Source organism: Dendrobium catenatum, unplaced genomic scaffold (genome assembly GCF_001605985.2).
Source record: "Dendrobium catenatum unplaced genomic scaffold, ASM160598v2 original_scaffold_234600, whole genome shotgun sequence".
In the NCBI taxonomy this organism is placed as follows: domain Eukaryota; kingdom Viridiplantae; phylum Streptophyta; class Magnoliopsida; order Asparagales; family Orchidaceae; genus Dendrobium; species Dendrobium catenatum.
Window position 1 is genome coordinate 217,394 of NW_021553008.1, and position 116,687 is coordinate 334,080.

At 35.8% G+C, this 116,687-nt stretch overlaps 6 protein-coding genes across 7 annotated transcripts; 3 read left to right on the forward strand and 3 right to left on the reverse strand.

Annotated features, from left to right (window-relative positions):
- Nucleotides 1-5,786: 5,786 nt before the first annotated feature.
- LOC110106940 (serine/threonine-protein kinase-like protein At1g28390) lies at nt 5,787-7,526 on the reverse strand. Its single transcript, XM_020837042.2, has one exon. It carries the CDS (start codon nt 7,154-7,156, stop codon nt 6,146-6,148), a length of 1,011 nt encoding a protein of 336 aa, XP_020692701.1. The 5' UTR covers nt 7,157-7,526; the 3' UTR covers nt 5,787-6,145.
- An 18,804-nt stretch (nt 7,527-26,330) lies between these two features.
- On the reverse strand, nt 26,331-28,840 carry LOC110106939 (cyclin-D3-1). The gene is made up of 6 exons (XM_020837041.2): nt 28,230-28,840; nt 27,750-27,836; nt 27,556-27,654; nt 27,272-27,473; nt 27,059-27,180; nt 26,331-26,969 (listed from the first exon to the last, which is right to left on the reverse strand). The coding sequence occupies exons 1-6, from the start codon at nt 28,530-28,532 to the stop codon at nt 26,712-26,714; spliced, it is 1,071 nt and encodes a 356-aa protein (XP_020692700.1). The 5' UTR covers nt 28,533-28,840; the 3' UTR covers nt 26,331-26,711.
- Nucleotides 28,841-43,738: 14,898 nt separating this feature from the next.
- On the reverse strand, nt 43,739-68,235 carry LOC110106938 (14-3-3-like protein GF14 kappa). The gene is made up of 4 exons (XM_020837040.2): nt 67,574-68,235; nt 66,837-66,959; nt 44,073-44,189; nt 43,739-43,989 (listed from the first exon to the last, which is right to left on the reverse strand). The coding sequence occupies exons 1-4, from the start codon at nt 68,072-68,074 to the stop codon at nt 43,966-43,968; spliced, it is 765 nt and encodes a 254-aa protein (XP_020692699.1). The 5' UTR covers nt 68,075-68,235; the 3' UTR covers nt 43,739-43,965.
- A 5,293-nt stretch (nt 68,236-73,528) lies between these two features.
- On the forward strand, nt 73,529-77,334 carry LOC110106955 (protein CURVATURE THYLAKOID 1D, chloroplastic-like). The gene is made up of 5 exons (XM_020837058.2): nt 73,529-73,719; nt 73,833-74,080; nt 76,705-76,809; nt 76,913-76,984; nt 77,056-77,334. Exons 1-5 carry the CDS (start codon nt 73,575-73,577, stop codon nt 77,128-77,130), a joined length of 645 nt encoding a protein of 214 aa, XP_020692717.1. The 5' UTR covers nt 73,529-73,574; the 3' UTR covers nt 77,131-77,334.
- A 661-nt stretch (nt 77,335-77,995) lies between these two features.
- On the forward strand, nt 77,996-86,266 carry LOC110106959 (pentatricopeptide repeat-containing protein At5g18475-like). 2 transcript variants are annotated; one of them, XM_028692584.1, is made up of 2 exons: nt 77,996-80,807; nt 85,837-86,266. In XM_028692584.1, exon 1 carries the CDS (start codon nt 78,390-78,392, stop codon nt 79,947-79,949), a length of 1,560 nt encoding a protein of 519 aa, XP_028548417.1. In that variant the 5' UTR covers nt 77,996-78,389; the 3' UTR covers nt 79,950-80,807; nt 85,837-86,266. The 2 variants fall into 2 exon arrangements, 1 of the variants encoding a protein (XP_028548417.1); XR_003699845.1 differs by lacking the exon at nt 77,996-80,807 and adding an exon at nt 81,195-81,397.
- A 1,396-nt stretch (nt 86,267-87,662) lies between these two features.
- LOC110106948 (DNA-directed RNA polymerases IV and V subunit 2) lies at nt 87,663-110,418 on the forward strand. Its single transcript, XM_020837049.2, has 8 exons — nt 87,663-87,866; nt 88,936-89,427; nt 90,170-90,376; nt 92,717-93,597; nt 94,670-94,961; nt 100,778-101,722; nt 109,260-109,531; nt 109,759-110,418. Exons 1-8 carry the CDS (start codon nt 87,810-87,812, stop codon nt 110,255-110,257), a joined length of 3,645 nt encoding a protein of 1,214 aa, XP_020692708.1. The 5' UTR covers nt 87,663-87,809; the 3' UTR covers nt 110,258-110,418.
- Nucleotides 110,419-116,687: the final 6,269 nt, after the last annotated feature.

Consider the following 116,687-nt stretch of genomic DNA (forward strand, 5'->3'; position numbering starts at 1 on the left):
GGACAAGATAAAGCCGCCGGTTATATTATTAAACCGCCGGTACGTACCGGCGGCTTACCGACGGCCGCCGGCGGTTTAAACCGTCGGTAATACCGACGGCTATAACCGCCGTCCACCGCCGGTACCTTACCGGCGGTCTAACGGCGCCGTCCGGCAGTCTAATGAACCAGACGCCGTCCACCGCCAGTTACAATACCGGCGGCCTAACCGCCGGACGACCGACGGTTAAAATTCCGATGGTCACCGGCGGTATTGGCCGCCGGCAAACCGCCACAAAAATAAACCGCCGGTAAAAAGCCGTCGGAATTGGTTTCCTACGCCGTTTTTACCGGCGGTTAACAAACCGCCGTTAGACCGCCGGTAACGTAAAAAACCGCCGGTTATCAGCGTTTTTCCTGTAGTGTGAATATAACTTTGACTGTGATAAAAATAAGTGATGACCAATTTAGTTCTTTTAGCAAACCCTAAAGTCAAATTGTCTCCATAATGGCTTCAATTATTACCTCATATTTGGCTTATATGATTCTTTTAAAATTGTGCCACCAAATTAATAATAGTGTCGCCCAAAGTATAGATGTAGCTAATGTTACTTCTTCTGTCTCTAGGCCTACTCCAAGATTCATATCAATATAGTTATATAGTTTTAAATTATTTTCTTAAACATCAAATAACAAAATAATAATAAATTTAGATAATAAAATAATCAATTCATAGCTTCCCAATTTTCTTTTCTTAGATCAGATAAGTATTTATTAGTTACTTCCACAAGATCACAACTGGTGCAATATCAAATCATCTATAGACCATTGCATACATAAGTGATTGAATAGTTGACACAGGGGGCAACATGATCGTGTGCCTTTTTCCCCCTTAAATTTTTATTTTATGTTCCTTAGATAATCTAAGGTGATTAGTGAATAATGTACTAGCTATCTTTTTCTTTGATGTATTGATTTTATCTACCTTCTCATTATATTATGATTGTGAAATACTTAATGTGACAATGACATTGTTATGGTTTATTCGCATTCAAAGATTTTTTCACTTTTCTCTACTTATGTCAAACTCCTTTGGTAGTTGCATCTTCAGATCATTGAACTTTTTAATATCATTCCCTATAACTAGCATCTTATCAACATATAATAATAGATTAATACAATTTTTTTTTATATTATTTGACATAGTACTATAGTAGTAATGATCGACACGGCAGTTGCAAAATTTAATCCTATATATACATATACCCATTCAATTTCTGGAACCACAATTGAGATGCTTATTTTAAGTCATATGGTCTTTTATTTAATTTAAACACTAGGCTTTCATTCTTGGTTTAACAAAACTTTTTAGTTATACCATATAGATATATTTCTCCTAGTCATCATAGAGGAAAGCTATTTTGACACTTGTTTATTCATTGTACAATTCTATTGTTATTATAATTCTTAATATTAGATGATTTGTTATTAATTTAGCTCTATGTGAGAATATCTATGTAAAGTCTATACTTTGTTTCTATTAAAATCCTCTTAAAAACAAATCTTGTCTTACACTTTTTAGTTTCTATCTACTCTTCATTTATCCATTTATTTGCAACACTTTTTTATCTTTAGGAATCTTGGTCGATGTCCAACTTTAGTTCTTATAAAGTGATTCTATCTCTTATTTCATAATTGGCTCCTACTTAACAAAGTCCTTCACTTGCATAACTTCACTATAGCACATCATCTTTCTTGCATGTGTAAGTAGCATATAAAAAAGTGAAGAAGAAGAATAGTTAGTTGGCTTGTGAGTTCTTTATGAACTTTTGAGTTTAGGCCATATATATGTTGGGCTCATGTTGCTTTTGTGTTTCTTGAAATATTTATTGCTTTGGTTTGGGACATGTACCTTATATGGTTTAATGTGTTATAGAGTGGAGGTATTTTTTACAGTAATGCTTGAATTATCTTTGTATAATATAGGTTAATTGAATGTAATATTTCTTCTTCTATAAATTTATTATCTTCAGTATAGCAAAATCTATATCCAAAATTTTTTATACACTATCTAATGAGGAAGCACTTCTTGGATTTTCAGTTAAGCTTATTTCTTGTGATATGATCAACATAAATATATGATAAATAATCGAAAACCTTCAAAACAAACCTATCTCCTTTCCTATCCAAGCTTCTTTGGGAAGCTCAAATTTGAGTGCAAATAATGGTCCTCGATTGATCAGATATTATGTTACATTTATTGCATCCATGCAGGAGGTCTTTAGAAGACCTCCATATAATCTCATACTACTTCTATGCTCATTGAGAGCCCTATTGATCATTTATACTACTTCACTTTACTAAAAAGTTATCGGGTCCATATCAGTGCATTATTTTTGAATTCTATAGAATTATACGCTTTGTCATCATCAAATTGTTCATTAGATTGTAGCAACTTGATTTTATCTCTAGTTTCATTTTCCACAAAGTTCCCCCACTTCACAAAAGTTTTAAACACATAAAATTTATTTTTAATAAAATAAGCCTATATCTTTATGGTACAATCATTAATAAAGATGATGTTGTATAAGAATCATAGGGCCAAAGCTAGCTGAAATGATTATACTAATGTATATTATATTATATAAATAATGTACTTCCCTATAATTAGGGAAGGAATTACTATAATATAGTAAATATGAATCCATGGAGGAATTTGGAGAAACCTTAAGACATTGGAGTCATTTTTAAGAGATTGTTGATAGTTTGTTTAATCTTTGCTCTTAGAGGAGGGGAGACTAGAGACCAAAAAGTTTAACATAAGCCTTAGTATTTGTATATGGTTTTAGTGTTGTGATGGTAAGTGGTGTCCAATTTGGCAATGACATACATTAGATTTAATGTTGTTGATATGTATATGTTATGTTAAAGATATTACACTTTGATGTTATTGATGATTGTGGGGGATGACATTGGTTTCAATTAGGTGCATAATCCTTATTGTTGATGATGTGCACCGATGTTAATGATAATGGTGGTGGACAAAATCTATTGACATTTGTGGTGTTGTTAACAACATATATTAGTCTTATTGTTAATGACATGATATTGATAATATTTGATGAAAAAGTTGAAAGATTTCAACATTAGTGTTAATGATGTGCATCAGCCATATTGGAAATGGCATGTACAAAGTTGACAGGCATTGACATTGTTGTTGATGATATGTATTTGCCTTAACATTAATGGAATGCGTTGACGTTATAGTGAACATTGAAGTAAAGACATTGATATTTGGGTGACAATAGTAGGGTGATGATTATGAAGTAATGGAGGATGGGAGACAACGATGCCTAGAAACAAATAATATAACTGAACACACATCTCAGTAAATAATTGAAGAGAAATTAAATGTTCATTTCATTAATATAAATTTAATTAACATTACATTGATATAATAATACTATTACAAACAATAGAGTGTAAAATAAACAATAAGAGGAAGAAAGCTATCCAACTCTCAAAAAGCAAATACATAAATTACCCCCCAAAAATATTAAAGTACCCAATATAAAATTTACTGCTGATAGGTGTACTCTTTAAGATGGCGGTCCCTCTAGTGCTCCGGTAGGACCTTCTATGAACAAAATGAACCATTGGCAACTTTGATAAATCAAACCCAATAAGCAACTCCTATCTATTAAAGCATAAATAGTAAAGAAATGAGGCATGCAATATGATCAAATAAACAGGTAGGAATAGAAACCAACAATCAATGCATTGCAATAATATTATATGTCATGATTCTTACAATAGTTCTAATATGTTGCTACTACAAATGTGCATATCAACCTGTAACCAATGTAATGTTAATTAGATTTATGCATATATAATCATGCTAGACATCATCATACCTCTATATAACACATCTGTCAGTATTTGCTAAACTCATGACTAATTATACAATCTATACATTTATATATGTATAACTATTGTTGGATTTTTAAACAACTTGCACTCAAGAAAATTCAATAATTTCTTATAGAGTGGTCACTTTAAGGGCTTGTTAGACTAACTATTCAATATCCAATAGGGTTCTACCAACCTACATACAAGCATACACTGTCTAGACTCTTACAAGTAAGTTTTAACATGTATTATATAATAATATGGTTTAATGTTAGAGTATCATTTATTACACTTAATAGAACTAAGATTTATAATTAAAATTATTTACATTAAGAAACACATCAAACAGATAAAAGAGTGTGCATCAATGAAATAAGGTGAGTTGCATCTACTACATGACACCTTCATTATGAGTAATAACTAGATTTATAACATATGTAAAATAACAAATGAAGTTGAAAGCAAGAAGAATACTTTAAGATATCAAGGAACCTAGTATGTTTAAAAATGATAATGCCCCTAACAAAGAAGGATATGTTTATCCATTAATAAACATAGTTACCTATAGTGATTGAAACTAAATCCAAATTCGATTGCAGGTTGCACGCTTTCACAAAGTGAAAGTTCTACAAGAAGCAAAACCAAACAGTTGTAAGCATGCACTACGAAGCATCTGAGTTAATTGATCTAAGCCACACCATTAATTTTAATATTGTTAACTATCACAAGTTGTGATCTCTTCTACAGTTATCCTAGTCACATTAAGTAAACCATAAATGGGAAGATCCCCCATAAATAAATTTAATTTAATATTTATTATATGTTGAGAAGCTACAACATATATACGACTTATGCTAACCAAATCTTAACTTCAAAATATAGACCTTCCCCCATGTAAGCTATAATCCGCAATAAACAAAATCGCCATTATTATCATATAATTTAACTTTAAACATGAAAAAACTCTTAACTAGGTGACAAGAAATATAAGGAGAAAAAAGAGGGATAGGAAAAGAAATTCAATATAGAAGGACATGAGATTGAGAAACGTTCGCCGATCATGGTTGTTAAGAGAAAGAAAGTTGTTGTCAATGAAGGAGGAGGGAGAGGTTCAACAACCGCAAAGGGAAGGTGAAATGATATTGTAGATTCTTTTTGTCTTAAATGGTGAGAGAAGTAACGCCAAGGGCAGAAAAATCACAGAAAGATTGAAGCTGCCAATAGAAGGTAGAGGGTTGCGAGCGATGGAGGGATGATCGTGGTCAATTCGATTTTGAAGGTTTGATTGCGTGCGGAGCGATTTCATCATTCCCTCAATTTAGCTAGTGTTAAGAGGAATTGCACTATTTCAACTGGTTTGTTCCGCACATAAGGCAGGGACTAGTCAACCCAAATTTGATTATTACATCTTAAGCTTATTGGGTTCCTCATGTTAAAATATTCATTTTGGTTATAAAAATGCACAATTTGAAAATAATTTGGTCCTTCAATTAATATAATGAAGTTTCTAATTACGCTTAAAGTGTTGACTTTCTCACATTTGGAGTCAAATCGAAACACTTTTGATGTCTTTGGACTTTTTTTCGTTGAAATATTCGATTCGACTATGAATTCATTGAAATTTGGATTCAGTTAGTCCTGAATTTAATCTAAACAACTTTTCTTTCAAATATTGAATCTAGATTCATGCATGTTCAAATATATTTTTGATAATATATTAATTTTTAAAATATATTTAATAATAATTAAACATCATCAAATAATTTAAGATAAGAGAAAATTATGTGTACAAATTTAATTGCTAGCAACTAACACACTCTCTCAATGAAATCCCCCTCATTATTTTAACATAAATAATTAGGGTTTCATTGAGAATGTTTTCCTCCCTAAATTTAATACTTCTTGAGCTACAATTTGAATTAATACATTAAAACGGATATCCTTCCCATTTCGACATTTCCCAATCAGCCAGACAATCAAGCTTCCATCATGCCGCCTTTCTTCCATATATGGGACCCACCATTTATACCGCCTAGATATCACACCCTCAATATAGACCCCACAAAATGACCGCACAGCTCCATACGCTGTCGTTACGTTTTTTCTCTTATTCACACACCTTCCGGTCAACGAGTAAAATCCGCCGCTTTTTCTCACCCTTTATCGAGCGAGAAAATAAAAATATTTCCATTTTTATATACAACCAATACGCAATTATTTACCACCGCCCTCCCTGTCGGCTGTCCCGATTAATTTATCTATAGCCGCCGCTCCGCCGCCGCGTCCGCCACCTTTCCCCGCCTCGCCGGCTTCCACCAACACTTCTCCTCTCCCCAAAACCCGGCCTTCCGCCCCGCCGAACGCAGGCACGCCACCACCTCCTCCATCGTCGGCCTCCTCTCCGGCGCCGACCCCACGCTTCTCGCCGCCAATCGAGCCACGTCACGCGCCGCAGCCTCCTCTTCCACGCTTTGCGGAACCCCACCTCGCGGGTCCCACAACTCCCGGAACCTCTCCGCTTCTATAAGCCCCACCGCCCACTTCACCACCGAAGCAGGGCTATACTCAACATCAATCGCTCGCCGCCCCGATAACAACTCAAGCTGAACAACCCCAAAGCTGTACACATCTGTCTTAACACTAAGATCCCCCGGCGATAAATAAACCGGGTCCAGATACCCGATGGTCCCCGCCGGCGCAGCGGTCGAAGGCAGTCCGCGGACAGCTAACCCGAAATCCGCGAGCCGGGCGCGACCATTGGCGTCGAGGAGAATGTTAGATGGCTTAATGTCGCGGTGGAGTACAGGAGGGTGGAGGGCGTGGAGAGAAGCGACGGCAGTGGCGGCGCGGAGGGCGAGGCGGAGGCGGAGAGGGAAAGGGAAAGGTGGGTGGTGAATTGGACGGTGGATGAGATCGTCGAGGGAGCCGTTTGGCATGAACTCGACGATGGCGATGGGGTCAGCTGTGGCGGCGCGGCCTAGGAGGTTGACGAGGAGGGGTGAGGCGGGGAGGGAGGAGAGGACGGCGATCTCGTTGGCGGTGTAGGAGGAAGGGGAGGTGCTGGGGTCTTGGAGCGGAGGAGGGGCGGGGAGCTTGGCGGCGGCGAGGAGGCGGCCGTTGTCTAATTTGGCGAGGAAGACGGAGCCGTGGCTGCCGCGGCCCAGGAGAGTGGAGGCGGAGAAGCCCGAGGTTGCAGAGTTGAGCTCTTCTCGGGAGAAAAGGCGGTGTCTTTTGCGGGTCGAGGGTCGTTTACAGTGAAAGCAGGCCATTAGGGGATGATGAGTTTTGCAGGGTTGGTGGAAGCCATTATTGAGACACAGAGATATAGAGATACAGAGAGGGAATAAATCGGTGAGGAAAATTGAATGTTTGGTAGAACTATTGGTGAGAAAGGTTAGGATTTTATGCGATATGTAGGGATTAGTAAGGAATTGGAAAGAAGAGGATTCAAGCTGGGTAGGAACGGAAGCAATAGAATTATAGAAAATCAAGCTGGACTAAATTGAAGCGTTTTGTTTTGAATTTTGACTGTTTGAAACAAAGTCTTTTACTGGATTTTCTCTTCGGAGGTCCAATTGGTCGGCAAGGTTTGTCGTGTATTATTGGTTGATTAATTTATTTGCATTGTCTATAAAATATAGTGGATTAAAAATATGCTGTTTTTAGGCGGCTTATAAAAAATATTGAGGGTACGGTCAGGGGCGGCTTCAATATTTTTAAAGTTGATGGTAAGGCTTGACGGAAATTTTTTTTCTTCTAATTTTTTACGGTACAATTCATTAATAAATTTTACAGTAAATGTTTTTTTAATTTCTTCTTATTAAAATTTTTTAAAATTAGCATAAATATAATAATCAAATTAATAGAGTTTGAGCTAAAGCGCAAGCTTTAATCTATGAGTTTGAACAGATTCAAACTATTATTATAATAAAATTAAAAATTAGAAGAAAAATAATAATAAATAATTACTTAATATAAAAAAAATTAGGTTTTACATACCTAACACCTAAAAACCATTCCTGATTCCCCTCATCTAAAGTATCCCTCTCATTACCTCCTATCAAAATCACACCCCGATTGCAAATTGAAAGTTCTTCGCTCAGCAACTGCGGTTCGCATCGCCACTTCGTCTTCTCCATTTCTTTGTATAGATTTGTTGTTTGTCATCTCCATTTCTTTGTTAAGATTTGCTGTTCGTCGACTCCATTTCTTTGTCCTGGGTTTAACCCCGACACTGTATATTTTTCTCGCCTCTTCTTCGCTCCGAACTGCCTTTGGTCTCAGCAATAGGTCGCCTAGGTTTGTTGTTCAACTGCTCCATTTCTACATCTTGTAACGTGATTAGGCCAACACTGCCTATTTCGCTTGTCGCGTCTTTGCTCGAAATTGCCATCAACTACAATGTGCAAATGTTGTAGTTTGTTTTATTGCAATCGAATATATTTGGAACCACTTATAGAGAGAATAGTTCTTAATTTATTTAGTAATACATTATAAAACTTCAATTCATATATCTTAAACAAGGGTTTTTTGTGGATTTCTGAATTGGATCTTTGTTTTTTAATTGTTAGAAACATATTATAAACACTACTACATTTATGATAAGTCACCCACCACTACAAGCAAATCATTACATTTCTGAAATACACAGCCACTTCCTCCAGCTCACTGCTATAACATAAAGTTGTTGTGAACTCCAACAATGAGATCAGTAGGGATGCCAAAACAGGTCAATGGATCAGATTCGGGTCCAACCCAAATTGACTCAGGTTTAAACAGGTTTACCATAACCCGACCTACTTTTGCAAACGTGTCGGAAATTCCAACCCCGACCCGAATCGCACGAGTTGCCATCTCTGTTTACTCTTGGGCACAAATGCATCGAATATGATTTTTTAACTTCAAAGGAGCGGCCATCTAGACATAATAAAGCACTTATTCTCCATGAACAACTATGGTATAAGCAAGTAGCTATAACTCTGAATTTTTCACTAACCTTAATCTTAATAGCAAAGTTATATAAAGTTGCATTGGAACGAATTGCTTGTTTGAAACATAATGAATCCACAAAATGCGAACCAATACGTAAAGAATTTGCCTATTCAATCCGAGCCATAGGGAAACCATCACACAGACCATCTAATATCATGTCATTATTATCCCTGCTATTCGCACTTCAAGCATGCTTATCGCTTAATTGCATGTCATATGCATTTTGAATATTTTGTGGCTGGCCCAATTTTTCATGAATTGTGACTAGAACCACCACCTCAATTATATTTCTTTCATTAGAACTATTAAACATGTCAAGTACATCGATATAACTCATAATTGGCATGTAAATCTTAGGCGATGTTTCATTGTCATGATAGTGTAACTCAAAGGCATGACCCTAAAGCCATGGACAAATTGCTTTAGTTCATTCTTTCAACACAAATAAATTGATTTCATTTCTCTCAAACTTCAATGTTCTTTGCCTTCCATCAATATTTATCATACTACTATCTCCCTTCACCACACTCCAATATCCACAAATTTGAAGACAATGCATCATAAGTTATTAAGATCCATATATGTAAAAACAATCACTTCAAAGTTCGTGAGGGTTATTAAAAACTTCTTCAAACACAAAGAAAAATCCTATTTTTTAAAGCTTTTTCAACATCTAAAAACAGATAGTTTTATCCCTTAATGCGGAAGCAAAGTAAATTTCACAACAACAAAATAATCGAAATTTTCAACCACATAATTAACACAAAATAAATGTGGAAAATAAATCGTGGTAAAATAAAATCAAGAACAAACACACCAGAGATTTATAGTAGTTTGGTCAACTCGACCTACACCCACTCCTCGGAGACTCCATCTATAGGTATTGCACTAAACTCTTTAGTGACTCTCCTTTAGCCCTAACAGCTAAGCAGAAATGCCCTTACAAACTCTTTTCCACCAATCCGGTGCGGTAGAAGACCGAAATCCTTTCATAGGCAGAGAACCTTGACTCTTTTTCACCCTCCTGGTGAGGTAGAGAACCTTGACTCCTTTTCACCCTCCTAGTGAGGTAGAGAATCTTGACTCCATTTCACCCTCCTAGTGAGATAGAGAACCTTGAATCACTTTCACCTCCACCAGTGTGGCAGGGTAGTTGGGTTCTTTGACACCAAATAGATCTTCTTCTTCTCAAAACTTTCCTCAAGATTAACCTTGAATCCGATGGTACTAAGATGCAAGCTTGCCGAAGCAACCGTGTAAAACTCCTTCCATACTCTCTTGAAACCCACAAGGATATTCTCTCTCTCAAACTCCACCCTTTCCTCTCTCCCTTTCAATGCTCTCTCTTTAAGTTTTCTCTAAAAGAATAGAGAGTCAATTCATGCCAAATAAACTTACATTGTCTTTGGAGAAAGCTTAAATAAAGGGCTTCAAAAACACTAAAAAATCAATTCTGTCATTGAAGATCATCCAGTATGATTGTCCTGTACGATTAGTTCAAAATAACCCTTTTTAACCAGTACGATCAATATTTCCCTGTACGATCATTACAAGTATTTGGCCAGATCATCTAGTATGATTATGAGATCGCTCGGGACGATTTGATAAATCGAAATGCAGTTCATCCAGGATAAAATATGGGATGACCAAAATCATCTATATTTATCGTACAATATGATCAGAATATCAAAATTAAGCATATTCAATTGACTAATCACAGGATCAATTTAGGCATGATTGTTATAGATCTTATAGTACGATGTACATCATCCTGGATGATTAGAATAAAGTATGAAATTCAAAATCTTGCCTAAAATATGATTAATTATTATTTTTCATTATCATAACTAATCATCCTAGACGATCTAAATTATCCAATATAATTAGTTAGATGAACTAATCGTATAGTACGATATAAATCATATAGTATGATTAATTCAAAATTTGAACATCTAGTTTTGACTCAATCTCACTCTCCCTGAGTGTGTGTGTGTGTGTGCATGATCACCAAGTTAGTATACACCTTTACAAGAATTAACTCATTAAATAAAAAATACATAAATAAATATTACAAAAATCTTTACATCATAACCTATTGTATCCAATCTTGAGTCTTGAATCTTTGTTGGATGGTGTATAGTGGTCCTGAAATATTAGTACATACACAAACAAATATATATATTATAAATACAAGTATTCATAAGGATGTAAGCCACAATATTTGTTATTATTAAAAACATAAACTCTTGAGCTCGAGTTGTAGCATGACATACTAGCAACAAACAAAACAAAAAGAATAAACTCATTTACCTATGTGAAGGCAAACAACCCCAAAGCAGTAACAGCTGCTACAACAAGAGTAACATGTATACTATCTGAAGTCCCCTGAACATGAACAACATTAATTTTAACCCATAAAGATAGCTCAAATGCATAAAGCTTAAAGGCACTTGGTATAACATTTTGGGCAAATAAGACAACAAGAGCTTATATAAAGAAGGGGTTCCTAATCAAGTGATAAAACTTTTGCAAAATGGTGTGTGATAATAGTTGAATTGAAAAAAAAAAACACTGTTTCATTTGTTTGTTTTTTTTTTTAGGTTAACAATACAATCATGCAGCTCCTAACTACCAAAAAATGGGGGCTATGCTCGATAGACCAGCTCATATCTCCTAGCATGTTGGACGATGTCCTCCTTCAAACCTCATCCGAAAGCAAATCTTTGAATCCATCGCAACGGCTCGTATTTCCTTGCAGCGAAAGCTTCGAGCGGATCCATAGTCGAAGAAACAAAGAAGACGAAAAGCAAACCTAATGAAGAGGTCAATATGCGTGATTACTTGTTCACGCGCAAATGGTTGGCTCTCTGCTTATCTCTGGAGCGAAGAGGGAGAGTGACGGGGAGAGTGATGAGGCGTGAAAGGCAGGTTCAAGGTAGGGGTTTTTACGGGAGTTAACGCAATGGCAATTTAGATGAAGATAATAGAATTTAAGTGGTAAGTATGTAAATAGTAGTTTAGGTTTTAAGTATGTAATTATAATAATTTTTTGTGTTAGGTATGTAAAAATCTCAAAAAAATATCAAATGCTAAATATTTTAAGTGTATTTCAAATTAAAATTTTTAAATAAGCCATTTTACGTGCTAACGAGTTGAGAGGCCTGGCTCAATCTTGACTCGATAACTCATCAAGCTCCTCTCACGACCAATTCATCGAGATGAGCTTCAGCAGGCTCACGAGTTGGCCTGACACCCCTATCTACTTTTATTTGCTAATCATTTTAAACGATTGGAATTTTTTTTTTAACATATTTATCCGGGACTTGATGCAAATGCCATCAAATGCATATTTTTATTACAATGGCTAGTACAAAGCAAGTTCTTTAAAGCACTTTTTTGTGTGCATTAAACTAATTGATATTGCAGTAATGACAATATTGAATAATTGATCAAGCTATGCCTATCCAATAGGATTTGACATGAATACTTAAATTATGTATTAGCAGAATAAAAATATATTTTATCGTTGCTTCAGCAATAGGACTTCAGTGGGCAGCAGCGTCACAGTATACAACTACTATTATTTTAAATTATCAACCATTTGGTATCATTACATGCTTTATTTGGCATTTAGTGTTGGCATCAAGGTTGTGAAAATCGGACCGGACAACGAACCGTTAGAGAGAGCGGTTCACGGTTCGACCGGTCGAACCGGGGTCGAACCAGATGACGTAATAAATACAATTTAGATGATATAAAAATCATATAATAATATAAATTTTTAATTAAAAAATAAATTTAATTCACACATTACTAATATCTTATATAATTTTAAATTTAAACATATTTCCCTTCATGAAATGCTTGTTTGAAATTTTTTAATTTAAAATAAAGCATTTCAAATTTGAAACTTAATTACAAATATTTTTAATTAATATTTCAAAATAAGTTATTTAAAATTTAAATATTAAAAAATACAAAATTTGAACCGGCAGGTTCAAGAGAATCATGACTGGTTTGCCGGGTCACCGGTTGAATCGGTGGTTTTGGACAAAACCGGCTTGTTTGAAGATAAGCCGGTTTCAGGTTAAACCGAACCGGCCTTTGGACCGGTTCACAGTTGAACCGGTCCGTGTTGAACCGGTCAGACCGGCCGGTCCGTTCTGGTTTTTAAAGCATTGGTTGGCATAGATTAGAATAGAGGTGTAACGGGTTAAGTTCTAATATGACTTGAAATTGATTAGACCCAAATTTGATAAATGTGAACATGATCATTTAATCAACGGGTCAAAATAATAGACCCAAATATGTTCCGCTCACAACCCGAATAACTCCGACCTGACATGATGAACTTTTTTTTTTTTTTTTTTATAACTTATAAACTACATAGTTTAGGTAAATTGATAAAAAAAAAAAAAGAGATTATACCAAAAAGCTAAAGAATTTAAAATAATAATAATAATAAACTAATCACCTTTGAGGAAAAATTGGGTTTGTGTGTGATCTAAATCTTAAGCACAGGTCATTGGCGAGCCTAGAATGTGTATACTAGCCATTGGCCCCCTCAACTCAGAACTCATCAATGGACAATCCCATGCACACTAGCTTGATTTACTTGACACTTTCAAACTTGCCCACAGACGGATCATCAAAGTTATATAGCCCCATTCTCATTTAAGCTACAAAAGAGGCGACACAGTGTCTAGAGAAGTTTGTACTCAGAGTCATTAAATCAATGTATTTTTTATTCTTTTAAAATGTAGCATTTCATGTAAACTTTGGATCCCTATAAATAAAGCTAGGGGTGTCAATTCGAGTTGACGGGTCGGGTTCGGGTCGAATCTGAACCCGAGTTGACTCGGATCTAAACGGGTCAACCCGACCCATTTTTGAAAACGGATCGGACATTTCAACCCGGACCCGACCCGACACGGACATTTCAAATACTCCCGGCAGCATAGCAACAACGGCAGCACGCGTCGCAGCCTCGCAGGCGGAGCAGCGGCACTGCGGCAGCACGAGTCAGTACGCACGCGCGCGAGACGGTTTCACCGCTTCGGGTTCGCCGTTCTGTAAGCACGCGCGCGAGACGGTTTCACCGCTTCGGGACGGGTGCGCTTCAGGTTCGCCTAACTCTACGCGAGACTCGACTGACGAGGCGACGTCGCGACGACAGTCATGCTCTTCGGGACGCGCACCGCACAGGCGTCGACGCGACGACAGACGACAGCTGGCTGACTGCTGACGCTTCGGGCAGGGCGGGCAGCAGACCGGGCAGAGGATTTCCGGGTCATTTTCGGGTTGCCGGGTCAACCCGACCTGTTTTTTGAAACGGGTTAGTTTAGTAAACCCGAACCCAACCCGTTTCATAAACGGGTCGACCCGAACCCGGATTTTTTCGGGTTGGGTTCGGGTCGGGTTTCGGGTCGGGTCAAAAATTGACACCCCTAAATAAAGCTTAAAAATTAGCATTTTGAAGCTTTTCTTCATTCTCGAACAAATTTGAACCCAAAATGAGACAAAAAATGATGATATATTGTTGTCATTTTTTAACCTATATTTGAAACTAAAACTTCTTAGAATTGTGTGATTAATATGAAAGTGACAATAATACTATAAGCTTTGTGAAAAAAAAAATGGAGATATAAGAGGGATGACTTCATAGGCTTTACAGTATATGAATGTGAGGAAATATGTCGGAAAAATTATTTTAGATAGAACTACTTTCCACTTGGATTCATTAACGGCTTGTTGAAGTCCGTCTCGAGCAAAACTAGTTCTAAATGGTTCAAATCCGAACTTTCTTTGAAACTTGTTTGAACAAAGGTTCGGAAAATATTTAAATATAAACATTTAGTTAATGTACTTTGAACTTAGTTTGTTGTTCCCACAAATATTTTGTTCGAGCTATCTTCATGTGCTAGTCTTAGGGGTGGTGTCAATATTTGACCCGAACCGAAAAAATGACCCGAACCAAACTCAAAAATTTCGGGTTGACCCAAACCCGAATCGATCGGGTTCAGGTTCAGAATTTCGACACATTTGTAAAATCGGGCCGGTTCGGGTTGACCCGAAAACCCGATAGTAACCCGATTTGACCCGTTTGTAAAACAGTCTCCCGCTCAATCGAGTCCATCTGTCGCGTCACGTCGTTTGTCACGTCAGAACTCAGATGCCAGATGCCAAGTCGTGTTCGTCGTCGTGTGTCCAGGTCAAGGGCGTCAGTCGCATCGTCCGTGAGCTCCGTCTGCGACTTTGCATCAACGCCGTCAAATGTGGACTTTCTGCCTGTTCGTCGTTCGCTTCAAGCAGCCTCCGCCGCCGAAGCTTTTGCCGAACTGACGCCGCAGCCCCTCTCGACCGTCTGCCGCCGCCTCTATTGCTTGTACGCCGCTGCAGTCATTGCTGCCAGCCCGCCATCCACTTTCCGCCTCAGACCTAAGCTACTAACGCCAAGCAGCCAAGTTGGGTCAGGTTAACCCGAACTCGAAGCGGGTCGGATTCGGGTCCAAAAAACTGACCTGTTTTCAAGAACAGTTTGGGTTCAGGTTGACCCGAATAATGTCGGGTCAGTTTCGGATTCGACCCAAACACGACCCGTGACCCAAAATTGACACCCCTAGCTAGTCTCATATTTCATTTAGCAAATTTTGTTCAACACATGTCACAATACTTTGTCCGACAAATGCCACCATTAACGATGCCTTCCCCAGTGAATATATTATCTAACACATGCCAACGAGAGATAGAATGCCTTCTCCATCCTTTTTTAAGAAAATGGGGGATACCACAAGTTTTTTTTTTCCCAAAATTTGTCCTTCTCTAGAATGCCATTTCCTTCAAATAGTGAGAGGTTCCAAACCCTCTTCTCCGTCAATTGTCGTTGGACCCTTCAATGCCCAGGTTAGCATTTTGAACTAAGTTTGAATAGAAATTTTAAACCTAGTTTAAATAAGGATTTGAATCATGGTCGAGCTAGATTCAAATAAGGTTCATATTTAGGCTTCGTTTGGGGCGGCTTTTTTACTGCTTTCTAAAACTGAGTTTTAGTACAAAATTTTTATTTTTGTACTAAAACTCCGTTTTAGAAAGCAATAAAAAAGCCATTCCTAACGAAGCCTTAGATTCGAACCAAGTTCAAATTCTATGTGGTTTGAACCAATTTTGAGTAATTTTTTTATTAAGTATTTCTTAAGTACAATAGATTATCTCACATTAGAGGGGTTTTTTTTTTTTTTCAAAATAAACTTTCTGATATATTTTTCTAAGAAAATAGATAGCGAAAATACTTTTTTCAAGTGTGTACTATAAGATATATAAAGTCAAATTTCTCAAAGAAAAATCTCCTAAAAGCCTTCATTGCAAAATACTTTTAGAATTTATTAAAGGGATGAAAGTCTCTTCCTCAATGCCAAAATATATCATTACCACATCCTTTGCAAACATATGGAGATGTTTGAAATCAATAGTGCTGTAACATTGTTTCTAACCTTTTTTTTTTCAATCATTTTACGTTCAGCTCGATAAGCGACAATCATTATGCTCAGCTCGATAAGTAGCAATTTTTGATAGCTCCCACACAATTAGCTATATCGCTGTCTTGTTATTAAAAAAAAAATCGAAGTAAATTTAATATTATACATAATTATATAAATTTTTTTTATATCTAAAAGAGTGAGAGCTAGTCCAATCCCTCCATTTTTTTTCCTGTCATTTCTGATCTCTTTCCTTAAAATTGGTTTGATACAAAATAAAATAAAATTGATGGCACACTATACATATAACGAGTATAAATTTTACTATAACTTAATGCTCTGATTAGGGGTGTAAGTGAGTCAAGCCGATAAATGAGCTGGCTTAAGCTTCACTTGATAATTGTCTCATGAGTAGGGGCGTGAAAATGAGTTTTTAGGTCATCTTTGGTCTAACCCGAAATTGACCTGCTCTTAATATGCCTAGTCCTAACTAGACCCATTTACCTAAATGGGTTAAAACTTAGACCTGAACCCAACCAGTCACCAACCCGACTGACCTGCTGACTAGAAACAAAAGTTGTGAATGGTAAGAAGTTGCAAGAGGGAAGGCGCTAGTTGCAATCCCGTTCGACATTCCGTTTCTTACTCTTTTTCAATCATGAGCAAAGCTCGGTGAGCTTTAAAAGTCAAATTTGAGCCAGCCTTAAATCTATTCATTAGTTCATGAGCCGACTCGTTTAAAACATATAAATATAAAATGCACTTAAAATATATTAGTATTCAAGATTTTAAGAATAAAATTATTAAAAATTATCTCTCAATTTCATATATTAAGTTGTTTTTTATTATCTTTATTCTAATTTCCTTTTTTTGCTATTTTATTAAATCATAATCATTTTCTTCCTATCGTGATAAACTAGTTGGCTCAAATTCATAGAATAAAGCTCGAGCTTGATTAATTAATCTAACTTAAGTTGAAGTCAAAAGTTATTTATACCCCCGCATCCATTGCTCAAGCCATATTTTAAGTCCAAAGTAGTATTGCTTTGATGGTCCATGAATTCGAGACTAAACAGGCCTTCGATAGTCCATGGAATCGAGCCTAAACAGGCCTTGTGTACTAAGGCAGCCCAATCAAATTTGGGCCTATCAAATATGTTATACACCACCATAAATTGGCTCAGGCGAAAGAGAGATTCTACTGTGCGGACGCCGAATGCAATTCATCATCCGGAGACCAATAAGAATACGCCACGTCAGTGATACCGAGCCTTAGTACCAAGCCACGTACCAAGCAGGTGGTGACGTGTTGCATTCTGATTGGCATTCGGACGGCATTCGGCTTGTGCACAGAATAATTTCACAAGGCGAAAAGCCTGACAGCTTGCAGTAATGTCACTCGTATGAATGTTGCAAGAACAAAAGAAGTAAAAGAATGGAAAAAAATATATAAAAGCCCTTGTTGAAAGTTCCCCCACAGGCCCACAATCCCTTTTTTGAAAATCAATACCTCTTGATTAATAGCGAAAGCTCCTAACCAACAAATCAAGATGAGCTGCGTCCCACAATTTCTTTTATAAAAAGCAAATTAATTAGACACAATAAGATCTATTTGATCAATACTTCAGCTAAAAAACAAAATTCCATTAAAATAAAAAATTTACAATATAAAACCTAATTACTAAGCAAACCTTTCGCTAATGTTGATTATCTTGCAACAACTCCTCTCACTGTAACTAAAACAGAGAAAAATGAGGAACATAAAGCAATGTTCGCCATTTTTCACCATTTTCAGGTTCTGAGAAAGACAAAAACAAATCCACTTAATTGAGCAAAGATCATTGGTCAGTTCCTCAGCTGCTGAACTCCATTATTGAAGAAAAACTGACACTGGATGGCAGCAAGGATTATTCAGAATGGGCCCAATTCATAGCAAAATAACATGCTTTGTGTAGGGGGAATTCAGTATATTCAGTATTGACACTGCTCTGCTGTGAGTCCGTGGCTCACATTGCCTATCTTAGATCTTTCTCAAACTTGACAGTAATTCCCTCAGTCCTTTTTCCTGATTGGAGTCCTTCAAGGCAACACTTGGGATAGTTTCTTTTGGGGTAGAATCTGATTGAACTGTGAAAGCGAGTTTTGTTGAAGTAAGATTTCATTTGGGACGACTTTCTTACTGCTTCTTAAAACAGTTTTTTTAATTTTTGTACTAAAAAACTGCTTTAAGCAGCAGGAAGAAAGTCGTACCAAATAAAATCTAAGTCATATATCAAGACGAGGGTTCATGCAACAAACAAACAGATATAATCTTCGTTTGAGACGGCTTTCTTACTGCTTCTTAAAGCAGCTTTTTAGTACAAAAAATTTAATTTTTTAACTAGAAAGCTGCTTCAAGAAGCAGTAAGAAAGCCGTCCCAAACGAAGCCATACGAAGCCATAAACTCTCTTTGATGAAGCTATTTTCTTATAATCAACTTCTATCACATTCACATACTTACATCTAAACACATTGGCCCTTGTAATCTGTGGTCCCTTCGCCAAATTTATTCACTCAGTGAGCTTGTCTGTTGCTATTGTAACCATTCTTTGGTTTGCTTGATTCCTTACATGGAAGGCTTTTTTCCAATTGTCTCCAGGCTTGCTCAATTGACAAATTTTTTTTTATTATTTCGATTTGAGGCAGGTGATAGTGAGATACTGATAACGTATGGACGAACTGATTATTGGAGACAAAGAAAGGTTCAGAAAGTTGGATGTATTTTTTTCAGCAGATGTTAGAGATGGTAAATATAACCTTATAAAGACATGTTAATGCGTCTCATGAACTTAACATCAATTTTGAATTTGTTGGGGAAGTTGAGGAGTAAACATCACAATGATGAGATAAACAAGAAAGTAAAAGCCGTGGAAAAGTAAAGGATATTAGGGTTTAACGTGGAAAAATTCAAAATAAGGAAAAAAACAACGAAGCCACGCCACACCAAGAAATCCTATATGAAAATTGAGAGAAATAAGTATAGATCTCTCTTCTCTCTCACTCTCTCCTTGCTACTTTTCTCACATGCATGGTTCTCAATGTCTGCTTACATAAAATACAAGAGAAAACCAAGTAAAATAATCCCAACAGACTCCAACCTTCAGAAAAATGAGAGAAAATCGTGCAGTCCGTCTTGCAACGCTAGTTGGGGGCGCTGCAGCGCTAAAGTCTGTCTTGCATCACTGCAGCACCGTATCTATACTGTTGCGGCGCTCTTCTCTTTGTCGTTTAAGTGCTGGGGCGCTCGGGAACACAGCGCAGGGGCCCTCGGAGCACTGAGGCGCTCAGGAATACAGTGCAGGGGCGCTCGGTTAAACAGTGCCGTAGCATTGTACCACAAAAAATATTGGGTGCAAAAACCTGCACCATCATTTTGATCCCTGAGAACTAACAAATCAGGCTCAGATTTGGCTTCGCTCTCCTTGTGAATTCCTTTGCTGCATTTACCTTTCAAAGAACCAAACTGAAACTTCAGTAGTTTAAGCTTTATTTTATCTTACAGCATTCCTAATGGCAGTAAGTAACTGTTATATTATTTATTCACCATGTATGGTTACTTATAATTCCATAATTATTTGTTCTCCTCTGAAAGAAAGCCACATTCAAGCAGTATTTATATGATTTTAAAGTAATTATGCAATGCAGAATATCAATTGTTCAATCTAAAGCTCTCTGTCTTTTTGTTTTTAGCTAGTGGTAGTCCAGGGATTAATTGTGGCGATGGATTCTAATATCCATCAAGGCAGTTTTTAGTTGCTTATTTTGTTTATTTTTCTGTCAACAGCAGCATTAAAATTTGATTTTGTAGTTCAATTTTTATAATTCTATCACAAAATAAACACAACTAAGGCTTCGTTTGGGATAGATTTCTTACGACTTTTTAAATTAACTTTCTAGTACAAAAAACTTTTGAACTTGAAATTTTTATACTTAAAAGCTGCTTTATCAAACAGTGAGAAAGTTGTCCCGAACTATTTTCATTTAGGACAGTTTTCTCACTGTTTTCTAAAGGAGCTTCCTAATACAAAATATTTTTATAGTAAGAAAGTTGTTCCAAACGAAATCTAAGGCTTCGTTTGAGATGACTTTCTTGTTGCTTCTTGAAGCAGCTTTCTAGTACAAAAAAATTAAGGAAAATTTACATACATACCACTTTATAACATCGTATTTACATATCTAACACCTAAAACTTTAATATTACATCCATACCACCCTATATTATTTTAATATCAAATATACCACTTATATTTCTTTTCTACCACTCATATATTTCATTTCTACCACTAATATTTTGTATGAAAATGAACTATGGGTGGTATTTATGTAATATTAAAGTTTTAGGTGTTAAATATGTAAATAGAATAGCATTAAGTGGTATGTATGTAAAACTCTCAAAAATTAATTATTGAACTAGAAAGCTGCTTTAAGAAGCAGCAAGAAAGTCGTCCTAAACAAAGCCTAAATTTCTCACTTTTATTTTTTTAGATGTTTACTTTACCCCAAATTTATAAACCAAATCTTATCTTTTAAAAATAGTAAAATATTAGGGGACAATATTTAGGTAGAATTAATTATATCTTCTTTGCATACAATCATACCTTAATTTTTTTTCCAAATTTAAGAGTAATATTTAATGGTTCAAATTCAGACTATTCTCATCCCCTACAGTGCCATCAATGAAATTTCATACAATTGTGATACTTATTTTCCCACATATCTCATTCATTATGATATCCATGAATATTTGTGGTTATAGCATCATTTCATAGAAATTTGATGCAGAAGGGCATTATCTTACAGGAAATCTTATAAAGAATTTCTACAGATGATTTTTATCTCCTATGGATCATAGCAATGGGGACATCAATCATAAAGCTCTGAAAGCAACTAGTCAAGCTCTTCTGAAACAAAACAGCTATCCACTCTGAATAAATACTACTGCTCTCCTTAAGTCAAGTAGTCAATCCAATGTGACCTTTATTGTACATCAAATACAAATCTAACAAAGGGAAATTAAATAGTTCTATAAGAATATATTCAACAAATAATGTTGGAAAGAATATAATAAGGACATAGTTACAGTGGTCCAATCTATTTTGGTTTCAGTATTAGATTATTCAGCATGGTGGACATGTAATGGCCATTTTATTTCTCTTTTGCCCAACAATCTCAGCTAAATCAGATGAAAGCGAGAAATTATACTATGCGGAGACCGGATTCAAAACCCCGCCCGGAGACCAACCAGAATGCGTAGGGGTGTCAATTTCGGGTTACGACTCTGGTTCGGGTTGAACCCGAACTGACCCTGGTATTATTCGGGTTCAGGTCAACCCAACCCGTTTTTGCAAACAGTTCGATTTTCTGGACCCGAACCCGATCCGCTTCGGATCCGGGTCAACCCGACCCGACCTGAATGACCCTAGAACAATAAAAATCTGTTATTTTTTTGGTCTAAAAATGGGTCAATCTCTTTTTTTCGGGTCAAAATCGGGTAAAAAGCGGATCAATCTCGGTTTGCTGGGTCAAAATGGGTTTTCGGGTTACAAACAGGTCGATTTCGGGTCAAAGGTCAACCCGAACCCGACCCAATTTTTTAAACGGGTCAAATTGTTGAACCTAAAACCGACCTGTTTCGGGTTCGGGTCATCCCAAACCCGAAATTTTCGGGTCGGCTCCAATATTGACAGCCCTAAGAATGCGTCACGACAGCGGTATCAAGCCGCGGTACCGAGCAGTACCGAGTACAACGGTGACATGACGCATTTTAGTTGGTCTGCGGACGGTGTTCGGCATCCGCACAGAATAATTAATCTGTGAAAGGACCTTGATTTTATTGGGCAGAATCCCAAAAGAAATTCTTTATGAATTTTACTATAAGAAACTCCACATCATCATTTATCTGTATACTTATATTTATATTCATAAGTCTCTATTATTGATGGTTTTAAAACCATAAATCTTTATATAGATGAATTTCTATAAAGAATGTCTCATATGCTATCTCTATCCACTTCTTCTTCACCTAGTGATTAGGCTTTTATGTATTAAAAGTCACATGAACAGAGTACATACATACAAAAGTTTAAATGAACTGCAACGGTATGTGCAAGCGTGGATGCAACTGCAAGGGCTTAAATTACATCCACAAGGGCTTAAATTAGGGCTTCAAACGAATCAAGCTTTCGACAGGCTATTCATGACTCGGCTCGATTGCAGCTCGTTTATGATCTTTTGTTTAGCTAATTAAACAAACTTAAATAATTTTGAAAATACTAGATTACTAAATAAATATCTATGTCGGTTATCTGTGCCAATTGCTCAATTTATTATACATCACATTGCAATCCAATATGTCAATAATAGTGATCCGTATCAGTAACAATGAACAGTCTCAACAATAATAATAATGAACAGTCTCAACAATAGTAACAATATTAACAATAACAGTATCAGTAATTACATAAGTAATTGTTAATTAGTAATAATGATTGATATCATAAGTAATAGTAATGAGTAATCAATAACAGTAATAAGTATATGTACTGAGTTTAGATATTCAAAAGAGGGTATATTGTTCCTACACTTATGACTCCCAATCAGTTGCCAGCTTCTTATGACTCCCAATCGTTACTCTGAAATTGTTGCATCATTATAGGGTTATCATATTATATATTTGATATCAATCAATAACTCCTTTTTCATTAGATCAATATCAGCATAAGTACAATATATCTTGTTCTTTTGAATTTAAATCAGTATTATATTCCAATACCTGTCAATCATTTCAACATGTTTTACAGTTCAGTACTTCTCACCAATCACATTTCATCACTTTCCACTTCAATTTCAATGCATATTTTTCCACTTCAATTTCAATACACATTTTCCCACACATTTCACAGAAAATTCCTATAAACAAATTTAGTCGGAGAAAATATAAGAAAATTATATCAAATTATTCATAATGATCAAATATATAACATAACCAAAGTTATGCAGTGACATCGTACAAAATAAGGAAATAATGTATTTTTGCAAATTTAGGAGAGATAAATCCGTTAAAAAATAAAATAATCGATAACAAAAGTAAGAGGATAGCTACTTACAATGATTAAAATACTTTTCGTCAAAGGAACGGAGGACAAAAATGTCCTAAAGGACTTTCTCTCTTCTCTTCTCCCTACTATGATTCCTTCCTAGCCAAGACATGCGAGTGAGGGGTGAGGGAGGCGGCAAGGTGGATTTAAGGAAAAAAATATTTTTAATGGCCTAGCACCGTAGTGCTCAGCCCCAACGCCGCATGCCCTAAATCAAATTTACAGTATAATAGAGACACCACTCTCGCAACGACAGTTTTTGGAGCTATAATGGTCTCAACCCTACCGTTGTAGTGTTTACTTGTACAGCACCGAAGCACTCTAGTTTAATCAGCAATTTAAAAATTCATATTTTTCATTTAAAATGCTTTTAGTATCTTTGAATTGTTACAAGGATTGTGTCTACCTAAATTTAGATTGAGGAGAACTCTACATTATGATATTAGTGTGAAAACCAATGGTGGGTTGGGAGTAAACCAATTGAAAAGTAGGACATGGTTTGATTCTGTAACCTAGGAATTTCATGAGCTTGGCAATAGCCAAGATAAGGATGAGGTGATGGGCCATCATGAGAGTGACTTGTTACATGTGGATAGAGGGCATAAGGTAAGATGTGGTGCAAAGCACCAATGTTTGTTGTGGGAGGCCATGGGAAGGCTAGAAGATTGATCATAACATGAGGTGCAGTTGTTGACCAATGAGGCACCAAGCTGTTATTATAGATAGAGCTGCACAAGCTGTGATTGGGGTGTTAAAGTTGTGGAGAGCACTTGAGCCTTAGGGTGTTTTGGAGATACATCAAAGCATGCACTTGGTGGTGGTGAAGGTAAAGTGATGCACAATAAGAGCATGTGTATGTAGGATTTCTGTAGCATTCACCCACATGATTGGTAATTGGTATTGGGAGCAATGTTAATGGGGAAAGAGGGGGGAAGCATCAATTTGGAGTTGTAAGGATAAGAAGATGAATATGTTGGCTAGTGAGCAAGTGTGTACAAGCAATGATTCTATTCTAAAGGTTAAGATCAAGAACTTGGAAGGGGAGGCTTGTGACCTCTTTTGCAAGTTCTAGAGTGCAATCTAAAGTTACGATTGGAGGGGAGTGGAATTGGGGATGGATCAATGCTCTTATATTAGCGTATAATATTTGAATAATGATATGATATTTTTATTGAGTTATTGATGAACATCTTATTGACTGATTGAGTAAAAATAGAATTGTCCTAGACAAAAAATAAAGATTTTATATTTTCAATTGAACTAAAAAAAAATACATTAGAAAATGTAACAAATACAATAAGAGACTAAAGGAGAAAACTATATAATCAAAATAGAATAGGACTCTAATTGTACAATCTTCAACTTGTAATTAGATATTGGTTCAATCCTCTAACAATCAAATGAAACATCATGATATATATGTATAAAACTCTCTAATGTTTGCTTTTCTTTTAGGGTGAAAAAATGACAATAATTTCATTTCAATTATTCACAGACTATAACAATAATTAACACTCGTTTATAAACAAGGGCAACTAATCCTAGTCTTATGCCAAGATTGCTTAAATGTTTGACAATACTACTAATATTTATCTTGAAATTCTAGCAATACTATTAGGATTTATCATGAAACTAATAATGTCATGTTATGGTTTCCTAATGAACCATATTAATAGTGCCATTTTTTTCATAACAATCCCTAATAACACCACTAGTGTTTCAAGAGATTGTTACTTAAGATAAATAGTTGTCATTGTTTACATAACATGTCAAAATATCATTTTTATTTACAAAAGTTTAAAAAAATTATTCCTTTTTTTCATAAATATCCCAAATACATCGACTTATATACAAATATATTTATTATTTATCATACTTATGAATGTCATTGTCTGTTTTGAGCTATCTAATATAGGTTATTTGAACTCAAAAGCATTTTATGAATTACTTGCTTCTTAATGCCTTTAAACATAGGGCACTTAAACCTGCAATTACAATCATATCCTCTCAAACTACCATGGTTATCACACTTATGCAATTATAATCATTTTGACTCTCCAATTCATTTTGATTTTTGAATGATTGATATTAACTTTACGTAACTCATAAAAGCTTTGAGAATCAATCACAACCATCTAGAGTGAATTACAGTGCACCACATCACCTGACACAAAATAATATCGAGCAACGGTACCCAGCAAACGGGTGATGCGGGGCACTATGATTATTGATGTGGGAGCAACAAAAACAAAGACACAGAGAAAGCAAAGAAACCAATGGAACAGTAAATTGCTTGAGCAATATTTCTATATCATAAAAGCTGCTTCCTTCCCCAACCTTCTCTGCCTCATATACGCAGGTATAATACTAAGAAAGCTAAAAGCAAATGAAAAGTGCATAAGTGCTGTAATACTATAAGTAGTTAGGATAGTAGTGGAACAAAAAGGTATCCTAACGGTAAAAAGGAATCTGTGTATAATGCTCCTCTGGTTCAACAGTAACTCAGCGGATTAGCCCCCATCTGGAACAGGAGTCATTCCACATCAATTATCCTCCGGACGACGTCCGGAATCCACACAGTAAAAAATTATTTTATGAAATAATAAGAAAGTTGTCACAAACAAAGTGATTATAACATCACATGTATAATTAATGTGAAAATTTGAGAGGAGCCACGTCCATGGGACTTGCTACTGGATGCCCGCACTAGTTATATAAATTTTACTCACCAAGACTTTATGTTGTGTTCCCAAGATCCCCCTTCTTTAATGCTACAGGAGCAGTAAATTCAATAGTCTAAGCAGACAGTCAGTCAAACAATAGAAGAAACACGCCAAAATTACAGCAAATTTAGTTTAACTTAATAATATTCTCCAAAACAATTATCTCTACTGCTTCTTTGTTCTGGCATTAGAGAAAGCAAACCAAAATTTTAATTTGTTATCCCGAAAATGGTCATTATCATTTTTTTAATAAAAATGGAAACAGAAGAAGAACAGCAAACACACAGAAGCCTTTCTTCTCATTCTTCTATTTTTCTTCCTGTTCATCTTGAAAAATCATTGGCAACTGTTCTTTTCCTTCTTTTTTCCTTCTCTGTTTCAAGTTTTCATCCATCTCCTAAAAAATCTCCAGAACAATTCAGAGCTCTCATTCACACCAAATCAAACTCAATAACATATAATCATTGAGCCGCTCAGACTCTTTAATCAATACTGAATCAAAAAGAAATCTCTGTTCCCCTTATTGAGGTGGATGACAAGCTAATTTTCCTTCTCTTTGCTGCTGGAGAAGAAAGGTACCAACTTGATTGGGAGATAGATATCGGTTCATTACTATTGTAGCTCAGACAAGCAGCATCCAGAACCCCGATTGGGCTCTGTGGCAAAGAAAGAACTGATGGAATCCCACTCATTGGATCTTCACAACCATTTATTATTTCCTCCTGTATCACTTCGTAACATCTTAGCACTCTCTCCTGCAATCATTATACCACTGTTCTTGCTCAATGACTTACTTGTAAGTAGAAAATAATATGATTATGATCTGATATGAATAAATCTTAACCTTATCTATCTTGTTGCAGAAAATGATGGTCTCCATGGCATCTAGAGGTTGTGCTCCACCAAGCACCGATAGTGTAGTGCCCAGAGCAATTTCAGATGGCCTGAATGCAAGGAAATCAATACCTGCATCAATTAAAAATGACAACTTTGTTCATTCAATCCTCTCTGAATCATAAAGAGATTCAGATAGTGTTACTCTAAAGAAATCAACTACCTCGAATGGTTCGAAGGATGAGCTCCACTGCTCGAGCGACGGATGTCGCAGAAGGGGAATTGTCACCATTGAGCTTGTGAAGGAAGTAGTCTATGAAGGAGAAAGGAGTCACAGCTTGCATCCTCCAGTTGAGGGTGCTTAGCAGCAGAAGTTCCATTCTTTGAATAGTCCTAGCCTCAAAGACAAATTTGGTCTCACCCACCTATTAAACCAACAAATTTAGATGGAATTTCCATTCATCAAGTACATCAAAGAACTCCAGTTTGATGTATTTTCTTTACTACCTGAAGATCAAGCAATAGAGGGACTTTTATCTCCTCCATTTTGCAAGCCAAAGATAAGCAGGCTACAGATAACAACTGAGTCATCCAGGCTTTGCCTTGCTACAGAAATAGAATTGAATCATGAGATATGGAAGATGGAACATTTGTGATGATTAACAAAAAAATTTCTAGCATTAAAAAATTGGAGGAATTACAGGGAGCTCATAGGACGACAGGAATCTATCCAAATAATTTACAGAAAGGTAAGCACTAAACGGTCCAAATTTGTGATAAGCGTGAACCTGACAGTGGCATAAGAAGATGCGTTAGTAACATTAAAATGTGGCCTAAATAAATTCCATTACAAGCATCAAAAGGAAACGATTAGGTAAAGAAAAACAAGTTAATTATTAGAACAAATCAAGAGCCATGTACAAATTTAAGCATCAAAAAAGTGTAAAGGCAGCTAGAAAAGAAGACCTACCATCACCAAAGACAAAGATGGCAATTAATGAAGTAAACAAGTTGAAAATGTAAGGATGCTCAGAGAATAGTGAAAGATCTTGACCAAAACAAGTGATAGCAAACCCCTTGGAATGCAAATCCATAAATCAAAAACCATGAAAGTAATAACCAGAAGATGAACAGAATCGATTTGGGGAATATTATGAGCAAAAGATAGTTAAAAATCGCACCTTTAGAATCCAATCAATGGCATCTCTTCTGATCGAAAACTCCATACACCCACTCATCAGCCTCTTGGCGTAGTCATCCCGGGGAAGATGCTCCACCTCCCTCTTTATCAATAAGCCCAAGCACTCATCAGATAGAAGGGGAAAATCCATGAAGAAAGACCCATAAAAATCACAGCTTTTTGGCTGAAAGGACCAATCGGGCCAATGCCTCTCAACCTCTTCTTCCTCACCAAAGGTTAAGATGCTGCTGTTGTCCTCAGCGCATAGGAGAATGGAAGAAGCACAATCAGATTTTATACCCATTTCTATTCAAATATAATCTTGATGGAGATTATGTAGATCGAAGGAGGAGGAGCCAGTGTTTTCCCTATTGTTCTTTTGCCTCTTTCAACTAGGCATGTTCATAAAATGAAAAGTTGAAAGACGCAGCTTTTGTTCAGTGTTAAGTGGGGAGGCAAAAAGGAAAGGGGGAAAGGAGAAGAGGTGGAGACCTGAGACACTGTTGCATAGGGGCTGAAGAGGGGCTTTGTAGGGGTGATGGGTGAGAGAATATGGGGAAATGGAAAAGGCTTCCAAGAGTTTTGAGCAGATGTCACCAAGTGAATTTGATATAGTTATTGTTTTGCTGTTTAAAAAATTAACAATCATTTTGCAGTTTTGTAATTTGGTTTTCCTTTTTTTTTTTTGGTTTTGTAAAAACACTTTTGGCTGTTAGCTGCATCATAATCTCATCATCTTTTGGGATTAAAAAAAAAGGCAATAACGTAAATATATATATGACAAATTAGTTTTTTTGTTATTTCACTAAGCTTCTGTCATTCACAGTTAGTTTCATGAAAAATGAAAATAAATTATATATATATAAGTTTAAATTAATTAATCTTTATTTTTAATTGTTTTCACTTTTCCGAATGAAAGAATTGAAGTGGTCTACTTTGATCATTAAAGAACGTTTATTTGAAAGTTAATATAAAAATAACTTAAATTTGACCATTTTGCTCAAGTCGAGCTTATTTGTTAAACTTGAGCTATTTGTTTGAAAAATATGAGACTCGAGCTCGGCTCTAAGGCTTGATTTTTTATTTTGAATGTTGGAAGTTAGGCTCCACCCAAACACCTCCCAGTTGTTGGACCACAACTCAATCGTCATCGCTAGTCTATCACACCGAATTTGATAGCTCACAATAATAATTGATATTTAAACATTTAAAACCAAACAATGAACTTTCTCTTTCTAATTTATACATTCAAATTATTAAAAATTTTGAATTTTATTAATATGAGTTTCAAATTTATTTAATCTATTTTAGAATAGCATAATAGTATCTTCAAAAAATTTTAAGGATATAAAATGATTTTATTTTAAAGTAAAATGTAAATTAGAATTAAATCATTATTATTTTTATGTTTATTACAATATAAGTTACTATTATTTTAATGCTCATTATTATAAAATTGAAGTTATTTTTAGTTTTTTACTTTTTACGTTTAAGAATTTCTTTTTTTAGTTGTTGAGAAATTCCTTTTATGCTTTAATCAATTAATTAGGAAGATACATAGCAGAGCCTTGCATTGGGTATCCATACCCATACCCACCAATGTACCGACCCATACCCAATGGGTGGGTGGGTATGGGTACGCCTATGGCCTTGTGGGTGTGTATAGCCGATGAGTACTCACCGTATATCTTATATTACTGCAATCCTTACTATGTAGTGTGCAACATTTAACCACGTTGTGACTATAATAAATTCTGATATGCGGCTTGAAAGTTTGCAATCAGATCAAAGGGCAACAAGCCTCAAGGCCATCATTCTGTGACAGACTGCATTCAAAAAGCATGAAAAGTGGGTGGGTATAGGTGGGTATAGGTGGGTATAGGTGGGTACGTGTTGAAACTCAAGGAGGAGGATCTTCTTGAGAGAGATCTTCTTGTAAGATCTAGAGAGGGAGAGAGGAGGAGGGAGAGGAGGGAACCGTGAGCCAAAAATGATCTCAAATTTTATTCCCTTTGGCTACCTATTGCAAGCCTAAACACACCTATTTAAAGACTCCTAAAGGCTATACAAATAGCCACACATAAGCTATACAAAAACAAACCTAAAAAATCTGGAATAAAAACTAACAATCACCCCCTTAGTCCAGATTTAACAAAACACAAGATAACCACTGTTCATAAAGAACAGCCAAAGAATGATCATGTCGGTCTCTTCCGCCAAAAGCGTCCACCGACATTCTATCTCCACCTCCCGACATATCTCCTGCGCACTGCGTCCAACGCAGCCAATCCCCGAGCACCCCTAGCCCGGCTTCCGCGCCCTGTGCATCCACCAGCACCCTGCGCCTCAGTGGCCGCGCCCTGCGTCTCCAGCCCGTGTCTAAACGCCACAATCCCGCGCTCGCGCCTTGCACTCATGTGGTTTGTCACCGACCACATCATGCACGTATCCACCCATGCAGCGAGCCCTGCGCCTTCACCTGCGCTCCGATCGTCACCAGTGCCCCGCACTCCTATGCGGACTCCTCGTGCACCGCACGACCACGCATCTCCAAGCGCCTCGCACTTTCAACCCTGCTCTCCAAGAGCAGCCGACACTACCTCAGTGTCTCCAGGACTCCACCTGAAGTCCAAAATTCCACCACAAAAAAGATCTAATCTCTTCAAGAACTGAACCGTTATTTTAATCTAAGAACAAAAAAAAATCTGCTTCCAAGCTTTCTTTGATTGAGCCTGAACGGATCAGGCCGAGCAAACCACCGCCTCAGTTCAGCTCCTCACCCACTACCGGCAACTCCGGGGCTTTGCTTCTTTCTTGCTCTGGTCAGTCCGATTGAATAAGCCCATGCCTCCTTCCTAACCACATCAAGAACTGAATCAAGAAGCTCGGCTCCCTCAGTGTAGTATGGCTTGGCGTGACTCCAGTGACCAGCTCCCAGCACGTGCGATCTCCCTTATTTCTTTGCGTCACAGGCCCGCTATTCCTTCTAGCCGGAGGATCCCAACAGGCCTCCACCTCCGGCCTGACAAGCCGCCTGCTCCAGTCCAGCCTCCGATTTCTTCCTCCTGGTCCACCTCCGGTAACCTAGTCGGGCGTCCGGCCTGCTCGGCCGATCCAAAATCCCGATTAAGAAGCGGTGTTGACCAGTTCTTTCTCCGGACCTTGCCTTGCCTACAAAATCACCGGCAAGCTGCCGTCTGTGCTCCCTTTGCCAAGCCCGTCCACTCCGGTCCGGTGAGCTCAACCCGATTCAGCTCTGCCCAGTCAGCCGAACCGAGTGCAATCTTCCGCTCTCCGTCTGCGATCGAGTCGCGGTACAAGTCCGGCTCAAGAACCGAGCCTGAGTCCGACTTCATCTTCTGCTTCTCTTGAATGCAAGAACTTCCTCCATCTTCCTAGCTCTGATACCAGATTGTTGAAACTCAAGGAGGAGGATCTTCTTGAGAGAGATCTTCTTGCAAGATCTAGAGAGGGAGAGAGGAGGAGGGAGAGGAGGGAACCGTGAGCCAAAAATGATCTCAAATTTTATTCCCTTTGGCTACCTATTGCAAGCCTAAACACACCTATTTAAAGACTCCTAAAGGCTATACAAATAGCCACACACAAGCTATACAAAAACAAACCTAAGAAATCTGGAATAAAACCTAACAGTACGGCATGGTGAAAGTCACCATGGGTGGGCGTGGGTGGGCGAAGCCCGTCCCAATAAAGCATGGGTACCCAACCAGGACCCCATGTAGGGCTTTGGTACATAGTATGAATTAATATAATCATATTCATAAATTCCTCAAGCTTAATTTAAATTATTCATATTTATAAATCTAATAATATTAAAAAATTATGAATATGAGTAAAATGTTAAAAATTTGATCATAATAATAAAATGATATTAAAATAAAAATACAACATCTTTATATATATTATATAAATATAATATAGTATTATAATAAAAATTATCAAATTTATAAAATATATTTGCATTATTGGCCTTTCGGTATGAGATCATAATGTTTCATTCTCTTAGTGACCCTTATATGCATAAACATAAGATAATCATGTTAATTGAAGTTATGAGAGCTGGTAAAAAGTAACAATATAAATACTTGAGAAGGAAAAAATTAGTAAAAAAAATGTTCTGATGGTAGAATTGGAGATGGAAACTAAGGATTTGTTCGGGATAGCATTCAGTTTTTTTTGTATAAAAATTAAAATTTTTTATTACTTTTTAAAACAGTTTTTTTATTAAAAAAAAAAATTATTGGCCAATTCAACATCATATTTTTATTATGATGATGCAAAATGTCAACTAGTAGAGTCCCCCAAAAAAAATACCAATATATAAAATGATACCCTGATTTTTTATATTTAGTAATTTTCTTATTCATATTTGTGTATTTTCTTAAAAATTTAATCCACGCAACTCTCCTTTATTAGCTGGTTGGGAGCACTGAGTACCAATAAGAGGTATTGGATTCGAGTCTTGCGTTTGTGATATGTATTTGAGTTTGTTTTAATTGTCCTAAATTCAAAAAAAAAAAAAAATTATTTAGTCCAATTTATTGCTAGATGAGCATGAGCATTGGTGTATTTCCTTCAAAAAAATTTTGTTATAAAATTCTAACATTTTGATTTTTAGTATAATTTTAATTTTCAAATATTCTAATATTAAGATTATGATATTTTTTTGTATTCAGAAAATTTCATTGACAAAATTATACCTTTTTTTTTTATTTTGTATGAATATATATAACATATCCAATTCCCCTCAAAAGTTATATATATATATAAAAAAATTATTAACACCAACTTTGTTAAAATTGTTACTTAACTGATTGCAAACTTAAGAGAATTTATCATTGTTTCTCATAATGATTTTTTTATTTAATGTAAAAATTCTTTAATGCCTGTTGGTTAGAAATTTTTGCATTGCATCATTATCATAGAAAATTTATTAAAAATTTAAATCAATGAATCTCTATTTTTTTCTTCATCAACTAAAACAAACTTTCTGAATCAGGACTTTTTATTATTTTATCCCCCAATTTTTTAGGGTTTAGGCAAAATTGTGTTAAGAATTTGTGATTTTCTTTGGTGTCATTGAAATCATCATGGTTAAGCAAACTATTATATGTAAGTTTACTAAAATTGTAGTTCATTTATTTCCTCAATTAATTTCAAGAAGTTTCTAACTCAGGCTCCAATTGAGACAACTATTTTACTGTTTTTTAAAGCTGATTTACAAAAACTGTTTTAAGAAGCAATAAAAACGTCATCTCAAATGAAACATTAGTTTAACGTACTTCAAAATTAAGGATTTGTATCAAATTTCTACTTAATCGAATGTTCTTTTGTGATTCGTGATAGAACTACACTCATATGGTACAATTAAAATATAGCTCGTTCTAAATACTTCAAGAATACTTGAGAAAATAGGATTGATAGTCTCTTATTTCTTTTGTCCTTAGTAGGGAATTTTGAATTTTTCTTAATTTGACTCATTTTAGTAGAATTATTTTACAATTTGCAAAACTATTGTATTATATGTCTATTTGATGATGGCCATACAATCTATTAACTTATTGTTTACTTTGGTTGGTGGCTACAAAATCATTATCTTTTCCTCTTTTTTGCAATCCACTTACATCAAATGCATGTGGAATGAAAGCAATGATTCATATCAAAACAAAAAAATAATGTAGGGTAGAACTATAGTTTTAAGGCTATGCCATTGCATCACAAACCTACAAGATGTCCACATTATGATGGTTAGGATGAGCTTATTAACCAAATATAAATGGTCCACCATCCAATTGAAAAAGTGAAATAGCTAACACTATGTGATCTCAATAAGCAATGAGTTCTTATTATTGTTTATGTCACAATGTAATTACTAATAGGTTTTTGTTCAAGAAATAGCTTAAATATGCATTATACCTTTTTTGGTCTTTTGAAATTTCTATAAAAAGTTCTTTTGATTTGAATCAATTGTCAAGAATGTTAGGGAACGATGAACCAAACACAAAGAGAAATAGTAAATCACGATTGCATGACACAAACGAACACAAGAGATTTACGTGGAAAATCAAAATCTGAAAAAAAAAAAAAATACCGGGGAGAAGGGAGAACAGCTTCACTATAGAGAAGATGCGGAGTACAAAACAACTTACCAACCCTACGCCTTTTATAATATATTTATATAATAAAAATAGAGCACCGAAAAATAAGTGGAATTCCAAAATACCCTTACATCAAAAAAACAAGCGGAATTCACTACAGGTCAAACCCTGTCAGGGGAAACTACCCCCTTGGACCCCTACCATATCTACGAAGCGTACGACGGTTAAGGACATGAACAAATAAAGGTCGAGCCAAATTTGAGGAACTCCAACAAAGAATAAGAATATTTTCAAACCTTAATGATCCATTAGTACTCAAGTTTTCAATTTTTTTTAATAAACAATAACATGTATTAACCTTAATGATCACTAAACTCATATGTTCATAAGTATACACCGTTAAAAAAAAGTCATTAAAATACATATAAAAAATAGTTCATTTATCTTCATTTTACAGCTCTTGCGATGGGAAAGAGATGGGAAGGAGTGTTGTTTTCTTCGAGGAAGCTTAGAGCATCTACATCTTTTGAATAAATATATCACCCCATTTGAGCTGAGTTAAGTCTTTTGCTAAGCTTTTGTGGATCGAATAAGGGAGTGCGGGCAGGCGTGAGGATGCTTTAGGAATGGCCAAAGCAAATGCCCACCCATTTCTATGAGAAAATTTTTATAGCTTTTTTGGGGTTGGAGGAAGAGCATGAGTGGCAAACAGCTTAAGCTTTTGCTTGGGACAGCATTTATTTGTTTTTTTTTTTTCATTATTTTAAAAAAAAAAAGTTATGCTGATAAGCTGATTTCTACAACAGCTTTCAAAAAAGTTATTTTTTTAATAACTTTTTTCAAAAAATTATAGCCGTTCCAAATGGATCCTAAGTTAATTTGTAATATTATGTTCCAGCAAAAATTCATTGTACCTCTTGTAACATGGCTGAAAGCCATAAACTATTCCCTTCAATAAAAGTAACTCTACCTCCCCTCATGCTATTTTACAATGTTCATTTCGATGTTTGGGACCCTGCTCCCCAACAATCTTTGAATGGGTTTAATTACTACATGATTTTTGTTGACGATTTTTCAAAATTTTCATGGTTATATCTTATGCATTCAAAAAATGAAACGTTATCTAAATTTAGTCATTTTGCTCACTTGTAAAAACGCAATTTAACACTACACCAAAATATTTTTGATTTGATGGCGATGGAGAATTCACAAGCACTCAATTCAAATCCTTCCTATCATCTCACGGCTTCTCCCATCAAATCAGCTGCCCTCATACTCCCGAACTAAACGAAACTGCATAATGGAAACACATACACCTAATCAAGCTCACTCGTACCCTCTTACACGCATCCAATCTTCTTACTAAATTTTGGGCTGAAGCGTCTCCACCGCAAACTATCTGATCAATCAGCTACCCTCTAAAGCCCTCAATCAACAAATTCTGTCTCACCGTCTACATGGCACTACTCCCTCCTACAATCATCTTTGCATCTTCGGGTGCCTATGCTTCCCGTGGATCAAACCTTACACCAATAACAAACTTGCTCCTCACTCACAACCCTGCATATTTCTAGGTTATTCTTCCCATCACAAGGGCTACAGATGTCTTAACCTTCTCACAAACAAAATTCAAATATCTAGACATGTTATCTTCAATGAACAAACCTTTCCCTATCAGACATCCATCACTCCATCTGCATCTCCCTCTAACGTCAACAACCCACCAATCTCTCCCTTCCTCCTTACTCCCACATCCATTTCCCACAACACCCTATCTTCATCTTATCTTACCAACTCCCAGCCTCAGCTCCTTGTTCCCACGCGTATGCCTCCTTCTCGGGAAAGTTCCTCTCCTATATCCACATCTTCTTCCACTACTTCAACCATACCATCCAACCATGTCCACCCATATCATCACATGCAAACTCGTGCTAAATTCAGAATTCACAAACCTCGACAAATCTTTGATCTCTCGACCACTCTCTCGTCCTCCAATACTCCCACCACTTACTCTCAAGCTTCAAAAATACCTCATTGGTTCACTGCTATGTCAAACGAATTTCTTGCCCTTCAGTAATAAGGCACGTGGTCACTCGTTCCTCCGCTAGCTAATGATCCCATTCTCGGATGCAAATGGATGTTCAAAACCAAACTCCTACCTAACGGTGAGGTTGACAAACACAAGGCTTGTTTGGTCGCTCAAGGATTTTACCAAACTCTATGAGTCAACTATAAAGAAACTTATAGTACTGTAGCGAAAATGACAACTATCCGGATCCTTCTCACTCTAGCCTTACACCAGCAATGGTCCATCCTTTAGCTAGACATATCCAATGCTTTTCTCCACGGTGACCTCAATGAAACTATCTTCATGCAACAGCCTCCAGGCTTCATCGACAATCAACATCCGAACTACATCTGCAAACTTCACAAATCCTTGTATGGACTAAAACAAGCTCCTCGCCAATAGTTTCATAAACTCACCTCGCTACTTCAACAGTTCGGCTTCAGGTTTAGTCGTTCCGACCCCTCATTCCTTATTTTTCATCAAAAGAACATTCAACTATACTTTCTGATTTATGTCGACGATATCTTGCTTACAGGCAACGACCAAACAACGATACAAACTCTTCTCCAACATCTCCAATCTCACTTTGCTCTTAAGCAACTTGGCAATGTGTCACTCTACCTCAGCATCCAAGTAGTTAAAACAAACTCTTGCTACTTCCTCCATCAACGCCACTATGCTACAAAGCTCTTGCGGGAATCGGGACTTGTTGACTGCCGTCCAGCTTCCACCCTGATCTCTCCCAAAAGTTTCTCCACGGCTACATATGACAAGTCATTCCCAGATCCTCGCATATACCGCCGTTTAGCTGGTTCCCTCTAATACCTCTCAATCACTCGTTCGGACATCGCATTCGACACCAATCACATCTGTCAACATATGCAAGCTCCTACTGAAGGTCACTTTCAAGGTCTCAAATGCTTGCTCAGATATATCAAAGGCTCACTAAACCATGGTCTACCGATATCCTTAAGCAACCTTTAGCTTCGGACATATGCAGATGTATACTGGGCATCTGACAGCCTAGACCGCAAATCGACTTCAAGTTTTTTTCACTTTCCTTGGGAACAAACTTATCTTTTGGTTTGTCAAGAAACAAGCAACCGTGGCTAAGTCCTCAACTGAAACTGAATATCGTACTCTACCCGCTGCAACCTCTGACGTTCTATGGTTGCACTTCCTTGTTGAAGAACTTCATATTCCTCAAACAACTCTTACGACTATCTACTATGACAACACTTCCACGATAGCGCTTGCCAACAATCCAATCTTTCACGTCAGGACAAAGCACATCAAAATCGACTATCATTTCATCCGTCAACATATCGACTCAAAATCTCTTACCATTGAGCACATTAGCTCCACCGATCAAATTGCAGACATTCTTACCAAGCCCCTCGCCACCGCTCGGTTTAAAGAACTACATCACAAATTGACCATTCATCAGATGAACGATCAATTTGAAAGGGGGGGGGGGGGGGGGCTATCATGATACCTAACACGTCGGCTTAGTATAGGTTCTTTATGTAATTTAGTCTACTAAAACTCTATATACACCTCTTATTCTTGTACCAGCTATTCATTCAATAATACAAAGCTTCCCTTTATTCTCTACCTGCTCTCTCGTTTCTTCTTCTCATCCTTCGGTTTCTCACAAATCTTACTACCAGTCTAATCGAATTGATCGACTAAGACACAGTGGAGTCAAATGATCCCAATTTGATGGTAGTGTACTACCAATGGCTACCAACAATATCTTCAATTGATGAAGAAATCTATCATTTTAAACCTCTCGATCTCCCGACTTTAATGAAATCAGTTTATTTAATTCCTAAAAAATTTTGATACTCAACCAAGAACTAATTCTAAGTCAATTTACCTATGCAAGTTCAAATTATATTTAATGAGTAACAACTTACTTAAGCTTAAAATAGAGGACTAATAATTTGTATTCATTTGCATCAGAATATTTTCCAATAACATATTGTTTCACACATTACTAAGCTAGATTGCCATAAAATTGAAGGAATTCAATGATTACCGACAATAGCATTATTATGCATTTGAAGCCTTGAACAAATCCATCATCCATGTGCAGGTTGAGTGTGGTGGTTGAAACATCAGGCTCAACTTATATTCTCCACAAAATTAAGCAGATTTTGGGAAGATTTTTGTGCTTAGTTTTTGGATATTAAATAATTAGTTTCAAGAAACTTTTGGATTATGAGAAGAGTCAGGCGACTGATGCTAAATGAAGTGGGCATTGGTCACAGGAGCAGTTGATGGAACAAAGGGATAAGCAAAGTGGAAAATTTTGATTTTGTATGCCTATAAATGGAGATATATGTCTGATACATCACCAAAAAAAAATCATATTAATCGAGCATGAATCTTGATCAAAATTCAAATTAGAAATTTCCAATATTAAATTCAATCTCTGATTTTAGAAAACTTATTATCAAATTAAACATCTCAGTAAGATGAGCTCAACAATACTAAAATTGATCTAATCTGAGTCTAAATGAGCTTAAAGCATATTTGGAAGTCTCAAAGCATTAATTGGATGATAAAATGACCTCCAAATTAGTCATGCTTGTAGTCAAATCAAGCGGCTCGACGAGAAAAATCCAACGAGCCTAAGATCACTAAATTTTGACATCATTAAGGCACTTAAATACTCGACAAATGCTTCATGATCGAGGGAATCGATATGAGTCGTCGGATGGAACACTCCAACTTCACCTTAGATTTTCTCCATATTTATTAAGCATGTCACTCTCAAAAAATTATAAATAGATCATCATTTTTCACATGAGGTAGGGGGAAGAAGAGAAGAGCTCTGATGCTTGAAGAATCCTGAAGCTCCATCCATATAATAGGTCCACCAACGAATCCGTGACATCAGGCCGCCATTGTAGGACCTTTACCCGATCATCATCATTGGACCTCCATTTAGCAGCCATTGTCTGACCTTCCTCTTACCATTATCGCACGTCGACTATGGACCCTTCAACAATCGTCGTCTGACTACAATCATGTAATAACCTATATTTTTTTCCATACAAATAAATTTTTTTATGAGTCATTTTTAGTGAAAATTGAAATCGTCTTTGCCATAGCATTTATATTATAGTATTTTAATCACTTGCATTTTTTTATAATTTTTTAGCACTGATGCATATCCTTAAGAACTTGACATTTGTCGATACAAGTTGTGATTTTGGGATCAATAAGTGTTCGTTTTGCAAACCTATTTCATCAATATTTTCTAAATAAAATGATTTTAATTAGTATATTTTTAATAATTTTTAAAGCCCAAAAAAAATTATATAAATTTTTATATTGAAAATTAATTAAATTATATTATTATATTAAAATATCTTAAAATATCTTAAAGCATTATTAAAACTTTTTAAATTCATTTTATTTTCTCCAAACGGCATAACATAAAAGGCTTTGGGAAAAATGTGGGAAAAAGAGATGAGAGAGAAAATTTAAGTTAGATTTTAGAGATAGCGGTGCATTTTTTGTCTGACGACTCTATTAGTAAATTTGCTCGTCTCGTTGTAATGAACCGTTACCCTATTTTAGTTTCTAATAATTTTATGTTTTTGATATTTTCTGATTAAATTTGTGTTTTCATTAAAAAAAATTTAGATAAATTTGTATTAGTAAAACTTTCACCTCATAACTTTTTGTATGTGATAAATCTCGTCAACATAAACACTTTAACTATAACATTTGAATTTTTACTGGTTAAATTGAAATATATTATTTTTTTGAAATAAATGCATAGTACACAAATTTGATATATTTTTCTGTATTTATTCATTTCTGCATTTCGTACATGATATTGACTTACATTGCATAGAGAAAATATTATATTTGAATGTACGCAAGAATGGCTGATTGTTAACACTATAATAAATACGGGTTAGCTCTGAAAATATAATATCATGCATAGGAGGGTGGACTGACGGGCTTTCCTTTAAATAGAAGGTTGATGATGTAATCCTAGTTATAGCTTGTAACTGCTTCTCTGAATTATATCGATAGGAAGTGGGTGATGACTCTTAAATGATTATTGAGAGCCACATGTGAAAATTGACATATTGAGAGCTGATGTACAAAAGAAAACACCATATTAAAACTGAATGGCATGCCTTATTTTTCATAATTAAAGTCATGATGATATTTGTCTGATAGCATATTAAACTGATTGACATATTGATATATCATATTGGCATTAATATTAATATAACACAGCATAGCATATTGACATATTTTATTAGGTGATGTTATTCTTTATCGTATGTCTTATAGTTTGATATATCTCTTTTGATTTCACTAATCATATTGATTTTATTATTGATTTCTGATATTTTTATTGTTCATATTAAATGATGATAGATACTGATTAGAACTGAACATACATATTGATTCTTTTGCGTTGCATTGAAAGTAATGATATATTTTTATTTTCCTATTGAGATTTTTAGCTCATTATGTGATTTTCAATTGTTTCAGGTCAGTGAAGGGGTCAGGACTAATTGGAGTGAGGTTGACAGAGATTCTCAAGTTTTCTTTAACTTTTGTTATGTATTTTCTTTTTATTATTTTGTAGTCAGGAGGTTATGATAGATTAGTGATTGAACAGATTTCCTAACTATTATATATTAGTTTTGGGAGAATGAATATAGTGTAATATTTTGATGTATGAAATTATTAGTTACTTTTGCTGGTTATTATTTATATTAATGATTTATAGAAGCTCTGGTATATTTTTAAAAAGATAAAATAGATATTTTTACAAATTTGATTATGGGGCTTTACAAGTCCTTCTAACAATCGTCGCCCACAGACTACATTCCCTCAGACCATCGTCACCCGGCTACGATCCTTCCGACCACCATAACACACCAACTATGGTCCCTCCACCATCTTCACCCGACTACAGTCCCTCCAATCATCTTCACCCAACTACGGTCCTTTAGAATATCATCACCTATAACGCCTTAGAATTAAATTTGAAAGAATTGTCTATTTATCATTTTAAGAATATACTAGATCTTCTATAAATCATAAATATAAACAATAACCTATAAAAGTAACTAAAATCATATACATCAATATATTTTACTATTTATTTCACTCAAAATATCATTTACACTAGTTAGGAAATCACTACAATCACTAATCTATCACAAGCTATTAACTATAAAGAATAACATAAAATACATAATAAAATCTTAAAAAAATATATAAGGATCTCTATCAACCTCACTCTAACTTGTCTTGACCCATTACTTGACCTAAAATCATTAAAAATCTATATAATGAGCTCAAAAAGTCTAACAGTAATAAAAAACTCATTAAGCTTTCAATGCAATGATTAAAGAATAAATATGACATACTCAGTCTAATATAATCAATAATAGTCAATGTAGTTAATGACTAAATATTATCAATAAAACTCAAAATGATCAATAATAAAAGTAAGAAATCATTACAATGAATCTAAAAATCAATAATTAGTATTAAATTCAAAAAAATTGGTAAAACAACGATGCAAAAATCTTTCAAAAATAAATAAAGAAATCTATTTTATATATTCATATGCATAATTTATTTATGTATTATCAATTCATTCAATATTGTCAATAATATTAATGCGTATGTCAATATCATCAGTGCTATCAATGTATGATTTAATAAGGTAGGACATCGAGCTTTAATGTGGTATTTTCAACATCTTTTACCCCAACTGATTCTCAACTAGTCATGAGTCATATCTATTCTCACTTATCCAATTAATGAATTTTTATATTCAATTAACCAATTATCATTACATGCAGCTTAATTAAATCAAGAAAGAGTTATCACTATCTGCCTGTCGGCGTAATCAGTTATCTATTATAGGCTACAACCAAGATAACACCACAAATCATATTTGAAGGAAAGCCCGTTGGCCCATCCTCTAGCGTAGAGTATTATGTTTTAACAGTCAACCCATTTTATAGTATTAATAACCAGCATTTCTTACTTATGCAAATGCTATAATCAAAATGCAGTAGGAAATAATCAATTTTGTACAATATAAAAAAAAAAAATCTATATAATAATTAAAATTATTGAAAACTAAAATGAGATTTGAATTACGTATAACAAACAGAAAAAAAAAATCTATGAATAAAATTGACGGATGAAAAAGCTCCGAACAACCATCTCTATCTTCCATCTTTCTTCTTCGACAAGGCACAATGCTGAAATTCAAATTTTTAATTTAAAAAATCAATTTTCTCCATAATCCTATAAAAGAGAGAAGATTCTCCGCCTCGTCCAGAGCAAAAGGAGAAAGCACTAGCAAAAATCCCAAAGAGACAACTTAGGGAGTAGAAGTAGGTCAGTTGGCTAAATCACTATAAATCAATTTACTCATTCTTACATTTATCTTTTTATTTCTTGCACTTTAATGTTATGGTTATATGCTAAGTACTGATATCCTTATTCGAATTCATATTTTAAAATTAAAAAAGTTAGCTTGTGATAGTTTGTTATTTTTTTATCTTATTTAGAAGCAATAATATATATTCTATCATTTTGGTGCTTTATTTTTAAAAAGCATAAAAAAAATCATCCCAAACAAAACCTTAATCAAAAGTTATAAATTTCTATGCAAAAGGTTGAGTGAGAACCCTCAAACCTCCAAAACTTCTTTTCTTTTGAACTTTGAAGGCCTATTAGAGTTCCTCCATTGATTTTCATTAGAATATTTTTTTGATGTTTGGCTAACCCAAGTAAACTTTCAAAAGAAATATCAGGGTTTAAACTTTAAATGTTATATATCCTACAATAGGCTAAGGCTTTGTTTGGGACAGCTTTCTTACTACTTTTTAAAACAATTTTTTAGTATAAAAATTCCTTAAATTAAATATTTTTATACAAAAATATTGCTTTAGAAAGCATTAAGAAAATCATCTCAAATGAAACCTAGAGGTTTACAAAGAATGTCATATCAATTTAACAACAAAACTTTCAATAATGACCAACCCCTTAGATGATTCCTGTGATTGCATGAGCATATATGCTAAGCAATGGAGCAGCTCATATTTCTATAGAGTATGATGATTTTATTTCATATATGGATCTCCAACACAACACTAACACATCTGTATCAAATGGAGCAGTAAATCCAATATAACAAAGAGAAAAGAGTATCATCAGTTCAGAACGCTTGGATTTCAGTGTTTTCCATGTATAAAAAATAATCAAATGATAAACCAAACTATAAAGAAAATAATTAGAAATCATTAGAAATCCAAAATTAGATTAAGGCTTCGTTTGGGACAGTTTTTTTTATTGTTTCTTAAAACTGCTTTCTAGTAAAAAAAAATGTACTAGAAAGCTGTTTTAAAAAACAGTAAAAAAGTCGTCCCAAAGAAATCTAAATCGTTAACAATAAACAAACTATCATTGTGACTAAATCCTAACTTGGCTTGTGTAATTATATACAGAAGACAACTAAGTACATCTAAGTGAAGCTCCTAATTCTGTCAGCATCCCTTAACAGCTTCATCCTGAAAATAATAATAATAATTGACTGGATAATCTTAAAGTTTTAAGAACTTCATGGAGGAATTTCCAGCTATATATTATGTACCTGAATATCATAATTCCAGAGGGTGAGATTGTCTTGCAAAGATTGCAATTGGAGTCTCGCATGGCTATAAGAATCCTGAGCTAGCTTATCCAAGTCTCCAATAGCTTCCTTAAATGCCTGTAGCCATTCAAGCAAAATAAAAAAAAAAATAATTACATAATACTTAATGAGATTTGTTTATGTGAATTAATCAAATAAATCGCACTGAATAACTTTCATTAAGGTGAAAGGAAACATTAAAAATCTAAATCAGAGAGGGTTATATTTATTTTTTATTTTTTTAACTACAGTAATAGTATCATAATTCACTCCATATGTACAAATTAAGAACACATTATTATTAGCAACCCTAAAAATAACCATCAGTAACCAATTCATGCTATATTTTGATTTTCACTCTACCACGACCTTGCCTCTTCAGTGGGGCAAAGCAACTGTGAGCCTAATGCCGGTGGGTGGTCTTGTTAGGTTTCACAGATGCATTAGTTACACTGCCAAACGCTCTCTTTGAAGTGGCAGCAGATAGATACCCCCATTCCCAAAAAAATGATATATTTGATTCGGATTTATTAATCCTCATTGTCAACTCATTTCTTTACCATGAAAGGTTTTATCTATTAAAAAATAACCATAGAAATAGTAACATAAATCATTCCATATATACAAATCAAGAAAGAACATATCATAAACAACACTAACGACACCATCACTAGCCAAGTCCAGATTATTGAGTATGGCTTTATTAATCCTCATTCTCAATTCATTTCTTTCAATGTTATATGATGTATTAAATCAACTTTTAGAAAATCTTTTTCAGAGTTTTTATCTATGTAACTATGTTATAGTTATTTTGTATCTATCTCTTTTCCTATCCAATCCATCAGCAATAATTCTATCTACTCTTTTTATTGGACATTTTCTACCCTTTCTTATATATGCCTACATTATCCAAATCTATTTTTCACTATAATGTCTTCATTAGTTGCTACTTGCTACTACAATAAACATATCATATAATAATTTGTCACTCGATTCTTTTTTATTTTTTTCATGCATTTCAAAATTCTCATTGTATGCCAAAAAAAGAAGCGTATGAAGATTCTAGCAAGATTTTATGCACTAAGAATAGACAACATAGCATAATATAATTTTTTCCAACGCATCAAGAATGATGCATATATGGGCATACAAAGAAGCATGCGAGCATTCCAAATATCACGAGCTGTTTCAATGAAATGCTCATAAGGTGGAGGGATTTGAGATTGGGAATGAGAGAGAGAGAAGAAAAGAGGAGAGAGAGAAATGGTAAGAGGGAACAAAAAGTTGTGGCTAGTAAGGAGAACGGGACAGTCATGCGGTTGAGACATGTGAGAGGCAGAATTGAGGAAAAGGGAAACATCATGCAGATAAAAGATGGATTTTATGAATAATATTTTTCAATAATAGGAGGATTGCATAGTGCTCTATTATTGTTGCAAGTGACACCTCAAGACAAGGGTGATGAGGGCATCAGCGGGAGATTTTAGCGTGTTTATCAGATGAGACACCGGAGATCGACGGCCACAATCAGGAGCCTCTACTTTTTGATGTATTTTATGTATTATTTATTTTATATTTCAATTTTTCCTATTTTATCCCTGTGGGTAGTTAGTTTGAGTTGTAGCCCTTAGGGCATCTCAGTCTTTTCTTTTCTTTTCTCTTTTGAGGCCTATATATGAGGTCCTTAGTCTTGTATTAGGGGAATGCTTGATTAATAAAATATTTATGATTCTCTTGAGAGCATGTGAGTTCTTGAGTGGTGAAGTCCCAAGGTGTGGGCAAAGCAACACCCACCAGTCATCGGAAGTGTCCCCGGCTTGTGGTTCGACTCCGTCCCTTGCTTCCAACGGCCGACCATCTCTCAACCTGACCTCAAACCCCGGCCACCCTTTCTTCCCCATCAAACCACAGGCTCCAACCCAGCCTTCCTCCTCCTACCCGTCAACCCCCACTCCTCTCCCACCCACAGCCGCAAGCCTAGCCCACAACCCGCCCCTCTCTTCCAATCCCACTCATAGCCGCCGGCCACACTTCATTGCCCCTCTTAATGATGATTTCAATCATCATTAGTATTTGCCTAAATTAGCCTAAATGATTTGTGAAAGGTTTTAATTCAATTTGAAATTCAAATTTGAATTCCAAATACCTTCCTAAATTAACCAAGCTAAATTAGGAAAGTTCCTAAAATGAAGTCTAATTTAATTTTAAATTAGATTTGATTTCTTTATCCTTTTCCTAAAGTGGATTAAGGAATTAGGAAACTTTAAATTCCCTCTCAATTCCCCCTCTTTCACCCATATATGCCGCCGGCCCCTTAACCTCTCCCCCTCTCATTCTACTCCCATTATTCCTCCTTTGAAATTGAGATTCAAATTTCAAAATTCAAACCCTCTTTCCTATTTAACTAAATTTGAAATTAATTTCAGAATTTATTTGCTTAGCCACATCCCAAGCCCTAAACCTAACCTTGCAAAACCGCCCCTCCCCTCTCTTGGCCGCCCCTCTCTCACTCATCCTCCCCTTGGATTTTCTTCTCTCATGAGGTATGTTCCAAGAGAAGAAGAAGAAGACCATCATCCCTACCAACTTTCCTACTAGTGCATGGTTGATCCTGAAGTAGAGCACAGCTTCGCATACGATTCTCAAGGGCAGATAGATATTCTTCAATCATTGTTCTTCGACCCTGACTGGGAGATAGAAGACACTGCCGACGATTACGTCGACCGTATCCTATTTCACTTAGCTGAGACTATCGACGAACAACTATCCTCCAGACAGTGGCAAATTGTCGGTCATCCACTCACACCTCCTCCGATGACCTTTTTGTGGATCAAGGCATTTGGCATCCTATCTCTTTTAGTGGCATCATTCGGGTTGCTGAAATCCTCTTTAAAGTTTACATCATTTAAGTATATGTTTATGTTTGACTTTATTTTAAGCTCTAGTGATTCTATTGTGTAGCCGATTGCCATAACAAAATTGATATCATTAAATTCTCTAAATCCCATTTGATGAAACATTAATTTATTGTTACTTTGCTTAATTCAAGTTTTTCTTTATAAATTTCTTACGCAATTCCTACTTTGTTTCACATCAGAGGGCATGAGACAACCTGATTTTTCTTATCGAGTCAAAAAATATGCACTTGTAAACACTGTATGTTCCTCATGCCATGTTGACAGCACACTTGAAAAGAGAAGGGAGAAGAATTTAGAGAGAGCATGCATGTGTGAGAGGGAAAAGGGAATGACGTGGAGGGGGAGCAAAGGTTTATATATATATATATATATATATATATATGTTTCTATGATAGGCTTATCTCTTTGAATTTAATTTGATGCAATAGTACAGTACATATCTGGCCTCTCTGTAACCCTTTTCTTTTTCTTTAAATAGTCGAGAAGAGTTTTAATGAGTATGATCCAAGCCAAATTTTAAAAGGTAAATTGGGTTTTGAATAAGACATTAACCAGAGATTTCACCCTCATTTTGCGAGGACTTTATGACCTGAGTTCAAATTTCCTAGAGGCGTGAGCCTCTATAGTTATTTACCCCTACCGATAACGAGATAAAACTTTCGATTAAGTCTAGTCGTCAAACATATACATAATACATGGCGTATACTAGCAGCAGAGTTGAGGTATTTGATAATTTAATATTTAAAATTGAAAAGTTACAAACTTGCACTTAAAGTGAATGATGGGGAGAGTGATGATAGACCCGATCAAGATCCCATAGTTCTGTCGTCCCAAGTCATCATGGTCCCTAGTCTACTTAGTTAGAGGATGTAGTCGATGCAACCTGACAAAAGAATCCTTGTTGGTAGCCATGGGTTACTTTGTCCAAGGGTACCATGTAGAACTAGAGTGAATATTTGCCCAAGGGGACAAATTTGAATCCATCTTAGCTAACAGAGAACTTTTGATTACATTCGATGGCATGGGCAATATTACAGCCTTTTCCATATAAGTTCGACATTCCAGACACAACGGAGAAATCCGTTTTGCAAACTGACACTGTTTCGGCAATATCGCGCAATGTTTCGTCCGTTGTCTATTAATTTCAATCGCCTTCACCCAATTCAACTGTGAGGGGTCCCCCTTAGGTAAATTTGATGCTTTGATCGCATCGGCGTAATCCGTTTAACAATCAGATGTCATTTGGGTAATTTTTGCAAGCATCACGTTTGCCAACAATCATGCTCGTCATCATTTTCGATCGAGTTATGCACAAATGCCTCTTCCTTAGCAAATATGGTGCCTTGAGCACATCAGTGTGATCTATTTCACGATCAGATAAAATTTTGAGCCATTTTGATGGCGATAAAGGTGTCATGATGCTCTGATAAGAAACACATATGACAATCACTTTCCTTGAAGCGCTCAATTGATCGTGAAACATGTATAGAGATCAACAACATACCCTAATAGAGGAAGACTATAAACACTTCAAGTTAAGCAAAGAGCTTTGTAGGTCCACAAACAATTGTAGTTGAACAGATAACCTATTAAAATTTGGGACCTAACAAATATTATGGGAAAAGGGAAGGGGAGAGGGAAGGCTTATATATATTTATTTGTTTTTATGATAGGCTTAAAAAGGAAAAAGGGAAGGGAGGGGAGAGGAGAGGAAAGGTTTATATAATTTTTTTTGTTTTTATGATAGGCTTACCTATTTAAATTTAATTTGATGCAAGAGTTGGCAATGCATAACCTAATAGAAGAATACTATAAACACTTCTAGTCAAGCAAAGAGCTTTGTAAGTCCACAAACAATTGTAGCTGGACAAACAACCTATTAAAATTTGGGACCAAACAAATATCATGGGAAAAGACCAACAAATTGGCATATCAATTGCCCTCTATTCATAGAGTACATTGAATGTACTAAAATGACTATAATAGAGTTTCTGTTATTCATATTAACAGCTACACTAGGAGGAATGTTTTTATGTGGGGCTAACGATTTAATAACTATCTCTGTAACGCCAGAATGTTTCAGTTTATACTCCTACCTATTATCTGGATATACCAAGCGAGATGTACGATCTAATAAGGCTACTACGAAATATTTCAACAACGAATGGCACGCCACAGTGTAAAGTTCTCTTTAAATTCATGGCGCATAACGCACGGTGCTGCACGCATAATTTTAAAAATAGCGCATAATATAAAATAAATTAAAAAAGTGTTAACATAAAATAGAATTAAATAGCAAACAATAGGTTGATTTGAGCAAGATTTAAATATAACTATCCTACCAAACAGCAAAAATGACAAGTTAAATCCTAGAGAAACTCACATCCTAAGATTTGAGCATGATTCAAACATAATTTAGCATAAATACTGCCAACAACAAAAAAGACAGCTTTAAATCCTACATAAAGTTAAATCCTATTCCTTCTCCGTTTTACATTAACGCAATTTACTCGAAGAAGCACGTGAAAGGGAAGAATGATCGCAATCATCGCTGCGAGCCCCTGGCCCCCTGTGACTTCCGATTTGATAGGAATGTCATTGTTGAAGGAGGAAAAGAATATTCCTTAAGCAACGCTTTCAAAACTTTACTTCAGGAGAAGCACACGAATGGGGAAAATTGATTGTTGCCTTTGCTACGAGCCCCCCGTGACTTGGTATGTTGTCATCAAAGGAGGCAAAGAAGCTTTCTTGAGCAACTCTTTCAAAACTCTCCTTCACACAACACACGCAAAGATGAACTAGCAATGAAGAAATGGGGACGAGAAAGAAACAACCTAAATCTTATTAAGATAAAATAAAATTTTTGATATTTTATTAATTTGATCATTAACTAATTAATAATTGATTGTTATGTTAATATATAAACCCTAAAAGTTTTAAAATATAATTTATAATATGAAATTTATAACATATTAATAAAATTGTTGGCGTTATTTGCGCCATGCCCCATTGCTCATGCATGACGCAAATGGCACACTATTTTAAACACTTGAGTTGCACCAAACAAATAGTATCGTATGTGCGCCGCGTTGCTCCATGCATCATGACGTACGTCATTTTACATCATTGACATGTATGTTCCATATAGGTAGAATTACTTTCTAATATACTTTAAAGCAAAAAATCCAATATTCCAAACAAGGTTGTTGATGCCCTTAGCATATAACATACTCTTTTTAGCACTCTTCAATGTAAGGTAGTTTAGTTGGGTTTGAAATGATAAATGAATTTTATTCTGATAATAATGATTTCAAAAATAAATGGAAACTATATCAACACAGGGCATATCAATGTTTCCAACTTCAAGATGGGTGTTTATTTTTTAAGATAGAATGTGTATTCCATGATGCTTAGTGCAAGATGTTATTTACGTAATTGACATGAAGGCAAGCTTGCTAGACATCTTGAGCATGACAAAACCACCGCTTTGATTAAGGAAAACTTTTATGAGATTGGATGTAGACCAACTCATTAGAGATGTTTAGTATACCACATAGCTAAAAAAAAGTCAAAAGACCAAGTTATACACCCCTCCACATTTACCTGAATCACCTTAGACAAGTATTAGCATGGACGTATCATACAACTTCAAAATGCCCGGAGACATGAATACTCGATCAGGGTAGTGGTCAATCATTTTTCCAAAAGGGCTCATTTTATTTCATGAAAGATATATGATGATTCACGCATCGCTAATCTATATTTTCGTGAGATCGATTGTCTACATAGTGTTCAATAGTCTATTACATCATATCAGCATGTCTACTTTTTTATTTATTTCTGTAGGAAATTAAGGTGAAAAATGGGGACTAAACTTCAACTCAATTTTATAGTTATCCTCAAACTAATAAACAAATAGAACTATCAATCACAGACTGAGAAATCCATATCAATAATTTATGGGGAAGAGTGTCAAATAGTGGTATATGGATTTAGCTCAAGCCAAATTTGCCTATAACAAGATTGTTGGTTACATAGCAGGTCAAAGTCTTTGGCAGCAACTGAACAAAATCACATCATGCCCCTAGAAGTGACCTCATTGTTCTCAAGCTATTGAGTTAATATCAATGCTAGTGAAAGAATTGACGAGATCAAGAAACTTCATCAATAGGCAAGGGATATGATAATAAAGAAGATCACCTAGCACTAAAAGCAAACTAATAAATCCCAAACTTCAGTCACTTTCAAAGAAGGCAACCATGTTATGAAATTGAGTACATGATCAAGAATAAATAGAACCGGTAAGAGTACTCCATAGCATATTCTATATAATGGAAAAGAAAGTCACTAAATCTGCAACCCATAGTGGGGACTTCTTTTTTTGGGACATTTAGGTCAATTAAGGCAGACTCACACACACATCGCATATACAAGACTCGAACCCAGGACCTCTTAGTTGGTAGCCTAAGCTCCAAACCAACAGACCAAGATGAGATGTGTAGAGTGAGGACTTCTATTGTCAGATAGTGCCATCCAAGTTAAAATCAAAGCAATGGGGTTCTGAATATCTTCACATTATCCAGATGCATGTCTGATCCTAATTGTACAAGAGCTTCATGCAAACGGTAAGCATGAGGTAATGCGCGCCTTCGTCTGTAGTAAATGCCCCTTTTGACTAGATAACCATTAATGCATTCTATGGATGGCCCAACATTGACGATGATGGAAATTCAAACTACGTGACGCAATGCCCAAATACAATGAAATATTCCACTTCGTCTTAATCATAGGTACCAGATGGAAGCGTAACGAAAGTAATATTATTATTTTTCTTGCTATAGGCCTAACCAATATTCCCCTAAGGCAGTGCCAAAAAATTGTTGTTAGAAAATGTTACTACAAGAGAACGTGGTTTTGCCAGTAATAAAGCGAAAAAAATCAAATAGCATCCTGCAGTGATTGAGCATACTAGGTCCCATAATTGAACTAATTAAAGCTTATTTGAAGGCTCAAAACAGATTTATCAACAAGAAAGAGAAAGAAAATTAAAGTAATAAAATTAAAATTCTTAATTAATAAGCTAAAATAACCAAATATATACTGTGATATATATGAAAATCTAGGCGTTAGGTCTCATCAAGATATTTTCAATTAACATGTCATTTTGATTAATCAATAAAAATAAATTTGTAGTACCAAATAAAAAGCCACTCCCTATCATTTTCTCAAAGCCTAGAGAGACTAATTTATCAAACACAATCTATCTTCATCTCTGAGATAAATTTAATGTCAATAATTTTGTTAAACTTAAGGACCTAAATGATTGCATAACCGTAATATAAATTTCTCAATCCTATAATTAGTTGACATATTTCAACCACGACAATTTTTTTCATCTCTCGATTTCAAACAAGTCTCAAAATCTCACAATTGATGACCAAAAAATCATAAGAACAATAAAAATAGATTGAAAATAGATAACAATAGCTGAAAGCAAATGTGCCAAAAGATTAAATTAACAATAAACAAAAAAAATAGTTACATCTAACCCCTGGCAAGGAGATTTAGTATATGCTAGAGAAAGAAAAAACACAAGAAACATTGTAAGAACATTGTAAGAATTAAACTAAGAAATGAGAAGAAAAAATAAAAACTCAGAATGCAGAGCTCTCGCCAGAATTGTAGCCTTGACTGTCGTCTCCCTCTAAAAGATGCTTGGGATTCCCTCAAATTCACCTTAAAGTTCATTAAGAACTCTCATAAAAGAATGCCTCCAAAAGACCTCCAAATCCAACTCAAAATATCTCAATATGGATTTTAACATTGCAACGCCAAGTCTAGGGTCACGACACTATTATGTGGTTGATTAGGGTAACTTATAAAACTCATAGCCTAGGCCTAAACGCCGAAACTAACGTGAAGATTGACAAAAAAAATCATAGGCTGAAATGTGAACTGTTGCCTTGGCGCTAGAGTTGCTGCCTTGGCGCCAAGATTGACACCACCTTTGTAAGAAATTTGGGGTGTGGCGCCTAGGAGCCAAGCATGGTGCTTGGCGCCAATTTTGCATTCTACTCCAAAATAGTTCTAAATGTTGCTCACACAATCCGGGTTTTTTGTTCCACACATGCATTAAGTCCAATAAATCCTTGCATCAAAATTTATAAAATTCCTATACAAGAAAATACTTTTAATAATGCAAAGAATTTCTAGAAATTGTCATAGATAATAAGAAAAACACAAAAACTTAAATGGGGGATAATTTATAAAATCTCACCCATTAGGACACAATTGAAGCAATCCATTATCAGTATGAGTATGGAAGATTAATGAAAAGAAGCAAAATACTTCACCCTCATAATATATAAATAAATTATGTTACAACACAATACATCATTCCATATGTTTCATAGTCATCCTAAGATGTTATGTTCAAGCCACTTGATCCCCTTTCTGGAGCCCTTTCTTCCAGAAAGGGGATTGCATCAATCACCTTCAATCGTCCATCGACTCTAATTAGGGACGGTTTTGTCCTTTGTCTGGGGGAAATTTGGTAATTTTCCTTCCTAAATTTATTAATTTTTCATAATCCATCCTTTTTCATGCACAGGAGCCGCCCAAATGCCCAATTGATTTCCTCATTCAGTTCTTTCACTCGCATCTCTCGCATTTTTGCTCCGTACTGCTTTCACTCTCGAGTCTTGCCCAAAGGCTCCATTATTCGGTTCTTTCCCTCTCACCTCTTGTAGTCTTGCTTGGGCTATCGTTCACTCCATTCAGTCGCCAGCATGCCGCCCCATTTTTGTTTCAGCTCTATTTCTTTGGACAGACTTTTCGTAAACAAGTAGAAGCTCGTTGGCTTTATGCTTAATCGCGCTCGAAGCTTTTCTTAGGCCGAGGGGAAAGAGTATTGTTTGCCATCCCGCAAAACGGCTGTTGCGCTCTGACCGGTAAGATCCCGCTACCCCTCCCCTTTTAAACCTAACTTCATTTTTATCATCTTTGATAAGTATTGTTTTTATGTTTGCATCTCTATGAAATATTGTTATTATCTATGAAATACCATTACTATGGTAGTTCTTAATTAATGAGTAGTCATCTATGACATATTATGTGCACCTTTGACGAAATATTAGCAGCTATCTATGAAACTTCAGGTCTCCAATTCATTGCAAGTTTTGATAGATCGCTTGCCTTGATTGATGAAATAGAACTGCAGCTTTCCAAAATACCATACATTATTTATAGATTTGTGCACTTAGCTTTCTTAAGATTTGTGCATCTACCGATAGCCTTCTTAAAAATTCCCCTATTTGAGTAACATGAAAGAATGCTCACTTAGAAAGAAGTAAAATTTAAGGTAAGTAATTATAATTATAAGATGGCTGAACAAGTTCCATCTCAAATAATAAGTTGAAACATATTCAACTTAGCAGAAATGCAGATTCGGTGTTGGAATGGGAAGAAACAATCTAGACCTTTTGAGAAGATGACTATAAAATAAGACTTCTTTTGATACAATGTTTTTTTAAAACATGTGTACCATATCCTTAATGTTTACTGTGTTTAGTTTTCAGCATATTAATTTATTTTTTATTATGTCTAGCTAGAAAAGATTAAAAATAAGAAGATTTGTTATAAAAATTGATTTAATTTTAAAAATTCTGATAATTCACTACAGGAAAACAGCTCATTTCCGACAGATTTTCTGGCGGAAATAAATTCGTCGCAAATTCCGGCGGATTTTCCGGCGGCATTCCGACGGATTTTTTTCACCGAATTTCCGACATAATTTTTGATTGATTTTCCGACGGATTTTTTTCAGTCATTTCCGGCGGATTTCCGACGGAATAAAAATTAATTATTTTTATTTTAAAATATAGCTTAAATTATTGAATTAATTAAGTTAATTAATTTTTAATTTTTTTATTTCTGCCGGTATCAATTAAGTTATTGAATTTTTAATTTTAATTTTTTTAATTTTTTAATTTTTATTTTTAAATTTAAGTTAATTATTGAATTAATTAAGTTAATATTTTTTATTTCTGCCGGTAACAATTTTAAGTTAATTATTTTAAAATTAAATATTTTTTATTTTAATTTAATTAATTTTTAAGTTTTTTGTTAAATTCAATTAACAAATTTTAAAAATGACGTCTCGAATAGGTTAAATAAAAAAAAAGTAACATAGTTGATAAGACTAGAGAGGGAGTTGAAGGCAAACTTGAATTATGGAGGTCAACCTTAGAGTCTAAAGGTTTTCACTTGAGTAGATCTAAAATGGAATATATTAAGTTTAATTTTAGTAGTAATAGACCTAGTGAGGGGATTGTGACTTTTGGCGATCAAGTCATTAATAAGAGTACACGTTTTAGATATCTTGGATCTATCGTTCAGAGTTATGGTGAAATAGATGCGGATATTATCAACATAATTCAAGTTGGATGGTTGAAGTGGAGGAATGCATCGGGTTTGTTATGTGATAGAAATGTACCCCTCAAACTTAAGAGAAAATTCTATAAAATGGTAGTGAGGCCTGCAATGCTTTATGGTGCCGAATGTTGGCCATTAAAGAGAAGCATAATACTAAGTTAAGTGTGGCAGAGATGAGGATGCTCAGGTGGATGAGTGGCTTTACCCCTAGAGATAGGATTCGAAATGAGCATATACGTGAAAAGGTTGAAGTAGCTCCAGTAGAAGATAAGATTAGAGAGAGTCGCCATAGATGGTTTGGTCACATAAAAAGGCGACCTTCCGATGACCCGATTAGGAGAGTAGAGGTATTAGATTTGACTTGTGTTAAGAAAGGTAGGGGTAGACCTAAAAAGACTTAGTTAGAAAATATTAGGAATGACCTTTCTTTATTAGATTTAAACGAGAATTTGACTTTTAATATGACACAATGGAGAAAAATGATTCATGTAGCCGACCCCACGTAGTGGGATAAAGGCTTGTTGTTGTTGTTGTATGTCTAGCTAACAGTAGATGGATTGATATTTGAAAAGGAAAGAACATGTTGAGATTGATTTTGATAATCTGCGTATCGACCTTAGGCTTCGACCATTAATATGGAGTTATGATGTGAATGATAGGGATAGAGTTCGACAAGCATATTTGGTGGAGGGATTTTATCAACCAAAAAGTTTTCACCAAACAATAATAGGAAATGTTGCTCAGATGTCTAATTCTAAATTATTTGAAGAATATTCGAATTGGTTCGAGTATAGTGTACACAAAGATGTTGCGTTATTTATATTATTATTTATTCAAACAATAAGAGCAAACAAATAAAAGTCAAGGTGGTGGTGATTCATTCGATGGTAAAGGATTCAAAAATTGGAAGAAAAAAGAAAAATCATTAGCTCATATTGGAGAACATAATAGTGCTCACAACAAAGCACGACAGAAATATGAAGATATGATAAATATTAAATTACAAAGTGTTCCTCCTTTATGGATCAGTAAGGATGACAAGAAGTCATGAATAAGAAAGAATATTGGATCCTATTGCGTGCAGCTATTGATTGTATTAGACTTCTTCTAAGACAGGACTTGTCATTTCGTGGTCACAATGAGGCGTCTAATTCAAATAACAAAGGCAATTATTTAAAGTTATTTTATTTTCTTACTGATCACAATGAAGAAATCAAGAAGGTTACTTTGAAAATGCTAGTGCAAAATTGAAGTTGATTTCACCAAAAGTTCAGGAAGAAATTTGTCATACAGTGACTGCTGAGACATCGGTTTTAATCATGAATGACATTGGCAATTCTTACTTCGCCATTATCATAGATGAGAGCCATGATGTATCAACAAAGGAACAGTTTACAGTTGATGTGAGATACGTGAATAAGAAAGGACAAATTATTGAAATATTTACTAATATCAAACATACTTTTTTCAGCTAATGCAGTTACACTTAAAGCAGCAGTTAAATCTATATTTGTCAAACATTCTTTGAGCTTACATAGGATACATGGTCAAGGTTATGAAGGAGCATTCAATATACGAGGGGAATTTAATGGCTTGAAAGTACTTATTCTTAATGATAATCCTCAAGTATTTTATGTTCATCCAATATACGAGGGTAATTTAATGGCTTAAAAGTACTTATTCTTAATTATAATCCTCAAGTATTTTATGTTCATTGTTTCGTCCATCAACTCCAACTATGCTTGATAAGTGTAACGAAGAATTATTGGCAAGTGAAATATATGTTTGAGTTTACTTCTAGAATTATAAATACTATTGGGGCTTTCTTTAAGAGATCAAATGAAAAAATACTATCACATCTTAAAGCTGGCAACCTAATAAGTGATCAAGGTTTAAATCAATAGACTAATTTACAAAAATCTAGTTATACTGAATGGAGTTCACATTTTCATAATTTAATTAGTATCATGAGAATGCATGCTTCTATAATTGAAGTGCTTGAAATTGTTAAAGAATAATGAGTACATGATCAACAATCGGCTGAAGCAAGTGTCTGATTGATATAATGAAATCTTTTTATTTTATTTTTACAATGCATTTGATGAATAAAATCTTGGATATTACAAATAAGTTATCACAATCATTACAAATAAAAAATTTAAACATTGAAAATGCGATGAAATTGATACAAATATCTAAACAACAACTACAAATATTGAGGGAGAATGGATGGAGTGCTTTACTAGATGAAGTATCACATTTTTGTAGTGTTTTTCAAGTTAATGTTCCAAATATAAATAGATACAAAACTCGTCGTCGATCAGTGCAAAGAGGTGAAGAGATAATGAACCTATATCATTATTGTATTGAGCTATTTTATATTGTAGTCGACATGTAATTTCAAGAGCTAAATAATCGCTTTTTAAATCTAGTACAGAGTTGCTTATTTATGTGACATGCTTAAACCCAAGTGATTCATTTCTTACTTATGAAGAGAGAAAATTGATACATCTAGCAGAGTTAAATCCAAGTGGTTTTTTCTACAATTGAGCTTGTGACTCTTATAAGTCAATTATCAACTTATATTATTGATATGTGTACTAGTGATGAGTTTTCCTTTCTAAGCAATTGATGTGAAACAATCCCATGCGAAAATGATTTTCTTAACGAAGTTTGCACGTTTAGATTTAGAAGCAATAATAAGCAAGATCTTATGTGGAATTGAACGATAAAATAAATATTAAAGTGGTACCTAGCTTAGGTTATCTCACATGCATAGAGGTTGAGATCATTAAATAGTCAAATAAATATTACTTTGCATACATGGATTGTTCCAACAGTAAATTCCAATATTAACAATAAGATTAGTCTATGAAAGATCCCTCACACAACTCATCTAATTACTAGGTTTTAGCGGAGAAGCATTAACATGATCGTCATGAATTTAGTAGACCACAATTGAGAGTCATTACGAAGATAAAAGATCCGGGGGAAGAGTTTACCCAAGGGAAGTAGATTCGAGGCCCCGAGGTGATCGTTTAGGTGCTTGAGAGAGTTGGCAGCAACTTTCAAGGCTTGGGAACCTTCTGGTCGGCGATTGGAGGTCTTCTGGACGTCGAGACAACAGCAGGAAACTGCTGGGCTTGCTGGACAGCACTAGGGGTGACTGGATAGCCACTATGAGGGATTTGACATCAGTTTTGACTTCCCAGAATTCTGGACAGCAACCGGAATTGTCTGAACAGCAAATTCCTATCTTCAAATTCCTGAACAGCAGCAGTTTTTGGTCTTGGACAGACCCTGGACAGCACCCAATCAGGGTCAGCAAGGATTTGGCTTGCTCGTGTAAAATTTCATTATCAATAATTTATCATCCCTTTCCAAGAGGAAGGGGAGGGCTTAAATAGCCAAATACATAAAGGAAAATAAAAAGACACAATTGCCCCTAGGGAAAAAACATAAAACAAAGCCCTCAAGTGAGGGTAGAAATGGAAAAGTACAAATAACAAATAAAATACATCAAAATAAATAGACACGATCGTAGCCGTTGATCTTCGATGTCCTTATCATTCTCCCCAGGTGGGAGAAAAACTCGACTCCGTCGAGTTGGTGTCTCGAAAACTCATCGTGCATCTGAGTTTATCTGTTGTAGCTCCTCGCACTCTGACCACGCATCCTCTGACTTTGGTTCACCTCTTCACCTAGTCAAGTATCTTCTTCGTCCACCCTCTTTTGTGAAAATAATATCATCACTACGAATCATGTCAACCTTCTCCGCTATAGGAATTTTGGGAATAATTTTGGGAGTAGAGGTAGGCTTTGGGGTTCTCACAAGGTGGGGTCACACAAGGCTTAATTTGAATTGGATTTGGGGGTTTAACTCCGGACCTTCAAAGTCTACTAAATCTTTTATGTTAGAAAAGGAATGAATGTTGAACTCTGCAAGCAGATCCACCACGCAAGCATTGTTATTGATTTTGTTGACTATTATAAATGATCTCGCACTTCTAGCGTGTAATTTCCCGAACGAATCCGCACCATTACTGAGTTACCAACCTTAATAAATTTAAATTGTCGTTTAGAATCAGCATAAAGTTTATACTTATTATTGCTCTATTTAGTTAGGCGTGCAATTTTCTTAAGAAAGTCATGCATATGTAATGTAAATGCGGCCTGTGCTATGCGAATTCATATGTTTAAAATTCAAGACTCAACAAGATGAACATGAGGTGGTGCAAGAGACTTGATATGCAAGTTGAATGAAATATGGATTCACATATAAATTTTAAACAAATAAGATTTTGAAAGACAACATACTACAAACACACGCAACAACATACTAACTTACACGAGCACATAGCTAGACAAAGTGGACGAGTCACAAGAAGAGGGGTTTTAAAGTGTTCGGTCTAAGGGAACTGGTGTAGGGGGAGATATGAAGACATTCTTAGCTACCAGGACACTTCTGTAGGTAGTTTCAGTTAGGGTCGACAGTGTTCTCCTAGTGGTAGAAGTGTAATCGAACAAATTCATCCAACTAGGATAGAAATGATCCTTATCATGGTAGGACGAGGCTAAGACGGGCAAAATGAATGAATCAGGAATGACACACTCGGCCAAATATAAATCTAAATGAGCAGCTCTAGAATTAGACTCTAATGAAACAAGAGGAGACTCATTGTATAAATCAGGCTCAAAAACTTTCAGACTCAAGGTACTGTCTTCCGAAGTAGAATCAAATTTGGTTTTAACCCTAAAATCCGTAGGTTCCGTTTCACTTGAATCAGGTGACAAATTCGATTGACTTACTTCCAACTCGAGATTAGCTAAGTCGCCATTAGAATTATCCAAAATTAAATCAAAATTATCCGGATTCATCTCAGTAATTAAATTAGAATCTTTCGATTTTAATTGCATTGTGTTCAAGGTCAGATCAATTTCTTTCGGGATCAAATTAATATCGTCCAGACAGACTTTATCCAAGGAGTTGTCCTCGAGGAAACTAGGATCTGGATGGGCTAAGGTATCTAGGTTTAAAGGTCCTAGATCTCCTAAACCAGGGTTCAGGTCAGTCAGGGGGTTTAATTCAATCACATCAGTTTCACCCTCAAAGAAGTCCTCGTTATTGATAGTATCCATGAAATGGATGTATTCAGGTTCAGTAGATTTCTTCTTTTTACTGCAATACTTTATTAAAATAACACTTGTAGGGTCAAAGATTGGGGAAGCTAAAGGTTGACTGAGCTGGCCAGAAGTTAGTCCACATGGGGATTCATAGGAGATTTGTCCAACAGAAGACCCAGTAGAGGGTCGGCCATTTAGGTTAAGTGAAGATCTAAAGGGTGGGGCAGCAACCCAGATGTTACTAATGGGTGGGTGGTCTTGACCACAGTAAGGTCCACGGGTTGTCCCAATAAAATAGGTAGGGTGATGCTCTAGATGACGGTCACTAGTAGAGGGTCGGTATTTCAAATTAAGTTTCCGTCTCATGTCTTTCCAATTAAGGTACTCACCGCGAGACCCTTTATGATCTTCCAATTTCATCCAAAATTGAAGAGCCCGACCTTTTAGGTGAGACTTAACGATGCTAACCTGGTGGGACTCAAGGATATGACATGATTCAAAATAGTCCTCTAATTGTCTAACCCATTCTCTAAAATAGTAAGCGTCCAAAGAACCATCAAAGGTAGACAGACGATAAGGTGACTATAAGTGAGATCGTGAAGGCCTAGGCTCAGGTCTCGGGTGATAAGCTGAGTGGAGCATGTAATTAGAGTGGGGATAGTCAACGGTTTCTCCATCATAATTCTAGTCATGTTGCCCACTAGGTTAACGATGTCATCTAAACTCTTTTGGAGTCTTATCGGGTCCATGGGTAAGTGTCAAGTGAAACCTAATGACGATTGGGTGCAAGGTACCACTCTCTTCAAAGGGAAAACACCATTTCGACTTGCTATAAGGTGCAGGAAAAAATAACTGGGACAGCAAGCTTCAAAGAAGGGTTTAGGTCACTAGGTGCTTAGAGAGGAGGCTAAGGATTGGGCCAGCACCCCTAATCCAAGGTTAGACTCACTTGAAATGCTTACCAAACACTGCAGAAATTTTGTGTGGACAGCAAACTACAACAATTGTGTAGAATCGAGGACAACAAACTAAAGTGATGGACGACGTTATCTAAGCAATTTAGTGGACTCTAGGGATGTGGGCAGCAAGTTTATCGACAAGTTCAATGGTCACCTAATGTCACGTAAATAGTTGGCAGGGAATTTAGTGGACAGCAAGTAAATTCAATTTGTCTTAAGGTGGCCTAGACTCACATTATCGGTGTTTATGGTGATGAGGCAGCACTTAAACAATGAATATACTTATGTATCATGACAGAAATTACTGGCAGAATTTTCGGGACAGCACAAGGGAAACAGAAATTAAAAACTACCTAAATGATTTTATGGCCATGCAAATGACTAAGGACAATTCAAATTAGATCCCTAGGATGCATCTAGCACATGTAAAGCATGCTAACCATGTCTATACCAAGAAGATGTGAAACAATCGCCATGCGAAAATGAATTTCCTTAAAAAGTTTGCACCATTTAGATTTAGAGGCAGATAATAGCAAGATCTTATGCGGAATTGAACGATAAAATAAATTTAAAGTTTGTATCTAGCTTAAGGTTATCTCACATGCATAGAGGTTTGAGATTATTACAATAGGGTCAAATAAATTTCTTACTTTGCATAACATGGATGTTCCAACAGTTAAATTCCTATACTAACAATACAGAATTAGTCTACTGAAAGGATCCCTCAACAACTCTTCTAATTGACTGGTTTGTAAAGCGAAGAATATTAACCATGATCGTCAATGAATTTACTAGACGAAATGAGAGTCACTACGAAAGATAAAACATCCGAGGGACAGAGTTTACCCCAAAAAGGGAAGTAAGATTGAGGCCCCGAGGTGATCGTTTAGGTGCTTGAGAAGAGTGGGAGCAACTTTCAAGGCTTGGGAACTTTCGTCGGCGATTGGAGGTCTTCCCTGGACGTCGAGACACCAGCAGGAAACTGCTGGGCTTGCCTGGAACAGCACTAGGGGTGACTGGATAGCCACTACAGGGGTTTTGACAGTCAAGTTTTGATTTCCCAGAATTACGCAGCTTAAGCAACCGAACTTTGTCTGACAGCGAAATTCCTTCTATCTTCCAAATTCCTGGACAGCAGAGTGGTCTTTGGTCTTTGGACAGACCCTGGAAAAGCACCCACAATCAGGGTCACAAGGAGTTTGGCCTTGTGCTCGTTGTCGGTGCTCCTGATACTTTGGGCACACTGTCGGCTTTCCGGAGGCAAGACAGGGCCCAGGAGGATAAGTTGCTGGAAAAGGAAAGGGACAGCATGCGGAAGTGAGGGAGGAAGAGTTAATTACCATTAGAGATGGCAATTAAAAAAGGAGAAGAATGGGGAGAGGAAATTAAGGAGTAATTAATGCTAATTCAAATTCAAATTTTTGAATTTGAATTGTCATTAATTGGGAGCATTAAGTGATTAATTGATTTAAATCTGAAATTAAATTTCAGATTTAAATTAATGTTTATTGGCTTAATTGGAGGGACGTTTTACGGAGTAATTAATGCTAATTCAATTCAAATTTTGAATTTGAATTATCATTAATTGTGAGCCCTCTCTAATAGGAAATTTCTTTATTCCAAGGAGGAAGAGAGGGGGCGGTGGGGTTGTGGTGGCGTCGGCCTAAGGATGGCCGGCGGGTGAAGCTGGGCGGGCGGCCAGCGTGGAGGCTGGGAGGCTAAGGGAGGTGCCGGGCTGGAGCAGGGGGGAAAACTGTGGAGAGGGTGGGTTAGGCCGGCGATCGGGTGGGTGATAGTCTCGGCTTGGGGAGGTGGAGCTAGGGGAAGATTTGGTGGGTGAAGAGGGGAGAAAGGAGATGAACAAGAAATAATGAGAAGATAGAGATAACTAACGAACTCACAAAGAGATTGTAAAACCGCGAACCTCGACTCTTCCAAAGATTGACGGGTATTGCAAGTTACCCTCCTCGGGCTTCTCCTCTCATGAACTCACTAAGAGATCAACATAAACTCACTAAAGATCAACAATAACTAAAATTTCATTATCAATAATTCATCATCCCTTTCCAAGAGGAAGGGGAGGGCTTAAATAGCCAAATACATGAAGGAAAATAAAAAGACACAATTGCCCTGGGCAAACATAAAACAAAGCCTCAAGTGAGGGTAGAAATGGAAAAGTACAAATAACAAATAAAATACATCAAAATAAATAGACACGATCGTAGCCGTTGATCTTCGATGTCCTCATCAGCAATATTGCTGATCTTGCAAAGCAAATCGAAGGTAAAAAAGGATGGTCTGTATCATTTAGTTTACATACTTATTACTTTAGTATTAACTTTACTAGTTATTATAACCATAGTAGAGGAGAGCATTTTCTGCAATGAAGATTATCAAACATCGTTGCGTAGTAGGATGGGTGATGATTGGCTCAATGATTGTCTAGTGCCTTACATTGAAAAAGATGTGTTCGATTTGATTCTCAAAGAAGTTACAATGCAACATTATCAAAAAAATGAAAAATATATTAATAAATTTGTAATACTTTTCAATTCATATATCATAATGAAATGCAAGATTTTGTTTTGAATTATGCCTTATTTTAATTTTTTAATATTTGATGAGGACATCAGCAAGAGATTTTGGCGCGTTTATAGAGGAGGCATCGGAGATCGACAGCCACGATCAGAAGCCTTTATTTTTTATGCATTTTATGTATTGTTTATTTTTATATTTCAATTTTCTTATTTTACCCTATGAGTAGTTAGTTTGTTTATTGTAGCCCTATAGGCATTTTAGTCTTTTTTTTTTTTTGTCATGTTGAGGCCTATTATTAAGGCCCCTTCTATTGTATTGGGATGATGTTTGATAATGAAAATTTTGATCTTCTGTTTCTACATTGTTGTGAACTTTGAAAGAAGAAAGAGAACCATAGGTGAGGGTGATAATACCCGTCAGTCTTTGGAAGAGTCGAGACTCACAGCTTTTCTTTTTTTTCTTTTCCCCCCCCCTTCCCCCCGGCCCCCCCCCCCCCCCCAAATCCTCCCTACACCTGTCGGCTTCCCTTCCAACCTTCCCCACCCAACGGCACCACCACATTCCCTCTTCCCTCCTCTAACTGAGAATCTCTCCCCTTGCCGCCACCCCACGCCGCCGGCCTCCCAAGGCCCCCAAGCCGCCGGCCTCCCAATGTCTCAAAAACGCCGGCCTCCCAATGTCTCCAAACCGCCGGCCCCTAGTGCCCACATGCTTGATTTCCACTTCAATTTTTCCTTTAATTCCCTTCCTAAAATAACCTATTATTAATTAGGAAAGTTTCCTATTTGAATTCAAATTAATATTTGAATTTAAAGTATTTTCCTTATTGATAAAATTATTTAGGAAAGCCCATAATTACCTCAAAATTTGAACTTAAATCTTTTAAATTAAAGGGCCCATATACATTGAATCTAGACACTCCCCCCCCCTCCTCATATAACCGGCCCCTCCCCTTGGCTTTTCTCTCTCCAATTAATCCTTAATCCTAATCAAACTTCCCCCATAATTCTCTCTTAAGCCGCTGGCCCCTATAGCCCAATTTGGGATAATTTGGAATTTAAATTATTCACTTTCCCTCTCTTTAAAGATTTTGAAATAAAACTCATAATTTCTAAGTTCTTCACCCCACCTCCCTAGCCCTAAACCCTAGTCGTCCCCTCCCATTCCCTCTCTACCCGAGATCTCCCACCGTCGGTTCCTCCCCTCCCTTCTCCCTTCACAAATCATCGGCTCCTCCAAGGATCCCCAATAAAATAAGTCTCTCATAATAATGGATGGCTGATCCTGAAGTCGACCACGGATTCACGTATGATTCTCAAGGACAAACTGATATCCTTCAGTCGTCATTCTTCAACCCCGATTGGGAATTTTAAGATTCCGTAGAAGACTACGTCGACCACATACTATTTCATCTAGCCGAGACGATCGACAAACAACGACCATCCAGACAGTGGCAACTCGGTGGACGTCCACTTGCGCCTCCTTCTCTAGCTACCTTCCCGTGGATCAAGACCGTCGACGTCCTAACTCTCTTGGTGGCGTCATTTGGGTTGTTGAAAGTCTCTCTCCGCTAAAGTCGTTCATCGAGTGTGAGTGAGAAATGAAACTCTAGGTGAAAGCTCTAAATATTAACCTGTAAATTCTTATTACGACACATTTAGCTTTATTGTATTTTTCTTATATTATTTTAAGTTATTTTGTTCTCCTAAAATTGTGACTGCATGCCAAAGCAAAATGTCAATTGAGAATTCATAGAATTAATTTTTGTGCTAATTAAGTAGCAAGCTTTATGATAATTTTATTATTTCCTTACAATTCTTGTTTGTTTCACATCAATATTAGTCAATTTATATGAAAATTTTGCCCCCCAAAAATGAAAGGTTGGCTCCGCCCTTGACTCTGACTAGTTCAAATCCCCTCATAAAAGAGGAATCATCCCATCCTCCCTTAGTCGATCATGGAACCTAGGTCGTTTAGTTCCCCCTTCTTCAAGGTGAGGGATTGCCGCAACATCCACATGTCATTCACATCAACAACCTTGTATTTCCTTCATCCCCACCAAAGTTTAAGTCTTTGGCAATGTAATGATGCCTTCTTCAAATAATGAATTGGCCCCAACTCATAATCTTGGACAATAGCTAGTCAAAACTATATTAACCAGATTATGCCTCATGATTTATTCCTTTCAAGATTTCTAAGTAACAAAATCATGTGTGACTCTACTATGTAAAACTCTACTATGCACTTCATTTTACTTTCTAATTGTGTGTAGACCATCATTCAAGACAATAAACTATCCTCCTCACTCTCATTCTACTAATACAACTTCCAGCATGAAATGAAAGTGGATGATTTGTTATAAAAGAAGCCAAAGCCAATAAAGAGCGGAATCTTTAAAGTGAAGGATGGAAAAAATATCACATTCTAAAATGTAAACAGAAACATGCCCTATATAGGATTCAGAGCACAAAAATACTGTTATCAGAGAAAACAGCAAAAAAGTAAAAATAGTCGGAATATTCAACTTATTAATTGATCTGAAACCGTCAAAACAATCATGAAGAACAAACAGACATCAATTCCACAACTACAATCGAAAGGACCCGAAGTGTCAAAATAAAAAATAATAATAATACAGAGAACTTTACTGTAAATAAAAGATTATGAACGCAAATCAGACCAACGTATAACATTTCAGGGACAATAATTGAGTTAAATAAATCACCAACAATTGCATTAAAAATAATGCGAACCTGCTGAGCTATTTGGCGAGCGTTCTCTGATAAATTAAGAATCTCAAAGCAGAAGACAGAGAAGTTGAGGGCAAGTCCAAGTCTGGCTGGATTTGTTGGGGCCAGATGCACAAGAGCAATATCCTGTAAAGCACAAATATGGACAAATAACTAATCTATCAACTGAAAAAGGTTAAATAATATTTAAAGCCTTCTGCAAATAACTAATGAGAAAGAAAGCAACAGGTCCATTGCGACCAACAGTCAAATTTTAACAGAAGGAACTTTAATTTTCAAGGAAACTGAAAAAGCCAAAAAAAAGTGGATAAAAAACGCAAGCTTTATTAACTTGCAAAAGGGGGAGCAGCGGGAAAAGCTTCCTTCAGCATAAAATCAATTGCTTTTTTAGTTCTTTTCTCGGTTGAAAATAGTAATTACAAGTTGAAGTAAATTCAGAGACGCTAGTGAAACGAGAAGCTGGCAAGTTACAACTATTAGCATAAAAGGAGCTTTTTCTAGGAGAGAACTATGCAAACCCTAAAAGCAGTACAAGAATAGTATCGAATTTTAAACTATAAGCGTTAACTGAGAGTAACAATTTTGTGGCCTGAAGAGTGGGAAAGGTCTTTAAAAGTTCACATCCAATTTGTTTATTAGAAAGCGACGGAGGTGTTTATTCAATACAAAAACTAGAATACTCCACCAATCCAGCTGAACAAAAAAAGAACCCTAACAAGCCAATTTCCCCCAATCCATACCTCCGCCTCCTTATACGCTGCAATCGAGCGCAACGCAGCATGCTTCCTCCCATCGCCAACCTTAAATTCCGCAAGATACCGGTGATAATCCCCCTTCATCTTAAGAAAAAACACTTTGGCCTCGCTTGTTGAGGCGGAGGGGATGAGATGAGAGCCAAGCAGCGAGATGATTGCACCACAGATTTCGTCGAGCTCAGCCTCAATCCTCTTGCGGAAACTCTTGACGATCTTAGGATTAAACTCGCTGCTGAGTTTCCCCTCTTGCGATTCAACGGAGACAACCTTCCGCCATGAGGCGCGTCGAGCATCTACCATTTTCTTGTGAGCAATGGCAATGAGGTTGCGCTCATCGGCCGCAAACTCACCCAATGAAGATGTCCTCCTCACCATCTCCTCTATGATCCGTCCCATCTCGTCAAATCGCTCCGCCTCCTCGGCAACCATCGCCATGTAAGAGTACTCCTCGCGGCTCAGCGGCGGTGCGCACTGAATACTAGGCATCGTGTTGAAGAGGAACGGCAATGGAAGGGGTAAGAGAGAGACGCCGAGCTCTTTTGAAACTTTGCGTCTTTGTTTGCGGAAGGTGAACCTCCTTCCTCGATTTATAAGGAATCGGCGCGGTCGTCTTCTTGACTTCTTCCTCCGAAAACTCCGAACGGAATGATATAGGATAAAAAGAAAACCTTTTTAAATATAGGCAGATTCGGTTCCTGAATCCAGCTTGGAAAGTGGGCGAACCTAATCGTGGCCGATTCATAGTTAAATTCTTAAAATCTTTAAATTATAAATATTAGAATTTTTACATGCATAACATCTAAAATTATTATGTTTACTTAACATTCAAAGTAGGCTATTTATATATCTACCAACCAAATATCTTTCACTTGATAAAAAATAACACTTCGTCAACTCCATGAATATCCCCACGTCAACTCCATGAATATCCCCACCCTGACCCTGTCTTTCATGCACGAAATTCCTTACTTTCTTCTCCCCTAGAGTGTCTACCCGACCATGCCTTTCACGCATGAAACCCCTATCTTCTTTTTCGCTTTAGGCCTTGCGCTTTAGTTGCGCTTTTTGACTTGCGCTTTAGTTGCGCTTTAGTTGCGCTTTTTGACTTGCGCTTTTGTTGCGCTTTAGTTGCGCTTTACCTGCGCTTTATTTGCGCTTTACTTGTGCTAATTTTAAAATAATATTTTATTAATATCCGGACCTATCTCTGCGTTGGGTCACCTGACCCAATAATTTGCGGTCTTTCACGCACGAAATTCCTTACTTTCTTCTCCCCTAGAGTGTCTACCCGACCATGCCTTTCACGCATGAAACCCCTATCTTCTTTTTCGCTTGAGTGTTTGCCTTTCACGTTTGGAAGAGAGTGTCGCCCTCCTCCATCTTCATCCCGTGCGAACAATCTAACCAAGCGGAATCTTTATATGCATTTTCTAAGTTTTTGTAGTTTAATATTTAAATGTAAATAATTTGATTTAAGTGATACTAATAATCTCCTATTCTCATTATTATTTGCATTCTTATATAGGTAGGATGGACTACAGTCGTTGGGATCATATTTAGCACGCGACGGTGGTCGAAGGGACTGTCGTCGGTGGTCAAATGGTGTTCAGAGAGACCGTCATTGCAACGGGTGACAAAATTTGGAGGAACCGTTGGCGACAGATAGCGAAGGTTGGAGGTACTATAGTCGACATACGAAAATGGTTGAAGGGACCGTCGTTTGCAAGCTACAGACGTCATATGGACTGTGTTCGATGGGCAACAATGGTTGAAGGGAACATTATCGACGGTTGATAGTGGCCGGAGGGACCACGATAGGTAGGCGTCAATGCTCGGAGGAACCACTACTAGCGATGGGAGTTGGACAAAGGCTCACGTGATGGCCAACCAACATAGGTCATGCGATAAAGGTCTACCAGTAGCGTAGTGGTGGTGAAGGTTTGTCGATGGTGGTTTTGGGGTGCAGTTTCAAGATGATTCAAGCCTCATAGCTCTTTTGAGTTTCTAGTTTAGTGTTTAAGCTTCCAAAAGTCAAAGCCATCTCTTTTGTTGGAAGAGGGATTATATTTATAAAAATTTGAAGAGCAGCAATATTTCATAGATATGGAGAAGATCTATGATAAATGCAGAGTACTCCATTAGAGGGCCCATACTGATTACTTCAATCATGGAGCGCTCATTAAGCATTTAAGTGCCTTAATGATGTCAGAATTAAGCAATCTTGAGCTAGTTGGATTTCTCTCATTAAGCCTCTCGATTATACTATAAGATATTTGACCATCTAATTAATGCTTTTAAGCTTCCAAATATGCTTAGGTCCTTGATTTGGGCCCATTTGGGCTCGGATTGGACCAATTTTGGTGTCGTTGGATTCGTCTCATTGATAAGTTCCAATTGACTATAAGTTCCCTAAATTTGAAGTTTGGATGATCCCAAATTTAATTTTCATAAGTTTCCAATTCATATTAGCATCAAGATCCGCACCTAATTAAAATGATTTTTTGAGACATAACAATACTAACTTAATAAAAGATGGAATAAAAATATTTTGCGGTATTTACGTATATATAAATCAAAATATTAAGATTTATATATTTAACACATAAATTTGATTATTAATATACATAAGATTCAAAATACCAATAAAATAAAAAATGACACATCTGTTATCATCACTTCACCATACCGCCTGATCTCATCGCCCTTTGTTGTAAACTTTTTTGCCATTCACATGTTGTGGTCATCGCCCTTCTCACTCTCGTTTAATTTACACAACACCAATCTGATGAATCTCCCACCCCGACCATGACTTTTCCTCTGTCGATGCCTTCTCATTCATCCCTATTATCTTATACATTATGTTTAGGTCTCACTGAAGGATAATTATCTCTTCTTTCATGACAGTCTGTTTGTAGGACTCGTTCAAGAGCTGGGAATGAGCTTATCAATGGAGCATGGCAAATCACCTTCTTCCACATCCTCCAAGCAGTCGCCCTCCCCGACAAGGGCGACCACATAAGTTTCTCTCTGTTGGACAAGTCTTTATTTATCTCAGTTAAAGTCAAGTATTCTATGCGAGGCTTATCAAAAATCAAGCTGTAAATGCATACATCTTTTCCACAAAAGAGATCCTTCATAACTGAATCATCACCAAGCTCAGAGATCTACATCAAGTCATTACTCACCTCCTCTCGCTCCAACAGAGTGACATGAGACCAGCTTCATACCTAACCTCGACTCGATCTCTATATTCCATGGTTTCACCTTACCCGCATCCTTTCTCATAAGCTCGCCACACCACTCGTCCCAGCCAACCGAGCTATATAAAAAATTAATAGTATAACTACTGTATTCTGTACATATTCTATTGTAACTCTCCAAGTCCTATAAATCAGGGAGGCGAGATAGATGAAAGGAATGGACAAACGACAAAACAAAGAGAGATACATAGAGAGATATTGTGCCAATTTTTCTTTTTCTAGCACGAGCTATGCATGATAGAACCATCACTCTTCTTATTCTTGTATTTCTATCTCGGATAATAAAGATTCCATCTAAATTCATCTTCTACTCTCTTACTCTTTCTCTCCCTCCTCTCCGCCTTCATCATTCTCACCTATAAGAGTAATTATTAGGTCGGGACCTCTTTCTCTCTTTCTCTCTCTCTTTCTCTGCATTATTTTTTTATAATTAAGATGAACTTAAAATGAGTATATTATTAAAAATTTAATAAAATTTATTGTTGTATCAGCATCGATTAAGCATAGATATTTTTATAAAAGTTTATAGGCCAAATCAATAGTGAAGATATTAAAGCCATCATGATTCATGAACAAGAAAAACTGTTAGGATGATTGAATACAAATACATTAAAATTAGGTTTATCTACTAATTTTATATGTTTGAAGTGATCTATTAGAAATTTTTTTCATATATTGAGATTGAATAAATTATTAATCTTATAAGCAAAATATAGACCGCCTTACACCCAATTTGACCCATTAAATTGAATTAGTAATAGCTCAAATTATTAAAACATTAACTATATACAATTTAATTGATATAACAATAGATTTATTTTTTAATTAAAAAAATTATCATCATAAAAAAAGATAATTTAAATAAATTAACTATTAAAATCATATTTATTTATTTTCAAAACAAAAAATATTTTCTTAATTTTGGACTCCTTCAAAATTATGACATTCTCATCATTGCTATTTTACTTAATATATACTTGTTGCGTCCAGGAGTATTCGCGGCGGTAGAGAAATATAAAGTTTATCGTCTTAGCGTTGTACGAAAATTTGGCACGCAATCAGATAAGAGAGAGGGTCTAGCATTTATGAGACACCAAGATTTTTTACGTGGAAAATCCATGAAAAAAGGGGGAAAAACCACGGGGCCTAGCCCAGTTTGAACGAATCCACTATTATTTGCAGTTTATTACAAATGAGACCCTTCCTTGGGAGAAGGCCTTAGCTTGATGTACATCTTATAGAGTACATTACATGATGTAAATACTAAGAGCTACTATTGACATATTCGCTTTATTGGAAAAACTGTAGTCAGTGGACGACGGAAGTCGGGAGGACCGTAGTCAGCTGCGACGGAGGTCGGAAGGACTGTAGTCGGTGGGCGACGTAAGGCAGGAGGACCGTAGTCGGCGAGCGACGGAGGTTGGAAAGACTATAGTCGGCGGGCAACATAAGTCAGGAGGACCGTAGTCGACAGGCGACGGATGTCGGAAGACTGTAGTCGGCGAGCGACGTAAGTCAGGAGGACCGTAGTCGGCTGGCGACGGAGGTTAGAAGGACTGTAGTCTGACGACGAAGATCAGAAGGACAACATTTGGTAGAAGTCCAACAATGGAAAGAAATCCATCTTCACGTAGACGTCCAACGAAGTCCGATAACCGGTAGAAGTCCGGCGCCGGGTAGAAACTTGGCGAAGAGTGAAGGTTCGACGTCGGGTAGAAGTCTGACGTCTGTTGGTGGCAAAAGAGAACTCCGTCTTCACTTGGGAGGAGTTTCGGCGTCATGAGGGAACTCTGTTGCAAATTGGGAAGAATTTCAGCATCATGTGGAAGTTGGTAAGAATTCCTGCATTCTCCCGAATATCACGCAGAATCCCGGCTTGTTCGAGCGACAGGAAGAGCTCTGGCGGTGGTCGAGGAGGAGGGGATTCTCCTTTTCCCATTTCTCTTCTTCTTCCCTTCTTCTTATCTCTCTTCACTTGAGTCCCCCTTGTAAAGAATGAGGGCTCTATTTATAGTTTTTATGGAGTGGCAAAGCCCGTAAATAGACGTGAGATCATGGGCGAATTGAGAGTGGTTTGAATGAACGGTCGATATCAAATCCTTTGATCATGCACCGTTCGTTGGACATTTGAAGGCCTTAATGATGTTGGAATTTGGCGATATTGGGCTCGTTGGATTTGACTCGTCGAGCCGATCGATTCGAGTATAAACTCGTTAAAATTGGAGACCGTTTGGTAACTCAAATTGTGGTTTAAACCTCCCAACAGCGCTTCAGGTCCTTGATTTGGACTCATTTGGGCTCGGATTGGGTCGAATTTGATGTCGTTGGGTTCGTACTTCCGAGACGCTCAGTTTGACTATAAGATTGCAGAAATCAGAATTCGGGTACTCCCGAAATTAAATTTTGAAGTTTCCGACTAGCTTTTTGCCTCGAGATTCGTGCCTGATCTAGATAAATTTGTGATGATACATCAATACTATATATCTATGATACATCTGCCTTTAATTATTTATTATTTTATAATTTAATATAGCAACTATGTGTTCAATATATATATTAAATATATACCCTGAATTAATTGTAAAATTTGTTATTTAAATTTATAAAAATTGAGAAATAAAATTTTCCAAAATAACTGCTTGTTAAAAAATCCTTTAATATTAAATTGAGTGTTTTCCTTCACAAAATTTATGAGAGGCAGACCTTAGGACTGGGATATCGTTAAGATGGAGTTGTGCTGCACTCCGCGAGCTCTCTTATGGCTTTCTCGTCCTCCGTCGTCGCTGCTCCCTCGCATTTGCTCCTCTCTGACCGCACGCCCTCGACCCTTTCTCTTTATGCCCAAATCTCTCTCCTCTTACCCCAAACCAGGTATCTTCGAAAGAACAATCGAGGAATTTCTTTGGTTGTGCGTTCCTTTCATTGTTTACGATGCTTTCAGGGTACTTCGAGCAAAAACCCTAATTTCCTTTTTCTTGCCTCAGAATTACGATGCCCTGGAGCTGCGGACTCAGAGGAAACATTGACCTTTGTGTCGGAGAAATTGGAAGAGCCTGTGTCGTCTAAAGTGGGGGAAGTTTCCTTCGATGCTGTTCCAGTTAATGAAACCTCGAACGTTGTAGGGCAGAGCGAGAGCGGGGATTTCTTGAGTGAACCTGTTCCAGCTGATGAAGCCGTGAGTGTTGGAGAAAAGATTGAGATCGTGGAGTTCTTGAGTAAACTGAATCTCAAGGTGAGCTTAGTTTAGTGAATTTGTAAGAAGAAGCGCTGCGGAAATATAATTGTCATTAGACGTTTTCCAGGCCATATCTCGCTTGCGCAAATTGATATTAGCAAAGGAACAATTCAAATGAGTAGATTTTGGAAATTCAAATTTATTGGTTATGATTGCATTAGTGCATATCGAGTAGATCCATATAGGCCTTTTGGCCCTTTTGGTTAAGCCAAGCCAATATAATCCTCTTAACAATCAAAAGACAAAAATATGTCACACTGGAAGCAAAAATAACTGTTGCCACTGAGTAGCTTTGTCAATCTCCCGATTGAAATCAAATTGCAAGTCAAGAATATACAGAACATTAGAACATTCAGCATCATTAAGTTTGCCCCCAAGCTCTCAATGCCCATTATCTTGGCATGAATGGTTCTTCCATGTTAGACTCATATAGAACTCTGCAAGTTCATGTTCCTTAATCTGTTGAGATACTGCAAGTTTCCATTAATAATCAAAGCTTTTGTTTTTAGTATCCAATACACAGCATTTTTCAAAGTGAGATGTACCAGACAAGTTCATCCGGGGCTTTCATACTAAATAATAGAGCTATTAGCCATTGATATTTATCTGTTATGGGGGTCTATATATATCTGATCTAGGTTCGCTGACCTAAAGAAGTCTTGGGGTGAGGATTTTTCATTTTTAACATTTGTTTTCTACATCTTCAAGTTTTTGAGCTATTATCCAAAGAAAGGAGAACTATCTCTTAGTTTTGGTGCAAAGACTTACCTAGCTTGGCTTACAATTGTGTCGAAGTCTTCTTTTGGTGAGGGCGGCGTATGATATTCTTCATCTGATTGTATGCCGGGGATAGGTTTAAAAATTAAAATGTTGAAAAATAGATGAAATCTAATTCAAATATAAAGAGGGAAGAAAAAACAAAAAAAAAACTTGAAAATTTTATATATGATTATCCTAATAATGGCTACATCATGTTGCGACTGTTAGATATTTCACTATTTTTGCGAGCTAGAATTTACGCCGCGATAGAGTTAAAAGTTTTTGTCTCTGCTTTGTACGGATATCCAACACATAAACAGGGGAATAAACATCATACCCTAGAAAAGGGAAAAACCACGAGGCCACACCCAGTTGAAATGATTCCACAAATGTTTGAATATATTACAAATGGTTGATCCGTCCTATTTAAATGACTAGATTACAATAATCAACCGTCGGGTTGAAATCTAGTGACAAATAGAGATCAAACGGAAGTTCGATGACGTTCAGTGGTCGAACAGAAATCTGGCGTATGTTGGCAGCCAAGAGGAAGTCCGCCTACGTTCGGTGGTCTAATAGAAATGTGGTGTCAATTGGCGGCCGGGAGGAAGTCTGACGACGTTCGGTGGTTGAACAAAAATTTGGCATCAGTCGGCTGCCGGGAGGAAGTCTGACGTCAGTCAGCGGCCGGGCGGAAGTCTGGCGACAATCAGTGGCCGAAAAAAGTCCGGTAGTGGTCGAGGAATCTGGTTTCAAGAGAACTCTAGCTTCTCTCTCTTCCTTGCTTGGGTCCCTTTCCATGAGAAATGAGAAGTTTATTTATAATTTTTTGAGAGTAGTATGACCAGTAAATAGGAGGGATATCAAGAGGAAGTTGGTAGTGGTTTAAATGGACGACTGATGTTGATTCCCTTAATCGTGAACTTGGGCTCGTTGGATATGTCTCGTCAAGCCGCTCGATTCGACTATAAGCATGTCACTTTTGGAAATCATTTGGTCATCCAACTTATGGTTTGAACTTTTCAAACGTGCTTCGGATCTTTGATTTGGACCCATTTGGCCTTGAATTGAGTCGAATTTGGTGTCGTTGGGTTCATATTTTCGAGACGTTCAGTTTGATTGTAAGTTTGTTGAAATCGAAGTTCAAATGGTCATAGATTTAATTTCAGAAGTTTCCAATTTGATTTTTCCTCGAGATTCATTGCCGATCAAAATAATTTTTTGATGGCATATCAACTATAATTGAATTGTGAAGAATCATAACACTAATTCTTTTGATGCAAGCATAAGACACAGACCTCAACAACAACAACAACAACAACATCAAGCCTTTATCCCACTACGTGGGGTCGGCTACATGAATCCTTTTTCTCCATTGTGTCCTATTAAAAGTCAAATTCTAATCATAACACTAATTCTTTTGATGCAAGCATAAGACACCGACCTCCTCTTTATAAAAATATATATATAAGCAATAAAAAATATAATAAAATTCTCAAAATGCCTGCTAAAGCTGCCTTATGACTGAGGGTTCGTTTGGGGCTTTCTTAATGCCTTATAAAACATGTGTTTTAGTTAAAAAAAAAATTGAATTATAATTTTTTGTATTAAAAAATCGTTTTAGAAAGCAATGAAAAAGCTGTCCCAAATGTAGCCTAAATCTATATAGCATGTCTTTTTTGTTGAGAAAAAATTAGGTTCCACAATTTAATATAGCATGGTTTTCCGCAAATGGTAAACTGTTAGCATATAGTTCTCTACTTGCACAAATAAAAACTTAACACTGAAATGCTAAATTTTTGTAATCTTTTTAGAACTCCCTCCCTCAAGGCCTCAATCATTCTTGTTTGCATTTAACTTAGCTGGATTCTCCGGACTCTTACTACCTCCTCCTGTACGGGGCTGGCGCTCTGCTTGCTCTGTGGATAACATCAGCCATTGTTGGTGCAATTGATTCCATTCCTCTGGTATGCTATCTCCCTTATGATTCTATGATATACAATTACTGAACCTTCATTGATTGTTTTACCAATAAAGCTCACACTTGTTGTACTAAATGCACAATCTTAGTTCCCAAAATTGCTGGAATTGGTTGGCATTGGTTACACAGCCTGGTTTAGCTACCAGTATCTCATATTTAAGGTAATTTTGTCAAAGTATGTTCATTGAGGTTTCATGTGAGCAAGTTTGATCTGATCTGTTGGTGTTTGCAGAAAAACAGGGAGGATTTTTTTGCAAAAATTGCAGATCTCAGGGATCAAATTATTGGGCAACCTGACAGGGAATAGTTGTTCGGTACATGCTTGAAGCCTTCTTTTTATTTGTTTCTGTTAATATGCTGAAGTATATATGAGCTGTTTGTTACTTTGTAAGTGATGAAGCTTTGTAACTGTTCACCAATAGTAATTTCTGAAATTCCAATTATAGATTTTATTCTTGAATTCTCATGTCGTTGTAACCTAAAAATAAATTTTACTTGTTTTCTTTGTATATTCTTTGAGATATTGGGAAGTTTGCTTTGTTTTGGAAGTTTATTAATTTCAGATTTATGATTATGCATATATTCTATATGATATTATAAAAACTATTTGTTGATTAACTTCCATCAATCTTTATGATAATTTGTTTATTCAATAAATATAAGAAAAATATACTTTTTTTTTACAACAGATTAGAAACTCATTTAAAACTCTTATTTATCGATTTCTTTGGCAATCAATCAAAATCATTTAATATAAGAGTGAGTAATACTTTTTAAGTCCTTAAATTTGGTCAAAATGGGGTATAAATGGAAGATAATTATGCTTTAATAAATTTGTGAATTTTTTATTACACTTGTGCAACTTTGGAGGAAAGTTAGGTTTTGTTTATGATAGTTTTAGTAGTGCTTTTTAAAACGGTCTTCTAACAAAAAAATTTAAATTCAAGAAATTTTTGTATTAGAAGCTATTTTAGAAACAAAAAAAAAAAAGATTCCAAATGAAGCCTTAGGGCATCTCCAACGGATACGCAAACGCTCGTTTGCCGTGGAGAAGTTCGCTCCAACGGAGCGCGAAATCTTGCGGCATAACCTCGCCAATGATGGCTTTTTTACCGCTTCTTGAAGCAGTTTTTTAGTATAAAAATTTTAATTGTACTAGAAAGCTGCTTCTTGAAGCAGCAAAAAAGTCATCCTAAAAGTCTATCTAGATAATGTCAGAAGCACTTATCGGATGATTTTAGTTTGCACTATAGTAACTCAATTGAAATTTAACTCTATGTACAATATTGGAAAAAATCAACTCAATCACATTCGAATCAACATATCCCAACGATTAGGTTGAGGTGGGCTTAAGCGGAAGTTGCCCAAAATACATGCAATGTTAATTAGCTCGATGATAAAAGAACGGCTTCAAAATAAGTAGAGAAAGCATTGTGGCTAGCCAAAATATTGCGTTTGAGAACGCACTTCATAATACTTTGTAAGAACATTCAAATCCCACGTAGATACCCTACTCCAAAACTGGTGACAGCAATACCGCTCATTCCCATCCTTCTTCGTTCTCCCATGGCATCTCATTCTCTTCGTCGCAAAACCTCCTTACCTCCATCATCATCGTCATCTTCGTCACCTTCTCTTCCATGGATTTCCCCTCTCCAATACCTTAAACCCACCTCCCAGCATCCATCTTTGCCGCCGCCGTCGCCGAATTCGGCAGACTCGGCCACCAGAGTCCGCCGCTCTCGCTTTATTTCACACGCCGACGCCGTCCGCCTAATCACCCGGCAACCCGATCCCCAGCAGTCACTTGACCTCTTCAACTCCATCGCCGCCCAATCAGGCTTCTCCCACAACCACTCCACTTACGCCGCCCTCCTCGTCCGTCTCGCTCGCGCTCGCCTCTTCCCCGCCGTCGACGCCGTTCTCCGTCGAGCCGCCTCCGAACCCTGTCGATTCCATGAATCCCTCCTCATCTCTCTCATGCCCATGTTCTCCCGCTCCTCTCTTCATGAAAAAATACTCGAAGCCTTCCACCTCATTCTCCCCATCACTCGCACGAAGCCATCTAATAAAGCTCTTAGCACCTGCCTCAACCTCCTGGTCGAAGCAGGCCGCATTGATCTCATAGAAAAACTCCTTTTTGATGCCAAAACCAAGTTAATGCTAGAGCTCAATACTTGCACGCTTAACATCCTCGTTAAGCTCCATTGCCGTGCGGGTGACCTCGCCTCTGCCTTCCATTTGATCGAAGAAATGCGTCAATCGAAGTCCTCTACCCCCAATTTGATAACTTACTCTACGCTGATCGGTGGGTTATGCTCTGAGGGACGTCTCAAGGATGCCTTCCAACTGTTCGAGGAAATGATTGAGAAAGACCACATCGTGCCTGATCCACTTACATATAATTTGTTGATTCATGGGTTTTGCCGGCACGAAAGTGTGGAGAAGGCGAGGACAATATTGGGTTTCATGAGGAACAATAACTGTGAGCCAAATAACTTCAATTACTCCACGCTGATGAATGGTTTCTGCAGGGAAGGAAGGCTGGAGGAGGCAAAACAAGTTTTTAATGAGATGCAGAGTGTTGGGCTGGAGACTGATGCTGTGTGCTACACAACATTGATAAATTGTCTTTGTAGGGCTGGAAAAATTGATGAGGGGATTGAATTAGTGACAGAGATGAGAGATAGCGGATGCGAAGCTGATGTAGTTACATACAATGTGTTGATTGAAGGATTGTGCAGGGGAGGGAGAGTTGGAGAGGCAATGGCGATGTTAGAGGGATTGCCTCATGAAGGTGTTCGACTAAATGTTGCAAGCTATAGGATTGTGATGAATTGCTTACTTGGGAATGGCGAGGTTGATAGAGCGGTTGGATTGCTCGGTTTAATGCTTGGAAGACGGGTTCTGCCTCATTATGCAGCTTCAAACAAGTTTTTGCTCTTGCTCTGCGAGGTTGAAAGGCTGGTAGATGCCACAGTTGCATTGTTCGGGTTAGCGGAGATGGGGTTCGTGCCTGAGACTGGGACTTGGTTGGCACTGGCTGGGTCAGCATGCAGAGAGAGGAAACTTAAAAAGGCAATTGAATTACTTGATGATTTGGTTGGTGGAGATGCACCTGATTGAGATGCAAGCTTTAAAGGATTTCTGTTAAACTTTTTGGATTCTATTGGGAAGAAATATTGTTTGCATAAGCAGTCAGTATATCTTGCAGTTAGAATGAGAGAAACTCCATGGATGGTCAGATTTGGCAGAATTTTATTCAAGGGTAAGTCCCCTTTTGGTGTTTCTCTGAACTATAATTGATGATGCTATGATATGATGAGTTCAGGAAAGTAACTTATGAGGAAAAGGAAGATCTTATTTCGGCCATGTTAGACTTGCTCGAATGCATTAAATGTGGGGCTAAAGGCATATTTGCAAATTTTCTGTTGGGACTGATTGGCCAAGCAGAATTCAGACTAACAATGCCCCCTTGGAATATATGGCACAAAATACTTCAATTTTAGCCTTCATATCAGGCCTTTGAAGCTGTGTGAAGCTGCAACTAAATAATTTTAGCATGATATGATAGGATAATTTCACTTAAATAATTTGTGTATAAGGCAGGGTAAAACTGCGTGTATCAACTCATTTTCAAACCTCAGGTACACGGTTTTAACAAGAAAAGAATTTCAAAGATGTGTTATATTGGTCTGAGTATTCCAAACTGTGATGGCTCAGGGTGGTCTATCTTGTACATCTACAATCGCTATCATATGGTTCTCAGTTACTGTTTTAGGTTATGATGGTTGAATGGAAGAGTGGAGAGCATATGAGCTATTGAATGAAAGCAAAAATGAGGAAACAGTGGGAGATTTGAAGAAACATTTTGTTGAAGCTGTTAATTCAGTGCATTTTACGGTATGCACTTTAGAAAATAGAAAGCTTGATTGGCATGTTTGGAAATGGAGGAAAATCATTCAGTTAACATGCTAAATTCTGGTAAGTTATTCGTTTATGTAGAAGACTATGCTTTTATAAACCCCGTTAATTAGATTTAAAACTTTACTTCATTGCTATTGAACCTTTCTTTTTTTTTCTGCGGAAACTTTTTGTTTGTTTGACTTTACAAAACATGTATCATATCCCACATGCATCATTTTGCATGAGCAACAATAATTGAGTTTTAAATTGTTAGACCGGCGCCTATTGGACTCATAGGCGGATCCATGGACAGCTGCGGGTGGGCATGCCCACCCTGAAAAAAAAAATTCAATAAGGGGGACGTTTTTAGAATTTTGCCCCCCCCCCCCCCAAAAAAAAAAAAAAAACTTTTTTGCCCTAAATTTATTATTCCCTCCCAGCCACCCCAGCTTTGCCCATCTCGACTCTCCCTTCACAGAATCATTCCTCCATCCCTTGTTCTGTCGTTCTCAACTCGCAAGATCAAGCCCTTCCCTAATCGCAAGAGATCGCAGACTTTCCCCTTCGCAAATTGTAAGAGGTTGTCGGCCTTGGCTTTCTCAAATCACAAGATGTCATCTTCTTGGTTCGCAGCCGGCAACCCCCCTCCACATTCGGCTTCATTGAAGGTAATTTTGCTTCTTTTGACTCCTACATACTACACTTGCTCTATTTCCTTTTCTTGATGGCTGATGCTTCTCTTTGTTTCCTTATATGCAGTGGCATATTCAACCCTTTTTTAAAGGGTTATCAAACTCGATATATATAAAAAAATAAATACAAAAAAAATATATATATATATATATATATATATATATATATATATAATATATATATATATATATATATATATATATATATTTACTAGCAAAATTCAAAGCAAAGCATTATATTTCATCATAATTTATGAAATTAAAAAGAAAAGTACAACTTTTGCATTCTACTTTGTATTTTACTGAAGTTGTATATCAATAACTGTGTAGAATAAATCAACTAAATTAATGATGAAAGTTTGTAATTTCTGCACATTTTCGTATTGACCGTCCACGAGCCTTAAATTTAGAATTCATATTTGGAACTTCAATTTCAAAAACATTACAAAAATGTGACATTTTTTGTAGTGGTCTCGAATAAATGCTTTACTTGTAAATGATTTTTTGCAACAGTCACCAAACATAGTTGGAGTTGATGAGCGAAACAATGAATATATAATGCATGATGATTATCTTTTAAAATGAGTGATTTCAAACCATTAAACTCTCCTCGCATGTTAGATGCTCCATCATAACTTTGACCCCATATTCGATGTATACTTAATGAATGTTTTGCAAGAAAAACTTCATCTGATGCCTTGAATGCTACTGCATTTGTTAAAGAAACATGACTAATACATATGAACTTATCAATTACTTGACCCAACTTATTTACATATTTCACCGTAATAGTTAATTGTTATTTTGTAGACACATCGCTGGATTCATCAACTAGAATGGTGAAGTAGGAATCACCAATATCATTCATGATTATAGACAATATCTCTACAACGATAGAACTACAAATTTCTTTTTGAACTTTTGGTGCAATCAATTTTAACTTAGTACTTGCATTTTCTAATGTAATTTTTTTGACATCTTCATTATGATTTGGAAGAAACTAAAATATTTCTATATAATTCCCTTGATTATTGAAGCTAGATGATTTATTATGCCCATATAGCGCTAGCCTTTGGCGAGTAAGAAATTGAACAGAAACAATAACTGCAATTAACATGATGCGATACTCAAGGGAATTATATAAAACTATTTCTTTTTCTTGCAAATCATAATGAAGAGGTCAGAGAAGTTACATTTGAAAATGCAATTGCTAAGTTAAAATTGATTGCACCAAAAGTTTAAAAAGAAATTTGTAGTTTTATTGTTGTAAAGACATTGACTGTAATCATGAATGATATTGGTGATTCATACTTCACTATTCTAGTTAATTAATCTCGCGATGTATCTACAAACGAATAATTATCTATTGCGGTGAAATACGTAGATAAGTTGGACTAAGTAATTGAGATGTTCATAGGTATTAGTCATGTTTCTTCAACAAATGCAGTAGTCTCAAGGCATCAGTTGAAGCTCTTCTTGCAAAACATTCATTAAGCATACATAGAATACATGGTTAAGGTTACAATGGAGCATTTAACAAGTAATGAAAATTTAATGGTTTGAAAGCACTCATTTTGAAAGATAATCCTCATGCATTCTATATTCATTGTTTCGCTTATTAACTCCAACTATATTTGGCTGTTGTAAAAAATTATTGACAAGTAAAGCATTTATTTGAGATCACTTCAAGAGTCATGTTTTTGAAATTAAAATTTCAAATATGGTTTCTAAATTTAAGGCCTGTGGACGGTCAATACAAAAATGTGCAAAAATTATAAACTTTCATTATTATCGAGTTGATTTATTCTACGCAATTATTGATATGTAACTTCAGTAAAATGTAAAGTAGAATGCAAATTTTGTAATTTTCTTTTTAATTTCATAAATTATGATGAAATATAATGTTTTGCTTTGAATTTTGCTAGTAAAATATATATTATATTCTTTGATATTTATTTTTTATATATATCGAGTTTGCCAACCCTAAAAAAAAGGGTTGGATCTGCCACTGATTGGATCTGTCGGTTCAAGTCTACAATAGGCGGATTACAGTCTGCCTTCTTGATTTTGCCGCCGAATCCTTTGGGTGGGTCCCACCCAAACTAATTAGGAATGGAGAGTGGGGCTGCTAGACCTAAGAAGATGATTGAATTATTTATTTATTTTAAATGGAGGTGATTGTATGCTTTAAGTAGGGTGAGGGGATTAGGGTTAGGATTATGCAAATTATTGTGATTATTTTTGAAGTTTGGTGCTTTGAGCTCTAGCGGCGTCTAGAGATTGGGAGAGATAAATCCTCCTCTCAAATTGAGGATCAATTGTATCTTGCTATTTTCTTTCGTTTGTTTGATTCTTGCAATAAAATTACTGTTTTATCTGATTTTCAATTGAGTTTGTGGATTTCTTCTCGTTGTTTCATCAATATTGTTAGTGTTTATCTGAGATTTTCAAGTATTTCCTAGCATAAATGATGAACACAACCCATATCTATGATTGATTCAAATAACTAAGTATTATTTGCCACTGCATTGACCTAATTGCATGTTCTCTTCTAGAGCCAGATCACATATCTCACAATTATTTGATCTTGATTCTTGATAGTCTTCAGCTAGCTATCATTCGTGGTTCTAGAACGTCAGCTTCTTTGCCACCTTTTAGAAAAATAACTCAGATGCCATTCTTTTTCCATAAGCCAGAGGATCATCTCCAACATCCTTGTGATAATTGACAAAAGCTCAACCATTGCCACAATAAATTGATTGAGAGTGTTGGTGATGATGACATTAGCAGGAGATTTCGACACGTCTATCATCAGAGGAATCGTAGATCGACGGCTATGATTCAGAGTCTTTATTTATGATGCATTTATGTATTTATTTTTTATTTATTTGTGGTTTACTATTGTACACCGAGATGGTTTAGTTCATGATGTAGCTCAAAAGGCATTTTAGTCATTTGCTTCTCTTTTATTTTAAGACCTATATATAGAGGCTTTCACTATTGTATAAGGTTAATGATTGATTAATGAAAATTTTAGCTTTTGGTTCTTTGTTTTATTGTGAGCTCTTGAGAGAAGAGAGAACCCTAGGAGAAAGCCAAGCAACACCCGTCAGCCGCTGGTAGAGGTCGGGCTCGCAGTTTATATCCATTTTATTTTCTTATTTCCCCTTCCTCCTCACTATACCGCCGGCTATCCACCCTTTCCTATCCCCAACTGTCGGCCAACCTTCCCTTTTTCCCCCACACCTGTTGGCCAAAGCAATTAATTTGGATTCAAATGATATTTGAAATTCAAAACTTTTCCTAATTTGTTAATCTATTTTAGGAAGCCCCTCAAATTTCTCCCATCTAAAATTAACTTGGAATTAAATCTAATTCCAACATTAATTGCATCTAGACACATTCATTTATGTGTACAACCCCTCCTTCCCTTTATCTTGGCCGACCCCCCTCACTTCCTTCTCTCTCCCTTTCTTGCCGCTGTCCTCTCTCTCTCTCTCTCTCTCTCTCTCTCTCTCTCTCTCTCTCTCCTACACTTAAAATTTTCCAAATAAAACCCAATCTCCCCCAAAATCCCTCCACCAATAAGAGAATTTGAATTCAAATTCTCCCTCCTTCCCTCTCAAATTAATTCCAATATTAATTGCTACTCTAGGTTAATTAATCAAAGAATTAATTCCCTCTTCGCCTCTTGACTCATCCTACTACCTAAATCCCTAACTCCACAGCTCCTCCCTAGTCTTGGCTGAACCCCTAGCCCCCCTTTCCTCCACCTCTCTTTCTCCCTTGCTTCACATACCTCTCAAGGAAGAAAATACACCAACCCTTAGCCTACTTCCTCATGAATGGTCGATTCCAAACACGATCATGGATTTGTGTATGATTTTCAAGGAAGAGTAGATATCCTCCAGTCTTCCTTCTTCAACCTCAATTTGGAGATCGACGACACCGTCGACGACTACGTTGACCGAATCCTTTTTACCTTGACTTCTGCCATCGAGGAACACCAAATCTCCGGATAGTTGCGAGTTATCAGACATCCACCAATTTCTTCCCCTCTAGTTAACTTATCGTTGGGCAATACTGTAGTTGTTTTCTGTCTTTTGGTGGCATTTCTAAGTTTGCTAAAATTATTCTTCTGTTAAAACCACCTCAAAGAGCGAAGGTGAGGGAACTCAATGTGAAATTTCTATTTGTTAAACGGTAGATTCCTGTTGTTTATGCCTTTAGTTTTACTATAACTTCATTATTATTTTAAATTGTCATGTTAATCTTTCTTGTAACCGCATGCCAAAGCACAACTACAACTAAGAAATTCGAGAATCTAATCTAGTGAAACACTAAGTATAAAATATGTTTCACATCATTTGGGTTCTTAGGTGGAAAGATGACTCCATTTGCTTCGACTTTAATAGAGTTGATATCCTACCCTTCTACAAGGCCACCTTTGGTTGACCACTTCCAAACAACTTTGCAGTGATTGTGTCCACTTATATTGTTGATATACTGTTTCAAACTTAAGGTAAAGTTTTCATCCTCTGGGGAAGTCTACTACAATCTCAAGCACTTTATCTACAGACAGTTGGTTCTATCCAAGAAGAAATCCTTCAACTCGAAGTTGAAAGGGGTTGCCTGTCTTGAGGCAGCTAAGATGATCTAATTGACAAGGATGTTGCAACTACAATGGCCTGATGATTGTGTTATAGAAGTCAGAAGTTGATAAGTAAGTTGATTAATAAATATAGTTGATATTAATGAGCTCTACTATTGAGTTATTCGTTAACTTATCAAACAAGTCTTATTGAGTTCATTAACGAACAATCATATCGAGCCTTATTGAGCTTATATAACGAGTATATATATGTATGTATATACACACACTTTTTATACACTAAAATTCACTTATTAAAATAACTTATATCATATTGGATTTTATAAAATAATTTTGAATCCTCATTCTAACAGTTAGAATATAATGGAAAAATGAAGCAGCTAGCGAATAATCCATTTCAATAATAATAAATGGAAGCCCCAATTGAGCTCAAAACCTAACTAATTCCAAAGCGGTTATGTGAAAGAACATTCACTGATTACAACATCTATAAGCTTGCATAAGGGCTTTTGTAAAATAATTAAGAATATTTAACTGAACATTTAGAGTATAATGGGGAAAAATGAAACAATTAACACATAATCCATTCTACATAAAGAAAGGGAAGCCCCCACTCAAAGCCTGACCAATAATTTCAAAATAATTGTTACAAGGAAAACATTCTTTGATGATAACATCAATAACCTAGCCTAAAGGTTATTGTAAAGTAATCTAGAATCACTAAAACAGCTAGGAGGCAATGGCGAAGACGAAATAATTTACACACAATCAGAGGTGTAAGTGAATGAAGCCTATTTGTGATTCGCTCAGGCTTAGCGCGATAAATGGCTCGTGAGTTGTGTTTGATGAGCTAACGAGTCAAGCTCGAGTCAACCTGATTCGACTCATTAGCTCATGAACCAACTCATTTAAAAAACAGCAATATAAAACACACTTAAAATATATTAGTATTTATGAGTGTAAATACAAAGTTGTTAAAAGTTCCTAAATTTTACAATCACATATCCTTATATCAAGTTATTTATTTATTATTTCCCGGTTTAGGTTTTGTTTGGGAGGGTTTTCTTACTGCTGCTTACAAAAAAGCTGCTTTAAGAAGCAGTAAGAAAGCCGCCCCAAATAAAGCCTTAATAAAAAAAAAGTTTTTGAGTTAGATTCAGATGAATCTGGATTGTCAGCGGTTCGGACTCAGATTCAGCTTTTTTTTCACCTATTTATTATATAGATTGAATTTGAGTTTCAAAAATGATCAATTTTAACTCAAATTTGAAACTCCTTGACACTACTAATAAAAGCTTAATTTTTTAGAGATATTTAGGCCAATTAAGACAAATTCATACACACTTAATATATATAACTATATAAGATTGAAATTCAATATCTTTTAGGCTTAATTTAGGATAACTTTTTAACTATTTTCTAATACTATTTCTAATAAAAAAATAATTTAAAAAATTTTTGTGTTAAAAAATTATTTTAAAAAATAAAAAAAAAATTATCTCAAATAAAATTTTAGTTGATAATCAACTCTCTACCAATAACCAATAGATAAAATTGAGCTGCCCAAAACTTTAATTATAAAAGAATTCGGTGAACAAATCGGCTTCCATCGAACTTTTGCCGGGCATTATTTTGGTACAACTCATTTTACACTGGGCCATCACTGTGCTCACAGTCCTACTGGGTTTCTGCCGCAGTGAAGACAGGGAAGATATCTCCCCACCCAGGTCCGTATCGTCAAGTTGCGGAACCCTATTCTTTCGTTAGATCACTTCGATGGAGATAGATTCACCCGCCGACGAAGTGTCGGTTTCACCGGCGGCGAACACGGAGGTATAATGCCTTACCTTTCTCTTGTTCGCACTCGCTTTATATTTGGCTTTCTTTTTTATTCTCCCATTCTCCCTAGTTATTTTGAAGGGGTCATTGACTTAGATTCATGTTCGGAACTCACATCAATCATTGATTTTTTAGAGTTGTCTTTCAATGCTGCTTGGAGGAAGACCGGAGTTTTTTTGGTATGTAGGCAGCGCGACATAATACCCGAAAATATATTTGTAGTGGTTCAGCGTGCATTTACTGCAGCTTCTTTGTGGTTTAATCAGTGCACGATACTTGTGCATGAACATAGCTTTTTTCTTCCTTTTCTTTTCAATAATTTATGCCATGTTTTAGGGGCTTAAGATGTTTGAGGGTTAGATCTCAGGATTGTTATGATTTCATTTGGGACTAATGTAAAATTAGTCGTAAAAAATGTTTTGAGGAAAATAAAGTTTTTTATTGTTGGTTTGATCTTTATAGATATTTTCCTTCAAAAAAGATTTGAACTATTGTACTCTAAAATATTTGATTTTTAAAAGTTAATTCTCCTATTTTTTTCTTCTAAAAATAGCAAGAAAGTTGGACTTAAATAGGAATGTGACAGCAGTTTCAAAAGTAAAATTGTGCATAGCGTCGCAAATTCACTCTCAGCGTGCTCTATATGCTGCTAATTTTATTATATTTAGACTCTTTTCAAGCTCTTACCTTGTGCAGATTCTCACAGAATGACTCTTGTTTCTCTGCCTAACCTTGTTGTGCCCCGCCTTATTTTTCTCAGTACCATCTATTGGGTTGTTGGTTTGACTAATATGTTAAAGTGAGCAGCTTATGCTCGATTGTCCTTCTTAATGATATATTCTTCATCAATGCATTTTCTGTACTGGTAAATGTTGTTACATAAGTGTAGCAGATCCTGATGAATTTTGACAGTCACAACTTTGATTTTTTCCCCCTCTCCGGGAAGACAAGTTGCTTCAGCTGTAAACCTGTGTTTAGTTTTGGTTCTGCATTTATTCCATAATCTAATTGAGGTAATTTCATCTAAGTATATTCTTGCATGTTTTTTTTGCAAAACTTATAGATGGAAGAGGGACAGTCATTAGACTTGCTTGATGTCGATGCCGACTTTATACCGGAAGATAATTCAAAAGGGAAGTCTAGTTATGATTCAATGAGCATTGATTCTTCTATTGAACATGTGGAACGACTTGACATGAGCATGGAAATGCTAGAAAAGTTCTTCAAAGATGCTTCAAGGGCCTTTTTTAATGAATATGGTCTCGTCAGTCACCAGATAAATTCATATAATGACTTTGTGAAAAATGGACTTCAAGATCTTTTTGATTCCCTTGGGGAAGTTGCAGTGGAACCGGACTATAACCCACAGGATGCCAAGGGTGATGGCGCATGGAAACATGCTACAGTATCATTTGGGAAGGTGAGACTGGAGAAGCCAGTTTTTTGGGTTGAAAAAAATGATCTTGAGGAGCAAGAACTCAAACTGACACCAAAACATGCTAGGCTACAAAACATGACATACTCGTCTCAGATGAAAGTTAAAGTTAGAGTACAGGTAAACAAGCTTATTGCATGTATGTATCATTCATTGCTTAAAATATTATCATGATCATCGTTAGCTTTATCCCAACTATTTTTGTTGTTTATTTATGCATAATTTCAAAATAAGTCCTCACACTTAGGCCAACATGCATGATCTTGAGTAACAAGTTCTTAAATTGTAAGCTTATTGAATCTTTGTATTTGTTTTTGTATATAATTATGAATATGTCACATGCATATATATATGTATGGGTCCTTAATTTTATATGGAGATGAAATTTTTTCTTCTTAAGAGGAGAATTAGCATTCTCCGCACAACTAAAGTTTGATGTTAGTGAAATACATAGATAAAAGTATATTTTAAAAGGTCTTCTACATACAATCTGATCATTTTGTGGTGTTCTCTCATTTTGTTTCTGTTTTCCAATTGCAACTTGTATTCTGATGCAATTTTCTCATGGTGCTTTGAAGCTGATTGATTTCATTGGTCTCTTTTGTGATGGCACACATGGAGGCTTGCCAACCAACCTGGCCAGACGCACGCACACACTCATCATCTCATGGAAGTGTGTTTTGCATATTTATGCGCTATTGAACCTGTGCATGTTCCAAAATTCTTGTGCACAGATAGATGTATTTATTAAATGAAAATAATATTAATTCATTTTGATCATGATCTTTATTTTCTGTAGGAATTTTTTTTGTTGTTGTCTGTGCACATTCATTATATCTACTGACCCGTTTGTCTATAACAGGTTTATGTACATCAAGTAAGTGACAAAGCCAAGACTGGCCAAGATGCAGGTGTCCATAAGAGGGTAGTGGATGATAAAGAAAGTGAGATTGTTTTGGGGAGATTGCCTGTGATGGTTAGGTCAGATCTTTGTTGGCTTCACTCTCAAGATAAAAATGATTGCTTCTTTGATCCTGGTGGTTACTTCTTGATAAAAGGCATGGAGAAGGTAGATATAGTTTTTGAGTTTTTGTGTTTGTATTTTCTTTTGTGGCTATGTTTGCATGTCTAGTCAGAGTTCGTGTGTAAATGCACTTTGGGTGGATTTTTTGTGATTTTCCTCTTTATATAGATTTTTATACGAGGTCTGTGATGGAAATCAATCTTGCAATATCACATAAGAAAATAGGGAAAAAGGTTTTAGGGGTGAAGGAGGTTTGTCTAGGCAAGGGTGGTAGAGGGAGGGTTGGTTGACCTTTTGATTGAATTTGTATAAACTATTATGTCTGCGCTTGTATTTTTTATACTCTTATTTAAATATCAAATAATAAATATTAGAAGGCTTACCATTTACAAACTTCCACTTTTATAGGGTCTGGTTAGGGGTTGATATACGCAATCTTATGCTTGCTTTGTGAAGAGGTTAGTTTTGCGACTCAATCTCGCGAGCTCAATGTCAGAGCTTAATTCTTTTAATATAATATCATTTGAACCATTACTTAGGCACGAGGGCATTAATAACTATTAGTTAGAAAATGATGACCCAAATGATTCTACATTATTTTTACTTAAAAATAATATAGAGAAATCTGAACAAAAATTAGTTGTACTTTGGAGAAATATACTACTTGAACTTCATCTTGCGCACATCTTTGAGAGAAAGAGATGAGATCCTCCCAAGTTTACTACGCCATTTCACCTTTAACAGTTTTTTGGTTGAGTTTATTAGGAGTGCATTATATATGAATGAAGAGCTTTTACATTTTCTCCTACTTGGTTAAGTGAAGACAAATGCAAAATAGTTTTTTAAGGATTTTGAAATACATCCTATAGTATGTTAGAAGAGCTTTTCAAATTGCTTGAAATTAAGTGCATAGGTAATTAATATGATTCAATGATTTTGATTGGTGAAATACTTTTAAAATAATTTGGCTTTTCTTTTAATTTATTATGTTTGATGAATGTAAATGGTTGAATTACTACAAAATATAAAATAGTTTAATATTTTTAATTTTATAGGTTATAGTTAATATTATGCTCTTGAATTTGAAGGTCACACACAAGAGAAATAAAAATAGGAGAATAATGATCATTCTCTTTTTGGGAGAAATGTTTATTTTATTTGTGCTTGTGTGCAAGCATATAAACATGTAAAGCCACACACACGACTGTAAGTTTGTATATATGCATTTTGCATGTTTGTGCAGTCATTCTTTACATGTAATGAGGTTCATATTAATGAGTTATAAATTTCAATTTCTTTTTTTTTTCAATTTTAATTAAACATCAAAGTAGAGGTGATGGTTCTAGTGTTAAAGGATCAAAATGTCAAACATGTAGGCTAAGAGTAATATGCTTAGAAATTGTTGAAAAATTTAACTAAATTGTGATTGATACCAAATGCATCTTTAAATAGCATGTGTTGGATCAAATTTGTTTGCAAAAAGTCACATTGACCATACTGTTAAGACTAGCTAAGGCGATGGATATAGAAAGAGAGAGAGAGAGGTTGGTGAATAGGAAGATGAGCTCTAAAATCTATCTATGCATAATGTACTATTATATTTAATAAAAAAAAAAAGCTCCTAATTACACATCCCAACCCATTATTTATAGTTTTGAGAAGGCTACAATAGAGGTTAAACCTAGAAAATAATAAAATAGTATAATATTTGACTATTACGGAAACATGAAGTAACTGGAATGGATACACATGTCCAGTCATATTTGATATGGATATGGAATTATTCTGATTATGCCCTTGGCGAGTACCTTTGGTAAATATCTTCGGCGAGTGCCCTTAGGGAGGGCCTTCGATGAGTGCCCTCGGCAAGTGTTTCTGACGAGTGTCTCTGGTGAGTGCTTCTAGGGAATGCCCTGAGTGAGTTCTGTTGAGCTGAGTAGTAGCATAAATGAAGAGGTTGTTACCTTGGGGTCGGTAGGTTTACATCTCCTGTATTTTGGATTAGGGGCCCTTTGAGAATGATGTGTTGCCTCTAGTAGGAGATTCTTCCTTTAGGGGAGTTCCTCCTTTGTTCGAGATCTTCTAGGTAAGTTTCTCTCTTAGTTAAACTTGTCTGGGGTGTATGCTTCTTTGATCGAGCTTTTCTTGGGCTTGCTTTACTAGGGTGAGGATCACTTCCGTTGGGTACTCCTGTGGTCGAGCTCTTTTGAGGCAAATGTATTCTTTGACCAAATGCTTTTGAGGCAAATTAGCACATGGGGTTGTACAATTTGTATTTGTGAGTTTTGTTTAATACTGCAAAGGAGGAATTTTTTTTTAAATAAGGTCAAATTTGAAGCCTTAATTATTGTATTAAATTATCCTTATGCTTCTTCAATCCTGCAGACTTTCATTGCTCAAGAACAGAGGTGCATGACAAGACTCTGGATCACTGATAAACCGTGCTGGACAGCACAGTATATGTCTGAGATGAAAAGGAGAAGAGTTTATATTAAACTGCTTGAATCTACTAAAGCTGAAGGTAACAGTGGAGTAAAAATGATCAGTTTGTATTTCTTGTACGCCACAATGCCTATTTGGATCATGTTCTTTGCCCTTGGAGTGTCTTCTGACAAGGAAGTTTTTGAAATGATGGATCTTGAAGGCACCAGTACTGATGTGGTAAACATGATATTGGTGACCATCAGAGATGCTGATGAGATGTGCGAGGGTTTTCGTAGAGGAGATAAAGCTCGTGAGTTTGTAAACAAACTCATTAAAGATGCCAAGTTCCCACCAACTGAGTCTTTTGATGAATATATTGATAAATATTTGTTTCCTGGCATTACTGGATTGCGGCAGAAAGCTCTTTTCCTTGGATACATGGCAAAATGTCTTCTTTTATCCTATATGGGCAAGAGAAAGTGTGACAACAAGGATGATTTTAGGAATAAAAGGCTGGAATTAGCCGGCAAGCTTCTTTCAAGAGAGCTGTGGTCACACATAAGACATGCTGAGCGGCGCATGGTTAAAGCTATGCAGAGAGATTTGAATGGGGATGATGAGCTGCAGTTTATTGAAAGATACTTGGATTCTTCTATTATCACCAATGGCTTAAACAGGGCTTTTTCAACCGGGCAGTGGTGTCATCCTTATAAGAGGACAGAGAGGACTGCAGGCATAGTTGCCACTCTAAGAAGAACAAATCCACTTCAGTTAATATCTGATCTTAGAAAGACACGTCAATCTGTCTTATATGCAGGAAAAGCAGGAGATGCCAGATATCCGTTAGTTGCTTTTCTTTCCTTTCATTCATTTAAAATTTTCTTGATTATTGAAATTTTCATAAATAGAACAAGTAAGCCAGTATGTTTTTATATCAACCAAATTTTAATTTATGGCATGATTTTCTTTGGCACTCTTTCTGATGACAAAATGGGAAATCATTGCATGGTGTTTATTCAGATCATACATTTTACTGTGTAAGGATTCGCTTGAAATTAAGTCAAGAATCATTGGGAACTGCATCAACTCATGAAGCTGGGAAAGCCTGCCATACCATGGTCCTGATACCATCTCTTTTAACTTATTTTATTTTATTTTTTAATATTTTATATTTTATATTTTATTTTGGTCCTGATACCATCTCCTTACCTGTTCCTTCGCTCCCGATATCAGCAGAAGTCTGAGCCCACAATAATACAGCTGAATGTAAAGTGCACTTCAGTCCCCTGACCCATTGGCGATACGTATTTCTTGCTATTGTTTATAATAGGGAAATGGCTCAATTCTGTCCCTTGAACCCTATGCCCTATTGAAGAAATTCCTTGTCATTCTTGGCTCGTAATAGCCTTCAAGTATTTTTATTGACCTTTTGGTATTATGTGTTTACAAGTTAAGGATTATCTTCTATTTTACTAGGCTTGAGACGTGTAGTAAGATTTATGCGGAAAATAAGTCTCTGGTTGACTTATTACCATTACCTAATTGGGTTCTCTTGATTACTTTTCTCTCTTAAATACCAATTATGATAATTTTCATCCTATCAAGCGCTGAAATTAAGTGGAAAAAAAGTTCAACCTTCTGAAGAACTTCATCTGGCTCTTCTTGGAGTTTTTATTAATTTCGTAGCCGAGCATGCTTTTCTTATCCTAGTGCTCTATTTATTTGCTTCTGGCAGTCTTAATATTACTGGAAGTTCTTTTTTTGTTTTTAGAGCTGTTGTCATGTGCTTTACTGTTCTATAATTTTGAATAGCTTGCATTTGCAGCTTTGTTATTACCATGCGAATGAATACCATTTCTGACTAAGTATTCGAATTCATTTTGTTTGTTATGACTTATTGAATTTTGCATATAGGAATCCTTCGTACTTTGGAAGGCTGTGTTTCTTGTCTACTCCAGATGGCGAAAACTGTGGGCTGGTTAAAAATTTGGCAATCACTGCTCTTGTTAGCTTAAAGAAGTCGGAATCCATTATTGAGAAACTGATATCATGTGGAATGGATAAATTGGAAGGGGCTCCTTTCTCATCATTGAGCAAAAGGATTAAGGTATTGCTAAATGGGGAATGGATTGGAGTCTGCCGAGATGCTGAGTTATTTGTCTCTAAATTTAAGCAAAGGCGGCGAGCTGGGCAAATCCATCCCCAGGTTAGCGTCAACCGGGAGGTTATTGGATATTTATTCCCTACTATATTTCACTTGCAAGTTGGTTTCTTTTATAATAATAATAATAATAACTATGACTTTATTAAATAAAGTTTGGTTGTTACTTGAAGCAACATAACCTTTTCTATCAGTTCACACTTCACATAACAAGCATAAATTAACTGAATTTTTAGTCATGCAATCTTTATGAAAAGCGTATTTGTTACAAATAGCCATTGTGAAATATTGAAATGATTGTAATGCAACTATTATCATTTTTTATGAGATATTATGGAACATTTGTAAGAAATTATCCTCTTGCATAATGTTTTTTGTATGTGACGACGATTACATGAACTCCACCATATTGAGGCCATTGTGATGATGATCATCATAAGCCTTATGCAAACTATTTTTGGTTTGCTTCATAAATCTACTTCCATCCCCTTTCATTCTTAATGAATAATACTTGATATTGCTAACTTTATTTTGCACAAATGTTTTCGGACATTTTCTAAATTTTTTTGTATGCTTCTAAGTAATTCTGCATCCCATCCTTTGATGCGTTTCTTCTCTTTGCTATGTGCCAAGTTATTAAAATCTTTTTTCCAATACATATCTTCTTTAATATGTTGATTATTTTTTACTCGCCATCTAGTTTAATTTTTTTTTATTCCAAATAAAAATGAGTAACTAGTAAGCAGCTTTGTTCCTCCTTTCAATATATTTGGTTCACTGTATTGCAAACACAATTGTTGTTGATTGAAAATTAAGTTATCGGGGGATATGTTGCAATGGTTATGCTATCACTATCATTTTATCTCATATTACAAAATCATATCAAATTACTCCATAGTTGTTGGGCTAAATAGGGAATTTATAACCATGTTAGCTTATTTAAGGTCATCTTGGTGGACTCAATGATAATGTATTTGTCAAGAGAAAAAGATATTATACTTATTTTATAGGAGGATTTCTTATTTATAAATAGTAGAAAGATTATATTGTCCTAAAAAAGCACCAAGTTAAGATGGGCATCGGCCATAGTAAGACTACTTATCTAAGATAAAAGATAATACTCATTCCCCCTTCAAGCTTGAGCATATATATTGGTGAACTCCAGCTTTTACACTTTTCTTAAAATAGAAGAGGACTCAAAACTTTGGTGAATATTTCCTACTAGTTGATATGAGGTGAAAACAAGAGGAATAATTATCTTTTTTGATAAGATAACATCATGAATGAAGTGATAATCAATCTCATAGTTTTCGGTTCTTTCATTGAATATTAGATTATTATCTATGTAGATAAGTACATGATTGTGATAATATAAAAGGATATGTTCTGCATTCAAAAAATCAAATTCTTCTATAAATGTTTTGACCAATATCATTTTATGCATGGAGTGTGTCATTCTTGGTGTAAAGGAGGCCTTTCTCTGGGAACCTCATGATATAACTGAGGATATATATAACAACTTAGCCTAATCCTTGCTGTCGTCTTTTTTATCTATAAAAATTCAGTGATTTATCGTAGTTGGTTCTCATTTAAGAACCTAAGCTAAAGGATGACAAAGCGCCGAGTTGTTGGAATTGGATCTGATAACCTCTCGTGCATGAAATTGCATTCGTGTTGGACCTAACCTTCCACCTACATCAAGCCCTATTTTTCCTTGCTTCCATTGGATTTCATCAAAATTATATGCACTTGTTCAATTTAATTAAGTTGCATTTATTTTTTATTAAGATTTAGATTAAGAAAAAAATAATCTAAAATGTGATTTGTCTCTCTTTGCTAGAGTTTTCAATTACCTAAAATTTTGAAAACTTATTTATTTAATGGTAATCATGTCTGAAATTAATTTGAGATATTTTATGGTTTTTCAAAGGTCTATAAATTAAATTTCATCTTATTTTAAAATTATTTAAGCTTAGTCATAAAATTAAAATTATTTAAGCTTAGTCATGAAAATTTTAGATTAATAAATAAGCCATCTAAAGATTTTAAAAATTCATAAAAATATTAATTCATCTCCTATTTCATTGTGACGTTAATAGATTTCGCTAAAACAAATCTTAAGTTTCTCTCAAACAATGTTATGAGTGGGTTCATCATTATTGTTAGATTCGATATTTAGTTCCCGTGAGTGCATCGAATTAGTTTTCAATGGAAAAAAAATGTCAAAATGGTTCATAAACTATTTATGGTGGGCCATTTTAGTCTCATAATACCTAATGATGTAGGCAAGGTGGGGGGGCAAATTGGATTTTGGATTGGTTTTGGGTTGTCCCCTTTAGTGAGCTGCTATGTCATCTACTAAATCAGCTTATTAATGTGTAATTAATGCCAATCAGGTTTCATTCCCTCCTTCTCCCCCTCTCTGCTGCCGTTCGGTTCCCTCCATCTGGCTCCTATCCTGTGGGTTTTTCTTCTCTCGTGGCTGCCTCTGTTTCCGGTACCTGTGGGCATCCGTTCCTATCTTCCGTGGCTGCCTTTTCCTGCCCCCCCTTATGGCCCTTCGGGTTCTGCTCCTAGACCGCATGTTGGCCTTTTGTTTCCCCTTTCCTCGTTGGTTCGGCTGGATTTGTTTTGGGTTGTTTGGCTGCCTCTTTTTACCTATATATATGTGATGTTTTGAAGTTTAAAAAGAGAGATTATGTGATAATTTTTTGACAGCAAAACCTGCGGGTTTCTTCTTGGAAAAGCTTGCGTGGTTGTTCCATTTCTCTTCTCCTCCACGATTTTGTCTCGGGTTTCTTATCTCTTTCTTCTCTCCGCATGTGACCATCTCATTTGTATCTTTCTTTTCAAGGAAATGCGGTTTTAGATGTTATCTTTATGATAAGTTTAAGTTTTATGAGAGTTGTATGGTGTTGAAATATTTTATGATATAAGCTTCTTTTAGTGTTATTTGTATTTTGTCATTTTGTGGTATGTTAAAAGGAAGACCTAGTTCTTATGTATCTTTGTGATATTTTGATTGCATCAATTTGGTATCGGAGCCTAGTTTAGTATTTTCCTAGGTTGTTTGTGTTTTTTTTAAGTGTTAAAAAAATGGAAAATCATGAAGACATTAAGTCTGTTGTGGGTGAAAATCTGCCAGACGATCTTGAATTTCAAATTCCAATCAACAGATGGATTCCACCATAAGGAGATTCTATCGATCCACTACAAAATGAATTATACAAGCTTTAAATGAAAATGAAATTGTGTACGGAAAAATACGAAAAGAAGAAGAAAAATCTCTAGACTAAATTCAAGCAAGAAAGAGAAGAGATCCTGAAGAAGGATGAGGCTATGATTCAAGAATTGGATGTGGATCCTTCGTCTCGTCGGGAACGTATTCATGCAGCATCATCATGAGATGATCACTTTCAACCGGGGAAGAATTTGATATAGGCAAAGGAGGGGCAATTGATTTTGGGTTGATGTTTGGGCTGTCCTCTTTGGTGAGCTGTTATGGCCTATACTAAAATCAGCTCATTAATATGTAATTACTGCCAAATCAGGTTCATTCCCTCCTTCTCCCCCTCTTTGCTGCCCGTTCGGTTCCACTACTGGCTCGTCCCGTGGCTTTTCCTCTCCACGTGGCTGCCCATTTCAGTTCCCTGTGGGCACTCGTTCCTGTCTCCCGTGGCTGCCTTTTCATGTCCCCCTTGTGGCCCTTAGGGTGCTGCTCCTGGACCGCTTGCTGGCCTTCTGTTTCCCCTTTCCTGGTTGGTTCGGCTGGATTTGTTTTAGGTTGTTTGGCTGCCTCTTTTTACCTATAAATATGTGATGTTTTGAAGTTTAAAAAGATAGATTATGTGATAATTTTTTGGACAGCAAAACCTGCAGGTTTCTCCTGGGAAAAGCTTGCGAGGTTGTTCCATTTCTCTTCTCTTCTACGATTTTGCCTCGGGTTTCTTATCTCTTTCTTCTCTCCGCAAGTGACCATCTCATTTGTATCTTTCTTTTCAAGGAAATGCGGTTTTAGGTGTTATCTTTATGATAAGTTTAAGTTTTATGAGAGTTGTATGGTGCTGAAATATTTTATGATATAAGCTTCTTTTGGTGTTATTTGTATTTTTTCATTTTGTGGTATGTTAAAAGGAAGACCTAGTTCTTATGTATCTTTGCGATCTTTTGATCGCATCACCTAATGTCCAATTTAGTCTATTCCCCCAAATTTGATCCAAATTAATTTCTCAACGCCTTGGATCTGATCCAAAATAATCTAACATATGGATTATTCTGAATCATATATGAGGAGCTAAAGGACTAAATTGAACACATTTATAGCTTGTAACCAAAGTGGCCTTATACAAACACTTCAGGGATCATTTTAACATTTTTTTTTCTCGTTTCCAAAGTATTATGTTGATCCATTACTTGATTTACTCTCATTTGGTATTAATTTTCTGACAATTTTTCTAATTATGTTTGCAATGCAATCAAAACTTCCATTTCCTTGGTGATCCATTTATCATTCTTGATATTGATTTCCACTTTTGATTGGCAAAATTTGTGTTCTTTTACCAAATTTAGATTTTCATAGAAACAAAGTCAAAATTCATAGTTTCTCAACTTTTAATTTTGGCTAAAATTTGTCTTTTTTAATATAAAACTAGAAAACATGTTTTAAGTCGCTCTATGTGATAATTTAGAAGTCGTCCAATTCAAAAAATTCGCAAGAAAAGAAATCTAAGAACAAATAAAACCCTTACAACAATTTAGAACTCACTATATAATGGAAACCGGTATGTAACGAACGTGGCTAAATATCTAAGCCTCATGCAAGTACTAGAATGTGCAATCCTGCAGAATTTATTACGACATGCTACGTTCCTAAAGAATTCGCATCCAATACCGCAACCAAGTTTGAGAGAGAAATGAAAATTTTATTTTAAAGTTATATTAAAATGCATGCCTCAAACATCTTATTTATAATTTGAAAGACCCTATGCCATTGTTTTTGCAGAATCCTTAGATCTGGCTAAAATTACAAGGAATAATCTCAAAATTTCAACCCACACATGAAGTATTTGATTCACTGCTGATGGAAGGTCGCTGTTTTTTTAGAATAGGAAACATGCAACCGAAGGTAGCTGTACTTGAAATGTCGTGTAAACTGTAAAGGAAAATATCCATCATATGCAGTAGTAGCTACAATAAAGTAAACCATAAGCCACTGACTGTTGCGACTACACAAGGAAAACCATCACAAGGAGCAGAATGCGGGAAGGAAAAAAATTAGAGCAGCCATAGTAATCAATACAACTCCAAGTAGGCAGCTAGAAAGTAATAGGGAATCAGAAGCGTTGAAGCTGAATCAAAATACTTGCAACAGTAACCAATATCACCAAGGTGCTCAAAACCCTAAGAGAACACATCCTGTTCTTATTGTCATCAACATCATAGGCACGCTACATTTAAAAACAAACTATAAAATAGATAAATGTGAAATGTGGAGCAGTAAAAATCAGAATGTTATTTTGCTCGTCTAATGCTCCTTGTTATTTCAAATTTTCAGAGTTTTCCTAAACTTAGCAGGGATCAATTACGTTGTATTTATGAATTTATTTATAGAGTTCTGGTCCGGTTATTTTTATGCATGGAAAGGATAGTCAAGAACATCCCAATTCATTAGGGTTCAGGACCAATGCTGGTGAAAGGCTGTCATCTCTCATCAATACTGCCTACATGGATGCTTTAGCATTTCCTGTTTTTAAAAGAAAAAAAAAATCATATTAATCACTTGTTTTTAGTTAGTTTACTTGATTAAATTAATTGGTTGTTAAATTGGATTTTTGTTTAGTTTACTTGTTTATTTGGCATAGGTGGAAATTAAAAGAGATGAGCAGCAGAAAGAAGTCCGTATATTTTCTGATGCTGGGAGAATCCTAAGGCCTCTAGTTATTGTTGAGAATCTGAAGAACGTGAACAAATTTAAAGGAGGATTTACCTCTTTCCAGTCTCTTATGGATGCAAAAATTATTGAACTCATAGGTGTGGAAGAGGAAGAGGACTGTCGAACTGCATGGGGAATAAAGTATCTTTATAAGAAGGATGAGAAGCAGCCAATTGTTAACTATACCCATTGTGAATTGGATCTTTCATTCCTTTTGGCTTTGAGCTGTGGGATCATTCCATTTGCTAACCATAATTTTGCAAGAAGGGTCCTCTACCAGGCAGAAAAACATTCTCAGCAAGCAATTGGCTTCTCAACAACCAATCCTGATATCAGAGTGGACACTCTGACCCACCAGATGTACTACCCACAGAAGCCACTTTTCAGAACTTTGACAGCTGAGTGTCTGGGTAGGCCTGATTACTGTTTGGGGAAGGGCCATTTTGTAAGACCTGAACTTTTCAATGGTCAAAATGCTATTGTTGCAGTAAATGTTCACCAGGGATATAATCAGGAAGATTCATTGGTTATGAATGAAGCTTCCTTGCAAAGAGGTTTGTTCCGTACTGAACATTTTAGGAGCTACAAAGCTGATGTTGACAATAAAGAAAATTCTGTGCGTCTTAAACCAAAAGACAAGGTGGACTTTGGTAAAATGCAAAGCAAAAAGGGTCGTGTAGACAGCCTTGAAGATGATGGTCTGCCATATGTTGGTGCAAGCCTAAATAGTGGAGATATTGTTATAGGGAAGGTTGCGGAGTCTGGAGAAGATCATGGTGTAAAACTGAAGCACACAGAGAAGGGTATGGTACAAAAGGTGTTGCTTTCTTCGAATGATGAAGGAAAGAACTTTGCGGTTGTGACGTTGAGACAGGTTTGTTTTATTTTGGTATATTTAATACTACACTTCACTGGGAATTTATTTAATTTTTCTGACCGTGCGTAGATATGAGTGATCATGGACTCTCGAGGGCTTCATAATTTCTGCAAAATTCCTCTCTCATGTTTTGAATAAGTTTGCTTTAGCATTTGTCATAAACAGACGCTGAGACTGGTTTGTTTGCTTTTGGGATTACTTAATACTGCCCTCTGCCGGGAATTTATTTAATTTTTCTAACCTTGCATGGATATGAGTGACCAGGGACTCAAGGATTTCATAATTTCTGGAAAATTCCTCTCATCTTAGGATTAAGTTTGCTTTATGTAGCAGAATCTTGGATCTTGTAATCCTTATTACAAGAGGGAGGGCATGGTGCAGTGAGTAGATTGCCTCCATCAAGCTTCATGGTTTTAAATCTGTCACTCTCCATAGTAAATACATATGATTGTTGATTTTATACAATTCAACTAGTTTAGTCAAGACAAAGACATCTTTCATATCCTAAATGAGAAAATGATCAAAATTATCCATTGACTCTATGAAATATCAAAATGGTCCCCACTATATTAAAAAATCATTTTGTTCCCTCAAGTTTTTAAAGGAATTAAAATAGTCTCATGGTGAGACTATTTTGATTCCTCTTTAAAGAGTTGAGAGATCAAAATTGTCATTTAATATAGTTAAGATTATTTTAGTCTTTTACAGAGTCAATGGACCATTTTGGTCATTTTCTCTAGCCTAAACAAGATGAGTTGAATTGAGCTGCAAAGGAGATGAATCAAATTAAAATTTTAAGCCTTTTTTGCCCATATTTAATTATGACCCAATTTTATCGGATTTTTAATAGATTTATTTTATTGTGTTGAATTATCCTTTTGAATAATCTTGAACTTGATTTTGATTATCTTATTAGATTGGATTTAGTTTAGGATAGGATTAAATTTGAGTTCAAATCTTTGACCTTATTTTTGTTGCTATTTTATTTTTGTTACTCTATTTATATAAGTTGGGTGACAATGCCTTGTATTCAAATTAGTGGTTGATTGAATATTAATTTTAGATGAATAAAGTTATTTATAAACTAATGGCTTGTTTTATATCCATATTATGTAGGTGAGTCACTTTCATGTTCATGGGATTTGAAAGCATTTATGAAGTCAAGTGATTGCTTCTTTCAACTCTCTTTTCAAGAATGTCTAGATGGATTTAGAGCATTATTGTTGATGTGTTTTTCGCTTTGACCCGACCCCGATCAAGACGATTCGAGCCTGGGCTGGAATCGGCTTGATCAACATGATTGATCATTGTAGAACGCAAATTGACCCAAATCGAACCTCAATTTAATTAAATTAAGCTCAATTAAATTAAATTAAAGTTAAATTGATCCGGATCGACCCAAAATTGGTCCAAATCGAACATAATCGGATCTCGCCGAGCCTCGTTGAACCAAATTCGATGCAATTCGACGCCGATTCAAGCCCAATTCCACAAATTTGGCTCGATCGGACCAATTGGACTCGAATTGCCCTAATCAATTCAAATTGGATCCAATTTGACCAATTTCAGCCTAATTAACCCAATTCAAGTTCAATTTGACCCCAAATAGGTTATATTGACTTTGTGGTCCTCTCTCATCATTTCCCCAAATAAGGAAAGACAATATGACAGCTAAAATTCAAAGTTCTCTGCTACAAGGTCTTTTCCCTCTTACTTCTGCAGCGGAAGATGAGGATATCGCAGCAGAAAATCTTATTGAACGAACGAGGCCTCGTTTCCTTTATAGAAAGGGCGAGAGGCGAGAGACGGAAGACAGGGTCATTTGACTTCATTTGTCGCGTATCCGAACGTGAGGTCAAGAAAAGGAGATGAGCTCGAGACCTGTTGTTTGCGTGCGGTTCTTCCAACCAAGAAAGAAGGAGGCGGAGACAGAAGCCCTCTTCCTCATGCGTGTGTGACCTTGCGGAGTTGGACGGCTCGGTCGGCTGGGGGTTCGGACTGAGTGGCCCTTCTGTTGTATCTTTCGCATGTGATTTACTGAGGGCAGCCAAGACCGAGCAGTAGGAGATTTCCTCTTTCGTGTACGTCTGTTGAAGCCCAACCGGACTGGATCCGAATGGAGTGGGGCTGTCGTGCGGCTTACTTTTCACGGTAGAAGAGTTTGAAGCTTTAGGTACGTTGTTCTCCCTCTCTTCTTACACTCAAGAACGGTCTAGAGGTTTCTTCCACTCCTTTTTGCAAGTCCGACAAGTTTGGAACCGCAAAGCGGCATATGGAAGCCTTCAAACATGGAGGACAATAGCTTTAGAGCACTTTGGACAGCTGACTCTGCTTACGGAGGAGCTTGGACAACAGCTCGTCGCTTCAATCTCGCTTTTGAGAAGGCGAGTGGATTGTGGGTCCGGTTGTGACAACTCGGCATGGTAAACTTCTCAATAACTTAGTGAAACCTAGGTCCCTAATCCCGTTGATGTGTGTTTGATGCTCCAAATGCTTTCGGTCCCTAGAAAACCTCGCTTTTACTTTTCAAACCCAAAGAAAATCCTTTGTATGTCATTGTCCACTTGTTTAAGTCATGGAAATCAAGTAATTTCCCATGACTTGCTCTCATGTGGAGCCAAAAGGACGGCAGCAAGGCACCGGGTCGTTGGACTTGTGTTCAATGCCTATATCTTGCATGTAATGCATTCATGTTGTGTCCAATACCTTCACCTACTACTAAACTCCTAAGTTTAGGATATTTATTTGATGATAAGTTAAATGTCGAGGTGTAGACTTTCACAGTGTTGCATGCTTTGTACCATCTCTTAGATTTGTATGTTATGACAAAGTTAACACACAACTATAGGAGCTCACATTTAATGAAACTTGTGAATTTTTTATGGTTTTGTTGAATGTCTAAAATGCGTTCGATTGTTTGGAAAATCAAACAAGTTGTCGTAGGATTTTTTACATTAATCCCCAAAGATTTATTTTGTGCAAATCCTAGAACAAATAAAACTAATCAAACTCATCTTGGGTATTTTACAAGTCTCATAGGGATGATAACAAATAACCCTTCACTCTAATTGGCAAGTTAATTGGCCACAGGCAACAACAAATGACTTGGATATTTGTTGGCATCCTAAAATGACATGTCCACACATGCATATTCTCTTAGGTTCCTCTTAGATCACCCTAAAATTGATCTTTGGAATCCATTTAGAAGCTTTCAAATGAGCCATTCCCTCTTTTTAACGTATCCGAACATTCTTAGAGGGATGGGGAGTTCTCTTTCTCATGCACATCCTCTTCATGCATGATATTTGGAGTTTCCGCAAAACTCCAAGTGTTATATTGCATGAATCTTGTGACCTTAGGATCAAAATCATAGTTTCATTCCATCCCTTGTTTGTTGAAGCACAAGATCAACAAACAACACTCTCTCTTTTCTCATGTATAACTTTTGGAGCCACCCCAAGGCTCTAAATATTTTATATATGAATTGTTGGAGCTTGAAATCAAACTCCAAGTCATCCACGTCATTTGTTGAAACATAAACTCAAAAGATAATCATGTACATTTTCCTTCATGCATGATATTTGGAACCCCCTCAAGGCTCCAAATGTTTCATTGCATGACTCCTACCATTCGTTAGGAGTTGCTACCAATCTTCCTCGTATTTTGTATTATGGATTTCTCTAAAATCCTAAATACATCATGTTGTAAAATTCCTGAACTTGAGACCAAATCTTGAGTTCTTCGCATCCTTTTATTTGTTGATGCATAAAATTAACAAACATACACCCATCCTGTAACTCCCCATAATATCTCTTAACAATATTGTAGAGTGTCACACAAAAGGGTGAAAGAGTATATTGATATTTTTCATGAAAAACTTTTTACGTTGCATCAAAAGGCAAGTGAAGTTTGTAATAGATAAACCAATATGAAATTGTAATGATTATTAAAGCACCAAATAGAATGGTTATTAAATATTAGAACTAAATATTCAAATATCATTGTTGATAGAGAAGGGGTGCATTAGATCCGGTACATCTCCTTGGAGTTCCCCAATTTTGTTTGTCAAGAAGATGGATATAGCGAGATTATGTGTGGTAATGAATAAGATGAAAATTAAGAACACATATCCTCTATTGAGAAATGATAATTTGTTTAATCAATTAGAGGTAGTTTTATTATTTTCTAGAATTGATATAAAATTTAGTTATAATCATGTGAGGGTGAATGACAGTGATGCTGGAAAGATAACATTTCGAATTGAGGTATGAGCATTATGAGTTTTTGAGATTGCCTTTTGGACCGGTCAGTGCTTTAGTAATATTTATGAATTTGGCGAATACAATCTTTAAGCATATGAATTTTGTCATCCTTTCACCACTAGTTTGTCATAGCAAGTTTTTCACCTCTAAGCTACTCTAACCTTTAGATTCCCCTTTGTCCTCTATCACCCTAGATTTTATTTAGGTAATTTTTCTTTATTTGACCTTGCTCGCTACATAGATAGCATCTTTCAATGTTAAAGTTAACAAATATTTCCTTGAATGAAGCTTCCCACGTGTAGCACAAACTAAACTCACAAGCTAGTTTTTCTTTGATTGATATTGTTGCCCATAAATAATTTTTTTGCTTCTTCTCAAATTAGCTGCCTCCACCACCTATTGGGCTATTTTTATTATTGTTTTCTCAATTCTATCTTACCATAATCATATCATACGCAATTAATCTTGCACTCTCTACTTAGTAAAATCCTTGTTGCAAATTGGAATCTATTGCTTTCATAATTAATCTTTTGACTCTCATAAAAATCCTTAACATTTCTCATCTGGAATACCAATCAGCTCTGGAGCATATTTAGATAATCATATAAATTTGCCTTATATCGAGTTATTATCTTTGATGCTTGGGTAATATTTAAAAAACTTTTATGTTTTCATGTCTTATTGAAGAGGAACAAATCAATTGCTGAAAACTTGCTTGAACTTAATCAAAGTGATCTGCTCCATAGGTTCTCCTTCAAATTTTCCAAATGTTAGCCTCTTCGCCTAGTACAAAGAAATATAAGATTTTGTTTTGAATTTTTATTTTTACTTTCTTTAATATTTAGTTATTTATGTAATGAGTTTGTCCATCCATAAAAGAATGATTGGTTCCTCCCCTGAGAAGGAGGGCGGTTGCCTTATATTTGAAGTCCACATTTATGTGAAGTTGTTTGCTTATGTCCGCTAAGCATGAAAAATGTGAGGTGAAAGCAGTAGCAAAAGATTATATCCAACAATGCCATCATAAATGTCATTATATGGAATAAAGTTAGATTTTGAAGGGGTTTTAAGTAAAAAAAATAAAATTTATGCAAGTTTGATTTGAACGAAAGTGAATTATAGATGCTTCTTTTTTTCTCGCAAATATTTATAAATTATCCCTTAGTGCTTCAAATAACTTCGTATGATTTTCCTTTCATTTTCAATTCTTAGCTCTGCTTTCTACCACTTAGTGTTAGCACGGTGCCCAGACATGTTTTAGCTCGAGCATTCAAAATCCTGAAATTAATTTCAGGTTTTGAGTTTTAAACCTCCTCCCTCTCCCTATAAGCCGCCGGCCACCTTCATTGGCTTCCCCTCATTAACCCCCATTAAATGCCTTAATTGCTTGATTTGAAATTTAAAATTCAAATCAATTTTCCCTCCAAACTTAATCAAATCTGAAATTAATTCAGATTTTTTATTAATTCCCTAAAGCTAACCTCCCAAACCTAATTCTCTCCAAACCCAAGCTCCCTCCTCCTTGCACCCGTCGGCCTCACCTTCTCCCCTTGAGAAGATGTCGTCCCCTTCCCCATCCTCCTCCTCCTTCTTCCAAAGCAAGGACTCTCCATCACCTTCACTTAGTTCCCCTCTCCTTGAAGAATTCTCCACGCCAAGCATGTATGGCGGACCCGGAGTTTGAGTGGGGACTAGTATTCAACGCCGACGGAAGCATTAATATCCTACGATCTCCGTGCTTTGACGTAGGATTTGAAGACGACGCCACCGTTGAAGAATATTTGGAGCGAGTCGTCCCGATTCTTGTGAGCATCATCGACCGACAATTCTCAAGCTAGGATTGGAGCGTCGACAGTCAAGCATTCACGCTATCCTCGTCACCGTCAACCTTTCCGTGGTTCAAGGCCATTGGTGTTGCCATCGTCTTCGTGGCTTCATTGAGTTTGCTAAAGGCCTTCTCCCGCTAAGCCCGACTTGAGTGTGAGTGAGCAAGGTAACTCGTTGTGAACTTTCTAGACATTAGCCGTGGGACTTTATTATTTTCTGCATTTGCTTTATTGCGATACTTTTGAGATCCATCATTAATTATGTCTAAACAACTAGTTTGTAATTGCTTATCATAACATTTTGATAACGGAAAATTTCTTGAATCTTAACCTACGATACTCTAATCTTATATTGGTAAACTTTGTGATTCGTAATGAGTTTCATGTGCAATTCTTGAACGTATCACATCAGTTAGCCTCTTCGCCTAGTACAAAGAAATATAAGATTTTGCTTTGAATTTTTATTTTTACTTTCTTTAATATTTAGTTATTTATATAATGAGTTTGTCCATCCTCAAGGTTCCTTCTCTGAGAAGGAGGGCGGTTGTCTTATATTTGAAGTCCACATTTATGTGAAGTTGTTTGCTTATGTCCGCTAAGCATGAAAAATGTGAGGTGAAAGCAGTAGCAAAAGATTATATCCAACAATGCCATCATAAATGTCATTATATGGAATAAAGTTAGATTTTGAAGGGGTTTCAAGTAAAAAAAAAAAAAATTATGCAAGTTTGATTTGGAAGAAAGTGAATTATAGATGCTTCTTTTTATCTCGCAAATATTTATAAATTATCCCTTAGTGCTTCAAATAACTTCGTATGATTTTCCTTTCATTTTCAATTCTTAGCTCTGCTTTCTACCACTTAGTGTTAGCACGGTGCCCGGACATGTTTTAGCTCGAGCATTATTAATTTCGGTAATATTTTTTCTTCACATAAATGCTCTTAAATGGTTGAAGTTTTGTTCTCTTGTTAGGTGAAATCTCGACTATGCATGATTTGGAGGGTGATGGGTTGTCTTTCATTTTAACTCTGCATATACGGTTCGTTTTTTGCTCATGTTAATTAAGTAAGAAAAAATGATGTTGTGGATCGTTGGAAGAACATACCTGCTAGAAGGAAAATACAAATTGGAGACCAACCCAAGCCTAAAGCTTCAAAATATCATATATCCATCATCCTTTCCTACTACAATACAAGCATGTATAAACTAGCCATATAATATTCTAGACTTTCAATGTAAAAAACATATAACAACTAGATAAATTATTCCTAACGATAACTTTAGCTAAGATGTTCTACGTCAAAAAAGGTTTGGTGAAACCATTAAAAAAAAGGTCTGCTTTGAATAGCTTAATTTCTGATGATGTATTTTTCTGATTCTTTCTATAACTTTATCACCATTAACATGATAATAGCTTATTGTTATTCATGTGCTTAATGGTCGAAGGTTCGTTCTCCTCGGTTGGGGGACAAATTCTCAAGCATGCATGGCCAGAAAGGTGTCATTGGTTTACTAGAGCACCAGGAGAATTTTCCTTTCACTCGCCAAGGCATAGTCCCTGATATTGTCATCAATCCACATGCCTTCCCAACCCGTCAAACACCAGGTCAGTTGCTTGAGGCTGCTCTTGGGAAAGGAATTGCCTGTGGAGGATCAGCAACTTATGCTACTCCTTTCTCTACCCCCTCAGTTGATATTATATATGATCAGCTGCAACGGTAAGATGCAATCCAATTACTTCCTGTGAGAAAAGTATATGTTTTTCTTTATGAAGTTCATGAAAAGTTAAATTGCTGGCCTGTTTGGTAAAGTCTGCAACTTGAGGTCAAATTTATTGCATTTGCACTCTATTTGTTTTAATTACAAAGTTATAAGTTTCCAGTTTCCACAGCACATACCTTTCTTCATTACAACATTCCTTGACCTTGGCACCTTTTGGATTCAGGTCTGGTTTTTGTAGATGGGGAAGTGAAAAGGTCATAAATGGCCGCACTGGGGAATTTATGCAGAGTATGATCTTCATGGGCCCCACCTTCTACCAAAGACTTATACACATGGCAGAGGACAAGGTGAAGTATCGAAACACCGGCCCGGTTCATCCACTCACCCGGCAGCCAGTGGCTGACCGGAAGAGATATGGTGGTGTTAAGTTTGGAGAGATGGAGCGCGATTGCTTACTCGCTCACGGCGCAGCTGCCAACCTCTATGAACGAATGTTCACCCTCAGTGATTTCTCCCATATGCACATATGTCAGACCTGCAAGAGGGCTGCAAATGTGATACAGAGGCCGGTGTTGGGCGGCCGAAAGATCCGAGGACCTTACTGTGTCTTCTGCAAATCAGCAGAAAACATTGTAAGAATCAATGTTCCATACGGTGCAAAACTTCTGTATCAAGAACTTTTCAGCATGGGTATCTGCCTCAAGTTTGAAACAGAGCTTTAAGATGTTCAGCTAAGCTTCCTAAACTGGAATTTGGGATTTTGTATTGTGCTTTGGATGTTATAGTTCTGCTGATATTATATTATGTATAGCCAAAATGGTGATCTACATATGCTGTACTACTTTGCATCTGGTAGTTGTTCAAGTTCATCCTTCTTTCTGTGGTGGCAGTTCTTCATCTGTTGTTTACATGGATTAATGGTGGGAATGTTAGGTTTCAAATGCTTATAGGAAGTCATGGCTTTGTTGAATCTTTCTTCTGCTTCGTTTCCTGGAAGTAAATGGTAAGAATGCCTGATTTCTCGCTTAGCTGATGCTCATACGATTCTAATCAATGCAGAATTATTCTTTTACTCATATGAGTATCGATAATGATTGAATTTGGCATTCGTATCATTTCTCTTCCTGAAACATTATAGCTCAGTTTTCTTTCATTCAGTCAGGGGCCTGAAAGGGATGAAAATCCTCTACCCTCTGAGAAATTATTCGTGCGGTCACCAGATGGAGTCCAGAGGCGAATCAGGATGCGCTACGTTATTTTTTTTGTTGTATATTGGTGTTGTGTAACATTATATATTGGGTGATGCGGCTCATCCTGATTCACCTCTGAATCATCATGTGATCACACAAAATATTTTCTCCTTCCCTCTGGTGTTATCATTGCACTTATTATTGATTAAAATTATTGATGATACAACATTTTTTTTATTTTAAGTACAATAGAATAATGTGATTAGAATGCTTAATATAGAATATTTTAATATGTATTGATAACATGTGATTAAAAAGGAAACAAATATAACATTATGTAAGTTTAAAATAAGTTATTTCAAGTACTTGATTTATATATAATATAACATTTATGTGTATGACATAACATATGTGCAAATGAAAAAGAAAATTGAAAATGGTTGGAAGTCATTGTAAAGTTCTGTTCAGTACTTGATATAAATGTTATGGTAAAAAATATATTAGAAAATTAACTTATCAAATTTGATTAATTAATTTTTTAGTTTAATTGATAATAAAAGCCTCCTTTATCTTAGAGGCATAAATGGAGATTGTTAATCTATAATATTGATCAAATGATTTTTCTAACATAATTATGGCAAAGCTAAAGCTCTAAATTCACTATCTTATTAAATAATACAAACAATGAATACATGCCAAAAAAGAAAAAGAAATTGAAGTTAGAAAAAATGAGTTGACTTGGACTTGGTTGTATTTTTGCTACCTCCTCTTCTCTCTCACAAAGAATTGAGATGCTTAAATTCTTCTTCATAATCTTAATTATGAGAGGTTGAGTAGGAGTATGTATAATGGGATTATGAACATCATCAGCTCCATGTAGTAGCTTAGGATTTACAATACCCTGCAAAAATAAGAAAGAAAAAAAATATTAATACCTTATATACATCTCCTCATCACCTCTTTATATTCCTATGGCATAAGAAAATTAACAATTACATCTTCACTCATGAGCTATGGCTAAAAATTCTTGTTGTGACCATCTTGTTACATTTCTAGCTTGACATTCTTGGTACTCTATCGCAAAGCAACTCTTCGCATCTTTTCCTCGCATATGGAATGAATTTGTAAGTCCAATACTACAGTGATACTTTATATTTGAGCGGTTATAGCATACTTGGCTATGCCACAATTCTTTTCTAAATTTATAATAGTGCATCCTTCACATCTTTAGCACTCAGTGTGTCACTCTTATAACATTCTACCCCAAGTGTATCGACAAAATGCATCATCATTTGCAACGATAAGAATCATATCATTACAACGAAGATATCACTATGCTTATCATAATTAAGAAGGACACCATCTATAAAGAAGTATTACTCAAGTTTCCATAAATAATATTGGTTAGTATAATTCATAAGACAATTTTTAAGGTCTCCATAAAAAAAAACTCTTAAACAAACTTGCTACTTATATTCATTTTTTAAACTTGATACATTTTAAAATACATGAAGGCTTAACCCGGTCACTAAAATCAACAACAATATAAAAAGTCTTATTTCTTCTCTCAAATGTTGAATGCAAAGGAGTACTCACATTTTCATCATCATTAACCATCCTCAATAATAACTTATGAATGAAGGCATAAAAGAAACTAAATTTTAGGAGCTATAAAGAAGTGTCTAAAGGGAGATCCCTCAGTTGGGAAATCATATTATTGGTCTAAAAAAATTTAAGTAATTTCTCCTTTGCCCCTTTAACTCTATATGTGTTCCGATAGGAATAACGCCTCTCAAATGACGAAACAAAATAAATCATCAAAATACAAAGTACAACAACTCCAATGTGTAAATCCTAAAATTATATTCAAACCACATTCAATAATTTGAATAACCTTGGATCATGATTGAACATTATTTGATAATTATTGAGATGTCATGATTGAGCAAAATGATTGACCTATTCGATAAGTCTTTGTAACATATACAACCCATTATTTTATAATATTTGAATACACATAAACGATTTATAGGCTTATTCGAACTTGTTCGAATCTTATTCAAACTATTGATTGAACACTCTTTCGGCCTTGGAAGATCATGTGACACAATCATAAGGCCGAGCAAATGATCAAATATGATTCATACAACTTTGGATGATGTTATAATGTGTTGAATTGATTCTAATATTGCTAAATCATTGTTTAAAGACATTATTAAAACTAATTGAATATGTCGAACATTTTTGAACTTGATCAATAAATTTTGTTCATGGCTCGAATGTTGTTAAGATTATTCAATAGTGATTTAATTATTTTTCTAACAATAAATGTGGTTAGAAGATGACTCTAACATGAAATCTACCATATAAACTTAAATCTAAGGGTTTTGAGTTTAGAGTATAAAGGCTGTTTTTTAACTTTAAAAGATAAACAAAAGAGCATCTCTAACTTTTGAAGTTGATGATTAGATAGAAAATCTTTGCTATGAATTTTTACCAAATGCTGAAAATGAATGCTTGGAAAGGTCAAATTTTAAGGGGCGTATTATTTGTTAAAATGAATATAAGGAGTGTATTTAAAAAATAATTTAAAAAGAAGCAAATTTATCAAATGATATGACACATTCAGAATACACCAAATAATTTGACATATTCTAAATGTCCTTTAAATAAATAAAATTATAGAAAGAGAGAGCGAAATATGGAGAGAGAGATAGCATGGGCCAGAGAGAAACGTGGAGAGAGAAGACGGATGAGACATACACATAAAGTGTAAGAGAGAGGTAGGAGATATTACTTTCTAGTAATATTATATAATATTATTTTAAATATTAGCACTTTAATTTATTAAATAATTATATTAAAAAATTAATTTAAATAAAAAATTATACATAAATTTATTTTAGTTTAAATTTTTTAGTCCATTTAATATAAATGCAATATTAGATAAAGATAATATTGTATTAAAAATTTAATACTTGATAAGACTAAGAGGGAGTTGAACATAACCTTGAATTATGGGAGGTTCCAACCTTAGAGTCTAAAGTTTTCGTTTGAGTAACTAAAACCGAATACATTGAGATATATCTTTAGTAGTAATGGATCTAGTGAGGGGGGGTTGTGACTTGAATGATCAAGTTATTACTAAGAGACAATTTTAGATTATCTTGGGTATATTGTTCAGAGGATGGTGAAAAAATATGATATTATTAGTAGAATTCAAGTTGGATGGAAGAAGTGAGGAATGCATCAAGCTTTGCTGTGTGATAGGAAGAAGTACCACTCAAATTTAGGGGAAAATTCCTATAAGATGGTGGTTTAGACACACTAGACCTGTAATGCTTTATGGCGCAGAAAGTTGCGGCATCAAAAGAGAAGCATAATATTAGTTAAGTAGCAGATATGAGGATAATCAGATGGGATGAGCGGCTTTATACTCTTAGAGACAAGATACAAAAGAGCATATATGTTTGATGGCAATCAAAAATTTGTGGGGAGGACCCAAATTTTTTATTCACAAAAAACAAACTCTTCTAAGAACGAAAATAAAGCATAAAATACTTCAAAAGACACTTTCTATATTAATATAAAGAAACTTACAAATATAGACACTTACTTGACGACCACTTACAACTTTGAAACTTACAAATGAACTCAAACAATGACACCCTATAGTTGCTTCCAATAGAGAGAAGGAACTGATGGATGGCACTTTGCGGATAGAAGAAAGACGATTAGAAGTCAAGACGTAAGGTTGGAAGAGCCGCAGGATTGTCCGAATGAGGTGAAGAGGACAAAGTTCGCAAGCTTTTCCAACAACAAACCCGCATGTTTTATCTCAAAATCACATTATTCACATTTCTTAACAGCCACCAAAACAAGTCTAACTATATATAGCATAAAGAGGATACAAATAGCCATTTAACCACTATTAATTAATTAAATGGATTAAATGAAAGACAAAGAATTCTGTCCAGATTTTTGTACAAGAATCTGTCAGAAATCTTTTAGTCCCTAAAGCAGCCCCAAAAAAACTCTTCATTCCACTCATAAATGGGTATTAAAAGGCCAACATATGTTCATTTCAGAAAATCCCAAACGGCACCTCAAAATTCAAGAGGTGGCCACGGTTCCAGCACAGAGAAACCCCAAACGGCACAGCAAATCCAAGGAGGGAATTTCGGTCCAAAGCCAAGCACAAGAAACAACAGCACCATAATTCATGGTAAAGGGGGGGAAGTTTACGGCATAAATGAGGGCAGCAGCAAACCGTGAATGAATAAAACCGAGAAGAAAAACTCAGCAGCTCAAGGGTCAAAAGGGGCAAGGAAAAGGCAATATAATTAGTTAGAAAAAGAGGGAGAATAAAAGCCAATGTTTAAGAAAGTAATGAGTAATTTTTGCTCAAAAGTATTATGAGGCTACAGCCCACAGAGTCAAAACCAAAATATTCATTTTTGTTTGACCCCCCCCGCCCCCCTTGCAATGCATCATATGTGAAAAGTTGGAGTAGCTGCAGTGACAGATAAGATTAGAAAGGAGTCATCTTAGATGATTTGTCACATAAACGCGGCCATTTGGAACCAAGTTAGGAGAGTAGATTTTAGATTTAACCTATGTTAAGAAAAGTAGATGTAGACTTAAAAATGGCTTGGTTATAAACTATTAGAAATGACCTTCTTTATTAGATCTAAATGAGAATGACTCTTAACCGGACACAATGGAGAAAAAATATTCATGTAGCCGACCCCACGTAGTGGGATAAAGGTTGATGTTATGTTGTTGACCGCATTTCATGCTAAAAAGATGAATTGCAATAGCATGGGAAATTTGATATCAAAGGTACTCAGCATCTCGGTTGATGGAGATTGAGATCCCGAAATAAAACTTTATCATCATACGCTCTAACTTTTAAACAGAAATTGGATTATTGACCTAGATAACAGCATATAAAGTATTAAACGCAATCCAAAATATCAAAATAAAAGAACGAACAATAGAACATTTATTGTTCAGTTGAGAATTACAAGTATAGCTGTTAGAAAGTGATCTCAGAAACGGTAAAGAACTCATCTCTTCTTTCCGTCGCAAGACCGTGGGACAACCCCGAGAGATGCGGCCTAGCTGTCTTAAAGCCTGAAAGAGACAATGAGGATTAAAAAAAAATAAATTAATTAACAATTCAGAAACAATAAGTGAAAAGATAAGGCTGTGAACCTTTCCAGCTTGCATTTGTAAAATGACCTGGGCACAAACCCTAGCGCGCTTAATCGCTCATTCCAAGGTAGACGGACAGACAACTGCCCCTCATTGCTCCATAAAGAGAAAATAAAGAGTGACTGGCGAAGGATTGGAGAATTGGTCTGCTCAATTGACCTCTGAAGAAAAAAAACGAAGATCACTTGATCAAACGCAAGCCCGGCAAAGTTACGAGACCTTCGTAGCCGGAAGCCTAAAGGAGCTGCGTGCGTAAATCTGAAAATCAAAATGGGAAATTTGTTTTTATATACATCAATAAACTTATTTTAATTTAAATTTTTTGGCCATTAAATATAGATGCAATATAGATAAAAAATAATATTTTATTAAAAATTTAATATGATTTTTATAAAATTTTATTAGAATGAAACTAATTTTGAAATATTAAATTAACTTTAAATATCATTTTGCATATCACTTTTTTTGAAATATTAATTTTGAACTTTAAATTGTCAAATTTACTATAAACAAGTATAATATATTGTAAATGATTAATCAATTAATTTTAAATTATAATTATATTTAATATTTTTTAATTATTTATTTATCTTAAAATAAATATAATAGTTATAAAATTTATCGTGTTAAAAAAATTATAATTTTTTAAAATTTTTTTTGGAAAACAATATTTTAAAAAATGAGATTTAATTAATTTTAATATTTCAAAATTAAATTTCATTCTAATTAAACTTTGATAAAATTA

What these genes read in the sequence shown, in the direction of transcription:
- LOC110106940 (XM_020837042.2), bottom strand. Translation starts at nt 7,156, where the DNA reads ATGGCCTGCTTTCACTGTAAACGACCCTCGACCCGCAAAAGACACCGC.
- LOC110106939 (XM_020837041.2), bottom strand. Translation starts at nt 28,532, where the DNA reads ATGGGTATAAAATCTGATTGTGCTTCTTCCATTCTCCTATGCGCTGAG. An exon ending in TGTCGTCCTATGAGCTCCCT is followed by an intron (nt 27,655 to 27,749) that starts GTAATTCCTCCA and finishes CTATTTCTGTAG; the next exon opens with CAAGGCAAAGCCTGGATGAC. An exon ending in CATCCTTCGAACCATTCGAG is followed by an intron (nt 27,181 to 27,271) that starts GTAGTTGATTTC and finishes TAATTGATGCAG; the next exon opens with GTATTGATTTCCTTGCATTC.
- LOC110106938 (XM_020837040.2), bottom strand. Translation starts at nt 68,074, where the DNA reads ATGCCTAGTATTCAGTGCGCACCGCCGCTGAGCCGCGAGGAGTACTCT. An exon ending in CAGCGTATAAGGAGGCGGAG is followed by an intron (nt 66,960 to 67,573) that starts GTATGGATTGGG and finishes TGTGCTTTACAG; the next exon opens with GATATTGCTCTTGTGCATCT. An exon ending in TCTGGAATTATGATATTCAG is followed by an intron (nt 43,990 to 44,072) that starts GTACATAATATA and finishes TATTATTTTCAG; the next exon opens with GATGAAGCTGTTAAGGGATG.
- LOC110106955 (XM_020837058.2), top strand. Translation starts at nt 73,575, where the DNA reads ATGGAGTTGTGCTGCACTCCGCGAGCTCTCTTATGGCTTTCTCGTCCT. An exon ending in CAATTGATTCCATTCCTCTG is followed by an intron (nt 76,810 to 76,912) that starts GTATGCTATCTC and finishes GCACAATCTTAG; the next exon opens with TTCCCAAAATTGCTGGAATT. An exon ending in ACCAGTATCTCATATTTAAG is followed by an intron (nt 76,985 to 77,055) that starts GTAATTTTGTCA and finishes TGGTGTTTGCAG; the next exon opens with AAAAACAGGGAGGATTTTTT.
- LOC110106959 (XM_028692584.1), top strand. Translation starts at nt 78,390, where the DNA reads ATGGCATCTCATTCTCTTCGTCGCAAAACCTCCTTACCTCCATCATCA.
- LOC110106948 (XM_020837049.2), top strand. Translation starts at nt 87,810, where the DNA reads ATGGAGATAGATTCACCCGCCGACGAAGTGTCGGTTTCACCGGCGGCG. An exon ending in AAGTTAAAGTTAGAGTACAG is followed by an intron (nt 89,428 to 90,169) that starts GTAAACAAGCTT and finishes TGTCTATAACAG; the next exon opens with GTTTATGTACATCAAGTAAG. An exon ending in CTGGGCAAATCCATCCCCAG is followed by an intron (nt 94,962 to 100,777) that starts GTTAGCGTCAAC and finishes TATTTGGCATAG; the next exon opens with GTGGAAATTAAAAGAGATGA.